Source organism: Thermobia domestica, chromosome 12 (assembly GCF_964235325.1).
Source record: "Thermobia domestica chromosome 12, izTheDome1.hap1.1, whole genome shotgun sequence".
Taxonomy (NCBI): domain Eukaryota; kingdom Metazoa; phylum Arthropoda; class Insecta; order Zygentoma; family Lepismatidae; genus Thermobia; species Thermobia domestica.
In genome coordinates this window covers 207,919,016-208,063,194 of record NC_137465.1, presented here as the reverse complement: position 1 = coordinate 208,063,194, position 144,179 = coordinate 207,919,016, and positions in this window count along the sequence as shown.

The window sequence follows — 144,179 nt, the reverse complement described above, 5'->3', positions numbered from 1 at the left end:
CATAATGTTTAATTACCTCAATTATGGATAATCACCTCTTTCCAAGGGCGCCGATCCTGGGGGGCCATGGGGCCCGGTCCTCCCAAAGCTGATATGGACCTCCCTTACTGTATTTAAGAATATACAATATTTGGCATAATTTGAATGCAATTTGTCTTAAAATCCTCCTATATGCCTTCTGCATCTGAATGCCCCCCCCCCAAATTTATAGAGAAATCGGCGCCCTTGCCTCTTTCCTTCCCTCTCTTACACTAATGATGTACAATGTTGAAGCTCTTGGAGGTCAATCTCACTACTTCAACCCCAGACTATTGCAGTACGTCTAATTTCCGACAAAACACACAAATATAACATTCTCCAAGAATCTTAATGTTTTTTTTTTCTGAAAATGCTGAAGTTTTTGTTCTCTTATTTGAAATCAATATCGAAAAGTCGAAAGTCATGAGAATATCCCGAGGAAACTCACCCTTATGAGTCAGAGTAGAACAAAAAGGACTTGAAGAGGTCGAGAATTTCAAGTATCCAGGAAGTATTTGGACGAGAGATGCTTACTGCACCAAAGAGATCAGGTCAAGAATAGAAATAGCAAAAGAAGCATTTAACAAGAAAAGATCACTCTTAACTAGCAGGCTCAATATTGGACTTAAGAAGAAGTTGGTCAAGTGCTATATATGGAGCATTGGACTGTATGATTCAGAAAAATGGACATTACGGAAGTTAGAGAAGAAATATTTAGAGAGCTTCGAAATGTGGTGTTGGAGGAAGATGCAGAAGATAAAATGGACAAAGAGAGCTACAAACGAATGTTTTAAAACGGATAGGAGAGAAGAGGACACTTCTCGACGGCATCCTTCGTAGGAAGGCCACTTGGATTGGACATATCTTGCGAAGAAATTGTCTTCTTCATACCGCCATAGAAGGAAAGATGGAAGGAAAGCGAGGAATAGGAAGAAGAAGAACACAGCTGATCGATGATTTGAAAGATAGGAGAAAATATTGAGAGTTAAAAGAGGAAGCTGAAGATCGACAAAAGTGGAAGAAACATTTCCAGGCCTAAATCTAAATTAAAAACAAAAAAATTCTTTAGTCCCAGGATCTGCCAAAAGGCAGAATACTTACTACTAATACTACTACTACTACCACCACTAATAATAATAATAATAATAATAATAATAATAATAATAATAATAATAATAATAATAATAATAATAATAATAATAATAATAATAATAATAAGTGAATTTTCAGATTGGGCATTTTCTTAAGAAAGACATGGAAATTTGGATATTATAGAAATTATTCAACTTTTCTCCCCTTAGAAGCGAAATTTACGAAAACGCTAGTGCACGTTTCTTGTAATTTTTAACTAAGAATTCATATGTCTAGTTTCTTTTGTCTAACCCCAGTATTTCGTGAACAAATTTTGAACCTCTTTCCCCACCTTAGAATGATTATTTTAAAAAATCCTTCCTTATCCTTATCTTCGTAACGAAAGGAATAGTCTCCAAATATTTTATGTTGATACTTATAGTATGGTCTCAGAAAAGACTTCATAAAGATCGCTATCAAACCCAACCATTACTTTAATACGAAACAATTTACTTTCAATCCATAGAAAAATCTTCATACAAAACTCAGTACATCAGTGGGACTTTCTTATGGCTATGTGCTTAGCGTGTAATCTTCGCTGCGAGAGCCCGGTGTTTCTCTTACGTTCAGCTGTAGGTTTACGACTCATATAGAATGCATATAAGTAATCTTAACACCATTCTTCTAGGTCTAAGTCATAGAGCACATTGCTGGATTCTACCCACACTTTTGTGTTTCCCTCCTGTACTCTTTTCGTCATCCTCCAGATTGAATGTTTAATCCCCACCAATTAAGACAAAAATCTCTTTCTATCCCTCTCTTACCTACTAATAACACTAGTTAACAAATTTAAACTTTTTGTTTGTTACATGAGAAAAATCACCTGATCTTAAAGGAACGTTTTGCGCTGAATTCGAATATGCACTCGGTTTCTCTCCATCACGTACAGTTTTCCCGTAACAGAGGGATTTTCGGGAAATTCCCTCAAAAATTTCCCTTTTTCAGATATTTTATTCCCCTAGCTCATGTCCCCTTACATATAGTAACATAGAAATTATACCTAAGTATACCTTGATTTATATTTAATAAACCCTAAAAGTTTCGTAAAAATCGCTTTGTTCTTTCTAGAGAAATAAATATATTTGTATGTATACTGTGTGCACTGTTTATTGCACCTGATAGTAATGCTTTCAGATCTCCTGAGTTGGGGTAAAAACGATTTGCTTTATTACTACAAACACAGACATAAAAATGAATATTTACAATAGTCAACAACACACTTGTATTGCTCTCTGTAAATTAGAAACGTGTATAAAAATAGAATGTACTTCCAACGTATATTTTTTTAAACGTACAGTATATGTATATCTTAATACATATATATACAATTCTCCAAGTTTTTTCGTTTCGTTCATGAAATGGTTATCAATATTTGTTATCAAATGTAACAGAATGCAAAAGAAAGAAAGAATGGAATACAGACTCATTGTTGACAACAATGAACTAATGCAGTCTGAATTTTCCACTACGGTATCGTTTCCCCCTTCCCCCCGCGCATTTCTTTCTTTCTTGTGTTCTTGACACCTGGTGAGGGAGTTTTGTACATTTTTATATTGACGTGTGGTTTAACACTACTTCACTTTCAAAGTTGTCTTTGCTGCTAAGAGCAGTAAGTACGCCAGAAATTTTTACTTCGGGGGGTGTTCAAAATAAAAGGGGGGTGTTCTCAAATAGTGATATAATTTTTAAACAAACAAGAAAACAGTATATTTTGTTACGCAACTATTGCAACACTACTACTACTACTACTACTACTACTACTACTACTACTATTACTACTACTACTACTACTACTACTACTACTAATAATAATAATAATAATAATAATAATAATAATAGTAATAGTAATAATAATATCAGCTCTTCGCACTGGTAGGTTCAATAAAGTAAGTTCACACATTTTAGCATTTATTATTATTATGAAACTAAGTAATACAGTGAAACCTCTCAAAATGGACATCGGTGGAACACCATTATTTGCCCGTAAATGAGGGGTCCCTAAAAGGAAGGGTTCTCTTTTCATCCCAGCAAGTTTTAGTGGGTGATTTTTTTCAAAAATATTAATTAGGAAAAATTCCCTCGTCCCATGATGAAATCACATTCGTTTAGTAATTTATACCGTACATAGTTCCAATTTCATTATTTTAATATTCTAACGCTGTTGTTAACGTTAATTGTTGTAATATTATTTGATCTCTTAATGTCCGTTCCTGCCCCTTCCTGGCTGCGTTATTGGCTCTGAATATCTTTCATACGAAAAATATTCATTGATTTAGTTGTTTTCCAGAAATCCAGTTTTTCAATTTACAAATATTTTGTATCTTTCTGTTTTGTCTTCTTTAATATACCCTAATTTTAAAAATCCCAGGGCTCATAGTGATCTGGTCTCTTGTAAATACTTGAAAAATGACCAAAAATGGGCAAAGCACACGAAAAAGTGACCAAAATTTCATCATGCCCCTTTTTTGTTTTGTCAATTTCTCCATCACCTCTCTCTCTTTGTTTGTTTTGTTTCTTCTTTCCTTCTTCTTTTTGAGCTTCCTCCTTTCTTAGGTTTTCAAAGTAAGCTTTGTAGTTATGTGGTAAGAAGACTTAGCACATGTAAAAAGCTCCTGAGTAAGTGGAACCAGTTCTGGCTTATTTCCGAATTTCTTCGTCTCAGACATTATCGTTCCTCTCAAAAAAGTATCCTTTAGTGACAAATTTGAAAAAAAGTAACTTTTAGTGACCAACTTCAAAAAAAAGTAAATTTTAGTTAAAAAAGTGACTCGTTATGAGCTCTGTTCCACTCAATCAATTTACGTGAACAAAAATATACTTTACAAAAATTAAGCTAGCGCCAAATGCGTTCCTGCATAACACTAGACTCTGTCTAAAAAATATATATATAATTCTTAATTCGATCGATCTCCTCATTTCTAAAAACGTTTTGGCTACACCCTTGTAACGTCCGTCCGTTGATACACCACTTACAGAGCAGGCTCAAAACCAGCCACAGAGCTTTGGGGAGCCACGAATATGTTAGGAGGGGCCAAGTCATTAAAAATTTTATTTTCAAATATCTAAATTGTGCATGTTGTATTGAGGTCTGGAGGGGACATGAAAAATTAAGGGAGAGCCGGGCCCTCCATAGCCCCCTCTGGTTGCGAGCCTGTTACAGAGTAGTACTTACCAACTGAATCTGGTATAGGCTTATTACTATATTGTCACATTTTTCCTTGTTGAGGAGGAGGTAGGTGAATGACCTCTCAAGACGTTGCCAATTTCAGTCATCTGCATCTGTACATCAATCTCTTTTCTCGGAAACGACCGCGGAGCCCAGGAGGTTAGGTATAAAGCGGGTCTGTTTTGTCAATTATTTTGATCGAAACACCGCCCGAAACAATGAGGTCATGTGGTTCTTGAAGCCCGTACATGAGAACGAGGTCGTTTCATATTTTGAAGTGAAATAAATAAATAAGAATATTGCCTTCTTTCCTAAACGCTAAGCCTTTTTTAACTTGATGTAATAAATAACCTATATGATACTGATTGATACAATTGGATTTGAGGGAGTATTCCTTTTCCATCCAGGGGTGTGTGTAAAGAAATTTGGAGGGGTGTTAGGGGGGTGTAGATTACTCCCTGGCTAAGAGTGCTTTCATGTTTGATCTTAACGGCATTATACCCAACTAAGACCAGAAGTTTAGTTTGTGATCAGTACAATGGCGTCAAGAGGACGGCGTTCGTGTGTTAACTCACCAAATAGTTTTTGTTATGTGTGTGGCCAGTTTGTAGTTAAAGGACAGTGTAGATCCATTACGCCATCGGTGAAACTAGCATATTATATATATTTCGGATGTCGTGTGGGAGATCAGGACAAAACTTGGGCACCCAACATAATTTGTGCGTCGTGCTACGTCACTTTACTTGCATGGGCCAAAGGGAAACGGAGGTTCATGAAATTTGCTGTACCAATGGTGTGGAGAGAACCCACCAACCATCTGGATGATTGTTATTTTTGTCTCATAGTAGTTAAGGGACATTCTAAAAAAAGCAAATACACATACACAATAAGTTATCCCAACGTTAAATCCGCAATTAGACCTATTCCGCACGGGGATGAACTTCCACTTCCCGAGCCCCCTACCAACTGGGAAGAGATATGGCCAAAAGACTCTGATGATGATCATGACCTTGATGAACCATCGACATCAACATGTACATCCAAGGATCCAACGTTCATCCCTGACTGTGTTCGCGAGCCACATTTCATCCGGCAATGTGAACTTAATGACCTAGTCCGTGATTTGCACCTGACAAAACAAGAGGCGGAACTTCTGGGATCAAGGCTCCAGCAGTGGAACTTATTGGATGCAGAAACGAACATATCAGTGTACAGGAAAAGGCATGTTCAATTTTCAAGCTATTTCTCAATGCAAGATAATGTGTGCGTATGTACAGATATAAATGGGTTGATGGCGGAGCTAGGAATTCCTTACGTTCCAGAAGAATGGAGGTTATTTATCGACGCGTCAAAGGTCAGCCTTATAGCTGTCCTTTTATATAATGGAAATAAAAAACCTTCTATTTCACTTGCGCACTCAGTGAAGATTAAGGAATCCTATGACACCATGTCAACTTTGCTAAATCTTATAAATTACAAGGGCCATTGTTGGCAAATATGTTGTGATCTCAAGGTAGTTGGTATTTTATTAGGACTGCAGTGCGGTTACACGAAGTACCAATGTTTTTTATGTTTATGGGATAGCCGAGCTGATGACAAACATTATGAAGTGAAGGAATGGGAACCTAGAGTGAATTACGTACCTGGAGAATGCAACGTCAAATACGCTCCTTTGGTAGATCCTAATAAGATATTACTACCGCCACTTCATATCAAGTTAGGACTTATGAAAAACTTTGTCAAAGCCATGGACACATCTGGTGAAGGTTTCAAGTATTTGCGAGATAAGTTCCCTAACCTGAGTGATGCTAAGATTTCAGCGGGAGTGTTTTTTGGTCCCCAAATTAGGAAATTAATGCTTGATGATAGCTTTGACAGCAAGTTAAACAGTGCTGAGCTAGCTGCCTGGACAGCATTTAAGTGTGTTGTGCGCAACTTTCTGGGCAATAACAAAGCTGAGAGTTACACAGAAATCGTACAGGACATGATACAGAAATACAAAGAGTTGGGTTGTAGGATGTCTTTAAAAATCCACTTTTTGCACTCCCACCTCAGCTTCTTTCCTGCTAACCTAGGTGCTCTCAGCGACGAACAGGGGGAAAGATTCCACCAAGATATAATGGCAATGGAGAAAAGGTACCAGGGACGATGGGATCCTTCAATGATGGGGGACTATTGTTGGGGTCTTGTTAGAGAATGCAACATTTCTTACAAAAGAAGGAAGTAGTGTACGTTTTTGTAACCCAATGGAAGTTTCATATATTGTGATAGTTTTGATTGTCTTTTCATGACCTTTTGGTACATTTGTATTATTGTTTATTGTAAATTGTCACACTTGTAAATTATATTGTATTATATTTTATATATGTGTTTGTGGTAATAAAGCAAAACGTTTTACCTCAACTTAAGAGATCTGAAAGCATTACTATAAGGTGCAATAAACAGTACACACAGTATACATACAAACATATTTATTTCTCTAGAAAGAATAAAGCGATTATTACGAAACTTGGAGGGTTTGTTAAATATGAATCAATGTATACTTAGGTATAATTTCTATGTTAGTATATGCAAGGGGACAAGATCTTGGGGTGTAAAATAAACGAAAAGGGAAATTTTTGAGGGAATTTCCCGAAAATCCCTCTGTTACGGGAAAATCGTACGTGATGGAGAAAAACCGAGTGCATATTCGAATTCAGCGCAAAAAGTTCCTTTAAGAACAGGTATTTCCTTTTATGTAACAAAACCTTTGTTAACTAGTGTAATTGAATTATTGAAGTGGTCGGAGCTCGATCTCATTATTTCAACCCCAAATTATAGAAGTAAGTTTCTAATCTCCAACAACAACATACAAACACAATGTTCTTCAAGAGTCTTAGTGTTTTTAATGAATATTCAGGAAAATATGTTTTATAAAATTGCTGCAAACGCGATCCCTTATTCTTGGCTCATTTCAACTACAAGCAATTAGAACAACTGGAAATTCTCCATTTTTTTAAAAAAAAAAAAAGCAGATTATATTCAACGAAATTATATTTTTTTTTAAACGAAAGCTATCATACAATTCATATTTAAATCTTTTGGGAGGTGGAAATAAGTGAGGTCTTTGTTTAAACCTCAAGAAATACAAAGATCATATTATATAAAAATCAAAAATATTTACGAAACTTATCATAGAATGTATTTTCTATCATTTTTAAGTTCAAGTAATGAAAATGAGATGAAGCCTCAAAAATATATGCCAAGTTTCATGAAAATCTAATATTTTTTTTTTTTTTACGAAAAATATTTTTGATCATATTTTGTTAATCAGAGAGGGTAAGTAATTTCTAGCACATAAGGAGCTAAGCTCACGCTCATTCGACTTACTTTAATCTCAAGCACTGGGATTACAAAAAAAAGAGTCGAAGAAAATACACTTAAGATTGTATCAAAACCGAAAAGTTATCGTGGAACACTTAAAAAATAGGATAGAGCAGTTATGCCATTACTTCATTCTTTAATGACTTGGGCTGCATGCAGAATTAATAATTAGGAAGCCTCGAAGAAAATGTACGAAATACTACACCAAAATCGAACAATTGTGATGGGACTTATCACCAAACAAATTTCGAAATTGAGGGAGGTCGGGGTTTATTCCTGGCAAATTTAAACCCCAAACTGGGGAATATTGAATATGCCATAAATAAAATAAACATTAAACTTTTCCCATAATCGAATATCTTTTACAGGATTTATATTGGAAAATTGTCTTGCATGTACCGTCAGCGGCAAAATTTCTTTCCGTTTGATGAAATTAATTTTCTAAATAATTTCAGGGCGGAAAGACAATTTGAGTAAAGTTTTCAGCAAACTAAAAAGAATGTAATTTTTTGTACGTTCCAACCATACAACCGTTATTCCCGAAATACATTTTAGCAAACGGAAATAACTTTTGTCGTTGACTGTACGTATGCGAATATGTAACTTAAGATGAATTTGATCTCTTGGTCCCCATTATACTTAACAGATTGCAATGCCAAACAATAGGGTTACTTCTACGTGTTGAAGAAGACACATACCAAGCTTTGTTAAAAATCAAATAAGTTTTCCGAGAGTTATCGTGGAACATATGATCAGACAGACACATAAATGCCAATCGAGTTGAATTGTAGAAGCTTCGCTAAGTCTCGTTTCAATTTATTGGTTCTCGCACCACTCGAAAGAATCTCATCATGCACGTTCCACACTGATGGAGGAACCACGGAGGAATCCTTCTCAATCTTAAGTTTTTTCTCTTGTTATTTCCCAACTTCCGGTACGTTCAAAAGTGAAATAAAAAAAAAAAACTCAACAACTCAGCACCTTCTTGGGGAACAACTTCACGTAGAAATTGCATCACACATTTCACAGCTTCTGTGGGCAGAAATGCAAGAGAACCAATCTCGCAACAAAATTGTTTGAAATCGTTATTTGTGAGATAACATTCTGTGAGTCCAAGAAATTAGCTCTTACGCCATGTAGTTTGACATAAGTGGAAGATATACTTCTGCAGGGTAATATTTTTTTCCCAAATCGATCTTTACTGTCTGCATTGCAGGTAGTTCAAAACCCAACAACATTTTGTCCATATTAGGAAAAAAAAGCCAATGTATTCTTCACACTCCCTTTTCAAACCTTCCAAAAGTTCCTCATAACTTCCTTTGTTCCATTTTCCATCAGTGCATACACTGCTGTCACTGCAATTTCTCCTATCACAACACGAATTACATATAAAAGAAAAATGAAATGAAGTCTTTAAGTTTAACGCCCCACGATTATGATCTTTAGGGTAAGGGAGACGGATGATTAAGGCAAGTGAATGATGATGAAAGATTGATGGAATGGAATTGTGGGAGGAAAGTCAAAACCCCGAAAAGACCTACGGGCACGATGTTGTCCACCACCAACTTGCTTGGCTGGGAATCGAATCAGAGACCCCACACACCAAAGATGAGCGCTCTATCACTGAGCCACCGTGCCTTCCCCTTCACTGAGAATTACACGGTCAAGGAATCTGAATAATGTTCTAAACTAAGTGCTAAATTCAAAAATGAAATCAGTTTTTATCTATCAGACTCAGTTCTCTTGTGACATGCTACCCCCCTCATTGAAATCCTTGAAAATCCTGCATATGGTGTTTATTCTGCCATGGATGAATTTAAGTAACTTGCAGATTTATTGATTGAAATATAGTTGAGAGAAAGTGAGATAAAATCGAGAAAAGTGCAAGGAATTCCGATGAATGTCCCTGAGGTCAAGGAACACACTCCAGGAAATGAGTGACGTTTGGCAACATTGTCTATGAGTCCTATTTAATCACACAGAATTGCGTTGTGATTCTTGCCACCTGTGTCGCAGCATTGTGAGTTCTGATAGCGTGGTAAGTGGTTGCACGTTATTCTATGTAGTAACATTTGAGTGTTGTGGTCAATCCTCGTAAGAAAAACCCTCGTGTCTGTGTCAATAGTGCAAATTCTTTTTGTTACATCTGTAAAGAAATGATTCTTAAGTCGCAAAAACGACAATTGACCCCGCTCGTAAAGAAATGTTACGAACTTTTTTTCGGGTGTAAGATTGGCGACCAAGACAAGAAATGAGAACCCATATATGCTGCTTGATGTGTGTTAGACTCCTGACAGGCTGGGCAAAAGATTCATGACACATGTCGTCTGCTGATCTGGATTCAGGGCCAAATTATCTTCCAGAAACAGTTTGTTTTGTTCTTGTGACAGAAACTTCTTTGTATTTCAGTGTTACATGTAATTGCGAGCGGTACTAGCTGCTCACTGCTAGAAAATGCATACAATCATATATGTTAAGAATAGAAAAGATCGGCGATATATATATAAGAGTTTAAATGTGGCTAGTTTGTAGTGGTCAGCAGGCTGGGAACGAAAGCAGCATGACTCATCGGCTGTTGACGAGCTGCTGTGGTTAGTGTCTTCCATTGATAGGAAAATGAAGGTGAAACCAGCGCCAAACTACAAGAAGTAGGTAAGCCAAACTCCATTGATATCATTGACTGTCGAGGTTGATATAACAGGATGAAGGCAAACTGTGTCACAGTTAACAGCAGATTAACAGTGTAGAAAGTATAAGTGTGTCTGAATGCACAGTTTGCTGTATACTCTTAGATATGAACCTTCGCGGTCGACGTCCCACACATGTAACATGTTAACCGCACGCCATAGTCGATAACGACTGGGATGAACACTTCCCAACCGTCATTGGACAACAGAGCAATAGTACAACGTTTCACACCTTGATGAATAACAATACTACCTTCATCATATCAATGGGCGGGTCGCAATTGATCGTCTTCCAGGGAAACTATTGCACGTTCACAAGAGTATAACTACAGGACGGTGGTGGCCCCGTGATGATTAGGGATACTTCATATGGTCATCCCTGGGCCTGCTAATCTACGGAAAGATTGCTCTATCGAAACCATAAATGTTTTGGTGGCACAGTTTAGAGAGACAAACTATTGAGTTTCGTCAAATCAAACTCGAATGATGAAATTGATAACTGACGCGGCTGACTTCTTTTATTTCCCCGACTCAAACCAAGTTTGAAATGATACTATTTTGGGACTGTTAAAGAGATGCAATCTTGCGTGACGAGTACTTCGAAAGGCGTCCGTGTTCAAGACACCCAGGCAATCTATGACGCGTGATAAAATTGCTGACAACGGTATTGATGATCAAAAGGATGCTACTTATAGGAATTTTAAGTACATATAAGCACAACTTGAAATAAACGAAGTTTAGGAATTAGTTTCATTACTTTCGGGACAAATCGGTTGTATATATAATTTTTTAGCGAGTTTCGTTTATACCTTTTGCCACTATAACATAATTGTAAGAATATTACTTATGTCATGTGTGAAACAAATATTTCAGTGCAACCTCTTCTTTATTTTGTTCTAGATGACCGGTGTTTGGAAAGAGGCGTAAGTGACCAGGATTGATATTAGATATCCTAAGTTTTGATTGAAATACCTGCTATGGACAAGATCACAATTTTTTCAAGATGGTGCCACACAACAACAGAAGTCATTTTATGATGTGGAATACGCAAAGACAACGTTCCTTATCACAGTTTAACAGTTGGTGACAGTTTGGGGTCGATCCACCTGACAAGATCTCCATTAAGCGTTGGCATACACAACTCATAGAGACAGATTGCCTTTGCACTGACAAAAGCACCGACCGTCCCTCGCATTTAGAGGAAACAATGGATAGAGGTCGGAAATCTTTCCAACAAATACGAAAAAAGTTCGGAAAGCAGGCCGTGAGTTATCATTGGCCCGCTCAAATTGTAAGATGTTCTTCGTAAGTGTTTATGAGCTTCAACTTGTGCAGGCACTCATTGAAGATTAAAAAAGAAAAAGAACTTCGCATTGTCTTCAGTGAAGACAGTTGGGATTTCTAGAAAATGATAATTTTAGGAGTAGAATAGTTTTCAGTAATGAGGCGACCTTTCATATCAACGGCAAAGTCAACAACAGGCATAATGTTCGAATCTGGAGTTCAGACCATCCTCGGCGATTCATTGAATATATCAGAGATTCTCCAAAGTTGAATGCTTGTACTGTTATGTGCAGAATGAAGCCTTATGGGCAAATTTTCTTTGCAGAAAGAACTGTAACGGAACACACGTATCTTGACATGCTCCAGATGTGGTAGAAACCACATGAAAAGGACTCCGAGATTTCATTTTCTAACAGGATGGATCTCTACGCCACTTGCATAATGACGTAAAAGGGTATAAATGAACATCCCCTACAGCGGTGAATAGGTTGAACTGGTCCTGATGATGAATCATTGTTGAGATAGCCCCCAAGGTCTCCAGATATGACATCATGCGACTTCTTTCTATAGTCTTTGTCAAAGACAGCATCTTTATCCCATCATTGCCTCGAGATCTAACGGAGCTGAGAGAGTGGAAGACAGTAACCTTAGCTGCCATTACAAGAGACATGTTGATTCGAGAATGGCAGGAAATTGACTATTGACTAGATATATCTCGTGTTACGAAGAGCGCCCATCTTGTATCTGTGTAAGGTAGGTAAAAAAACTTTGATATATTACATTGTTCTTCGTACATAAAGGATTCTAACGTCACATTAGGGAGCCCGAGAATTTTTTTTTGAAAAGTATACATTCTTTTTCGGACACCCGGTATTTACAGACATATCATGTTGTCCATGCAGGCAGACATACATTCGTTTGAAGTTGAAGCAACACTAGATAATGAACACATATATATAACCCTTATCAAGTGATTGTAAAAGCTGACTACATTGAACGTGGTTGTCAAACAGGAAATTAATCAAAGTAACTTAGCGTATTGGAGGAAACATCATTGGACCCACAATCCCCTGTGAACACTGACAAAAATAATAATTGATAATCTAGTTTGCAATTAATACAAATTGCGTTTGGTGCAGTGGATATCATATATCGCTTAGTTAATTCCGATAGAGGTATTCCGATGCAGGCTATTTTGAGACAACTGTTGACAACTCACCAATGTGTCTCTTACATTAGTTTATTTCATTTCAGTATTAGAGGGCAAAGTATTTCTGGATTCTAATTTACCTTCTGCATTCATGAACCGTACTTACCATTGCGTCTGGCTTCTTAAACCTTTAAACAGCGTATGACGCCAAAAGAGTGGTATAGTAGTTCACTAGAATTGTGTAATGGAAATGGAAAAGGCTGAAAGTGCCACAAAGTAAAATTTCCAGTATTCAATAAAAACTTCCTGAAACTGTACTTTATCCTTTAAGGTGCTGCTCCTTGCGAGTGCTCTAGAAACTAGTAGGAATTTTTCTGGCACTTTGGACCTTCTCTAGGTTATTAGCGATGTCGTTTACAACACATTCCATGCAAAAAATCGATTTTTTATTTTTTGGCACTTTCAGCCTTTTCCATTTCCACTACACAATTGCACAAATCTCTGTTGACAGATTATAGCTGGGCCCTACGTCATGGCGATTGTTGGTGAATAACATTTTATTCGAAGATGATCTTTCACTTTACTCGCTTCCTCGTACTAGCTTTAACTGAGCTTTTTCCTCGTTTTCTTCCACTATCTTTATCTCAGTTTTATGTCCCCATTCCTCCAACTACCTTTATCTTCGACTATTCATCCTCCCACTTTTTTATCTAGTATTTTTTTCTCGCTTCCTCCGGTTATCCGTCTTGAGAGTGCACAGAGAGAGAAAAACGTATGTGGTATACGTACAGACGTAGGTTACATGCGTAAATCCTGCAGTTGTTGGACTTGACGTACAACTGTATATAACGTCCTGCAGCAAACGCGTAACTGAAAAAGTATCACATCACACTGAAAGTATCACACTGAAAGTTTTATAATACTTTTCGTATAAGTGTTCCATCTATAGTACTTTCCGTATGAAATAAAGAAATGTATATAGAAAGTGTTCCATCTATACGTACTTTCCGTATGGAAGAAAAATCTGTAGAATCTCACATACAGATGGACGTATATAACATATAGCTGGTGTATGTAACATACAGATACTATGTAATATATGGAAGACTGTTACATGTCAGACATTCTGCAGTGGCATGATGTCAGAGCCGTGCCGTGAAGGGGGGCCAGCGGGGCGACGGCCCCGGGCGCCAAAGTAAGGGGGACAAAAAATTCTGGTGGAAAAGGAAAAAGATAGGAAAAATTGCTTGGAATATATGTATGAGGGCGCCGTCGTATACCTTCGCCCCGAGCGCTGATTTTCCACGGCACGGCCCTGCATGATGTAACATCTAAGCGGGAAAATGCAGTGCGTGTGCAGCATACGGATAATGTATGCTCCGTACAGATTTCCGTAGTAAACATATGGATTCCGTATATTTGTTCAATATACTGCTGTCTTGAAAACGGATTTTTCTCAGTGTGAGAGGAAACGAGAGAAAATAACAATGAGGATACCAATAACAATAAAAAATAATAAGAACGAGAATAAGACTAACAATACGAATAAAGAAAAGGCGTATGAAAATAAGGATAAGAAGAAGAATGAGAAAAAGAATAACAAGAATAATAAAGAAAAGAGGTATGAAAATAAGGGTAATAAAAAGAATGAGAAAAAGAATAACAAGAGGAATAAAGAAAAGAGGTATGAAAATAAGGGTAATAAAAAGAATGAGAAAAAGAATAACAAGAAGAATAAGAATAAATATAACAATAAGATTGTGAATAAGGATAACAATAGCAGTAAGAATAAGGATCAAAATAAGAATAACAATGAGAATAAGAATGAAGATAGGAATAAGAGTAAGACTAACAATAAAAATAATAAGAATAAAAAGAATAATACGAGAAAGAATGAGAATAGCAACAAGAACAAGCAAAAGGAGAGGGGTAATTTGGATAAGGGCGTATCGACCTATTTCCGGTAAAATGAGATAAACATATTTTCTGCAAGTTTGAGCATGCCTGTATGTGCCTAGGTGGTGTTAAGGTAATATCTCTGCTCCGTAGCGAACGCCTGTCTACAAAAATAGTGTGAATACATTGGTTAATTGAATAAGGGCGTTTGTTTTTCTGCTCTCCTGAAAAATTGAAGACTTGCTAGTTACGCCCTTATCCAAATTTACCCCTGTTATCGTTGATTATAATTTAACGTCCCTTTCAGCAGCGAGGCTATATGAGACGTGGACTACATCTATAGCCTAATGTGAGATCCGAATCTTACGAGGTTCTACTAGGAATCGAACCCTCGCCTCCCACCCTAAAGACACCTACGCTAACCGTATAGCCACGAGAAATCTCTATTCATACTCTTTAAACAAGATGTAACAGACAGTACCAAGATTTTAAATTAACATATATCAGATGTTTGTAATTAATCCATATCATACTTCGGATATATTTTGAATAGTATAAAACGATTGCTTTAAAAAAACTTCATATAAGAAATTATACTGCATACTTTAGTGAACAGCTCTAATATTGTTACACGTTTTTACTTCGAGAAATTCCTCGCAAGTATTCAGTTCATTGGATGGTTTGGAGCAGGGCTGTCGAACTGGCAGTTATCTCACAGTAAAACACTCAAAACCTTGGTTAATAGCACTGCCTTCTTGGTTTACTTACCAACGTGGCCGTTAGGTAGAAAGTAAGCGTATAGACATGTAATAATTTTGTTTCATCTTCAGTTTAAGAATGCCATTTCTTTGTTTTTAAAGGTATAACAATATGTGAAGTACATAAAATAGGAAAGCATTTCTTGTTATATTCTTGTTTCTTCATTATGGAGATTCCTGAAAGTGGAAGTTGTTCAATCTACCGCTTCAGGTTTTAACAAACTGCTCCGTCGCGATAAAGCCAACTTTAAGAGGCCTCGTCTCGGCGAAATTAAAATACCGCTAATTTTACAGTAATTATGTGATATCTTCAAATAGATAAAAGATAATTCAAATGTGGAACAAAAGCGCCCTAGATAACTTTATTTTGCGTGGTTTACCGTTATCACAAGTCACCTAGCGGATTTCCGTTTTCAGCCGTTTAGAAACGCGAAAATAAATGCCGATTTTCAAAATGGCTCGAAATCGAAAGCGGATAAGTGAGTTGTCATAACGGTATCCCATGTAAAATGATATTGTCTAGGGCGCTCTTGTTCCACATTTCGATTATCTTTTATCTATTTGAAGATATCACATAATTACTGTAAAAATAGCGATATTTTAATTTCGCCGGGATGAAGCCTCTTAAGAGTTTCTTCTTGGGAGAACTCCGCGTTCCGTAGGAGACCACTTTGCGTCTCATTTTGGGCTCATTTTCTACGCATGGGATCCCGAATTCAATCATTGGTGTGGTTTTGTCTCGGATCAATTCCATTAGTGCTTCAGGTCTCATATTGAGCACTAGCTCCGTCTGCTTTAGCCTAGGCATTGAATACAGACTTTAAACTTAAAACAATCAATTAAACATTTACTCTCCTCCAAACTGTTTTCATTACCGTCATACTTATGGATCTCAACTTCTTTAGCCTACACAGAATAACTTTTGGACGTAACTAACTAGCTACCAATTCTATGACCTATGGAACCAGGAGATTCCATGCCGCGTTCACAAAAGCTCTTCATTAACTTCTATCCTTAGTCAACTGGATCAAGTTTCTATTTTGTATTACTATTTCTGCGAGATCCATCTTAATATTATCCTTCCAGTTGCGCCTAGGTCTTCCTAATGGTCGTTTTCTGATTGGATTTCCAGTTAAAACTTTGAAAGTGTTCCTACTTTCTTCCATTCTGTCTACATGATCTGCCCACCTAAGTCTCCTAGATTTGATGACTCTAACAATGTTTGGTAAACAGTATAAATTTTGCAGTTCGTCGTCATGAAGTTTCCACAATTCCCCATTTCTGTTCCTTTTGGGTCCCATCTCAGGATTTTATTCTCAAATAGTTTCAGTATGGTTCATTCCTCAGACTAATTGACCATGTTTCGCAACCATAATGGCACAACTAGCATGATTATCGTTTTATATATTTTAAGCTTCATAGACAAAAATCTCAATAAAGTAAATAATACAAATATTGGGCAATTACATGATTTTGTATTATGGCAAACCTGTTAGAATTACAGAAGTCTGTCTATGTGCTTCTCCTCTTGATCAGTAGGTAGCTGTGAGCGAAAAGCTTCTCTCAGAGTACTAGTTCGCTAGACATGGTTTGGAGTGTAACAGGTTAAGTGCCGCGTGAGACCACGTTGCTCTGACATAAATATTTCCTTACGGCCACGTGGTGCCAAGTTGGTCTCACACAACCTCTTGTTAGCTTATGGCTTGTAGTGACTTCCTGATCTCACTTTTACATTAAAACATATTGCAGTGTATAATAGTCGGTCTGCTAGTACGAGAAACAGCCTTGACCTGTGGAATTGTGAATCCATCGTGGTTTCACATGGCTCTAGCCAAAATGGCAAAAATAGATTATAATTTCTACGTTACTCAAAGGTCTAATGTATTATTCAAGTCACTCAAAACTGAGGCGAGACAACATTTATGTGGAGTAAAAGTACAATACAGCGTGCAAAAGTTGTCGCTATACTGAACTCGTTACTAACATATGCGTTCGCATTTTGCCGGGAAAATCCGGACACAATTGGCTAAAATTTGCATGGTGACATGTTGGTCTCACTCGGCCACCAAGCCTATTCTGCGCATCAGTCTATTTGGGCCGCATGAGACTAACGCATCATCACAAAGAGTATCAATAGTACCGTTACCATAGAATTGCCGAAAATGATTAAATTATTTCTTAGAATGATACACAAAAACCAGAAATGAAGAAAATACATTTTGGCCATATGAGATGTTTTTGTTGCGATATAGGTGCCACTTAACCTGTTAATATCATTTTCAGCACTGGAGTTACATAAGACATTGACCTTACACCTCAAAATATGAGTTCCGAAATGCATGAAGTCCCATGAAAAAAATGAGCCGACTCTCACACGTCAAAGAGAAGAGATTTATTGTAGTAGAGGATAGGGTCGCGAATCTCCCTGTCTGCTATATCATTCCCCACACCCTGCACATATCGACGTATTTAAGCATCTAAAAGATGTAATGATAGTCGCAGCGACAAACTATATCACATATCTTTTGTGTTATGAGGGATTTGTAATACCTATATGTTAAACCTTACGACAACCAAAATTAAAACTGTTATCTCGTTACCTTTTTACGTGCAAAACCGACCACAGACATGGGATGGGAAACTGATATTAATCTTGCAATGTTTATGCATTAAATTGAGCTCGTGTGCGTGATCTAAAAATATTTTAAGCAAACGCATGTTTAGATTAGAGCGATTTCGCATCTAACACAATATAGTTTATTGCTTTCGTACTTTGAGTTTTCAATTTTTTATCTCTGAAGAATCGCTTTTTCTATTTTTGTTCTCTTCCCAGAACAGGGCAGGTCATGTAATTGTTTTTTTCATAGTTACTAAGCGAACGACATTAGAAGTAGCGGCTATTATCATTATTCGGGGCATGTAATCTGTGACGCATATACTGGATTATTAAAAATAACTTATCCTGAAACGTTAACCAAAAATTAGTCATGGAAACGCAAATGGGAACTTAACAATAAACGTAATTAACATGTGCACTGTACAATGTTAATCTTTCAAAGAAATTAAAGCAAAAAAATACTATTTTAGTGGGTGTATATTATTCATTACTAGCTCACCTCCACTATTCAATATTTTTTAAGATATAGAAAATCGTAGGAAAAAAGTACACCTAATCTGCAATTTTAAACGAAAAATAGTTGTTTACGAGTAAGAATCTTTGCTGTCCTCTGCATATTTCATAATTAACGGCTTTGTCTGTGTGGTTATTTGTCGACAGGTTCAGAGCTAAAATGGTCAGAGATACAGGTATTTTTTTCTTTATATGAATTCATTGTACAGGAAATAAATTTCGTCTTCCCCTTAACCCTCTACTCAAAGCGTAAGTGCCAAAAATCAACCATTTCCTATATCAACTTTAATCACAGATTGGGTTAATAGTACACGCCTTCGACGCGAAAAGACACAAGTTCGGTTCCCAGTGGGAACTCGTGTGCTATTGAGCTCATGTTAAGCTGCAGATACGCCTCGCATATAGTTTCGGTGCTAAAAAGAGACGCTAGACTTTCACATGAACCAAACAATCAAACTTAATCAAAATTTGACAAATTGGAAATAAGCAGACTGGACTCATTTGCTGAAATATGTTTCGTTTGCCAAGGATAGGATGTATCATCACTCTCATCTCTTGATTAAATTGTGTGCAGATTTATTCTCTGTTCGTTGACTGCCTTCACAACACAATGCTGTAATGTTAATTAAATAATTGTTCAGTTTCTACATGTTGTTGGAAGCAAGAAATTAGTTATTGGCGAAACTAGTTTAATTTTATGCACATGCCGAGTTTTTAAAAAGAAGATGATGATGATTTACAACGTAGTTAACCAAGGATATTATAAATAGAGGATCTGCCCATATGTATCTTCATCCTATTAAATAGGTGAAGCCAAAAAGCAACCGAGCATTGGCACGTCTGATTGGCTACTCTCGTTTCTACCATCGTCTGATTGGCTACTTTTGTTTCCGCCATGATTGTTGGCTCAAAACATTGCGATTCTATTGGGCGGAGTTGGCAGAGTAGGAGTGGCGAAACTGTGACGTATGGCTTCAAGATTTTGTTGTAAGGGCAGATCCTCTATTTTATAAGATCCTTGGTAGAAAACAAGGATGTTATAAAATAGAGGATCTGCCCATACGTATCTTCATCCTAATCTTTCAGTCACCTTTCTTACGGGAGATTTATAAAAAAGTCCCAGCCATTAGGGCCTTGTGGACTATGCCACTATATTTGTTTTAATTATAAATTGTTTCAAATAAGTAAATGTACTAAAATGGCACGAGCCAAGATGGCCGAATTTGCCTGTTTTAAATAAAATTGTTTATCACACTGTTAATGTAATAATACAGAAGGATAAGCGGCGAATGAACATATTGAAAATGCATATAATATATGAAAATTTTAACAAATAATAAAATTGTCCAAAGTAATGAATTGTAAATAGTTAAAATTGAATAAAAAATGAGAGCAAAGCTCCCCAATACTTAGTGTTTACAGCGCCATCTCTTATCCCCCCCCCCCCATCTTCGTCCTATGAACTCAGTGAAGCCAGAAAACAACCGAGCATAGTCTGAGCCGGCAAGTTTGATTGGCTACTCTCGTTTCCACCATGATTGTTGATCCAAACTTTGCAATCTTAGTGGCGCGGAGCGCATTTTCGCGGATCCCAGGAGTTTCAGATATCCTCTGATCTTATGGGCCGATACAGATGGGACAGCAAGAGTCATGACCTACATATAGCGGAAAGTAAAGGCCAACAGCTGTCGGCTTTCGTAGCCGATCGTGCTAGCTCAAAATGCTAGTAATGAAAATCGTTTTTTGGCGTGGGTTCAGACCCTGCCCAAGTATTTATTTTAAATATTCATAATACTTTTTTCATTAAAATAGGATTGAAAATAATACTCAAAAATTGATTTACCGATTATTTTTTTAAATTTTAATAAGACTTTTTTCATTAAAATAAGCTTGCAGTTTTACTTTACGGATCCATAGTAAAAGTATAATAAAATTATAATAATAATAATAATAATAATAATAATAATAATAATAATAATAATAATAATAATAATAATAATAATAATAATAATAGGAACGAGTTAGAAGCCCCGCAGGGGTTGGTTAGGTTTTGTTCTCTTACCCAATTTTTTCTGTACATTTTACATGACCAACTTCAAACAGCAGGCTAGGGTAGCGCGCGAACATTGAAACTCTTGGGATCGGCGTAAATGCGCACGGAACGGGCAGAATAGATGTGGCGAAACTGTGACGTATGGCTTCACGATTTTGTTGTATGGGCAGATCCTCTATTTTATAACATCCTTGGTTGGATATGAAATATATTTTTATTCGACAAACGTATTTAAAGATGGTATCTGGCATATATGGTTAATGTTAATACATGATCTATGTTTATAGGAATGATAAAAAAAAATGAAATTGAGTTTTCAACTCACGCAGTCGGTAGGATAAGTATTCAACTATAACCATGTATATAAAACCATCATATGTGATTTTAAATTGTAATGAACAATTGGTAGATTTTTTGGTAGATACAGGATTTGAGCTGTATCTGCAATAGGACATACTTCGTCTATATTAAAAGGAAAACCAATAGAGTTTTTTCAAGGACGGTTAAATAATGCGGATGGTTCGCCTATTAAAACTGTAGGTAAAAGGGTGCAATTTTACTGTACTGATCCACAGATTGTAATATGTACGGAAAAATTTGCGGAAGTCTTTAATTTGCCCATTTTATGTCGAGCAGAACTCAATGAATCCCTGCGGGTCTTCTAACCCTTTCCTACGTCTACTGGTATTCCTACTCCTACTCCTACCCCTACTACTACTACAACTACTACTACTCCCACTACTACTACTACTACTTATACTATGGATTCGTATAATAAAACTGCAAGGGTAAAAGTACGGTTCAACCTTTAAAATATGTTGGAGAATTGTCCATAATGATAGTACAAAATACGTAATATGTTCCAACACATATTAGGCAGAAGTTGGTTAGATGCAATGTATCTTCAATGGAGGATTCAATTATCGAATATGTTAAATAGCTCGCAAGAAATGAAGCAGATTGAGTTGAATAAGTAACGTCAGTCGTTACATTATAGAATCAATTATTAGGACAATTTAAGGACTAGTTAATGGTTCAATTAATGCACCTCTTATGGAATTTAAAATATCAATACCCCTCAGGCAAAATGTTACTCCTATTTTTAGAAAGGCATATGATGTACCGTATTCCTTAAGATAACCAGTTAAGTTAGAGTAATAAAGAAAGTGGAACAATCTCATTCGGCTACTCCAATAGTAATCGTTAAAAAGACGAATGGTACGGTCAAACTTTGCTTAGATTTTAAACGTATACCGTAAAAAAAAAAATCCCTTTCAACAAATGTACTTAAAGATTATATCTGGCATATGTGGTTAATATTAATACGTGATCTGTATTACATGTTTATAGAAGTAATAGAAAAATAAAATTGAGTTTTCACAAGTAAACTTTTTTCTTTTGCTATTATATGCAAATCATTATTTATATACCAAACCATTGGAGCACAATGTTAACCTTGTGACAAGAAGCGTTGTCCTGTTAAAATATCCATTCCCGGCTGAAAATGGCAGGTATGATGGATATACGTGATCGTCAATGACTTGCTAGAAGCTACCATGGTGCCCTACACACACACACACACACACACTATTGTGCCCATGGACGACCATGTGAATGTCTTCAAATCATAATAGACTCACAATCGTCCTGTCATAATCATGCTAGCCACGTCTGGGGCTGCTATTCCCCTGCAAGACGACAGATTCTCACTCGACCATCAATCTGATGAAGGCATGATTATCATGATTCATCACACTATGTAACGTTATGACGTTGCTCTTCAGTCCAATGACGATAAACATGTGGCCATTGCAGACGTTACCGATATTGGTTTGTGATTAGCATTCCTACTGTGTAATGCGTAGGCTGTGGAATCCCATATCTAACACTTGACCATGAATTGTGCTCAGACGCACGGGTGCTTTGTCCACATTTAATCGTGCTAAGTTTGCGTCCTATCCTGTTGTACCGAGCACTACTGTCTACGACATCCGATCTAATAATTTGTGATTGCTCTATGTTTTGTGGTTTGGTGCTGATTTTACTGTCCTTTTCCCCACCTTTGAAAGACAAACCGACCATAGCAGCTCGCGAACGTCCGACAAATGTTCATTAGTTCGAGATGCTCGTTCTCCGCCTGGTCATCATAATCTGTCCTCTTTCAAACTCTGATATTATGTCACCGCACTTCCCCATTCATCATACAAGCAACACATTGGTTAATTGAATAAAAGTTCTGTCACTGTCTGGCGAGCGGGTTTGTCGTCTCCTGTGATTCTTACGTCAACCCAATGACTACATTCAAAAAAATAGTCGATGGTCATATGATTTGCCGGGTCAGTATATATATATATATATATATATATATATATATATATATATATATATATATATAGAGAGAGAGAGAGAGAGAGAGAGGGTTCTTAAATAATACTAACAAACTTTGGAAAATGATTGCTCACAAGAAAGAATACCAATGTGGGTATACTAAATGCATTGTTTTGGAGATATAGGACGCTGAAAGTTGGAAGGCAAATAAAATAAAAGGTTTTAAATCGAGAAGTAAATGTCGGGTTAAGACAGGCTCGGATTATTTTGAGGCTAGGTTCAATTAATATACCAATTAATGTGAAACAGGGGCGCCAACAGGGTTAACCACGGAGAATAGTAGAAAACTCATTATGCCTTCTCTAAACAAAATAGTACAAATAGGAACTGGGAACTGGAACTAGTACATTATCTTCTGGTTACATTAATGGAATCTACACTAAAAATAAAGTCATGTTCTCTTAACTGATATTGCATTCCCGACATATGACTTTTAATTTTATCATCCTCCCCAATTTTTGACAGACTATAAGTTCCAAATGACGAGTTTGTGCACCTACATTGGTAATCTTTCATTATTTTCTTGTGAGGAATCATTTCTCAAAGTTTTTCTGGTGCTATTTCGAGTACCCTGTATATATTCTTGCTTATCTAATGAAAACTTCCTCTGAGATTCTGACACCAAATAACCCTCTTCCCTTCCTTCGCTCAATCTATGCGACCATAGGTTCAGTAACTACAGTACCTATGGTATCTGCTTTGGCAGGAAGTAATATATTTGATGATAGGAAGTTTCAACATTAAGGAAGAAATCTTTAGATTAATTTAACAGTTTTCCAACATATCTCTAAGATAGAATTTATTAATTTGTATACTAAATTAAAATGGGTTTTCAGGCAAACTTAAAAAATCTAATTGAGTTGCATTTCTCACAGCTGCAGACGTTCTCTTAATTTTCTGCATCAATGTTCTCTGTATGATAACAACTTAATTAATCTAAAATTGAAATCTTTGGAATAGTTCCTTTAATTATTTTGAGTTCATCTTAAATATTACTATTGTTAATATTAGAACCCAATTTCAATATCCTATTTACGTGTTATTCTAATAAGGAAAAGCTACTGGAATAAATAGAAAATCTTACCTATCTTACTTATATATATATATATATATATATATATATATATATATATATATATATACTATGTGGAATTATATATGTTATAATTTTATCACCTAGGAGTAGCTGTTACGAGGCGCATCCAGAAAGTAAGTTTCCCACGCGTTCCATAGCTAGGAAACGGTATGTTGCGGGAAGCGACTACGTGTACGTGAGAGAGTAAGGTCCTAGCATGGCACATGCACTAGCGGAACTTCCCTAGTGCTCTCAGTAGCGTCGTGGTAGTAGTTGAAGATGGACGTTCCTATTCCAGCTCCCGCCGCGTGTGAAGTGCGAGCAATGATAAAGTTTTTGAATGCACAGGGCATAACATCAATCGAAATCCATCGTTAGCTGTGCCAGCTCCATGGGCCTAACGGCATGAGCAAGCAGTTCCTGCAGATTTTCCGCTCCTTATTGAACACCACTGTCACGGAGTGCCGGTTGATCAAGAAGTTTTGTGTTGAAACAACTAACCTGAGAGCACAAAGCAAGGCGCACAGGGTCAGCGTTGACATTTTTGCAACGATACACCTGACGATGGATTTCATCGCTGCTATGCCCTGTGCATTCAAAAACTTTATCACTGCTCAAACTTTATCACACGCGGCGGGAGCTGGAATAGGAACGCCAATTTTCAATCACTGCCACGACGCTACTGAGAGAATTAGGGAAGTTCTGCTGGCTCATGCGCCATGTTAGGACCTTACTCTCTTACGTACACGCAGTCGCTTCGGGGAACATACGGTTTCCTAGCTATGGGACGCGTGGGAAACTTAATTTCTGGATGCGCTTTCTACATTGAAATAATGTTAGGCTAATATGCATACTTTATTAGACTTCCAAATTGTGCTATGCATCCGTAGGAGCGGTCCCAGAGAACAGCTGTGTCCGCCTGTCTGTGTGTGGAGAGGCATCAAAGTAAAAATAGTAAGTGACATCGTTATTATTTATATGAATTCAGTGTCTACAAAATTGGTTTCATGTCTACATTTAGCCGTCTATTCAAACCACAAGTAATTGAAGCCCTCTCCAGTATAATGACCAGAAGAATTCGTGAAGCCTGAGCTGTACACCAATCACATAGCTGCTTTGCCTCACGTGTGATGCATCGGAAGAATTCGGCACAATTCGTGGAGCTGTCTCCCGAACGTGTAGTTGAGAAAACATAAAAGAACAGAAGTGCACCGACAATGTTGCCAAACTTTGAAGTCATGACGAATGAGAGACAAAAAAGCACTTAAAGAACTGTAACACGAACACTAATAATTATTCGAGTGGGATTTAGGATTTAGATTTTTGGGCTTTTGGCATTTATGGCCATTTTAGCTATCACATTTGAGGGATAACGTCACTTGGCGATCACACTATATGGGGAAAAGAGAAGAAAGAAAGAATTGAGAAAGGAAGGAAGCGACCTGAGGCCTATATATTAGGTACCACTTCGCCATTTGCCTGGTGTGCATGTGGAAATCCCCATTCAGGATGGTTAGCCTGAAAAGTTTTTACACTTATTCGTGCGAGTTCCCCACCGGGAATCGAAACCGGGACCGCTCGCACCGTAATAATTATTCGAATTAAACTGTAACAACAATATATGAAACAACGATAACAACAACAACAACAAATAAAAAATGAAACTCAGCGGTAATTCGATAACTCTGTACTCTCTGGAAAAGATTCTCTATAAAATGTGAAAAGAGATTGGCAAACTTTCATGGAAGGCCGTTGACAAATGGGACACATCCTCCCGTTTTATTGGATGCTGAAATTGGTAGAGGTTAGGGATGGCCAATTCCGGAATTTTTACTTTCCGGAATCCGGAAAGTAAAATCGGAAAAATTCCGGAATTCGGAAAAATTCCGGATTTCGGGAAAAATCCGGAATTCAGAAAAATTCCGGAATTCGGAAAAATTCCGGAATTCAGAAAAATTCCGGAATTCAGAAAAAATCCGGATTTCGGAAAAATTCCGGAATTCGGAAAAATTCCGGATTTCGGAAAAAAAATCCGGAATTCGGAAAAAATCCGGAATTCGGGAAAATTCCGGAATTCGGAAAAATTCCGGATTTCGGAAAAAATCCGGAATTCGGAAAAAATCCGGATTTCGGAAAAATTCCGGAATTCGGAAAAATTATTTTTTCTTTTTGTAATTCTAAGAATTTTGTTCAAATGCAAACGAACAAATTTCCTTTTTGTAATCCTAAGAATGTATGATGCAAGTTAAGCTGAAACTTACATCCTAAAGTATACACTACTCAATCTTCCCATGGTTAATGAGATGTAGTCCAAAAGTACGATGTACTCCTAATATTTAATTTTTGTTTTACTGTGATATTATCCAGAGGTAAGACATATATCACACTGAGATAAACAACTTGACATAATGAAGATGTTATCATACGTAGTTTTCCAGAAAATCGTGAGAAACGATTTTTTATGAAGTTAAAATATGCGTCGCTTGTTGCCAGTGTGATGCAATTGATAACTTTTATGCTGGAATAGTCTTATTATTATTATTATTATTATTATTATTATTATTATTATTATTATTATTATTATTATTATTATTATTATTATTATTATTATTATTATTATTATTATTAATCGTTTATGTACTGTAAAAGAAAAATATGAACCGTTAAGTAGTAGATTTTATCTGTTGTTTTTTGATACCTTCTAACAGTAATAACAAATTGCTTGTAAATACGCATTGATTATCAAGGACAATGGCATATTAATGTAAGGACTACTCTGCAGATTAGCAATAAACAATAAACAATAACAGATAAACAATAGTCCCTCCCCCCCAAAGAAGTAACTAACTTGGGCACTTCAGAATGTTCGCGAGAATATAGGGACGCATTGAGACTAGCAAAAAACGTGGTGTTATTATTACTCAAAGGGCCGTACGATGGAGGCATTAACGTTAATGTTAATGGCACCAATGAGCACTTACTTGCTCTAACGGTTAACCTCATTTTTGAGATGATTCTTAGAAGTGGGCGTGTTGGCATGCAGTTGGAGTACTAACGATTTGCGTCACTATCGAACACTAACGTAGCACTAGCGACGTTTAAAGTCGAAATTGGAGTCTGACATAAGTGGCTTGTCAACTTCACGGACATTATATTTTCCTTGAATGCGAGAATTTTGCGCCCGGGAAATTTGCGCCCTATCACAAAAATAGGAAAAAATGCGCTCGCAATATATTTGCACTGGGATGTTTGCGCCCTACCCCAAAAAGAGGGGAAAATGTGCTGGCTATATATTTGCACTGGGATGTTAGCGCCCTACAATTCAACTTATTATTGTATTGTGTAAAGTAACTTCCACTCGCACTTGAACTAGGCTTGCCTCTCATCGTCTCAGTGAGTTACTCCATCCGTTATAATATTCCGAACAAATGAAAAAAAATACAATTTTAGTTCACTAAAGGGCAATCCATACAAATACAATTTTTCATTATACTACAAAATTTACAATAAACGTATAAATGACTGATATATAATTATTTATTAATATAATCAAAGAGTATAATTTAATCTACAAAAGGCTGTTTGGCTCTACCCAGATATCTCTGTTCACAATCCTTGCGAGTTGTTTGGCTTTTCAGGACACAAAATATAGAAAAGAAAATGTAAAGTGAATGTAAAATCAGTTCAGTAATATTATCAAGAAAACTATGTACAGTGTGTTTACTTGCTGGAATTACACTTCAAACACACAATTGCGTTCAGTCGTTCTTTCAGGAAAAATGTTCCGGGGGGCACATTTAGTATTCCGGAGGGGGGTCACTGCTGGTACTATTCTATTTATTATTATATTATAGACGTATTATTTTGGTCTTCTCCGAGGGGGCACTCTGAGAGCTCTGGGGAGGCCAGTGTTCCCCCAAAATCATCTCTGGAAGAAGCAGTGATTGCGTTGATCCGTTGTATTCTTTTGGCTTATATTGAAGTTTATTCTCCCCTTATATATCCACAATGAAAATAAATCACAAATGGCATGGTTGTGGGGGGAGAATTGTTTATGTTGTAATGTCAGCCCCTCCGAGGAAATGCGTAAGCTCCAATAGGTTCTTTTATTTCGCAGGGCTCAAACTTCCCGGTGGAGGTACATCGCAGGCGCAATTTTCCCTGTTCTTGAGGTAGGGCGCAAATTTCCCAGACGCAAAATTCTCGACACCGTTCGAATGACCTCGGAAGACGATATCTTTTTCAATACTTTTTAATATTATTTTACTCGAGATTTCTTCATAGCTTCTTATTAAAATACTTACTAATATATCCTCATTTTATTGTCCTAACCAATCAATATGGGTATGTTGTCAGTAAAATATTTAGATTGATCGAGCCTCTGGTGTGTAACCACAGTATTTCATATCATGCCCCCATTAGAAATCTTGGCTAAACGAACCAATATATGTTGCCAATAAAATAGTTTAGAATGATTGAGCCCCTGGTAAATAACCACAGTATTTCGTGACAGACCCCCCCCCCCTTCCTATTACCATATTCTAGCTACGTGCCTGACTCAGCTAATTCTCTACATTCTTTACCAAGCACACATTTTCTAAAGCGGAAAATGCTCTCTAAATACCTAAGCTCATTATTTTCAGCAGATGCACAAACTGGGTAACATTCTATCTACATGAATGTTATATATGTCGATTACTGGAAACCGCTTCTCGCTATCTATTACCATATTTACTATATAATGATTAACGTTAAAACCGGAAATGGTTGATTTGTACCGCTTCCGGTTTGAATATTACATTCATCAGGGAACTCGATTCTTAACTATTGACTCTGTACATCATGGCTAAAATTTATGGTAATCCATCAGATAGTTCTTGAGACTGTTTGTTTCACTGACGGACAGAATGAATATATGGCTATAGAGTTTTGATAAACTAAATTCGTTAATGAGTGATGATGGAACAAATATAAGAAAGGGAACCAAGAGTACCACCGGGAAAATTTTCGAACACAAAATTAGCCATCGAAAACCCACATGTCCTGGGTTAGAATACCATAGATGAAAACTCTACCACTGAGTCATCAATCACCCGCTTATTAGTTTTGTTAATTATTATATTAATATAAATTAATGAATGCCTGCTTATGTTAATTATTGAACAATTACATTGTATACTTCGTAAAGTCAAAAATTATAAATTTGTATTTACTGTACATACAGTGAGCGCAGAAAGTGTTCGCACACCTATGCTATTGAAACGAGAATGCCTGCGAAAAAGAATATATCAATAAAGAACCACAAAGACAAGTTTAATGGTCAGAAAGTAAATAAATTCCGTAGAAAATGTATAGAGTAGACGCAAAAAGTGATCGTACACCTGACGTACGAATACGAAACAAAGATACCACAACTGGGGTTCACTAGTATTCACCTGAGTATACACCTCTGTATAGCATGACGAGTAACAGAATGAGTTTAGTTGTGAATAGGAGTGAAAAAACTGCACGGTGGGCTGTCGAAATGGGAAGCAACCGAACAGAAACAAATGAGGAGACAAGAAAAGTAATTATTAAAGTGCATAAGAAGGGTAAGTCTTTGAGAAAGATAGCAAACCCCAGGGGCAGATCCAGAGGGGGGCGATCGGGGCCATCGCCCCCCCCCCACAAGAGGAAACTTTCTTATTTTATATATAAATAAACCCATCCATAACAAGTTTGGAGCTCTTAAAAGTAGCAGTATTGCTGCCGACCGCCCCTTCCCCAGAAGTCCGTCCTGGATCCGCCCCTGTATAGAGTAGCCACAATCGAGTATTTTCAGCTGTATGTTTGGAGTCGTTGTCTTGCTGAACAATAAATTGTTTTCAAGAACCATCTTCTGCGCACTAGTATGGAGATATTCCTTTAATATGTTAATATACACTTTGTGGATCATCACTCCATCGATAAGGTGGAGACGACCCACTCCTGAGGCACTCATACAACCCCAGACGAGCACGGACCCTCCTCCGTGTCCTACTTTAGGGACGAGATTTTGAGGATTCATCTCTGTATTCACCTTGCGCCATACCATACGCCTCCCATTGGACTCGATAAAATTAAATTTACTTTCGTCCGAAAATATGACCCTATTCCAGAAAGAAGCCTGATCCCTTATCTTTATACTCTTTTTCAAACTTTAGTCTCTTTATACGATTTGTCTTGTTCACCCAGAACATTTTCCTGGCTATCCGACCATGATACCCTGCAAATATTCCACACTGTACTGGCTGATACTTTAACACCGCGTGTTTCCAGATCCGTTGCCAATTGCACAGCACTACTTTTTGTAACCTTTTTTCTTTCCCTAATAATGTAACGTTTAACTTGTTCACTCAACACTCTTGGTCTTCCAGTTCTTTTTTTTTATTATTATTATTATTTTTATGGTTTCGCACAGTGATAGAAACATTATACATCGCAAATATTGTTTGTACTGTTGAACGAGGCCTGTCTGCAAGGTTTGCCAGGGGCGGATCCAGGACGGACTTCTGGGGGGGGCGGTCGGCGGTAATACTGCTACTTTTAAGAGCTCCAAACTTGTTATGGATGGGTTTATTTATATATAAAATAAGAGTTTCCTGTTGTGGGGGGGCAATCGCCCCGATCGCCCCCCTCTGGATCCGCCCCTGACTCTATAATACCTTGAAACAGCTTCGCACACCTCCCCAATCCCCAGACATGAACCCCATAGAACATCTATGATCTGTTCTGGAGACAAGAATCAGAAGGCACAGCTTGTCTACTAAAGAAGACCTAAGAAAAGCTATTCAAGAAGAATGGGACATAATCAGTCCCGAAGCTACAGAACTACGAACTACTACAGGTGAAATCAATGCCACGAAGACTACAGACAATCATTAACGCACAGGGTAATCCCACAAAATATTAAATAACTTAATATACTTTATAAGCATTAATTCAAGCATAAGTGTACGGTGACTTTTTGCGTTTACAAAAAAGGAATTCTCTCTTTTCTTCTGAACAAAACAGTGATTGTGTTTGTTTGGCCTTTCTCTTGTATATAGAAATAAAATGTATGAATGTGTAGTCTTAATTCTGGTTATATATATATTTTCCACCTCCCGTTCTCATGCTAGCTGTTTTCAATATAAAGTATGCACGGTGTACGAACACTTTCTGCGCTCACTGTAGGTATGTTGACAATAAGCGAATGTTATTAGAATATTTGTTGAGATTTATTTTCCTTCACTGCCTTTCGCCTGGTTAAAAAGTAGTTTGCTTGCAGTGCTTTGGAGCAGCTGCAGGTGGGAACGCGATAATGTTTGAGACATACCGGCGACTTTTTTGTGTGTGAAAATAAGACCTTTCTCATAAAGTAGTAAATAACTGCAGTAGCAATTGTCTACGTAAATGATAAAGACATATCCAACTACAAGAAATTAATACAGTATATATAGCCTATTCATTATTGTGTTTCTCTTTTAACAGCTACTAGCTAAGGATGGCCAATTCCAGAATTTTTACTTTCCGGAATCCGGAAAGTAAAATCGGAAAAATTCCGGTTCTCGGAAAAATTCCGATTTTTTCTAAATTCCGGATTTTTTCCGAATGTCGGATTTTTTCCGAAATCCGGAATTTTTCCGAATTCCGGAATTTTTCTGAATTCCGGAATTTTTCCGAAATCCGGAATTTTTCCGAAATCCGGAATTTTTCCGAAATCCGGAATTTTTCCGAATTCCGGAATTTTTCCGAAATCCGGAATTTTTCTGAATTCCGGAATTTTTCCGAAATCCGGAATTTTTCTGAATTCCGGAATTTTTCCGAATTCCGGAATTTTTCCGAAATCCGGAATTTTTCCGAAATCCGGAAAGTAAATTTTCCGATTCCGGAAAACAAAATTTCCGGAATCCGGATTCCGGAAAATTTTGGCCACCCCTAGTAGAGGTAGATATAGCTCAAGCTTCATGACTCCATGTGATCAGTAGTAGTCTTTGGTAACATGGTCCCGAGTTCTATTCCCGCTTGGGAAGCATTGACATTTAAACATATTGAGCAGTATTCAGAGAGAATTCGTTAATCAAGGGTTAGTCATAGACTAGTTAGTGGCATACTAGCTCTTTACTAAGGAAGATGCACGATTTGGTATTCAGAGTCTACTTTGAGTATAACTAAAAAGTTGATTTGTGTATGAATAACTAATATAACTCCAATGCATCGGGTGAGAATCGAGAAAAATAAATGTGGCAACTACGGAAAAGTAGATGTGCTCATGCGTATTCTGTAAAAATAAAAATGCATGAAATCCGAAATCCGAAATGTTGTGTCGTACAAGCTAAACCATCGCTAAAAGATACCCTCTGGTCTAAATTAATTAGTCACAGGTGATTAACTTCGTCAACTACTACGTCATAATCAGAGACTCTGAATAAACTTCTGATAACCATCCGTTAGTCAAACCCATAGTAAGGCATGTCAAAACGATTCTGCATAAGGGCAATTATGTTTGTTGAGATTCCATCATGAACTGTAGTTCCATGTCTCATACAGCCTTAGTGCTGGAAATGAATGCTACATTTTAACAAACAAACGGAAGTGTTAGTAATGTATTTTTTCTTTAAAAATAATGTAAAGTTTTTTGTTTTATTTTGAGCTTATTCCTGATGCACTTTTCTGCCATTTTAAACATTTGTAAGTAGTAATTAGCTATACTCAGGCAGGAGGAAAATTTTAATATCATTCTAGCAATGATGATTGTTGGTCAGAGAATAGAATTAAACGAGAACTGGTGAAAGCTCTCATACAACAAATATCAGCTTTAGAACTGGTATGAATGATGATTATGATTTTACTCTTCAGATCAAATTTCTGGTCTCAGTAACGTCGTGGCGTTCAACTTGAACCTAAAAAATTTTGTAGGAGGAACATGGTAGCTACTCCTATAAGTATTGTTACAAATTGAAGTTTTAATCATGTTGGGTTTATGCTATAGTGACGTTGAATAAAAAGAACTCGAGTATAATATCTCCTATAATCGCAAATACAGCTCCTGTCGATAATATATGGTGCCTTGAAGTGTCTAACCATTTCTTGAACGCGGCGGGAGTTCATGTGGTTTGGATTCCACGTTAATCAATAGGTCCCGTCTCATATAGCCTCGCTGCTGAAAGGGACGTTAAACTCCAAATCAAGTCAACTCAATCATTTCCGGGAAGGTGCACTTGAATCCAAACGAAGTGTTTATAATATCAAGGAAGACACCTTCAAGTCAGCGAAATCACACCTGCTGTACACCTGAAGAGTAGAGATTTGGCGCACCTGCGTGAAAGCATTTTGGCAGCGATGCATACAATTACCTTAACAATGTTTTAGCGTGTGTTCAGGTGCACCTAGTGATGGACATTGGGAATATTCCCGGTGGGAAGCAAAATAAAAAATGGGAATATTCCCGGTCTTTTCCTTGGCATATAAATTCCCGGGAAGGAATTTATTTCCATTTCTTTACTTTATCCTCCAAATTATAAGAACCGTATGACTAATTACTTTATTTTCATTTATTATAATTTACTTCTAGGTTTTAAATAATTTGGAGGTTAAAAAAATTCAAATTCGTTGACTGTACTTTATACAACTAATAATATGATTTTTTAAAAGTTTCATTTCCATTTGCACTAAAAAGTAGCAAAGTACTAATTTACAAATGATGAAAAGGAGCCAGTTTGTAAAGTAAAGTAGAAATTATGTAGAAATAGAGATGAAGTACTATTAATACAACCCGAACCACCGTTAGTAATAGACATCGGTCTGTCTCCTGTCTCTGACTCGAATTTCTGAAGAGGTACTCGGGCTTCTCTTACATGTGAATTAACGCACGAAATTTCAAGAAATAGGTAGGAAGAAAGGTCATGTGGTAATGTTAGGTGCAAAATTATAAAGGTAAGTCAGTATCTTGCAAATATTGTGGACATAAATATGTATGTGGAAATGTTGATAAAATGGTGAGACATGTGTCTTCTGGCAGTTACAAAACCTAATTTGTTTATAACATTTAAAAATTTATTATGTTTATAATATCAGTAGTAGAGTCAAGTTCAGAAAATCTACTTACACATAAATTTAAACTGTTTAGCGGTGTAAAAGTATGTTGACTTACTATGCCATCTTTTCCACATATTTACTTGCATAGAACATATTCTAAGTAAATACACATTTATGTGTACTATCTAAATATAATAAAATATTTTAATAAAATAACATAATACCGTTCAGAATATACATTTTAAAGAATCTTATAATAATATACTGTAATAAAAAAGATTTTAACTTTGAAATCATAATATGATAATAGAATGCAATTTTCTTTGTGATTGTACATAAATTCCGGAAAATTCCCATTTTTGGGAAGCTTCCCGGGAATATTCCCAGGGAATATTCCAGAAAAATATCTTCCCGGGAATTTACCCATCACTAGTTGCACCTCAGAGAGTTGGCAACTCTGCTTGGATATGGAGGGCGGACGTGTCAAACAGCTATGATTTCTTTGATATTATAAACACTTCATTTTGATTCAAATGCTCCTTCCCAGAAATGGTTAGTGAATTTTTGGGCACCTGTACATAATAAAAGTGTTCTACTATATAATAAGCATCATGAAATGCAATGTGTAGCGACGGGTTTGCTAATATGATGACCGTAAAATCTAACAGTAAATAAGAAAATAAACCCTAATTCTGTACACCAAAATTCTGAACGTTGTATGACTACTTATGTCTAGTCATTTTGAAGATGGGTACCAACTGTGAAGGGACAAAACTTTCTCTATAGCAAGTAAATAGCACTGTATACAGAATGTTCCTCAATTTGTGCATGGAAAACCTTTAAAAAATGAGGAGTAATTTTCTGCATGTTGATGAAATTTTCCAATGTTTACAGAAGCATTGCAATGATGACCAAATTTTTATTTGGTCTACTGGTTCTGAACTCTTGTTAATTTGTATGTTTCTTCTCTTAATTAGAAGTGACAAATCTTGAAACAAAGCGCAAATATTCAGATGATAATTCGATTATTGAATCAGCAAGTCAATATCCTGTTAACACTAAATAAATTTTGAGCCCTTGTTTGATGGAAATATTTAAGAAAGAGAAAATGACAACATAAATATTGAAGAAGAAAAACTATTTGTAAATAGGCTATTGCATAAATAAGTGATCGACAAACCCTCGATCGCGAGCTACTAGTAGCTCGAGGGGATATTTTTGGTAGATTGCGTTAACGCTCCGGTTGGCTAATCTTGATTTCTCCACTGAGCTAATGCTAACGACAGGGGGCGCTGACGACAACAACTGCTTGTTTCTTCCATGCAATTGCCATTGTCAGCCTCATCTCACAGCAGATTACATACGCGCCAGGTTGTGCACGTTATGTTTTTCGTGTGTATATTAGACATTTACTAACTTGGAAGTTTGATTTCATATTCACTAGAAATGTAAGATTATAAGCAATAAACAAATGTAAGCTTTTTGTTTTAAAGTTTTTTTTTTTTTTTTTTTTTTTTTTTTTTTTGGTTGGTAGTTCACAGTAAGATTTAAAAACGGTAGGGGAAGGCGTTGTAACTGTAAACACTTTTAGAGTCTTCGAAATTTTGGTGCTAATATTCCCCAATTTTTGTCATATATTTGAAGTGCTATTTTTTTTTGCTATCAGATAGTCTGATTTTTAAACAAGTTACATAATTACAGTAGCTTTTATAGGATATAATAAGAACATATCCGTTTTGTTCACAGGTACATTATGGTCGTGTACCATTCCACAGACCCTCTTGTACCTCTAAACAAAGTGATAATTACAACGTTTCTGCGGCAATAATATAAAAAGAAGCCACAAATATTAATAGTTATAAATTGCATTAAAAGGTTTAGCTATAAAAAGTTCCCCAGAATTCAAATTTTATTAATTTAATTAAAAATTGAAGAGACGTTCTAACAAAAACTTGAGAACAATAAAGTTGAGCATATTAATACAACTCTTAACATAATCTTATATGTTATACAATAAGCGAATATTTAGAAACTACTTAAAATTATAATTAATTACTTTATATCCTAACCTAACCTATATAAAATATATAAATTGTTTCAACTACATACATCGTGTACTTTAAAACAGTATTATTTATCGTTCAAAGGTACACGATGCATTAATGTTCATAGGTACAGTAAGAGACACTTCTGGATGGTACAGTACAAGCCTTCCCCTACACTGACTCAGAAGCTTAAGAAGTTTGGCAACTACAGACCTAATGAAAGGCGTAAATAAGCTTATATTCTCTTGAAACAATTTTCAAGAGCATTAATAGGTGTAACTTGATTTACATCCCTTTGCTTCCTGAAATATATCCATTTGACGAGATACGTCTTTCTTATTGTTATTATTAACTTCCGAATTAATAGAAATTGATCCATTACGACTTGAAAGCAAAAAGATATCCCCGTTTTTCATACTGTAATGAGTTTACCTCAAAAGTTCGTTTTTTTCTTTTAGTTATGCCCTTTCGTGACGATGAGTTGATCAAAGACCCATGAAAGGCTGCAGTTCACCCAAAAACCTTAATTCTTATTGGAACAGCAAAATTACCCAAGGACTAAATAAAAAATACTAGCCACATTGTTATAACTCGTACGTGGCTTTATGCACAGAAGAACACCTGTTACGTTCCTTCAAGGTAATCGCCTCCCATCTCTATCACCTTCTGCAACATATGTGGAAGGCATCGTACACCGACAGCGCATCAATCTTTATCGATTTTACTTTGACTAAAGCAAGTCATGAGAGCAATTAGCTCAATTGAATAATATTAAGTGGTGTCGAAAGCAATCTCAAGTTTTGAATGCATTTACAATATACAGATACACTACGAGGCAAAGTTAGCGTGTAAGTTTGGAAAGAAAATTGTAAGTTAACAAAGACATATTATGAAGGTAATGACTATTAAATATTAAAGATAATTTGTGAAAAGCTATCCAAAACGATGCCACATGGCCCTCTTCCTCTGAATCCAAGATGGCTCACTTCAAGAGAACCGCCATGATGATACTATACAGTCATAAATGTTGCTCTACCTCAATTACCCCTATCCAAGATATGGTGTCACGTCCTCAAGCCGCTCGAAACTTATAAGGTACCTCCATCTCATATTGTACATTGCAAATGCATGCGAAACTTGAGGTTGCTTGGGGGCACCATTTAATATAGTGTGATACATCAGCGCGATTCTCCAAAAGTGAACGTTTTCTGTGCGGTGTCCTACGTGAAAGTACACAGTCCACTTTTCTTCGAACAAGAAATTGTTATCGGTGACTCATTTCTAGACATGTTGGAAAACTGGTTTCTTACCTCAGCTGAACATCAATTATGATGATTACATTTTTCAACTGGACGGTGCTCCGCCCCATTTTCACAGAAATGTACGTAAATTCTCAATCATGTTCTTCACTGCGTCGGGATTGCACGTACTGCAACGGAAGACAACAACCTTCTTCCCTGGTCACCATGGGATTTCCTTCTTTGGGGATTTGTTAAAGAAAGAGTTTATAATATAACCGCCAATGCTCGTGTCCCTTGAGGAGATTTGTGATTGGATAACACATGCAATGGCACACCATCAAGGCAGAGATCTACACCGAGTATGGAAGAACTTTATTACCATGTAGATGTGTGTTATGTGACCAAGGGTGAACATATTAATGCAACACAAACTTACGCTGCTTATGTTGTAAAATTTGCCCATATAATGTGATAAATATATTTATTATTAATTTTTAAAACCGCACCATTTATTTATAAACATGATGTACTATGCAGTTGAGCTAATTATTCCCTTAGGTCAATTTGGTCTGATATGGAATCGTTTCAGGGAATAAGACTCAACATAACTTGGAAGTCGGAAAATAAGGACCACATATATGGATCTACATATTCTGCGGTAATTATAAAACTTGGTAGGTTGTGTTATATTTTGAGAAGAACAGCTATGCTGTACTGCTGTACTAATTTGAGAGTTGTTACTAATTATTACAATAACTTAAATTTTGCGACACCATATATATATATATATATATATATATATATATATATATATATATATATATATATATATATATATATATATATATATATATATAACACATGAATCCAACGTACGCTAGCCTGCCAAGAATTATTGCAGAAGAACTGTTGCATTTGGTAATTACCATGGAAGAAACCAGCAGCAGCAGACTCGAAAAGCTAATAGTTGTTAAATGATTATGTCTGGAAACTATTATTAATGACGAAGCTACTCTGCATGACCATAGAGTGAAGTAATTAGCCACGTGCCAAGCTATAATAGAAAAATCAAAGTAGTCGCCGAATTAAAGGGGGGAGGGACTTGGAGATGATAGCCTGTCCCTTTCCATGGGAATCTCTGTTTCTCATTTTTATCTACAGGATTAACGTAAAAGAAATGGAGAGAATAAATATTTTTATAAAATTATCTGATTATAACAGCGTCATATCAGGTTTTGTCTTCATGGGGAGGAGACAAGACTCTGTACCGACATAAGAGTTTTAAGTGTTTTATTAGTACAGGCAGTTTTAAAATGAACATTGAGGTTTTAAGGCTTTATTTATTACGTTTAACGTACAATTATAAATAATATATCAAAGACCAACTCTAACATTTTTTCTTACAAGTGTTAAATGTGAGCACCATTCGTCACACACCGAGTCAACAGGCGAGAAAGGCCCATAAACTTTCCACCGGGATATGGCACAAAATATATTCAATATAAGGGAATCTCGTTGCAACTGTACCATCTCATGGGGATTTGCTGACCCCAGATGCGAACATTATGAGTGTTCACATCGCCACTTAGATGAACTGTCAATTCATCACTGAAGACGACACGATCCAGAAAATCTTCATCGTCATGACGTAGCATTGGATTTGGAAAGTTCGCACGTAAACCGTAGTCTGTAAGAGCTTATAGCAACTGCAAACGATAAGGACGTTGTTGTATGCGTCTCCTTAAACTTCTCCACATAGACGGTTGCACCGTAACTACACATTCAGTCTTTGCAAAATGTAAAACACAAAAAGTTTTCTGCTCATTAATCGATGTTCAGTTTGAAACACTCTGTATACCAGTATAGAAGTAATTAGAAAATATCTAATTCTTAAACTCAGGGCGAGTTTGAGCTTCTCCAAATGATGTCCCTATGCAATTAAAAAGTACCTAATATTATTTGGCACGGTATAATTTGAAGTGTAATCCATATTCTTCGTGTTAAAATGAAATGAAAAATTCTAGTTTTCCGTTCCCTGTAGCCTAAAAGAGACGATTGCGTAATGGAAGTGAATGATTGTGAAATAATTTGTGGAAGGAGAATGCGGGAGGAAACGAGTAAATCCCAAGAAAACCCACGGACACGATGTTGTCTATCATAAACTAGCATGGCTGGATTCGAACCAGCGAACCCTCGCACCCGAGGTAAGTGCTGTTCCACTGACCCACCTACCCCCTTATTCTTCGTGTTGTGGTAGGTTGTAATTTAGTATGATATCATGCTAGTGATTCGTTTTAATTAGACCCCCTCCCCAAAAAAAATAGTGCTGCTAATGACAAATATGTGGAAATTTTATGCTGAATAGAATTGTCGTTCGGGAATCTTTAGGATAGAGATATTTGTGTAGAACAATAAATAAAGAGAAGATAAAACTGAGGTGAAACGAAAGAGTTCTGATGAATAGGATCACTGGCGTGTTTTTGGATTTTCGGTGATGAATGTACTATTTACGTGAACCATAAAAACGACTATTAGTGTAGAACTTCCTCATGGCTATGTGGTTGGCTTATGCGCCTTTGGAGTGGGAGACCCGGCTTCGGTTCTCGGCGGGGTTCATGTGGTTGGGATCCCACGTTAGGCTATAGATCCACATCTCATATAGTCTTGCTGCTGAAAGGGGTGCTGAACTCACAGTGCAAATCTTGGTGTAACATTCCAGGATTACGTCCAACGGAGCAAAGAAGAGAGTATTAGATCTATTCTTTAATATCCTGAAAGTTAATTTAGACATAGTCTGCTATTCCCATACCGTGGTTCACAATGTTTCTTTTCGCACTTTGCTATTGAAAGTTCATTGGGTTATCTTTTTTTTAAATGACATGTTTTTTTTTAAATGACATGTTTTTTTAAATGACATGTTTTTTTAAATGACATGTTTTTTTTTAAAATGACACGCATGACATGTCGTGACTGTGCCGTTTCCCTTGCCGTGCCCCGACAGACCGCCTTGAAGAGAAACCACCCCGGTCGTGGTGCATCGGTCATGATCTTTCGGTTTTGTTCGGAGTACACGAAGCAACACGAAGTTTCCTTTCATACTTTAACATTGAAAATCCATTGGGTTGCCTATTTTTTTAAAATTCACACATGACATGCCGTGCCTGTGCCGTTTTCTTGCGTGCCCTGATAGACCACCTTGAAGAGAAACCAGCCAGATCGTGGCTCGACGACTGCGATCTTTCGGCTTTCGCGGCTGTGGCACGGAGCAGAGCAGAGGAATAGCATGCGCACGGCACCCTGAAGACGACACAGTCCGTAGTCTGTAGGCTGTAGAGTTTGTAGCAACTGCAAACGATGAGGACGTACTTGAATGCGACTCCTTAAAATTCTCCACACGGACGGTTATACAGACTCAGTCTTTGCAAAATGTGCAACACAAAAAGCTTTCTGCACAGTAGTCGCCATCTTTGCTGCTAGCGCGTTCTAACGGCAGATAGAGAAAACAGCGATATGCATACGTGCGTACAAAACTGTTTGAGTTGCTCTTTCATTTTATATATTATTTATAATTGTGCGTTATTTGTAATAAATACTACAAAGAATTTAAACCCCGATATTCATTTGAAATACCCTGTATGAAAACCGAAAAAGGGCAGATCTGTTCCACTTCGGGTTTTAGTAAAGAAATATGGAAGAAGATAGAAATAGAAAGCTGAATCCATGTAGAAAAATCTTTTTCGCTAAATCTGATGGTTTCTGTGCTGATACCTGTCGACAGACGAACAGATAGTGTCGCCCTTTAGGACTTCTCATGTTTAATCATGCCATTGTCTGGAACAATAAAACCTTTCCCTATATAGTTTGATCTAAAAATCAAATTGTCATCTGTAACTAAAATATTTTATATTGGAAAGAGATTTCTGACTAGCTTACATTTAATGAATGCTGTATTGAACGATCACACGAAACTTGAAACTTGAGGATCACACGAAAGAATCGTTGTCTGTTTAGTTTCCATTAAAAAAAATGATAAGAACTTTTCTCAGAAGGAATTAAAAGTCCCTTGGTAGAGGGTATTGAAAAGAACTTTCGTCGAGACCCATTAAACCGAGTAAATGGACCGAACGAGAAAAGCTGTGAAAACTCAGCACTCTGCTAACTTAAAAAAAAAAAAAAAAAAAAAAAAAACTCTTTTATCAATGACCACTCAGAAAAGTTTTAGAACCAATATGTTACCTGAATCACCTCAACACTATCACTTACTGATCACTTCTCTTTTCAGGTAGTCAATCTTGAGTGTCTGGAAATCGACGTTGAATTTTTAAGTCTTAGTAGTTTTCTTTCCCCTTTTATTTGCCTTTTCTAAATTCTCTTCACTATGAATAAATTTTATGGAAGTTTTTCAACTTTCACACTCAATTTGATCACACTTAGTCGTAGCACAGGAATATCCATAATAAAATTCTCAAATATAACTAAATTAGGAACAGTTTAAGTTTCGTATGAATAGAAAATGAAATTAAGATATTTAAGTTTTACGTCCCACTGTTATGCCGGCTAAACTAAAAGAAGACGGTGATAATGAGAAATGAATGCAATGGTGGAATGAAAACAGTGGGAGGAATGGGAGAATCCTGAAAAACCACAAACACGGTGTTTGTCAACCATAAAGCCCACTTGGTGCGAGCTGGGATCGAAGCAAGTACCCTACGCACAGAGGTGAACGCTCTACCACTTTTTTTGTAGAAAAAAGATCAACCAATCACACCTCAGTTTCCTGAGCACCCGAGTTTCCTCGTATACAAGGTTTCTTTAACCTTTACTAAATTCGACAGGGACACGAACACACATATATCCAGGATAAAATTCAAAAGACTCTCCCACCGGGAATCGAACCTGGGACCCCGTACAGCAAAGGGGGACGTGTTAGCCACTAGACCAACGGGGAAGGCTTAACACTAAGCCATCGTGTCATATGAATGGAATCCTATTTGGTATTACTAACGACTTAGCCACATTGTAAAATTGTTTCCCATGGGCTCAGCAAGGTCAAGCACTACTGGATTAGGTCAGAGGAAAGATCCGAGACCGTTTGTATTCACCAGATGGTGTTGGTGCTGCGACTTTCACACAGTGTCCTGAAGACAGTTATGGAGGTAGTTGGAAGCAAGAAGTAGCGAACTCTGAGCTAAAAAGCCAGCATTAACAGGAATAGGAGCAATGTGCTGATCATACACCACCCGAAAGGTATTTATTATTATTATTATTATTATTATTATTATTGCATAATAAATTGGTATATATCCAGCCTTCTTTTTAAAGTTACTAGCCGCCCGATGGTTGGTTTGTTTTGAGTTTAACGTCTCTTTCAGCAGCGAGGCTATATGAGACAGGACCTACTTATTAACGTGGAATCCGAACTTCATGAGCTCCCGCCGGGAATCGAACCCGGGTCTCCCACGCCAAAGGCGCGTATGCTAACCCCTTAGCCACGAAGGAGCCTACTAACGGTCCGACTAACGTTACTAACTTGAGCTCCTTCATGGCTAAGCGGTTAGCGTACGCGCCTGTGGTGTGGAAGACCGGGGTTCGATTCCACGTTAATCATTATGTCCACGTCTCATATAGCCTCGCTGCTGAACGGAACGTTAAACTCAAGATCAACTCAACTAACGTTACTAACTTATTCTTTAGCTATGAGAATATCAGGTTTTCCATTTTCCTGTTGATTTAAAGTCAGTTTTTTGAGTGACAAAATTAATTGGAGCTATTTTATATATGGTTTATAGTAAACTCAGATACACTTATCATAGTCTGTGTTCTGGTTGCCCCTCCAGCTTTCATCTTATGGATCCGCCACTGCTGTGGGTATTATGTAGTTGATTAGTTAAATAATTCTAAAACTGGTATCATATACTGTTTGGTTTAATTTAAAAATAAGCGATTACTTGTCAGCATTCCATCGTTTTATTACAAGTTAAAAGAGCTTTCACTTGAAGTAACCTGCATGTTGATTTCACGTAGTGGACAGAAGTAATGAAGTGAAGTTCATATGTACGATAGATACTGTGACGTTATCACGCAAATCACTCTTCAAAAATCGTATGCCTTTCTCAAATTGTGTTATCTTCTTAAAACGAACTGGACGTGACCTTGTGCATGCGTCGATGATAGTGATAACGAACCGGAACTAAACCATTTCTTTTGTGAAGAGAGAAAAACAAAACCAGAGGTAACTGTCCCTATATCTACAAAGCAAATAACATACTACTGCAAACTTAGTATGCAAAGTCACGTTGTTTACATTCACCAAGAGATCTCGAAGTACTACCATGAGCAAAATAAATGACGCGTCTCTTTATTTTGAATTTTTTTGAAAATATCTCTGTTTTCTTTATATGTTCGAAATTTCGGAAGGTTTCCCCAGCAGGACAGGTTAATAACAAACCCGTTTTTAATATTTGTGTTAGATATTAGCTTAAAATAAATAAATTAGAAGCAAAAAACATTAAATCGAGAGAAATCTCGAGAATTACCAACTCTGCAAAAGTGGGAAATTTTCAACAACGCGAGGGAATTATGCAGTTCAACACGAAGCAGCGACATCTATGTCACTGAGAGAAATGTGGATAAAATCTACAAACGAAACTTTTAACGAAATATTTCTAATATGTCTTATTTCGTGCATTATCTGCAAACTCCAAATATATGAATATATGCCAAGTATTAACGTAAAGATAGAGCAAAAAGTGGAAATTGTCTACGGAAAAGGACGAATTGGTAGCGCGACCGTAATGAAAAATCGTCTTTACCGTAGAACAGGGCCAGTTTACGTAAGAAAACAAATAGCTCAGTTAGTTAAAGCAACTAGTCTGTATGCCGAAGGTAGCGGGTTGGAATCCAGATGGAAGTGACGTTGTCATTTTTATTATTATGGTTATTTTATTTATTTTTTTATGTGGGAAAGAATCAAATTGTAACATATGTGTAAAATTCATGACGATACCAAAAAAAGAAAAAATGTCGTTGTCGCACTTGCATTAGCATCCCTAATTTTGTTTGCAAAAAGTTTAGTAATTATTTCCCCTGTGCTCACTGCTCACTATACGTAATGCTCGCTGGCGCGTTGTTTCCCAGTAAATGTTAATCCTAATTTGGAGAATTTTCTAAAGTTTCACAATATTTCTCACTAGATAGTCTTCTATCTACTTGTTTGGATATTTTGATAACAGATTTCCCTATTAAATGTTTAATTTTCCCTAGATGTTTAATTACGGAAAAGTTTTACAATGTATTTGTATTAAATTGAAATTGTTTTGAATTTACCACATGAGATAAGTAGCTCGAAGGAGGAAAACTCAAGTAATTGATATTCTACGTAAAAGCTACCTATTGTAGAATGATGATACTTCTTGCCATCAGCACATAATCTTCACGTTAGAGAGTCAGACAGAAAAAAATTCTGGTTTTTCCTCCCTATGACCACCCATCTTAAACCTCTACATTCCATTGTTCGTCTCACAAAATTTCGGTGCTCCAAAAACATTTATATAATAATAATAATAATAATAATAATAATAATAATAATCCTGAATATGCCATCCTTACATAATGTAAGGATATCTTAGTTTCTTAGTTTAAATCTTAGATATCTTAGTCTAAAGTGCTTTCTTTAGTAATTATTTGAACAACCATGTAGGAGGGGGTACGGCGTTTTATTTTGTCCCTCTCATTTCAGTACCCTTCCAACAGAAAGTAATTTCTCATAAGCAGGGTAGACAAAATGAATAAGAAATATATTTACAGCATCCTCTCCCCTTTCATGATTGGAATATCACGTAGCATTTTTTTATTCTACCAAAGATGGCCCTGTGCGGTTAGGGGTAGGTAACTAAAGAAATACCTAATATATAGCGCCTCTTGATTGTAATATTACCGCTTCTTTATTTGTACGAGGGAGCCCCAACAAGGTGATAAAAAGAATAGGAAGAATGTCTATTGAATCTAGTGGCGGATCCAGCACAAACTTCTGGGATGGGGGGGGGGTAGTGAAAGATTCTTTTGATGATGTGAAGCTGTCACAAATTACCACTTAACTAAACTAAACATAATAGTGGGGTGAGCTGGAACCCAGTCAGTTTAAATTGATGTAAAAGTTTAATTTTTGGCTTCATATTAAAGTTTTGGTTTCAAATGAAAATTTCAGTCCCAGTGGTCAAGGATCAAATCTCGTGGGGCTCTTCAGTGTAGGCTAATACGGGCCCCTTATGAGAAAAGGCAAAAATATTAAAATGTTTCTAACGTTCGAATTTTTCGTCTATTTTAAAGAATTGTTGGGCTTCGTATTAAAGTGTTGGTTCCAAATGGCAATTTCAGTCCGATGGGGAATGATCAAATCCTGGAGTCGGGGGGGCTCATCAGTATAGTGTGCTACGGCTCCATTATGGGAAAAGGCAAAAATATGAAAATGCTTATAACTTTCGAATTTTTCGTCTATTTTAAAGAAATTATTGGCTTCATATTAAAGTCTTGGCTTCAAATGACAATTTCAGTCCTTGTGGACAATTATCAAATCTCGGAGGGCTCTTTGGTGTAGGGGTTTCGGCTTCTTTATGGGACAAGATTCACGTAATTGATATTGCAAAATTGTTTTGTATACATTAGTGTAAACTTGGTTAATTTACCATTTGGTTAATTTTACCTCTTATATTTTGCAGATTTCAAATTCCAAGCATAGTTACTTCTCAAAGCTAAAAGGCACTTACTAGTTTCATTAAAAGGAAATGTCTTTTATGAAAAGTTGTCATGGAGTAGATGAACGAACAGGCACCCAAACATTGGTTGAGTCGGACGGTTGAAACTCGTTAAGCTCACTTCAATTATTATTATTATTATTATTATTATTATTATTATTATTATTATTATTATTATTATTATTATTATTATTATTATTATTATTATTATTATATTAATAATAATAATAATAATAATAATAATAATAATAATAATAATAATAATAATAATAATAATAATAGAGCATTCATGGGGTCCGTGGCTCGACTCCACTTCGCGCCAAGTGAAATTTGAGGTAGACAAATACCGTGTGCATGGGTATGGGTTTTCTTGGAATTTTCCATTTTCCTCCCACTTTCTTCATTTCATCATTTCATTCATCATCATTCTCCCTTAGCGTAGGTGCATATTCGTGCAACGTTAAACTAGATATTCCATTTAATTTTAATTTCAATAATAATAATAAACAATTAATTCAACTGAAAGAACTGTAATTTATGTTGACGGCAATTATCATAAATATGCAACCATTATAAAAACAATGCTTTGAGTAGAAAGATAATCCTTCCCAAGTGTTAACGAATGCGCACGAGATAAGACATGTCTCGAGAAAGAGACGAGACGCGCTTTGTGACATCCAAAAGAAGACGTAACAAATGTTTTGGACACGAGATAGCTTTTAAAATGTCTCGTCTTGTCTGGAATGACTCGAAAACAAAAGTCTAAGTTTTAAAATTATTTTTAAAGATCTATTCTCTCAAAAGTAGCTCTCTGCCTTAAAATTAATAACGGCATTTGTGATTTAAAAAAATAAACAATGTCTAAAGTTAATAGTTAACTTTTCGAAAAGAAGCTTCATTAAGGGTGAACCTGAAAGATGTCCACAAACTTCGGGAGATGATTAGTGACATCAAAAGGAGACAAATAGCCCTCTTGCAGTTTTCGAGTTCAGCTTCGTTGTCGAGATACAGGGTTGCCAACTGGTCGTGTTTGAGAAACTCACTGGAAATAAATTCAACTCCAAGAATAAGCTACTACAGGTCAATTGACTTATACCATGCTGCAAGGTTAAATATTTGTTTATGAAGTGTGTACAAAATTTGCCAGTGTCCTTTCTGAGAACATCGTCGAGAAAAAGTCACCTCCAAGAATAAACTACCCCTCGTAAATTTTTCTAAGAGAAATATCTGATACTGCAATATAGGGTTGTTAATTAAATATTGATTAATGAAAAATAAACAAAATTGTTAAAACCATTTTGGAGAAAATAGCTTTTTTCGATTTTCGGCTGTTAGTAAACCACACTTATTTTAGGCGGTAGGAAAAAATGGGAAAATCTCCTGTAGGAATACTATGTAAACCCTAAGTTTAAAATTCGGTGTAGATACGTTGAACGGTATGGCCTCTAGGCGAGTGCACAGAAAATTGTACCGAACAGACGGACCGGAAGGACGGGTATCGAAAAATCACATTTCCGGTATGTAGACGCCATGAAGTATGTAAATCCGTTGAAATCGGAATTTGATATACTATTTTCACAATCACCATATTTTCTTCTCTCTTTTGTCGCTCGAAAAAGAAAAGCCTGAGTTTACCACAAAAAGCTAGGGTGTTTACCAAAAAATATTCAATTACAGGGCCACCGCACTAAACTTTTTAAATTCAATTTCTTAACTGTGTTAGGCCGCAGTTGTTACTGAAGTGTGTATTTGGATAATACGAAAAAAAAATATCGTATTATTCAAATATATCGAATGTCAGATTATCGAATAAAAAACTTCGATTGAAGAAAATCCACACTACAAAACTAACTCACACTTTGAGCACATTTTCATTAGACATATAATAGAGTAATTAATGCAATAATTGTTTACGAAATATGAAAAAAACAAATGAGTCATTTTCGAGAAAGTCGTTCAAAAAGAACACGTCAGAAGTAACCTACCTCTTGTGAATTGTTTCGAACAATGAGTTAAGATATACTTTTGCTTATTAATGAATTATTTATTTGCGAAATTTGAACAAAATCGCCTGTCGTTCGAGAAAATTGTTGGGAAAAACCTTGACCCCCAAAATAATCTATCCGTCGTAATTGTTTTTCATAGAAATGACTTATACTAAAATATAGGGTTATTAATGAAATATTTATTTATGAATTATCAATAAAATTGTCCACGTAAGTTTTTAGAAAATCGTGAGGGAAAAATAACTCCCCGAATAAACTATCTCTTGAGGATTCTTTCAGGGCAAGCGAGTTATTCCATATTATTAGGTTTTTAATGAAATATTTATTTCTGAGTACGAACAAAATTGCTCGATTCATTTTAGAGAAAACCGTGGAGGAAAAACACCGCCAAGAGTAAACTACCCCTCGTATATTTTTTTCAGGACAAACGAGTTTTGCCATATTGTTCGGTTATTAACGAAATATGTATTTTTGAAATACGAATAAACTCTTTTGAGTCATTTGTGAGAAAATCACCCAGACAACACACTCCACCAAGAATAAACTACCCCTCGCATTTTTTGAGGACAAACGAGTTATTTATGCCATATTGTTAAGTTATTAATGAAATATTTATTTATGAAATATGAACGAAAACACTTGAGTCCATTTTGAGAAAATCACTGAGAAAAAACTCACCCCTAAGTATAAACTACCCCTTGTAAATTTTTCTCAGATAAATGCCTTATACCACAAAATAGGGTTGCTAATTAAATATTGATTTATAAAAAAAGAAAGAAAACAAGATCGTTAGAGCCAGTTATTAGAAAATTTATTTTTTCTATTTTCATCGTACAGGAAACTACCCTTGTTTTGGGAGTAGAAGGGAAATAAAAGAAACTATAGGAAATACTATGAAAATCTTAAACTAAAATTTGGTGCAGATAAGTTGAACGGTTGGCCTCTAGGCGAGTGCACAGAAAAGTGTAGCGAACGGACGGACGAACAGATGGACATGTATCAAAAAATAACTTTTTCGGTATTAGGGGCTATAATACGTGTAAATTCGTTGAAATCTCAAATTTGACTTTATTTTCGATCACCATACTTTCTTCTCTCATTTGTCACTTCAAAGTAAAAGGAACTCAGAACTACAGATAAGAGACACCTACTTTTACACATAGACATTTATTGATTTAAAACTGTTTTAGTTTGTCATTTCACTTCCAATTGAAAGGTTTTACCATGACTAACGGCATACCAATGACGAGACGGAAGTTTTCAGGAAGTAAATGCATTCAGAAGTCTAGACTACATTACGCCTATCAGCCTGTTTTTACTTGTTGACAGTTGTAATTTCGTCCAAACGCTACATGAAATAATTCTTGGTTGACGTCATTGTGTTACTATTTTAGTATTGTTCTCTTCAGACTTGGTTGAAGTTTTGTCTTAACGGTTATACATTTTTTTTTCTTATTTCATCGTTACACATAAGAATAAAATGTTCTGGTGAGTGGATAAATTCGAACCTACGAACATTGAGTTTTCATTCTTCCAACACATTACCAATGAACCAAGCTTTGTCTTCACGTTAACGCACGGTTACAGGGTTTATTACGATTTAAATAAAATGGCTAGCTGTTAGAGTTTCCTGCCCAAATATTTCGATAAAAAATTTTCATTGCTTCGTAGATACGTAGAGCAATGTTTAGATACACATTTTAGGATAGTGCATTTTAGTGTATATAATAATTTCATGCCAGATAAAAACTAGATAAGTTTTGATAAAATGTTTAATATGTAGTTCTCAATAATAGGCTTGCTGTTCGGGGTGAAGTTTCAAGGTTCAGCATTGACTAGCAGTTTTTGCTATTAATATCCCTTCTAACAATATTGGCAGTGGACAAAAGTTAGCCCGTGTTGAAGCTTTTTGCTCCTAATTTAATTATTTTACTTTATTATTTAACGAATATATTGAAAATTGTCAGCAGGCACGTATACAGTAATTTATTTCGGAAGGGGCCCGACTTCAATATTAGGATGAATTATAATAAAACTTTAAAAGATAATCCCAAATTAGGCTAAATTTACAGAAAAGTTGGGATTTCAGAGGGGGTCCGGACCCCCTGTACCCACCCCTAAATGCGTCCTTGTTTGTCAGTAACGTTTCCTCATTTTGAAACCCTCAAAAACTTCGGATATATAAAGGGAAAAGAGTTACTTTCGATAAAATATCACTTCAAGGAGACGCGACATTTTTATTGCACATGGTGGTATCCCACGTTCACAAGGGCAAGAATTCCTTCCCTTTCGTTCCCTGTCAATGTGCTCTATCGAAAGGTTAGATTTGTAAAGTATTACTCCTACGAACAAACGTGATTGGCAGATAGGAATACAGAACAGAACTCCCCAGAAATGCTTGCTGGACTTACGTTAATAGCTACTCTTTGGTGATTTGGCCTCAAGGTCAATCGAGTGGTAATTCAGTTCCGTCTCTGTTCTTGAGCCATGTTCGTATTACTTCGAACAGTTTTGCTAATGAAAAGCATGCCTCGTAATATAACAGACTTCTTTCGCGTAAGAAATCGAAACTCAGTTGGTCACAGCAAGTTTTGTTACCTAACCATAACGGCCTAGGGTCGTCTTCAGTAGAATAAAAAATGTTACGTGATATTCCATTCACGAAGGAGGAAAGGTTACTTTAAATATATTTCTTATTCATTTTGTCTACTCTGCTTGTCAGAAATTATATACTTTCTGTTGGGACGGTGCTGAAAAGAGAGGGGGGGGAATAAAACTTCGTGCCCCCTCATACATTTTAAATTTTGTTACATGGTTGCTCAAATCATTACTAAAGAAAGCACTTTAAACCAAGATATCTGAAGTTACATTATGTAAGGGTGGCATATTCAGGAATAATAATAATAATAATAATAATAATAATAATAATAATAATAATAATAATAATAATAATAATAATAATAATAATAATAATAATAATAATAAATGTCTTTGGAGAGCCGAAATTATGTGACACGAATCATTACATGTAGAGCTTTAAGATGAGTGGTCATAGGAGAGGAAAAAACAGGGTTTTTCTCTGTCTGACCAACGTAAAGATTATGTGCTGAAGTTAAGAAGCATAATAATTCTACAATAGGTTGCGTTTACGTAGAATATCAGTTACTTCAGTTCTCCTCCTTCGGGCTACTTACCTCATGTGGTAAATTCAAAACAATTTCAATTTAAGACAAATACATGTAAAACTTTTCTGTAATTAAATATATATATAAGGGAAATTAAACATTTAATGGGGAAATCTGTTATCAAAGTGTCCAAAAAAGTAGATAGAAGACTATCAAGCGAGAAACATTGTGAAACTTTATAAAATTCTCCTAATTAGAATTAACATTTACTGGAAAACATTCGTTATGCACCAGTGAGCATGTAGTGAGTAGTGAGCACAGGGGAAATAATTACTAAACTGTTTGTAAACAAAAATTAGACACACTAACGCAAGTGCGAGAACGGCTTTTTTTTGGTATCGTCATGAGTTTTACACATATGTTACAATTTGATTTTTTCCCACATAAAAAATAAATAAAATAATCACAGTAATAAAAATTACAACAGCACTTCCATGGGGTTCGAACCCAATACCTTCGGCATACAGACTAGTTGCCTTAACTAACTGAGCTACTTGTTTTCTTACGTAAACTGAACCCGTTCTACAGTAAAGACGATTTTTCATTACGATTGTGCTAAGAATTCGTCTTTTTCCATAGGTAATTTCCACTATTTGCTCTATCTATACGTTAATGCTTAGCATAGATTCATATATTTGGAGTTCGCTGATAATGCATGTAATAAGACACATTAGAAATGTTTCGTTAAAAGTTTCGTTTGTAGATCTAATCCACGTCTCTCTCAATGACATAGATGTCGCTGCTTCGTGTTGAACTTCAGAATTGCCTCGCGTTCTTGAAAATTTCCCACTTTAGCAGAGTTGGTAATTCTCGAGATTTCTGTCGATTTAATGTTTTTTGCTTCTAATTTATTTATTTTAAGCTAATATCTAACACAAATATTAAAAACGGGTTTGTTATTAACCTGTCCTGCTAGGGAAACCTTCCGAAATTTCGAACATATAAAGAAAATGGAGATATTTTCGAAAAACTTCAGAATAAAGAGACGCGTCATTTATTTTGCTCATGGTAGTACCTTGTAAAGTTTAGTGAACACGATGTGAAACCAATTATATTTTGTTTTCAACGAAGACAATAAGATGCATTGTTTATACGAAATAACACTTTAACCAAGCGACTCCTTCTACAAATTTATAAGTACGAGTATTCACTCTTGTACCCGTACCAGTGAGTGGATCAGTAGATTTGTTACCCCACTGACTAAATCACTAATTCACTCGTATTAGCCTCGGGAACTTCAAATTTTGTACAAAATTTATCCTTAAATTCTACGCTTTCGGTAAGACAGGGTTTGCAAAACACAACATCTACGGAGAAAGGGTGGTAGAATTCTAAACTTTTTTCAAAATATTTCGTAGTTATAACTACGATATTGTAGTGGCTTCATTATTGGATTTAAAAAATTCTAATAAAGCTTTTTAGATCTTTTTTGTGCGTTTTTGCAAGCATTGAGGCATTGTAGAACACGATATGTATTGATTGACGCCTTTCTGGGTCGAGACATAGGAGATGATGACGTCATAACTTTAAAAAAATATTTTTGTTAGGCCTATTTTTACTATTTTTTTTTTTTTGGCGGACTTAGTTTTGCATCTAGAAGATTGAAATTTTGCACAAACATTCAGTGCACCGATTAGTATTTTTCGGATTTGTTTTAGATCTGTGTTAACACAGGGAAAGTCTAGACGGACGAAAAGGTAAAAAAAGGGATATTTTAACAATAATTTTTTCGCAATTTCCCCGCCTGAGATATTTGATGAAGACATGAAGACATGTACCGTTTGAAAGGCTGCTCTATTCTGAAGAGAATGAGGTACGAACTGTGATCCTAGAATAGATAGGGATGTCTCAGGAAATTTTTGCCTGAGATCCTATATACGAGAATCTAAGGTATTGTGGGGATATTCTTAGCACATTGGTGAATATTTTTTTTACCTTACTTTTCAAGATAGAAGCCCGAAATTTTGTAAACATATTTAGTATACCCATTGATATTTTTCAGTTGATCATGAGATCCGTGAGTTAACAAAAAGAGAGGCAGGAGGGCTCAAAATTTTAAAAAAATCTCAGGAAAATCCCAATTTCTCTCAAAATTTCCCATTCTCAGGGACATGAAAGGGAAATGTGAATAGTACCGTTTGCAAGGTTGCTCTATTGTGGAGAAAAACGAGGTATGAACCATGATCCAGCGATAAATAGCAATGAAGCAGTACTGCTTAACTGAAAATATATGATTTACCTTTTTGAAAAAAAGGCAGGATTTTAAAAAGGTTAAAGTTGATTATTTTAATGACACCAGACATCATAACCTTTTTTCGATCTCAGTGTAAATCTCCGCTATTGAAATTTTTCTCAATCTTATTGCAAATCTCGAATATTGTATTTTTTTTTCATAATCTCAATGTAACCCTCAACTTGTAATACTTCTAAATCTCATTGTAAATGTCAACTATTTTAATTTTTCTATCTCAATTATTGTAACCTTTTCTCAATCTCAATGTAATTCTCAACTATTGCAATGTTTCTCAGTCTCAAAGTGAATCCCAATTATTTGTATTTTTTCTCTATCCCAATGTAAATCTCAATTATTTTCTCTCAATCTCAATTTAAATATAAAGTATTGTATTTTTCTCAATACCAATGTAAATCTCGACTGTCTAGATATAAATATCAACAATTGTAATTTTTTCTCAATCCTACTAAAAATCACGACTGTTGTATATATTTCTCAACCTTAATATAAATCTCAATTATTGTAATTTGTTTCTCAATCTCAATGTAAATTTCTACTACTGTATTTCTTTCTCAATTTCAATGTAAATCTCGATATTGTAATATTTTCTTAATTTCAATGTAAATCCCAATTATTGTAATTTTTCTCCTTCATTGTAATATTTTCTAAATCTTATTCAGTGTAAATCTCAACTGAAGGGTAAGGGGGAAAAAACAAGGAATGTTCGTGTGTGTTTTTTAACAAGTGCTTTCTCCTATCTGTTGATGAGTCTTGGTACTATTTCATTGCGCACAATAACAAATGGACAATAACCTTTAACTTTATTAAGTGATCATTCGTGTAATTCAACCCTATTTATTTTGTACACGGTTTCCAATATTAAAAAGAAGTTTTCTCGAAAATGTGGTGTTGTGACAATCCTTCTTTTTTCATCTTACCCAACTATTGTAAAATTTTCGCCACCCTCTCATTACACCTGGTTATGGATACCCTCTGATCTATACTCTAGACATAATATTAGTTGGTGTTAAGCGGTATATTGTTATCAAATGCAGTTTTTAAACATATTTGAAAATAACCAGAAAGAGAATGAACAAAAGATCATATTGCCTTTGGCTCAACTGTTTTGAACATAGCAATAGTAACGTTATTTACCTTTATATCTGTAACATGTATGCAATAAATTAGCAGAGGGGACAACACACGGCGCCTTGTAGTACTCGTTTTTGTACCAATGACTATTACAATCATTATTTGTGCATGCAGTACTGGGATTGACATCTGGTAATCCTAGAGATTATCTGCATTTGTTGTGCGACATAGTGGCTAATGTGCGGAATTGTGGGTAAGAAACATTAGAAAATATGGTGTTGGAAGTTATATGCTAATTATACATTAGCCACATGAATATGTGCCTTCTAATCCTTCATAGATTGCAATGCTATTTATCGTTTTATTACTATTACTATTATCAGTAATAGTATGTTATTATTATTATTATTATTATTATTATTATTATTATTATTATTATTATTATTATTATTATTATTATTATTATTATTATTATTATTATTATTATTATTAAGGTCAAGGTGAAACGTCAATTTACCTCCCGCACACAATATTCCAGTTCTAAACAATTGATGTAATTTTTCCACGCAATTGGTGTGACCCATTCATCTTTAACGTTTCGTCTTGTACTATTATCCATGGTGTTACTCATGAGACCAGACTAGACAAAAGAAAAAAAGGTTTCCTCATCTCGTCTCTCAAATTTTGAAGGAGTCTTGTCTGTTTTTTGCGCGTTACGAGAAACCTACGATGGGTAGTACATAACAACATTGAAACCATATCTTTTGTGGAGTATATTGTGTAATGAGTTGCATATCGTTAAACGTTGATAAATGCTCTTTATTGTGTTCCAACAATTACTTTATCAATTTAAGTTATAGTTTTTATACTCTGAGTATAATATAACACTAAAACAGTTGTTGAAAACCAAGACTTCGGTGTACCATTGTTGTCTACGAGACTCAAGAAATTTCTCGTCCCATCTGGAGTATAAAAAAAAGATATGTTTCGTCTCGTGGGGCTGTGACCTGTAGTTACGAGGGTCATTTCATAAATAATGCACCCTAATATTTTGTGACTTACACCTTTATGTTTTGGAGAGGATCTCTTTACAACCCTCCAATATAATCTCCCTGCTTGGCGATGCCGGAATCCCAACGTCCTGGTAGATTCTGTATTCCGTCACAGATGTTATCTTTGTGAAGCTCTCGAATGGTTCGGGTAACGGCTGCAGAAAGCTCTTCCAGACATGGAAACCAACGTCCACGCATACGTTGTTTTGGCTTTGGGAATAGTTTGTAGTCTGGTGGACACATGTTCAAAGTGTAAGGAGCATGAGGTAACATTTCCCAACCGTATTTGCTAAGCTTTTGTACGCACAGCATTAGCGGTGTAGGGCGAGCATTGTCGTGTAGAATCAGCGGACCCACCCTGAACAACTGTGATCGAGTTCGTGCATTTTTTTTCTGCACAGTTTCAGCAGGAATTCACACTGATACGATACTATGACATTCCTTTCACATGGAACTCTGTCCATTGCATAATCTTTGATTAAAATCGGCGACACTTTTTTGGTCTTGGAGAAGATGAAGCTCGTATTATTATTACTGTCTTATTTTAGGGTCTGTATTTAAAGGCACCATTCCTGCATTCACAAGAGAGAACTAAGCAAATTCCTGATGAAATATCAATCAGGATGACCAGCTACTGAATTTAAATCCAGTGCCTCCGAATTGCGAAGCAAGAACCTTCAGTTTATTATTTTATCATTATTATTACTTGTTTATTTATTATTATTATTATTTTAACAACTATGACAACAGAGTGATATTTTAACTTTGCTGAATCTCATCATCATCATAGGTATTCCGCCATTATTGGCAGATGGCTTGCTTCAACCGAGAAGCTTAGATGGTCCACTGTCTTCCACTAAGCTTTTCGTCTCCACATACGATTTTTCTGGTTTGATATCGTCTAAATGTAGTCTCCTACGTTCCCTTCCTCTCTTTCCTGCCACTATACCCTCTAGCACGTCCTTCATAATACAATTCCTTCTTAGGCAAGGTCCCAACTAGTTTCTCTTCCTTTTCTTAATAATATTTGAAATTGTTGTTTTCCCCCCAACGTTTCTAGCACTTTCTCATTCGTTTCCCAGCTAATTCTCTCCATTCTTCTCCACACCCACATTTCGAAGACTTCCAGTCGTTTTTCGTCATTTTTGCACAATGCCCGTGTTTCTGGCTCATATAGTATAATACTATACATGAAGCATTTTATGAGTCTTTTTTTTTTCAACTCTTTATTCAAGGTCCCACAAAATAGTATTTTCTTCCTCCTAAAGGCTTCTTTCACCATTCCTATTCTTGCTTTAATTTATGTGCACACTTTATATTACAGTGGACTCTTTTTAATTCGAAGTCCAAGGGGACACGAAAAAACTTCGAATTATCCAAAATTCAAATTATCCTAAAACATTCATTTTCACATATATAACAACAAACAAACCAAAGTACTGTGCATCAAAAACATATTCATATGGTGTAGACTTTACCTTTAAAGCAGCTTATTATTTGCGTGATCGAATACCGCAAACTAACAAACGACATTGACTCCACATAATTCAAACTACGTGTACAATGGAAAATATACTTAGTACAGCATTACAACATACATTGAATAGCCCAAACAATTAAACACCAGTAACAATTTGAATATTCTGTTTTCACTTTTAAGAAGTCGCAAACCTCATTTGCTTAAATTTGGTTGTTTTTGTACAGTCAATAAATCTTGAATTTCTTGTATTGCGTGGAATACGATATTAATAACATTTGGTTGACTTTATCAATAATTCATCTTAAATTTCCAACCAATTCTGAAACAAGATGAGATGGCACACATTCTCTATCTTTACTTCTTCCCCAACTCACCTTCATCTTTATCATTACATAGATTTTCTATTTATCTTTTGTATTACTCTTCCCTATGGCTGCATCTGGATAACTGAAAACACGTTAAAACTGTATTTCTCTGTTTATATCTGTCCAACATTAAAAATTTTCGACTGTATTTACTTCGAATTATCCAAAACATAGGTTCAAAAGTTCGATATATCCACGATTTTTTACTATTGTTTTCAATACAGTTTTCAAGGGGAATGGACTTCTGTTCGAATTATACAATATTTCGAATTATCCAAGTTCGAATTAACGAGACTCCACTGTATTACTAATAATACTACACAGGTATCAAAAACTAGACACTTCTATTTTCTTCCCTCGTACTTCTATACTTGACACCGACCTCTTCGTTTCAATCACCATGGCTTTTGTCTTTCTAACATTTATTTTCATCCCATATTCTTCACAGCAGTTTTTTTTTTTTTTAACAATTTATTGATTTTCTCTTCTGGCTGAAGCTGAAGCTGAGAATTTAAGAAGTTTACCTAATTCCTTTTAAATGAAACTTTAGCTACATTGTGTTAAAAATATTTTTTTTTTTACGTAGAACATTGAATGCTTTTACTCATTCTTGATTTTAACATCATTTTGAATTTTAAAAAAAAATGTTTATTTTAACTTTCTGAGAAGGATCTTAAACTTCTCAGTTGACAAATGTGTTATAATATATTACATTACTAGCTGAACCTGTACTCTCTCTACACAGCGCATCACTCACATATGAGCATGAATCGCCTTGTCATTCTTCACAACATATGTACATGTCCCTTTACAGACACAAGTGAAAGATGTCTTGATAAAAATTGGCAAAGGGTATTATAAAGGGGAGATTTCTTCAATATCTCGTACCGTTTGCAAGATTTGAGCCTATTTCCGGTTGGAGTTTCTAATTCATGTATGATCAGTGTTTTCTTTCTTCTTGCATGTAGTATGTAATAAGCACATTACACACATAATTAATTATAATGTCAGTGATATGTGGCGTTCATTGTGCAAATCTCTCCAAACAAAGATTCATCTTAGCCTGGAAAAATGATTATCCTATGTTTTTCATTATAATTTGACCATGAAACACACACCTGAGAGATATACAACCCATCTATACAACTCTGTTGTGTTGGAATGTTTAACTCGTAGGATATTATGCTTTACTTTTTTTTTTAATTTGAACACTTCCAGTTTACCCCTAAAAATGTAATAAAGAAATAACGGACATGTTTTTTTTTAAATATTCAATTAGAACTGAACAATCTACGCAAAGTTTGGAATCAACCAGTGAAAACAGTACGTTTCTAGCAGTTGTGGTTTTCGAGATCTCATTGTCGAAAGGATGGGAGACGAACATATAAACTTGTCTTTGGAGACAAACATATAAACGTAGCATTTTAATATATAGATTATACTTTTCAACCTAAGTACATTTTAATCAATGTATACTGTAATATTTTGCATGATTGTGTTTACAAACACCTAACATGTACTTTTATTCACAAACATTAACTATGTGCATTTTACTACAAATTACTATAGCTGCAAACAACTGAAACATGTTCTTAGATATTTAATTTTTGTAATTATGCTTCAATTTGGAAGACTATATTCTCATTAGTGACCTTGTATTAGTATAAATCTTAGCCGCTAGAGTTGTTAAAGCGTGTAGCGCCATTGGAGGCGAGTTTGGAAATTATTGCGATCGTGATTTTGAAGTTGGAAAATATGCGTTAGTTGCTAACTAAAGCCTGTGACAAACATCTTGGCATTTCAGCTAAACGAATAAAACGCAAGCTCTGACGCGATGTTGCCGAGTGCTAAGGGGTGTGGCTATGACTAAGCAGACATACTATAGCGCGATCAGGTGATAGGGAATAGACGTGGATGTGTACAAAATAAACCTTGCAATACCGCTAGTCTCTCATTTGCTAGCAGCATTTAAAGGGAACTTGGAGCGCCGCCTTCAAATGCCAAGATGTTTGTCACGCCGTTTAGTTTACAAAAGGTCAAGAATAATAGTTTAAAGTTCCTGTAAGTGTTATATACGAGGGCTATCCAGAAAGTAGATTACGCCTAGGGGCGGGGCTAGCGCGGCCATCTTGGGGTCAGAGCGTTGCGCAGCTCAGTCGGCATCTAGCCGTGCTAGTGAGAGGTTCGTGCTGTGCTCCGTTAAGATACTGTGATGGTTTGAAATGTCTGCGTTAATTGAAAATCCCGCGAGCTGCGAGGTGCGTGCAGTAATAAGGTTTCTGACAGCAAAAAACTGTAAACCGATAGAAATCTATCGGCAGCTGTGTGAAGTGTATGGGGACAACATTATCACTGAAGGTGGAGTGCGACAGTGGGTCATAAGATTTAAAAATGGCCGAACCAATGTTCACGACGAAGATCGAAGTGGGAGACCCAGCAAAGTGACTGCCGAACTTGTCGAAAAAGTCGATGTTAAAGTCCGTGAAAATCGAAAGTTCACAATAACGGAACTTTCTTTGAGTTTTCCACAAATTTCGCGAAGTTTGTTGCACGAAATCATCAGCGAAAAGCTTGGTTACCACAAGTTTTGTGCAAGATGGATTCCAAAAATCTTGACAGAGGACCACAAAAATCAGCGAATGGCTGCAGCGTTGCACTTTTTGGACGCCTACAATAAGGATGGTGACTCTTTACTCGATCGCATCGTTACTGGTGACGAAACATGGGTGAAACACGTGAACTGTGAAACGAAATTGCAATCAATGCAGGGTGTCTTCCCGTTGTGCCTACTTCCCGTTATGCCTACAGGCCCTCCAGCACTTTGTAGAAAATATTTTTAATGATCTTATCTGTAGGCAGAACGGTAATTCCCGTTGTGCCTACTTCCCGTTCTGCCTACTCTTTCGAGACGGGGAATTCTGTGCAGGGAGGAATCTTTTCTAGGGATTTTTTCTTTAGTAATTCTAATAGATTCTGTAAGAAGAATAACTATTCCTTTAAATTTCATCATATATTTTAAATGTTATCTTACTTGCTCTTCTCAGAAAAAATGACTAGATACAGTTTTGTTATTAGCAGCGTTATTCACGTCTACTTTAGTAGAGATGTGTTTTTTTAATACTTACAGAGAAATGGAAAATTAATTGATTCAGTTACAAGAAAATAAACTTATTTCGGTCTAATATCAAGTCATTTCATTTCTCTGCGGAAGTACAAAACGCAGAGAAGTTTCATGACTATTTAGTCGAAACATGGCTGGACGATGCAGACGCCATTTTCACAAAGTAAGTACGATATAGTAGTTACCTTATTTTCTACGCTATTTCACTATCTGTTTTTCGTTTGATTTTTTTTTTCAAATATATGTGGTTTTCGTTTGGGAAACGAAATCTACGTTAGCAGTGATTAGTATTTCATATATAGGCCTACTCATTCGGTCATTTTAGTCCTTTATGTTTTTCCATTAGTTTCGTTTGTCATTGTTGTATTGCCTATGTGTTCTACAATTGTGAGCTCAGAAGTGTCTGGATATGAAATGGTGCATAGTGTCTTTAATGGAGTGTGGTAAGCGTAATTATTATTCTCATTCCATAAAAAATCATTTCTGAGATCTGCATGCCAATACGAAATTTTAATCTGCTCATACCAGAGATCTGAAATTAACTCTATACTAGTGTAATGATTACAAAACTGAATACTTATAAATTTACCGTGTTACTAACAACAAACAACAGACGTTATCCTTAACGTTATCTACGACAGACGTTAACATGCAACTTCCAATCGTTGTTGAATGTCTATTGTCAAGCTTTGATTTGTTTTATGTAATTAATGTTTCTCTCTTTTCCAGAGATATATGGAACCAATATGATAATGTTGAGGGAAGAACAAATAATGTTGTAGAGGGCTGGCACTCTAAATTAAACAGAAAACTGACAAGAGAACATCCAAATATTTTTACATTTGTACAGCTGTTGCAGCAAGAACAGAGTGAGAATGAAGCTTGTATGCTGATGTTGGAGGTAGGAAAAAAGCCGAAGGAACCAAAGCTGAAATATAAGCGAATTGAACAAAAAATAAAATCATTGAAGGCACGTCTGGAATCACATGTAATAGACTTGGTGGCTTACACAGATGCAGTTGCATACTGTTTGCATTTAGAACAGTGATGGTGAGATGTTTTAAATATATTGGCTATATTAACGATATATGGTATTAACATTGACGATATGTAGTATTTACATTGACAATATAAGTATATGTAACATTGCATGTAGTATAGAATCGTGTTAGAAGACAAATTACCTGTTAAGGTAATGCCAAAGAAGGAGCAGTGATGTAAAAGACAAAGGCTCTTTTTTTTTTCAAAAGGGCCGCCTTATGCATCCTCTTGCATTGTTTGTTTAATGTATGGCCGAACATGTCTTGAGGATGTGAATTGTGGCACTTTTCAGTACTGCAAGCCTTAGTATGCTGGAGATAAACTACTGGAAAACCGATTAAAATTCGGTTGTGAAATGAATTGATATTAGCCCGAAGTAAGTCTGTTTCGTGTTCGTTTCAGATACAATGTCAAACGGGTTACTGGCAACTGAATCAATCAATTCGAGGAAAGAGATATGATGGAGACAAACACTCTTTTTAAAGGCCGCCTTATGCATCCTCTTGCGTTGTTTGTTTAATAGTTGGCCAGACATGTCTTGGGGATGTGAACTGTGGCATTTTTTAGTACTGCAAGTCTTAGCATGCTGGAGGTAAACTACTGGAAACCCAAATAAAATTTTGTTCTGAAATTGCTTGATATTAGATCTTTTTTTTTTTTTTTTTTTTTAATGTTTGTTTCACATACAATGTCTAACATTCTTGCAACTGAGTCAACCAATTTTCCATGTATGATGAAACTTGTAGAGGTGGTGGTTGTTTTTACAGAAGCTTTTAGAAATACTAAAGAAATATTCCCTAGAAAAATTCCTCCCTGCACATAATTCCCCGTCTCGAAAGAGTAGGCACAACGGGAAGTAGGCACAACGGGAATTACCGTTCTGCCTAGAGATAAGATAATTAAAAATATTTTCTTTAAAGTGCTGGAGGGTCTGTAGGCAGAACGGGAAGTAGGCACAACGGGAATGAACCCAATGCAGTGGGGGCACACAGGTTCTCCCCAAAAACCCAAGAAATGCATGCAAACAATGTCGGCAAGGAAGATGATGGCGACTGTTTTTTGGGACAGAAAAGGTGTGATTTTGGTGGACTTCCTGGAAAGAGGCACTACAATAAACGCTCAAAGGTATTGCCAAACTCTGCAAAACCTCAGAAGAGCAATTCAAAACAAGCGCAGAGGAATGTTGAGCTCTAAGATCTTGTTCATTCACGACAACGCCCGGCCCCACACGGCAAATGTCACGCGTGAAGTTCTTGAATCTTTTCAGTGGGAGTTGTTTCCTCATCCGCCGTACAGTCCCGACCTGGCACCGAGCGACTTCCACCTATTCCCAGCAATGAAGAAGTGGCTGGCTATGCAGCGTTTTGATGACGACGAACAGCTGCAAGAAGAGGTATCGAAGTGGTTGAAGTCGCAGGCGGCCGAATTTTTCGACGAAGGAATTTCCAAGCTCGTACATCGCTACGATAAATGCCTTAATTTGAATGGTGACTATGTCGAAAAGTAGTATTTGTGTGTGGCTTTCATCTGTATATAATAAAATTTGTTTCCTATACTTTGTTGATTTTTTATTCCAAAACGTAATCTACTTTCTGGATAGCCCTCGTAATTATTGGATGCATAGAGGTTGTAGTCAAAATTATTGTATAATATCTGGTGAGTTAAGAATTACTGTATTTATTACATCAAAGAGATTAATGTTCAATATATGAGGTTGAAATTGAAAGGTAATGCGAGCTTAAATTTTCGATCAAATGGTAACAGGATTAATTGAATGTATTCTATCGTTGTTGAGTCATTTATAGGGTTAAGATGCATATATGTATTCGATTCTATTTAGATATTGATTTCAATCAATTCAGAAAATTGTCAAAATTGTTATTATCGTTTGGATATTTTATATAAAGGATATTTTTGAAACTTAGATTTTCCTTTATTCCAGATTGCCTTTATTTTGTCCCTAAACATTTGCATATTTAGCAAATTATCATTATTTCTAGATGGATTCAAGTATCAGTGTTTGCTCAACTGAATTTATATGTGGGGAATGTTATGCACTCCTGGCCGGTAACAGTGGGGCTATTCTTATAAAGGGTAGCTTCATGTTACAAATAACAGCGATACCATGGTTATGTAGCAACACAGGAATGGATCCAGGGGGTGGATCGCCCCCCCAGAAGAGGATACTTTCTTATTTTTCATATATATAAATAAAACCCGTCCCAAAGTTTGGAGCCCCCTTAAAAGTAGCAGTATGACAACCCACCGCTCCCCCCCCCCAGAAGTCGGTCCTGGATCCGCCCCTGTAGCAACAGTGCCACTGCTTTACCTAAAACACCTATACAACCAAAAAAACTTTTAACAACAAGCATCAGTTTTAACTAGTTATTTTTGTAGTTTGCTATAAAGCTTTAAAAGTACCTTACCTAAACCCAAAACCTTTAGCTTGCAATGGAGCATTTAGCTTTTTTTTTTTTTTTTTTTTTTTTTGCGATAAAGCCTTATAAAACCCTTTACCTTTCTTTAAGTTGTAGTGAAGCATTAAACTAGCTCAGCTTACAATAAAGCTTTGTTAAAAATTTTAACCCCTTTTTACTTGTATACTATTAAGTACCTTGCCCCATTTTACATAGCTTCCTTCGTAATTATTTTTCAAAACCGTCAAGTTAAAAGCACGTCTACTTTAACCCAAATATTAAACAAATATATCTACTTTATATTGTAATAAAATTTTGTAATAAAATCTAGTAATAATGTAATTCCAAACTGTACTTTTATCTACCTATGCTCTAACTATACTTGCGCCAGCAAAACTTTACTATATCAATAACATTTCAAAAGTCCTGTACACCAAGGGCACCGATTCTGGGTGGTCCGGCGGCCCCGGGCTCCCTAAAGCTCGTGTGGGCCCCCCGCATTGTATTTATGAACATACAATATTTGGCATAATTTGAATTCAATTTGTCTTAAAATTCTCATATATGCCTTCTGCATCTGAATGGGTCCCCCCAAAGCTACAGAGAAATCGGCACCCTTGCTGTATACTACGTATGTGTCTAAGAGCTTTTCGCAGCATTCAAAATAAAGCTATTACTATTACTATTACGAAGTAGCTTCTGTATACCAAAGAATAAAGTCAAAAAGTAAGGAATGAACTTTTTTTTTTAAAAAAAAAAAAACTTTCGAGGCTAGGAAAGACCATTAAGATTGGTGTTGATTTGCAAATTACTTCCTGAAAAGATTGAAAAAAGAAAATGTCTCGATTTCATCTTCTGCCTTTTTCTTTAAATGTGTAATTTCTAGATCCAACAGAAGTTTTTCTGATAACTAAAAAGGTTAGTCATGAGGGAAGTCACATAAAATCTGAAACTTCCCTCTCTTAACTACTTATCTTCTTTTTTTTTAATTTTTATTTTTTATTTTATCTCTTTTTTTTCTTTCTTGCTTTAACCTGGAATTTTGCCAGATGTGCATGAAGCAAACAACGAAGCGCGGAGTTCATAGCTCACAACATCCATAAAGAAAAAGTCAAATACACATGTTGTTACAAAGAGAAAGAAACATGTACATCTTAATTATGGCTTCATTTCAGATAAATGCGTATAATAAATTGCCACAGGAGATAACACACTTCTTTGTGCTACCCTGTGGACTTAGAAAATTGAAATTTCAAAAGTGAGTGTCGCAGTGAAATGCGTGCAGTCCTCTCAACTCCTGATGTCGGCCACAGGGTTTTTGTTGTTGTTGTTGTTGTTGTTGTTGTTCACGATGAAGTGTGAACACTTCATCGTGTAGCCTTTGACCTGTTAATTATAACCCCAAGTAATAACATAGTTGTAAAGTCTCAAGTAACCATCATCAGAGCCAGCTCTACCATATGTGCAAAACGTACATTTGCAGGGAGTCGCAAAATCTGTCATTAACTAGCCTATATTATTTAAAATAAACATTTCTTGTTGGAAACAGACTTCATGAATGCCGGCGTGGGAGACCCGGGTTCGATTCCCGGCGGGAGCTCATGTGGTTCGGATTCCACGTTAATCAGTAGGTCCTCGTCTCATATAGCCTCACTGCTGAACGGGATGTTAAACTCAAACTCAACTCAACTCAACTCTATTTGAATGCTACATTCATAAATTATGTTTAGGTCGCATTATTTTAAGGTCACATGAGCAATGCTAAAGCAAATGGTCAAATAAATCCCAACATGAATTGCTTGATTATTGTCAAATACAAGAACTCAATTTTTTGACAGTAACAAACACTTGTTCCATTTAGTTAGTTATCACAGATCTGATATGAAAACCAGTCTTGTCTTTGTCACAAACAAGTTCCTTATCATTGGACGTGAAAACATTTTTTTTTTAATTTTAACAGATGTAAAAGGAAAATCAAGGAATGAAGATAAAAGAGCTAGTTGCACTGGAATTACAAACTGATATATTGAGATTGAAGCTCGATATTGAATTCTATAGAAATAATGACGATCTTTCCTCTGCAGGTGTGTTTACATTAACTTTCCCTAAGATAATAATTATTTAAATTAAAAACAGACATAACGAGAATGTATTTATAGTGTTTAGGCCTTTCTGAGTGTGAGTGCTCTTTCCCTCCGCTTCGTTGTTCATGATGGAGTAGCATACTTAAAATCGTGGCTTTTAAGATTTTTCGTTTTGGACAAAGAGGGGCGGCAAATAATGTCATTTGCACGGGGCTAAAAATTGCCTAGGGCCGGACCTATACATCATGCTTCATAAAAATAAAAAAAAAAATGCAAACATGATCCTGATATATAACAAGTAAGTTTCGTTTTACAGTGTGAGATTGCTGCAGATTTCTAAACTATGTAAATTTAATACTCGAACTTGACGTAACAAATCTGTAACTATTAGGTTGCAATAGATTAATAGATCAGAGATAGAATTTGTTCTTCGGACGATGAATTCATATCATGAAGCCATTACTAGGTGTTTTTTACTTTTTTATTCTATAACGATAAAGATTGAAACCGGAAATCATTCACTTGAACCACTTCCGGTTTGAATAGAGAGTTACAAGAGGAGATAGATCCTTCTCTTGAGAACCTGAATCAATTGCAAAAAAGCCGCATATCGGTATCTCTTACAATTTTTGGTGTTTGGAAATCAGTATTGAAACCGGAAGTAGTAGTAAACTTTAACCACTTCCTGTTTTGGTAAAGTGTTGCTGGTTGTGATGATATGGTCTATTGACGCCCTGAATTGACTGTAAAAGAACACTTGTTGCTATCTATTATCATTTTTGTTCATGGCGATAAATGCTAATAACGGAAATAGCTAATAGTTGAACCACTTTTGGTTTGAATGGAGAATTAACAGAAGAGATGGTGCTTGTTCTTGGGAAGCTCAATTAGTTGCAAAATACTATATCTCGATATATCTTATCGTCTTTGCTCTTATACCTATAAACAGACGGATGGCCATAACTGTTCTATCAGACTTCTAACACTAAGGCCTTGCTATACACTATGAAATAAATCCTAGGAAATATCTTAGGACAAATGTTACGACATATGAGGGATGTAAATGCAAAAGTGGCAATCTCCACTCGGCCGAATTTTTCAGGACGACTGATTAATTGATATCTCGTAAACCCCATAGTATTTTAATTTACAGTTTTTTTTTTTTTTTTTTGGCATAGTAGATCGTAGCAATATTAGAAGGATGAACATAAATTTTCCCCAGAGAAAGCCCCTCATTTTTTATAATTACTGTTTCAAAATTGGAGATTGCAAGTTTTGAAAATGAACGTGGACTAGTGAAATAGTACAGACTTGTTGACTCATTACAAACTAGTGAAGAAGTTTGGAACGATTCCAGGCAAGCGACACGGTCGCCATGGCAACGTCTGACGCCAGCGGTCCTCTGATGGGCTGAAATGGAGATTGTCACTTTTGAACCGCATCGGGTAGTGGAGATTGCAAGTTTTGCAAAAATTGTGATATTCGCCTTCAGTTTTTACTGGGAGGATGTAAGTTGTGATCCAAACAGACTTCGCCGCTCGGTCGGGGACACTTAAAACAATACATTCCCACCTCAATTTCTCACAGAATTGGAGATTGCCACTTTTGCATCTACACCCCTCATATCTCATAGGAAATCCTACCCTTTTGTGCCATACGCATGAAGATTTTTCCTCTTTCACATCCTTCGAAGAGGTGCCAGGTCTCACAACGCATATTCAGCCAACAATGTTTTCCAGTGCCTTCTGCCTTGCACGTCTGTTCTGATAGAGCGTTGACTTTGTACGTATTATATAAAAAGTATGCTCCTCGTATGCACAAATAAGTGTGCAAATAGAATGTTTACTCGCGGATAGAAAACAAATTTGTTTTCACTTTCTCTCACCTGATGTCGCTTAAATCGGAATCTTATGGATTTTCTTTCCGAAATAGGGTGTGCTCTAAATAAGAGAAATTTCATGGGATCGTTCTGAACATAGGAATTGACATATGATCTGATGCTATATACATTGAGATTTTGACTCTAGGATTTTGATTTTCTAAGATTTATTTCGTGGTGTATAGCAGGCCTTATGCATAACATAGTTTGGAGTTCTAATAATTCTTAATTTTTGGGCTAAGTTTACTACTAATACAATGACCCATTTCCACCCGAGTAATGAGGATGATTATGAAACATCAAATAAATTTATGCCGTATTTCATTAAAATCTAAATTAAATTTATCAGAAAGGTATCATGAAAATTCAATAGGTTTTCACAGCATGTTTAAAATATGCGAACTTCGAAGTTTGAATTTAATTTAGCCTTCTTTCTCCTCCTTTAAGAGATAGCTAGAAGAATTCGATTGTAAAAAGGGGTGAGGGTGGCTCAGTGGTAGAAAGATGAAGTCCCTGGTTCTATCCCAGCTTATACGAAGTGGGCTTTGTAGTACGCAAACATTGTACTCATGGATTGACTAGAAGATTTTCCGTTTCCTCCCACTTTCTCATTCTACGGTTTCCTTAATTATCATTATCACCGTTTCTCGTAACCTCAGAGCATAATCGTGGACATTGAAGTAATAAAGCATGATTATTAAGACGTATTTTAATACGAAGTGTAACTTAGCTTATCACAAGCATGGCAGCTTAATTTTCGACTACAATCATACCTCTATAGGCATATTTCTAAAATTTAAATACTCCATCAGGCATTGGATTGAGATACTTAGGTTAAGAATTGATTAGATATATTGCTTGATTGAGAATCGAAAATTGATTATACTGTATACCTAGGTATATATATACATATAAATGCGATGTAGCTATCATTTGGCAATAAACATGATTGCGCCGTCTATGTACCAACGAAATGAAGCTAACACATTTACATTGGACAAAGCTGTCCAAAGGAATGGGGAGGGGGGGGGGAAGACTTGCAGATGGTTCGGATATAAACACGTACCAACATTTCAATTCTGATGTCGTAATGGTGGCTAGCTTGAAAAAAGACGAAACGAATATTATAACTGCGAGTTGTTGTTGCTAATGTAATAAACATTAGTCACGTCATTGGCATATGGTTTATGAGTGTTTGGAAACATTCATTTTGTCTCTATGGTTAACACGTGATGTCTGTATGGCAAGGGAGAGATAATATTACAGTAGATTAACAAAAAATAATATATAGCTTCTCTATAATATTGTCTTTTATATTGATAAGAGATCGAGTAATTCATCACGGTCAGAAACATAGGGTGAATGTCATCGAAAATAAATATTTTAAGGATAATATTTACAAAAGAGACGAATACAGAGATAAAAGCTACACAATGCAAAATTTCAGAATCGTTGCATATTTTCTTCAGAACAGTTTTAGCGGTTTTCCTTATGGTTACACAGTGGTGCCCACCTCCCCTTATGTCGATGACGCACCCCCCCAATTGTCTATCCGTAGGTGTTCTTCCATGAAAAAATCTTCTTTTCGATTAATTTTACCCCCCCTCATCAAACATATTTATATAGATTTTTACCCCCCCCCCTCAAATATTTCAATGACGCAGTTTGCGTCATAGCCCCCCCTTGTGGGCACCCCTGGGTTACATGTATCTTACAATAGTTACATGTATCCTTCACAATAATTACGTGTATCCTTCACAATAATTACGTGTATCCTTCACATTCTTCCACATACCTCCCACAAAAGTTACTGCATCTTTCAGAATAGTTACAAGTATCCTTCGCAATAGTTACAAGTATCCTTCGCAATAGTTACATGTATTCTTTACAATAGTTAAAAGTAACCTTCACAAAGTTATATGTATCCTTCACAATATTTATAGTATCCTTTAAAATAATTTATCACAATCTTACATGTATCCCCACAAAACTTACGTGCATCTTTCAGAATAGTTGCAGGTGTCCTTCACAATACTTACATGTATCTTTACAATAGTTAAAAATCTCCTTCACAAGAGTTACATTTATCCTTCACGATATTTATTGTATTCTTTAGAATAATAGTACGTATCCTCATAATGTTACACGTACCCCTCACAAAAGTTGCGTGTGTCTTTATGAATAGTTACAAGTATCCTTTACAATAATTGCATGTATCCTTCCAATAGCTAAAAGTCCTCGTTCCAATAGTTACAAGTCTCTTTCACAATATTTACATGTATCCCTCAAATATATTTACATGTATTCTTCAAAATAATTTCAGGTATCGTTCACAAGTTACATGTTTGGCTCAAAATAGTTACGTGTAGTAGATTTTACCTTCATAATAGTCAAGTATCTTCTACACATTATTTGCGTTTTGTATCCCTTTTATTTAAATGAATAAATTTTAATTTTATATGTTAGAACAGGTGGACAAGTGGAGCAATACGCAATTGCCGATTGCGTCAAATAGTAGAAGCTTCCTTATGCTAGCTTCTAAACAATTTTAATGGAACTTTGTATGTGTCAACCCCCAACAACAAGAAATAAGCTTAATGTTTGAAATCCGTCAAGAATAAGGTGGTAAGATTCATCGCATGTTGCAAGTTTGAATATATACTGTGGATAAATACTGTGTGTGAATGTATACTTTATCCACCCCTATTACAAAAGTCTGATTTTCATGATAAAACTAGGCGCCTGTTTCCTGGAAGCTTAAGAATTACTAGTGGTGGTTGGGATTGAAATTGCTGAATGGTAATGCTACGAAAATGTCTAATTATAGTAAAATTCTCTCTCTTATGCACAGCACAATAATCTCTTGTTATGACCTAGTTGACTGCATTCTTTCGGTGCGGGAGACCCGGGTTTGATTGCCGTGAAAGCTCATGTGATTCGCATCTCAGATTAAGGGTCTTCACTACAGCGAAATTAAACTACCGCTAATTTTAGAGTTTTTCTGTGATATCTTCAAAACAAATAAAAATATTCGAAAATCAGAGACGTAATGAACTAGATAATACGATTTTGCATGTGATATCTTTGCCATAATTCACCTATCTGCTTTTGGTATGTCGCTATTTACAGAACCCGCAAAAAATGCTAAATCTATCTGCAGTTGCAAATCGAAAGTAGATAGATGAGTTGTGATGACGGTATCACATGCAAAATCGTATTGTCTAGTTCACTATGTTTCTGCTTTTCGAATATTTTTTATTTGTTTTGAAGATATTACAGAAAAACTCTAAAATTAGTGGTAGTTTAATTTCGCTGCAGTGAAGACCCTTAAGCTGTAGATTTACGTATCATTCAGCCTCTGTGCTAAAAGCGATGCTAAATTCAAATCCAACCAATAAACTACCGACTTGTAAAGCGTTGACTAAGTTCTCTCATTGCTACTTCAGGAGCAGAAAGGAATTTTTGTTCTTAGATGTACAAAGAACGCTTTTCTCAATTCATATATGGTTATTACCAGGCCCGCAACCAGAGGGGGGCTAAAGGGGGCCTACCCCTCTAAACTCTTTGTGTCTCCTCCAGACCTTAACACAAAATGTTATTATTAATACAGGAAATACAATTTAGTTATTCGTAAGAGAATTTTTAATGCTTCCCCCCCCCTAACATGTTCATGGCCCCCTAAACCTCTGTGGCTGGTTGTGGGTCTGGTTATTACAGTGATTACCTTGTTAGTTACGTTACTTCAAAGCAGAATACGAAATAATAACATTTGAAGCTTGAGAGGGGAAAGAAGAGAGAAGTGTACAAAAACTCGCATTGCAATGTTTCGAGTTCCACATAGGGAGGCCACATATTTAACCATCCATAACTATTACTGGGATTATTGCTAACCACTAGTTCATCCCTTAGTTACACATGAAACACATGTTAATTATACATAAACTATTATAAATAATTTGCCAAATAGTACCACAGTAACTAGTTAGTGGGAGCTGTTGGATTTCGCACTCTGTTTCACGGTGCGTTCTGTGTTTTCCAGAATATGTACTATTTTTTTTTCGTTCGTACTTTTAGAATCTCAGATACCCATGATGTGTTTGCACTGCACACATTTACAATTCCTTTTAAAACTAGAAAAATGTATTAGCCAAGATAGTTAAGTAGTTCCAAGGTCATCTCAAAATATGATTTCTATTAACAAACCTAAGGCTTGGACTAAACAAACTTCTCTTCGCAAATTTGCTAATACCCTACCAAACGGTACTTATCTTGCAAATGAGAAATAAAATTTTGTCAATACATAGCCCAGCATAGACGTCATGTAAGCAAGGTTATTGACGTGCTCCATCACGATAATAAAATGATTATATCACTCACAAAAATTCAACAGGTGATTGTTAACCATTATTCGAACTTGTACCCTGCCTTTGCGGCCCTTAATTCAAGTTATCAGGAATACTTAAATTTGCCTCTGCTTCAGTTATCGGAGGCCTACAAACACTACTTAACTACGCCCATAACTGAAGCCAAAATGCTCACTCCTCTGCGTTCTTGTAATAGTGTGTCTATTCCTGGAAGTGATAGATCAACGTATACATTCTATGAACAGTATTGAGATATAGTGGGAGTGGGAATTCCGTCCTTGCATAATAAGCTATATGCAACTCCTAACTTTCTCTAAAGTAAAGATCATGTCTTAGTTCTTCCTAAGTCTTCTGGTGCTAAGTACCATATGATACCAATTTCAGCCAATAACCTTGCTCAACAAAGATATCAAATTGTTTAATGTAATACTAGTGCGACGCCTATAATCCTTATTTCAAGACAAAATTAGTGCCTCCATGAAGTTCTTCCTGAAGAGAAGAATGTTTATTATCCATTGATTAAAATAAGCGATATTGTAAGATACTCAATCTTCGCTAAGAGAGAAACTGCACGTCTTTATCCATTGAGTTTCAAAACGAGTTTGATCGCCTATCTCCTGAATTTCTATTTGCTGTTCTCTGCGAGTATAACTTTCCGGAAACGCCTTTCCAGTTGTTCACACTACAGCACGGCTACTGTTCGGCCATATTTCAATGGGTTTCTGGGGGAGTTCATTTCCCTTCAGAGAGCGGTGGGACAAGGTGATCCCATGTCAACGTTTCTGTTTGGCATTGCACTGAATCCTCTGTCACATAAATTGTCTCTGTATGTATACACGACTCCAAAAGTGCATTACCACCTGCAATTCTCGTTTTCCTGCAATAGCAGGCAACCCAAAAAGCTCGGCGGTTGGGTTGGTTCCGAATTCGAAAGGCGCTGGACCAAACCTCAATTTTGTAATAAATATATCAGTGTGGCAGACTGCAAATGAGGGAATAAAACAAATTGTTAAAAATGACAATAATATTATCATGACGGAGATGGATGACATCAAAAGTTACAAAATGATCTTACTTAAGCAGTTCAAAAAAGATGAATGGCAAAAGACACATATCAGAGGAAAACATTTCTCTCCTCACCTCCCAAAAAAAGAATCTCATAAAAAAGAAAAAGTTACATAAAGTTACGTAAGTTTTAATATAAAAGCCCCACTCTATATTGTAAAAGTTGACACCCGAAAGGCAAGAACAACTGAACCAAAGTCAATAAAATTGTGCACAGATATTGTAGACGTAAAAGGAGGGAATACGAGTTTCGTATTTTCCTGGAAAAAACGGTTGGGTGGGGCACGGACCCCACCAAACCTTTTATCACGAAATATCAAAAATCCTAGTAACAGTATGTCAGAAGTGTGTAAAAGACATGAATAATTGCAACGGAACATTTTGTATTGAAAATACGCAAAAACTAAAGGAATACGGCCTTTTTAAATTTTCTGAGGAAAAACGGATTTAGGGGCAAAAGCTCCCACCCAAAATTTTGAAACTTGATGTCCGAAAGGCAAGAAGTGAACCGAAGTGAACGAAATTAAGCGCAGATATTGCAAACGTAACATGAGGATACGAGTTTCGTATTTTCCTCGAAAAAACGGTTAGGTGGGGCACGGAACGTGGCACGGAAAATCAAATGTGCTGGTAACAGCATGTCAGATGTGTGTAAAGGACATGAAGAATTTAATCAAACTGCGTCTATGGACAATACGCAAAAAATAAAGGAAAACATTTATTTAAATTTTCTGTGAAAAAAACAGTTTTAAGGGAAAAAAGCTCAAACCCAAAATTTTGAAAGTTGATGCCCGAAAGGCAAAAGGAAGTGAACCGAAGTGAATGAAATTGTGCACAGATATCGTAGATATAAAATGGGGGAATACGGTTTTAGTATTTTTCTGGAAGTAACGGTTCGGTGGGGCACTAACCCCTCCAAACCTTTGATCACGAAATATCAAAAGTGCTAGTAACCGTATCTGAGATGTGTGTAAAGGACATGAGGAATTGCAACGATACTTTATGTGTGGACAAAAAAATAAATGAATATTGTTTTTTTTATTTTCCGCGGAAAAACGGTTTTAGAGGGAAAAATTCCCACACAAAATTTTGGAAGTTGACGCCCGAAAGGTAGAAAAAAATGAAATCTTTCAGTTTTACGTCTCACGGTTATGCCGCTTAGGCTAAAGGAGACAGACGTTGATGATGAGTAATGAATGAAATGGTGGAATGAAGAAAGTGGGAGGAAACGGAGAACCCCTAGAAAACCCACGCACACGGTGTTTGTCTACCACAAAGTTCACTTGGCGGGGGCTGAGATCAAACCCAGGACCCCAAGCACCAGAGGTGAATGCTCTACCACTGAGCCACGGCGGCCCCTGAAAAGCAGAAGTAAACCGAAGTGAATAAAAATTTTCACAGATATTGAATACGTAAAATGAGGATATGAATGTCGTATTTCCCTGGAAAAAACGGCCGCGTGGGGCACGGACCCCTCAAAACATTTGACCACGAAAAATAAAAGTTCTTGTAACAAATGTCAAATGTGTGTATAGGACATGAAGAATTGCAACGAAACTTTGTGTATGAACAATAGGCAAAAAATGAAAGAATACGTTTTCTTAATGTTCTGCAGGAAAACGGTTTTAGGGGGGTAAATGAACCCACCCCAAAAGTTTGAAATTTGACGCCGAAAAAGCAAGAAGAAGTGAACCGAAGTGAATGAAATTTTTCACACATATTGTGAAAATAAAATGTGGGAATTCTAGTTCCGTATTTCCTGAAAAAACTGTTAGGTGGGGCACGGACCACTCCAAACATTTGCTCAGGAAATATCAAAAGTGCTAGTAACAGTATATCAGATTTGTGTAAAGGACATGAAGAATACCAATGAAACTTTATGTACGGGCAATACGCAAAAAAAAAAAAAAAATGGAGAAGGGTTTTTCTGCGGAAAAACGGTTTTAGGGGCAAAAGCTCTCACACAAAATTATGAAAGTTGAAGCCGGGAAGGCAAAAAGAAGTGAACCGAAGTGAATCAAATTGTGCACGGAGATTGTAGACATAAAATGAGGGAATATGGGTTTGCTATTTTCCTGGAAAAAAGGAGTGGGTGCGGCACGGACCCTCCCTAACGTTTGATCACAAAATATCAAAAGTGCTAGTATGTCAGATGTGTGTCAAGGACATGAAAAATTGCAACATAACTTTGTGTATGGACAATACGCAAAAAGTAAACGAATACGGGTTTTTCTAAGTTCTGCGGGAAAACGGTTTTAGAGGGCAAAAGCTCCCACCCTAAATTTTGAAAGTTGAACTCGAAAGGCAAACAGAAGTGAATCGAAAAAAATGTAATGAAATCTTTAAGTTTTACGTCCCACGGTTATGCCGGTTAGGCTAAAGGAGACGGTGATGATGAGTAATGAATGAAATGGTGGAATGAAGAAAGTGGGAGGAGCCTGGAGAACCCCGAGAAAATCCACGCACACGGTGTTTGTCCACCACAAAGTTCACTTGGCGGGGGCTGGGATCGAACCCGGGACCCCAAGCACCACAGGTGAACGCTCTACCACTGAGCCACCGCGGCCCCAAGAAGTGAATCGAAGTGAGTGCAAATGTGAACATATATTGTAGACATAAAGTAAGGATACGGGTTTCATATTTTCGTGGAGAAAATAGTCGTGTGGGGCACGGACCCCTCCAAACCTTTGATCACAAAAAATTAAAATGCTAATAACATTATGTAGAAAGTGTATAAGGGACATGAAGAATTGCAATGAAACTTTTTGTATGGATAATACGCCAGAAATAAAGCAATACGGGTTCTTTTATGTTCTGTTGAAAAATGGTATTAGGGGGCAAAAGCTCCCACACAAAATTTTGAAAATTGACGCCCGAAAGGCAAAAAGAAGTGAACCGAAGTGAATGAATTTCTACACAGATATTGTAGACGTAAAATGAGGGAATACGGTTTTCTATTTTCCTGGAAAACAGGGTTGGGTGCTGCATGGACCCCTCCAAACCTGGGATCACGAAATATTAAAAGTGCTACCAACAGTATGTCAGATGTGTGCAAACAACTTGAAGAATTCCAACATAACTTTGTGTATTACCAAAACGCAGAAAAATGAATACTTTTTTTTGTTCCTCGGAAAAACGGTTTCAGGGGCAAAAGCCACCACCCGAAATTTTGAAAGTTGACGTCCGAAAGGCAAGAAGAAGTGAGCCGAAGTGAATGAAATTGTGCACAGATATTGCAGACGTGAAATGAGGGTACGAGTTCCGTACTTTCCTGGGAAAAACAGTAGGGTGGTGCACAGACCCCTCCAAACCTTTGATCCCGAAAAATCAAAAGTAATAATAACAGTATGTCAGATGTGTGTAAAGGAAATAAAGAATTGCAACATAACTTTGTGTATGGACAATACGCAGAAAGTAAATGAATACGGGTTTTGTTATGTTCTGCGGGAAAACGGTTTTTGGGGGGCAAAACCTCCCAAACAAAATTTTGAATGTTGACTCCCGAAAGGCAAAAAGAAGTGAACCGAAGGGAGTGAATTTGTGCACAGATATTGTAGACATAAAGTGAGTGAATACGGGTTTCGTATTTTCCTTTAGAAATCGGTTGGGTGGGGCACCGACCCCTCCAAAGCTTTGATCACAAAAAATGAAAAATGCTAGTAACAATATGTTAGATGTGTGTAAAAGACATGAAGAATTGCAACAAAACTTTCTGTGTGGACAAAAAATAAAGAATGTTTTTCTTTTTTGCGGAAAGACGGTTTTAGGGGCAAAAGAACCCAAAACCAAAATTTTGAAAGTTGACGCGCGAAAGGTAAGAAGAAGTGAACTGAAGTGAATGAAATTTGGACAGATATTGTAGACACAAAATTAGGGAATAAGTTTCCTTATTTTCCTGGAAAAACGGCCAGGTGGAGCATGGATCCCTCCAAACCCTTCATCACGAAATATCAAAATATCTAGTAACAGTATATCAGATGCGTGTAACGGACATGAAGAATTGCATCAAACTGCGTGTATGGGTTGAGTTGAGTTGATTTTAGTTTAGCGTCCCTTTCAGCAGCGAGGCTATATGAGACGTGCACCTACTGATTAACGTGGAATCCGAACCACATGAGCTCCCGCCATCGAACCCGGGTCTCCCACGCCAAAGGCCCGTACGCTAACCGCTTAGCCACGGAGGCGCTCTGCGAGTATGGGCAATACGCAAAAAATAAACGAATACATTTTTTAATTTTGGTTAAAAACGGTTTTGGTTGGCAAAAGCCCCCGTCTACAATTTTGGAATTTGACCCCAAAAGACAAGAAGAAGTGGACCGAAGTGAATGAAATGTCCACTAATATTGTAGAGGTAAGGTGAGGGAATACGTGTTTCGTATTTTCCTGAAAGAAAAAAAAATTGTGAGTGAACCAAGGCGTTGAGTCGCGGGAGAAGTGGACCGAAGCGAAAGCAATTGTATGTAGATATTGGATATGTAAAATATGGCCTCTCGTGTTTCACAAGTGTCGTGTCTCCATCCGATTTCTTCAAATTTGGCAGATCAAGTAACAGCAAACACAAACAGTATAGCGTATTTTATAGTATTTCAGGAGGCACCTTTAACCCTTGCAATGTTTTTTCAGCATAAAGTAAAACACGTGTCGACTTATTTCCAGTTTGCTATTAGTATGCCAAATTTGAAGCAAAACGGATAGGAACACTTGAGAAACACGAGAGCCCTTATTTTACATATAATGTCTACACACAATGCTTGGGTCCACTCCTTTCTGAGCTATTACGGTAATATTTCCTTTTTTTTCGGGGATGGGACCTAGGCCCCAACACTGTTTTTCCGCAAAAATTAAAACACGTTTCATATACTGTTTTGCAAATAGTCCCTTTACGAAGTTTCGTTCCAATTCTCCATATTCTTTAGGAACTTTTGCGTATGCTTATTTGCACTTTTGATATTCCGTAATCAACGGTTTAGAAGGTCCGTGCCTCACTCAACCGCTTTTCCCAGGAAAATACGAAACCCAATTATCTCGTTTTTCGTCTACAATATCTGCGCACAATTTCATTTAATTCGGTGCACTTCTTCTTGCATTTTGGGCCTTAAATTTCAAAATTTGGGATGAGGGCTTTTGCCCCCTAAAACCGTTTTTCCGCAGAAAATAAAAGAAAAACCGTATTCGTTTATTTTTTGCGTATTGTCCCTACACAATGCGTCGTTCCAATTCGTCATGTCCTTCAAACACTTCTGTTATTAGCAGTTTTGATATTTCATGATCAAAGTTCTGGAGGTGTGTGTGTGTCCCACCTAAACGGTTTTCTTTTTTTTTTCTCAGGAAAATGAGAAAAACGTATTCCCTCATTTTATGTCGACAATATCTGTGCACAATTTCATTCAGTTCGGTTCACTTCCTCTGGCCTTCCGGGCCTTAACTTTCAAAATTTTGGGTGATAGCTTTTGCCCCCTGAAATCGTTTCTCAGCACAAAATAAAAAAAACCGTGTGCCTTTATTTTTTGGTATGTTGTTCATACACAAAGTTTCGTTGCAATTGTTTGTGTCCTTTACACACATTTGTCATATTGCTATTATCACTTTCGATATTTCGTGATGAAAGTTTTGGAGGGATCCGGTCCCAACCTAACCGTTTTTTCCAGGAAAATACGAAACACGTGTTCCCTCATTTTATATCTGCAATATGTGTGTAAAATTTCGTTTACTTCGGTTTCCTTGGTTTTTGCCTTTGGGGCGTCAACTTTCAAAATTGTGGGTGGGGTCTCTTGCCCCTTAAAACCCTTTTCTCCGCAGAAAATAAGAAACACGTATTCGTTTATTTCATGTATAGTATCTACCTTCCAAATTTTATCAAGATCGGAGTGTTACACTTCAGAAGTGTTGCTTGTTAATAATAATATTTCTCTAAAATTTTATGAACAAATAGAGGGAATTAAAGCGAAAAATTGGGATCAATTGGAACTTCGGTTCCTACCAACATTGAAAGAAATGACAGCACAAGTATTTAGATGCAAGGTAGACATAAAATTTAGAACTGAGATTTACTATATTTCTGTCATGATTTTAATGCAGACTTCGAAGTTCTTAAATGCTAATTAAGTCAGGATTTCACATCCAAATTAAGTTGCAACATAATAATTCTTGTAGAAAACCCGAATCGGCAATGCGAATTTAAGATTAGCCGATACTTTAGATAGCATGGGAAAAAGGTGAAGAGTGTAACCTAAGTGTGCTGCCAAGTGAGTTGCGAGGCGGTTTAATAAATTGGATGTCTTCTACTCGGCAGAGTCCACTTCAACCGTTTAATTTTGTTTTAAAACAAAACATTTTTGTCATGAGTTACATTTAGGGATGCGCACGAGACGAATCGAGACAGGATTTTCCTGACAAAATTCGAGTCGAGACATGGCACTTCCAATAGAGAAATATACATTTTTCGAGTCGAGACATCACTTTTACAGCACATTTTCGAGACGAGACAGCCACAAATCTTGTCTCGTGCGCATCCCTAGTTATATTAGCACACACTATATGAGTGACAATTTATATTATGATAGAATATACTATGAGCTTTAATAGAAAAAGTGTAGACACTCGATAATTATTTTATGTAGTAAGATTTCAATAGATTCAGTGCTTGATCGTGCCGTGTATGAAGTTATGAAATATGAATTGGTTTCAACAGGCGCGGATCCAAGAGGAATTTTATAGGGGATAGGGATACAGCCCCCCCCCCCATGACGCTCAGGTGTACACTGGATAGAGTGGGTTTCAAACCTACTTTATTTACACTGGGTAAAGTTGGAAACTATGGTTTAGTCCAGCGTTTCCCAACCTTTTTCAACTTGCGGCACACTTCAGGGTAACTTGAATTCTCGCGGCACGCATATTATTATTATTATTATTATTATTATTATTATTATTATTATTATTATTATTTGAAAATATAAAATACTGTCGTATTTTTTTGATTACTGACATCCTTCTCACAGAGAAGAAAGCTAGACCACTGTTTTTTCCCCGTCGTAAATCATTATGCTTATTTTTCATTTTAATTTAAAAATAGAAAACAATTACAATCAGATATAGGGCTCAAGTTGTTAAAAATACACTTTTTTTTTCGAAAACTGTATCCAACCTTTCATTAAGAAGGAAGATCACTAAATAACGAACGAACAAACGAATCTCTTTTACTTTTGAAACACAAATATAGGTAATTCGTATGCATGTTTACTTTGCCGGAAGGATTGAATAATATTTTAAAATTTCAAGTTACGAAATAGTCCGCAACAATAAAGAAGCAATAATGGTCATAACAATGGTAACAAATACTTTTATTTCAAAATTAGAAATGTACAGAAAAATGTTCCACAGAAAAGTAACACAGTATGAAACTTTAAATTTTAGATTCATAGTAGTAATTTGAAATACAAATATACCTTTTTCTGTATGTCTTGCAATTTGATTGCTATAGAATTAATAATTTTGTTCCGATTTCCTCGCGGCACACCAGCGACCCATTCGCGGCACACCGGTTGGGAAACGCTGGTTTAGTCCATCCCTTGATCATATTCTGGTTCTGCGGTGTTAATATCTGGTCAGAACTTGCTGTTCTAGAAGCCTTAAGTTCATACGCGATAAAATAGTATTTCCGCATTATGCACCTTTTTAAACTATTTTCAATATTTGTATGTATCTTCAGATAAACCCTCCGTGAAAAGTTTTATTTATTGAATACTGTATTTCTGACGATGCTTCCATTATCAAATAGTGTATGTAGTTTTATTTAACATAGAATTGCATACGACAAAACAGTAGAAAACATTCTCATTGTTTTAACTTTTCTTGAGTTGATTTTGAACTTAACGTCCCTTTCAGCAGCGAAGCTATATAAAACGTGGACCTACTAATTAACGTCGAATCCGAATCACATGAACTCCCACCGGGAATCGAACCTGGGTCTTCAGAAAATCTGTCTATGTTGTTTTCAAGTGTGGGGAGTCTGTTCATCTTATAAAATCAGTTTCGAAATGTAGAGCGTAGAACAAACTCCTTATTTTTTGCATCAACTGACAAAAGTTTACATACAGATCAAAGAGAAGTCTTAGTGCGTTTTCACACGGCAACGATAATATCGGTGGAAGCATCGATAGTGTCGGCGGTGAAATCGACTTCAATGTACTCAAATCGTAGCTTACACACGCCACCGATATTATCAGCCGATCCTCCGACACGCAGATGCTGTCGGCCAAGCCCCAGATAATGTCGGCGGTATCGCCGACACCGATTTTGTCGGTGGCAATGTTTTCTTATGATTGGATGCACATGTGGCCGATAATGTCGGCCGGCCAGTGGGTTAGATGAAGAGAGTGAGTGACAAGGCGCTGTATATTTTTGTTTCGTTTCTTGTCTTTGGAATTTTGTTGTTTCCATTTTTTTCTATTATAATTGTATAATAATATTATTATTATCTTGTCCTATAAACAACTTCGGAACAGCTTATTATTTTTTTACAGTCTCTGTTTTGGAGTAGCTAATTCCCTTTATTAAATAAGTATAAAATGTGGGAAGTTTGAAGAGTACTGGTTTCCCTCTAAATAGCTATTACCAAATAGAATATAGAAAATCTAGATAACCAAGTTCTTGATTATTTTCCACTAATTTTTAATTTTTGTTCTTTCTCTCTCTGTCTCTCTCTCTCTCTCACACACACACTCTTTGATGGTATATTTTTTAATCGATTAAGCATATGGAAAAAATCCTGATTATTATTACTTCCTTTTATTTTCATTAGAATTGTGTGCAGATCACTTTTCCCGGTTCCACTCAATAAGCAGTGATTGAATACAATATTTTTTGACAAGTCAAAGTAGAATTATTATTTTGAAACGAAACCAACACAATCAAACACTCTTTCCCAAGCTCCAAGGACAAGTTACTCACTTGGCATTTTCTTGATTGTGATCTCAACAATAGGGATGTGACTTCATGCTTCAGTTGTTACAAATTTTTTCTCTCACTTCCAAAACTATCCCAAATCTCCCATTTTAAAAAATAATGTGTAGAATGGCAATTGAAAACAAAGACCAAAGCTATGTATCCAAGTTTTCCCTCTCCCCTTTGTACCGGGATCGACCCCCTGATAGAGTTCTGCATTTTAGCTACAGTGACTGGATCAAAAGGTTGTGTATTATTGCATTCTTACCTTTCTAGTTTTGCTTAGATTTTTAGAGATGGCAGGAATTTTTCCATTCGATATTTTAACCGTTATTGAACTTCTGGAATGTAGACTTTGCATATGGGATAAGATAACAAACTCTTTCAAGGACAGGATTGAAAAGCAAAAAGCACGGCGAGAAATTTATGCAAGCCTTGTCCAGGTTTTTGAGTTCATGCACAAAAAGAAACGAGAAATGACAGGTATGTATGCAACAGCGCAAATCTGTCTTCAACATTAGGGGAGGGGGGGGACGGGTAAGATCTTTCCCACATTTTATATATATACATATATAGCGATGTTCAAAATATTTCTGTAGCCGAGAAACAATGCTGTAGAGGATCAGGGGAGCAGAATTGTCTTCAACATTGGGAGGCGGGCAGATTTGAGGCTTATTCTGAGTGGACATTAATTTCATCTCACTTTCCTTTCTAGCGATCGGACACAAATAATCAAATTTCTCTCCCAAAAAACACATTTCAAATCGGATTATTGAGGAGGACAATCTCCCCAGTTCCAAGATTGGAGGGGACATGTCCCCTTCATCCCCCCGGGATTTGCTCCAGTGTATGTATGGAGCAATGTAAAACAGAATTACTAATTCGAATTTTATCATTTAATCTACTATGACATTAATGTTAACTACATGGAAAACAAAATAATATATATACACATGTGTTTTCATTGGGAAGGCCGATGGGGGCTGAATTTGAACGTAAACACTATCGGGGTTGTCACTATACATCTGAGCAATCCCGATAAATATGGATTCGACACACATATTGGTCATTTTCTACTACTTTTACATGTCCCAGTAAACGCCCCCTGAGACCCCCTTGGTTCGAATTGTGAAAAAATCGCCTCTGGCCTCCAGCCGATACCGCGAAAACTATGAATGTGACACTAAAATCTGCCATTTTCTACTACTTTTACATATTCCGATAAAAGCCCCTATGATCCTCTGGTTCCAATTTTGAAAAAAAAACATGCCTCTGGCCAGCAGCCGATGGGGGCAGTATTTGCAAGTCAACGCCTGTGCGAGTATCACCATTCATCTCAGCGACAGTGAAAACTATTGATTTGAGACTAATATCGGTCATTTTCCATTATTTTTACATGTCTCGCAATTCTCCACCCCGGTGACTCCCGGCCCACATACAATGGTGGCTGAATTAGAAAATCATCGCTAATGAAAGTATCACCATTGATCTCAGCGACCGCGAAAACTATGAAATCGACACTAATATCGGTCATTTTCTACTACTTTTACATGTCTGGGTTAACTCCCTCCTGAGACCCCCCTGGTTCGAATTTAGTCAAAAACGCTTCACCTTGGTCTGGGACCTGAACCAAGGTATCCGTGTCCAAAATTTGGTAACTCTCGGCCAACTTGTCTGGTTCCCAGGCCGGTCCCGGTTGGAAAAAGAAACTCTTCGTCTTGATCTGTGGCCTAGACCAAGCTACCCGCGACCAAATTTTAAAAACTTTCGTCCACTCGTCTGGTCCACGGGCCGCACACAGATAGAGAGACAGACACTCAAGCAAACACTATTTTATTTATATTAGAAAGGTCAGATCCACCGTTATTGTAATAGAGCGGTGCTTGAGTGATTGATCGTAGAAATTTAAAATCCAATGAGTGATAATTTCATAGCCTTGTTTTATTACAAGTTTAAACTCTTTAGTCAGTAGAGAAGAGGGCATGATTCGTGGGTCAGAGTTGATGACAATGGGTTTCGGTGGGTCTTAGGTCACAGTGTGTGACAGTGGTTCATGGTGGGTGGTGGGACAGAGTGGGTCACGGTGGGTCATGGGTCACGATGGGTGGTGGGTCAGTTGGTCGTGGCTAAAGTTTTCATTGCCCCACACTCTCTCTGAACTACAGTGTTGAAAATTAATCAGTGAAAATCAATTGCAATTGATCAATCAATTGAAAGTAATTGCTGTGGAAATCAAAAATTGCAATTGAATTAATTGCTAATTAATTTCAATTGCAATTACTTTCAATCGATTGATTAATTGCAATTGATTCTCCTTTATTAATGGGCAACTGCAATTAACAATTAACCGTTACTTACTTCCGTTGTCAATTGCAATTAACAATTAAATTTACAGATTAATTGTTAATTGTCAATTCAATTGAAATTTGCCCAACACTGCCACTCTTCTCTTCACTGTCCCGATCCGGCCCTTCAAACTTTTTTTTCCTTCTATCGAAGCCAGTACTGCCTATTTGGGAAAAGTCTCAATGTAGAGTGGTAGTGGTAAAAACGATGCATATTCGCTGTTCTGTTGGAAGGGGGGCTGGTGGAATGTGCCGTAAAATTTTACGTTGCCCCCATAGGAAAAAATCTAGATTCGACACTACTAATATATATATATATATATATATAATTGAGAAACACTATGTTTGTGACTATAAATCTCCCGAACCGCCCCACTGATCTTAATCAAATTTGAAACATGGATGAGTTTTACGGCTGGGCTGGTTTTAGGCTATTCACTTTGATGGTACAACTTAGGGGGGGGGGTGTCAAAATAAATAAAATTTAATAATTCCTGAACCACTCGGCCAATCTTGATCAAATTTTCAACATAGATGAGGCTCAGGCCTGGGATCGTGTTATTTAAATTTGACGAAGTAACGTGGGGGCGGAGAAGGAGGAGATATATATATATAAATCAATTTATATAAGACTGAAAGCCACTATTTTTGTAACTTAATAACTCTTGAACTATATCTTGAATATCCGACCGATCGCAATCAAATTTTCAAGATGTATGAGGTTTGGATCTGGAAACATTTTTGTAATTTTACTTTAACGGTACATCCTAGGGGGGAGGGGGGAACGTATAAATAGAAACTAATAAAACCTAATAACTTTTGAACCACCCAACCAATCTCGATCTAATTTTCAACAAATATGAGGGTCGGGCCTTGGGTGTTTTTGTTATCATTTCACTTTGACGAGCCAACTAAGGGGAGGGAGAGGGGGCAGAGATATGTAAAAAAAAATAAAAAAAAATGCCTGTCTCTGTGACTTCATCACTCTTGAACCACCCGACCGATCTAAATCAAATTTTCAATATACATGAGTATAGGGGCAGGGATTACTTTAGGCTATTTAATTTGATGAAACAACGTAGGGGAGGGCGAGAGGGAGAGAAATTTAAAAATGATCAAAAATGACCGATATTAATGTTGAATCCATAGTTTTCGGGCCCGATGAGACAAACAGTAACACTTCTGATGCTGTTTCAATCCAAGTTCAGCCCTAATAGTTGGGAAGGTGGAGGGTACAATGGAGGAGAGGGGGATAAACGTTTAAAAATGATCGAAACTGAGTAATATTAGTGTCGAATCAATAGTTTTAGGAGTAGCTGAGATTAACAGTGACAATTCTGATTTCGTGTGCCGCAGCACGGGGGAGGGGGAGCTATATATAATAATAATAATCGAAAATAACCAATATTAGTGCCTAATCCATAGTTTTCGGGATCATTCTGATGAACTGTGACATCTTCGATCCGGTTTAAATGCAAAATCAGCTCCGCCACTTGCGGGAAGGGGAGAAAGTGATATATAAAATGATGGATAATGGCCACTATCAGTGTCAAATCTATAGTTTTCTGGGTCGCTTAGATGAGCAGTGGTACTTTCGATCATGTTTAAATTCAAATTCAACCCCACAACTTGGGGGAAAGGGAGGAAGAGATATTTAAAGATAATGGAAAATGACCGTTAATTAGTGCTGAATCCACATTTGTGGGGGGTCGCTGAGATGAACAGTGACACTTTCGTTGCCATGGCCCGCAACATAGGGGAGGAGGAAATATATATATAAATGACCGAAAATGACCATTATTGGTGTCGAATCCATGATTTTTGGGGTCGCCGAGTTGATCAATGATCTTTCCGATGCTGTTTAAATCGATGCCATTAAAAACGAAAACAGCATATTTCACGGGTACTAAACACATGAAATACGGAGTTGTGCTTTAAAATTTTCATTTTAACTTAGCAAAGCGGGTAATATATGCTAGTAATACTAATAAAGCTCAGGTACTGTCCTTTCTCTATTTCCAAACCACCTATTTTTTAAATCTCTTTGCTATAATATCTATTACTGGAGCTATCAGTATATTTTTGTTTTTCGTCTTTATACAACACCAAGGTTATAAAGGAAGGTCTTTTATATGTGGGTTCGGAACTTGAATCTGATAGGTCGTTCCCAACCATACTATCTCGCCTCCAGAAAAACTGGATTACAGGGCAGAGTCTAAAGCAAGAAATTTCTCTCTCTTTAGCTAAAAAAAACTTTAGTTCGCATACTAGTCATAGCACATGTTTAGAGGTTTTTCAACGAATCTGTATGAGACGAGACCTGCAAATGACACAATACTGAAAGTTGAGCTTACACCAGGAGTCGAATCTGGTATCATCCTAAAACAAAAAAATCCTAATGGCTGACTACTTTAACGCTCATAAATCATTCTAATGTAAAAAGTTTTGGTGAGCCCGGTCCCCTAGACTCCCCGTGGATACGAGCCTGTGTGACCCCCCACCCTCGAACACAATTTTCTGGAAGAAAGCCTCTATTCTTCCTTTTGTCTGTCTAGTTTACTGAAAACATGAAAAGCAAACTAGATCACAGAGCATAGAGTTGGAAATGATGGACATGTTGCATTGCAGACATATTTCGTACCGTTGATGATTTTAAGAGGTTTTCCAGGGACAAAATTCACCTCGGAGTTATATCTCCTATGGTGCTCAATATGAGTTGAGTTGATTTTGTCGTCCCTTTCAGCAGCGAGGCTATATAAGACGGGACCTACTGATTAATTGACAAACCCGAACTACATGAGCTCTCACCGGAATCGAACCCGGGTCTCTCACGCCAAAGGCACGTACGCTAACCACTTAGACACGAAGAAGCTCGGAGCTCATATTAGAAAAGAAGAAAGCACATTATGGGAATTTCAGTGCAGACAACTAAGTACGACGACTGTTAAAAGAATATTTTTCATCTTGAATATATTGTAATAATGGTCAATCTTATTCGATAATGTCATTTTTTAAAAAATAGCATTCTCTTTTCTGTAACTTACTACAGTATACAAGTTAAATTTCACACAGTGTGCAAAAGAGGGGAGGGATTACAACGTACGATGGGCTTCGTTCGCTTCCTATCCGATGGACAAAACCTTTCTTGTAAAATTCAGCGTTTCAAAGAACCTGTGTGGTTGCTGTTAGCTACACATAAATTGACAGAATTTTAGTACTGTCTGCCTGAAGCAAAGCCTTAATTTTAGTACTGAAGCTGCCTGAGGCAAAAAAGCAAGCACACCGCAGGCGTGGTGGCTTCTGTGCCTCGTAACATTGTGTTTAAAAAAACAGACACAAGGCCACTTGTCAGTTCTTGCAACTGATAAGGCTTTTTTTCTTTTATACAAATCATATTGTTGTTTGAAGCTTCTTTATTCCTTTCAAAAACAATATAACCAGATTCATTGGAACCCACAGCAATTGTAATAAAAGTTGAAAAAAATATCTGTATCATTCAGATACTTTATTATTATTATTATTATTATTATTATTATTATTATTATTATTATTATTATTATTATTATCACATAATATTTTTCGTTAGTCCTCACAGCAATTAATACTTAGCAGCAGGGGTTAAAGTGCGTGGGAACGCGGGGGACCCTATCCCCACCTCCAAAAAACTGTGTACGGCGTCCTCCCACTTCCTAAGCAATTACAATGGGCAAAGATAGGCATGGGGGACGGCGTGACGTCATGCCGCTACCTACCGTACCCCTACCTTTTCAGATGATTCCATCCCATCTAGCTTAATCCCACCTCGCCTAACGATTTATCAGCCACTTATATCTTCAAAATAAGAATGTCTACCATTTTAGGCGAGATGTGAATTTCCATCTTACTTAATCCCATCTCGCCTAAAATGGCGGTAGGATGCAAGGAGGGAATTTCTGTACTGAAGAGGGAATTCCTCTAATAGAATTTTAACCAGATATTTCAATCAATATTGGCAATCTCTGTCAATTACAATATAAATATATAATAAGTACTATACAAGAAGAAAGCATAGGGGGAAGGCGATTTAGTGAATTTAGTTCACTTTTGGTTTATTTTGGGAATACTGGAAATTGATTGGCAAAGAGAAGCTAATCAGAAACAGGATAGAAATATAGAGGGTGTTTCAAAACAACACTTACAACGTTTGAGAGCTCATTCCTGACACCGTGATAAGACAACCTGGGTGCACAATGCTTCCTTTTGGCGCTATGACCAGCCAAAAACCAGTCGGAAAAATGCCCAAAACAGCCGTAACTCGAGAACAAAATGTCGGATCGAAGTCGGGGGAAAGGAAATGTATATTATTTTTAGCCATGGCTTCCATTAATGCACAACCCGATATGGTACAGAGGCAGCACAAAGGTCACCTCAAATAAATTGAAGAATTATGGGGATATTTTATGAAAGAGGGTTATAGCCCCACACAAGTTACTGGCACATGCAAGGAGCATTAGAATATTAATTCTGTGACATTTGTGAAAAATCTGACGCTCACTGGCATTTCTGGAACAAAATTTTGAATTTTTTAAAGGTACATCATCTAATGCTTCGTCCCCTGTGCCCCCCTAAGGCGGTGCGTTACCAAAATAGCATTCCATATTTCGAAAATGCATACTCTTTTGCTACAATGACGCCAAATTTCACACTAATTAACAAAAACACCTGCTTCTCGTATGTCCCTACTAAGGATATTTCTGGTGATTTTCTTACTTTTGAAAGGGGGCTGTAGCCCCATTATCAGTCACTCTTACATGTAAGGAGCATTGGAGCATTAATTATGTGACATTCGTGATTAATCTGACGTTTACTGGCACTTCGAAAATAAATTTTGGGATTTGGTAATACATCACCCACCAGCTTTTTACGGCACTTGCCCCCCGAAGGGGGGCCTTCCCAAAATAAATTTTGAGACGGCTTTACTAGCTTTGTGAATGAGTGTTTTTGCATTTCGTAACAAATACAACTCATTTGCCCCAAAATCTTTACGAATAATTATTGGAGAAAACTGCTTCCAAAATTTAACATTGAACCTCCCATAAGGAAAATGAACTTCTGTGTTTACACTTCCAAAAGGGGGGCTAAACATTAATTTTCTTCTATTTCCTTTAGAAATTCGAAAAATTCAGATATTTCTCAATAAGAGTGCCAAATTTTATATTAATGGTGTGAAAACTTCATCTTCTCCCAGTGCTGTAGAAAATTACACGAATTGTATAACAGTCTGTATATATATATATATATATATATATATATATATATATATATATATATATATATATATATATATATAATTCAAAATCACGTTTTCAGTCAATAGAAAAAAAACATTTCATTTGTTTACCTTTGGAATACCAATATGTAATCTAAATGATCTAGACCCTCAAAAGTATTGTAATATTTATTTTGTATATTACTGTTACGCACACGCCTAAAATGCCATGATTGTTCTTTCATTTTAGTAGATATTTCTTTTAAAGTTATGTTTTTTAAGTAACATTCCGTATTTTGGAATGCAAAATATTGATGATAATGCTTCTACAATAACTTTGTTTTCCTTCTGTCGTATCTTCCTTTCTCACCTCGCAAAAGTCGATTTATGGTCAAAAATGGTTGGAAAATGAAAATAGGGATATTTCACCCTGTTTGACAAGTCTTGTTATAAAATACTGTACTTAGAAGGTAAATTCTATACCACCAGACATGTCAACTCTGACGCGAAATCGTAGCAGTTATAGTAGTATTAACTGTGGTCGTAGTAGTAATAATAGAAGTAGTAGTAATATTAGTAGTATTACAGTACTTTGCAGTCTTGAATAAAGAGTCAGTTTCCCAAACACACTACGATTAACATAGACTGACAGTAAGACCGTACGAACACGGCAAAGGCAGGGGTAGTGGAGGACATTTAAGGGAAAAAATGACAACATTAGTTCCCAATCCGTCCTTGAGTGCCCGGTTCCAACCCGGAAATACGTGCGCCCGGTTCGGCCCTATAGCATTTATGTCCGGGCCGAACAGGACACGCCCAGCCCGTGCAGGGCAGAGCCCTGCAAACCCAGGCCCGAAGACGGCCCGGCCCGGCCCGAATCTCGAGCCGGGCTCTAACCGGGCCGGGCACAAATCGGGCCGAGCCGGGCCGGCCCGACTCGGCCCGAACACTGTGAAAGACGGTTCGGAAACTAATGTTGGCAGCCTGTGTTAATCGTAATGTGTTTGGCATGGGCGGCGATTAGGGGGGCAAAGGGGGGCAGTTGCCCCCGCACTTTTTTTAAGTAACCAATTAATGTATATAGTTTCGTTTGGAAATGTAACGATTTTGTATGTGTTACTGATTAATAGGAAAAAATGCTGTCATATAATATTTGCTGTTGCGTGAATACGTATTGGTTGTCTTCCCGTGGAGTAAAGAAAGCTATAGTAATTGCGTTTTAATCGCCACAGAAAATAACCCCAAAAAATAACCTATTGGAAAACAATTTCAGCATACTTTCATTTCTTCTTACAAGGGCTCGATTCTTTAATTGCACAAAAATTGACAGTTCCTAAAATGTCTTTTCTTCTTTCTAAAGTAAGGAATATCGATTAAAAAGAGCGTGATAAGAAACAACTTCTACCTTTTCCATTGTTTTGTAGTGTAATATACGAGTGAAGTGTTGTGTTTAAGGATGTACGAGTGTATATACAATAAAATTTAGTAAATTGAACATAATTGTAGGTTTTAAGTTTATTTTGTATAACTGAAGTGTGGATTGTAAGTATTGTTGTGTTTTGATGTGTTCCAAGAAAGTAAAATCTGCACCTAATGGCAACGAACATATTTCAAGAAGTTGCAAAAGCAAATATTTCTTTAAATGTCGTAATATATGCTTGTAGTATTTACTGTCTTTCATTTTCTAAGAGTAATAACATACATTTAATATCATGTTTGGAATTAAATATTAAGTTTTTCATTAATCCTCAATTTCAATATAACTTTTGCAAAACAAGCATCATTATTCATTACTATGATTAATATTATCCTTTCTATTTATTTGTTTTGCAAATTTATTAAATAATCTGATCACACAATTTTCCAGACAGAATTTTAAGATGTTCATGAGCAAGGAATCAAATCTCTTCTTACACTTTCGTTGTTTAAGAGTACAAAGAGCTAGTATCTACTTGCATTGTTCTTCTCAATTTACTTAATCAACTATTATATACGATATACGGTATTTTAACTGAAAATATAGTATCCTATTAGTTATACAACCTTTCGTCAAACAAAATGTTAGAAACAACCAGGAAAACTAACATTTATATACAAATATTCAGATCATGTCTTGCCCCCTCACTTTTAACGTCCAACCGCCGCCACTGGTGTTTGGGAAATTAACTCTTTATTCAAGACTGTAAAGTACTGTACTTCTACTACTCTTATTACTACTACTACTGCTACTGCTATTATTATTATTATTATTATTATTATTATTATTATTATTATTATTATTATTATTATTATTATTACTTCTACTACTACAACTGCTACGAGCGTCAGAGTTGACATGTCTGGTGGTACATACTTTACAATCTAAGTACAGAAAAAATCGAAGAAATACTAGTTATTATGGCCAGTCTGCGTAGTCTGGCCAGTAGAATGCATTCACATCTGGTGCTAGAGGTCGTCGGATCGATCCCTCCTCGTGTTATGTGAGCTTTGTTGTGGACAAAAATCGTGAACGTGGGAGTTTTTGGATTAGACCGTTTTCGTCCACTGTCTTCATTCCACCAATTCATCCATCATCATTCATACGTCTTGAGCCGTAATTGCCTAAAGAACATATGAGAAAGTCAAGTCCTTGACCTACTAATTAGAATTTGTTCCGCTACATTAGACCACGGAGGCCGAAACCATGAACTGGCGTGTTCATAAGATTAGCGCAATTTGTAGTAATGTTCAATTAGCACGGCAGATTCCAAATCATATTACATGTTCCTGTATTCTTTATAATTCGATGCTACAATAATAATGACAAAAAACAATGATCAAATAAATCACCCAGACCTCAGGATCGATGAAGTGTTCCTGGAACGGTGCGTAACAAGTAAATAACAGAGCTATATGACGGAATGCGAGGCAGTAATTCAAACAAAATCCACACATATCATTGTTGATCAAAAAATACCTCAAAAGTCCCCTGAATGAAAAATGTATAGATATCAGCTATCAAAAATGCCTCTTAACATCACATATAATAGAAGGGATAGTTGATATTAAGAAAGTGAAAATATAAGGTTTCCTAAGAAACCAATAGTGCAAAATGAACATCGCTTTACTGTATGTCCTTGTACGCATCGAATAGCACAGAAACAGATTCAACAGTTTCAGGCTTTAGAGCATTTCTCCGTTCCTGAGTACTAAAAGCTCTTTCAGTAGACGCACTAGAAGCAGGGATGATGAGATACTGACGCGTTAATTTACACAATTTTGGTAAAGTTTGTTCTTGTTGCTTCCCCCACTGCAGTATATCTAGTTCTCTTACACATGATGACATGTTGAGGTAGATGTCTACTTCATCATCAAATTCACCAGAGACTGAATGTATATGTTCCCAATCCATTAGTTTATTCTTCTTGGTAGGTGGTTCCAAGTTATGCCAACTAGCCTAAAGGAGACGATGGTGAAAAATAAATGAAATAGTGGAGTAAATAAAGTGGAAGGAAACAGGAAAACGCCGCGAACCCCCCACACGGTGTTTGTCCACCACAAAGTTCACTTGGCGAGAGCTCGGATCAAACCAGGGACCCCATACACCAGAGGTGAACGCTCAACCGCTGAGCCACCGTTCCAGGAACACCTAATCGACCCTGGCGATTTGGTGATTTATTTGATCATTATATTTTGTTATATTTGTAGCATCATACTATAAAGAATACATGAACATGTAACCATTCGATATTTGCCTTGCTAATTGAACATTACTACAAATTGCACTGATCTTATGAGCACGCCAGTTTATGGTTTTGCCCTCCGTGGTCCAATGGTAGCGTACCAAATTCTACTTACTAGGTCAAGTACTTGACTTTACCATACGTTCTTTAGGTAACTACGGCTCAGGCTGAATGGATGATGATGGGATGAATTGGTGGAAAGAAAACAGTGGGAGGAAGCGGGACCACCCCAGAAACTCCCATGCACACGATGTTTGTCCACAACAAAGCTCACATAGCATGAGCAGGGATTGATCCGACGACCTCTAGCACCAGATGTGAGGGTTTTTTCGATTGAGCCACTATTCTCCCTCGTAGATCAAGCATCGGTTCACATTCTACGCAGACCGGCCATAATAACTAGCATTTCTCAATTTTATTCTGTACTTAGAAGGTAATTTCGGTACCATCAGACATGTCAACTCTGACGCGAAGTCGTAGCACTTGTAGTAGTATTAGCAGTGGTCGTACTAGTAATAGTAGAAGTAGTAATAGTAGTAGTAGAAGTAGTAATAGTAATAGTATTACCAGTACATCACAGTCTTGAATAAAGAGTCAGTTTCCCAAACACATTACGATTAACATAGGCTGACAGTAAGACCGTACAAACACGCCAAAAATAGAGGTAGTGGAGGACATTAAAAAAAACAAGTAGGCTGAAAACATTAGTTTCCGAACCGTCTTTCAGACTATCGGGCCGAGCCGGCCGAAATGTGCCCGGCCCGGTTAGGACCCGGTCCAATTTGATATACTTGAAACGGGTCGGGCCGGGCCGGGCACCGGGCCGAATCGGACGCGCCCGGCCCGTGCAGGGCTCTGGTGCAGGGCTCTGATTCATATTTACTGCAAACGCTGTTTTTGTTCCATTTTGACTTTTATTTTAGTACTCAGACGAGAAATGTGTTTTATGTCTTAATTTTCTGCATTCTTTCACATATGGAAAGATTCGTTTACGTATCTAAGTGTTTCATTACGTATGGAGAGCTAAATGACAAACAGGCATGTGCTGATATTAATACAAAGTTTCGAAATATTGAATTATTAAGTATTTCAATCAATGTTGCTTTTTTATACAATTAATAACAAGTCTTATTATATTTAAAAGAAGAAAAACACATCTGCAAAATTTCTCCCGATTGCAAAGGTTGACTTCGAGTTTCGAACCTGGTTTACTTTTTCCCGAAGATACCCGAAGCTGGACTTAGAAAATTTTTTCCTTAAAATAGCAATAAAGAATGCCCTCGACCTTTGAGACAACATGTACCTTTCGGGAGTCAACTTTCAAAAGTTTGGTGTGGGTTCTTTTGCCCCATAAAACTGTTTTTCTGCAGAAAATAAAAAAGCATTCCTTTTTTTTGCGTATTTGTCCATACAAAAAGTTTCGTTGGAATTCTTCGTGGCCTTTACACACATATGACATACTGTTACCAGGATTTTTTATATTTCGTTATCAAAGGTTTGGAGGGGTCCGAGCCCCCTAACCGTTTTTCTCAGAAAAATACGAAACCCGTTTACCCTCAACTTAAACCTACAATATCTGTGCAATATTTGATTCAATTTGGTTCACTTCTTCGCGTCTTTCGGGCGTCAACTTTTAAAATTTTGGGTGGGTCTCTTGCCGCCTAAAACCGTTTTCCCGCAGATCATAAAAAACCCGTACTCCTTTATTTTTTGCGTATTGTCCATACAAAAGGTTGTGTTGCAATTCTTCATGTCCTTTACACACATCTGACGTACTAGCACTTTTCATATTTCGTGATCAAAGGTTTGGAGGGGTCGGCGCCCCACGCTTCCGTTTTCCCCAGGAAAATACGAAACTCCTATTCCCTCATTTTATGTCTACAATATCTGTGCACAATTTAATTCACTTCGCCTCACTTCTTCTTGCCTTTCGGGCATCAACTTTCAAAACTTTGGGTGGGTTATTTTTCCCCCTACAACTGTTTATCCGCAGAAAATAAAAAAAAAACGTATTCCTTTATTTTTTGCGTATTGTCCATACAGAAAGTTTCTTTGGAATTCTTGGTGGGCTTCACACACACCTGACAATCTGTTACTAGCACTCTTGATATTTCGTGATCAAAGGTTCAGAAGAGTCCGGGCCCCAACTAACCGTTTTTTTTTAGGTAAATACGAAACTCGCATTCCCTCGTTTTATGTCTACAATATTTGTGCAAAATTTCATTCACTTCCGTTTACTTTTTCTTACTTTTTGGCGTCAAATTTTAAAATTTTGGGATGGGGTCTTTTGCCCCATAAAACCGTTTTTCTGCAAAAATAAAAAACCCATATTCCTTTGTTTTCAGTGCATTGTCCATAGAAAAGTTTCGGTGCAATTCTTCATGTCCTATACACACATTTGACATACTGTTAGTAGCACTTTTGATTTTTCGTTATCAAACGCTTGGAGGGGTCGGCGCTCCACCCGACTGTTTTCTCTAGAAAAATACGAAACCCATAACCTCATTTTCTGTCTGCAATATCTGTGCAAATTTCATTTACTTCGGCTCATTTCTTCTTTTCTTTCGGGTGTCAACTTCAAAATTTTGGGTGAGAGATTTTGACCCCTAAAACAGTTTTCCGCAGAAAATAAGAAACCAGTATTCATTTATTTTTTTGGTTATTTTGCATACACAATGTTTCGTTGCAATTCTTCATGTTCTTTACACACATCTGACATACTGTTACTAGCGCTTTTGATATTTCGTGATCAAAGGTTTGGAGGGGTCGGTGCCTCACCCAACCTTTTTCTTCAGCAAAATACGAAACTCATATCCTCATTTTACGTCTGTAATATCTGTGCAGAATTTCATTTACCTCGGCTAATGTCTTTTTACCTTTCGGGCGTCAACTTTTAAAATTTTGGATGGGGTCTTTTGCCCCCTAAAACCGTTTCTCGCAGAACATTAGAAACTCATATTCCTTTATTTTTTGCGTATTGTCCATACAAAAAGTTAAGTTGCAATTCTTCGTGTCCTTTACACATATCTATAATACTGCTACTAGTACTTTTGATATTTCGTGATCAAATTGTTTGAAGGAGTCCGTGCCTCACCCAACCCCTTTTTCCAGGAAAATACGAAACCCGTATTCCCTCGTTTTAAGCCTTCAATATCTGTGCAATATTTCACTCACTTCGGTTCACTTGTTCTGACCTTTCCAGCTTCAAATTTAAAATTTTGGGGTGGGTTGTTTTGCTCCATAAAACAGTCTTTCCACAGAAAATAATAAGCCCGTATTCCTTTATTTTTTGCGTATTGTCCACACAAAAAGATATGTTGCAATTCTTCATGTCCTTTACACACATCTCAGATACTGTTACTAGTACTTTTGATATTTGGTGATCAAAGGTTTGGAGGGGTTGCCGCACTACGGAACCGTTTTCCCGGAACCGTTTTCCGTTTACAATACGAAACCCGTATCCTCATTTTACGTCTGCAGTATCTGTGCACAATTTAATTCACTTCGGCTTACTTCTTCTTGCCTTTCGGGCTTCAACTTTCAAAAGTTTGGGTGGGGCTATAGCCTTTAAAACCGTTTTCCCGCAGAACATAAAAAACCCGTATTCCTTTATTTTTTTGCGTATTGTCGATACGAAATGTTTCTTTGGAATTCTTCATGTCCTTTACACACATCTGACATACTATTAATAGTACTTTCGATATTTCGTGATCAAAGGTTTGGAGGGGTCGGCACCCCACGCTTCCGTTTTCTCAATGAAAATACGAAACCCATACTCCCCCATTTTATGCCTACAATATCTGTGCACAATTTCGTTCACTTCGGCTCAATTCTTCTTACCTTTCGGGCATCAACTTTCAAAATTTTGGGGTGGGTTCTTTTGCCCACAAAATAATTTTTCCGCATAAAATAAGAAACAAGTATTCATTTTCTTTTGGCGTATTCTCCATACACAATGTTTCGTTGCAATTCTTCATGTCCTTTACAGACATCTGACATACTGTTACTAGCGCTTATGAATTTTGTGATCAAAAATTCGGAGGAGTCCGTGCCACACTTAACCGGTTTTTTTTTTTAGGTAAATGCGAAACCCGTATACCCTCATTTTATGTCCACAATATCTGCGCAAAATTTTATTCACTTCGGTTCACTTTTTCTTCCCTTTCGGTGCCAAATTTCAAAATTTTCGGGTGGGGCCTTTTGCCCCATAAAACCATTTTTCCGCAAAAATGAAAAACTCGTATTTTTTTGTTTTCAGCACATTTCCCACACAAAAAGTTTCGTTGAAAGTCTTCATTTCCTTTACACACATCTCACATACTATTAATATTATTTTTGATTTTTTGTTATCAAACGTTTGGGAGGGTCGGCGCCCCACCTAACTGTTTTCTCTAAGAAAATATAAAACCCTTATCCTCATTTTACGTCTGCAGTACTTGTGCAAATTTCATTCACTTCGGCTCATTTCTTCTTGTCTTTCGGGTGTCAACTTTCAAAATTTTGGGTAGGAGCCTTTGACCCCTAAAACAGTTTTTCCGCAGGAAATAAGAAACTCGTATTGATTTACTTTATGGTTATTTTCCATACAAAATGTTTCGTTGCAATTCTTCATTTCCTTTACACACACCTCACTGTTACTAGTACTTTTGATATTTCGTGATCAAAACTTTGGAAGGGTTCGTGCCCATTCCAACAGTTTTTTCCAGGAAAATACGAAACCCGTGTTCACTCATTTTACGTTTACAATATGTGTGCACAAGTTCATTCATTTCGATTCACTTGTCCTTGCTTTTCGTTCATCAACTTTCAAAATTTTGGGTGGGTGCTTTTCCCCGTAAAACCATTTTTACGCAGAAAATAAAAAAAACAGTATTCGTATGTTTTTCGCATATTATCCATACATTAAGTTTCGTTGCAATTCTTCATGTTCTTTAGACACATCTCACATACTGTTACTAGCACTTTTGATATTTCGTGATCAAATGTTTGGAGGGGTCCGTGCCTCACCGAACCTTTTTTTGCAGGAAAATACGAAACCCGTATTTCCTCATTTTAAACCTACGACATCTTTGCAATATTTCACTCACTTCGGTTCACTTCTTCTTATCTTTCTCACGTCAACTTTAAAATTTTGGGGTGGGTTCTTTTACCCTATAAAACTGTCTTTCCGCAGAAAATAAAAAAAACGTATTCCTTTATTTTCTGCGTATTGTCCATACAAAAAGTTTCGTTGTAATTCTTCATGTCCTTTACACCCATCTGACATTTGTTACTAGTACTTTTGATATTTCATGATCAAATGTTTGGAGGAGTCCGCGCCCTACCCAGCCGTTTTTTAAAGGAAAATAAGGAACCCGTATTCCCTCATTTTATGTTTATAATATCTGTGCAGAATTTCATTCAGTTCGGTTCACTTCTTCTTACCTTTCGGACGTCAAATTTCAAAATTTTTCGTGGGGGCTTTTGCCCCCTAAAACTGTTTTCCGCAGAACATTAAAACCTCGTATTTCTTATTTTTTACGTGTTGTCCATAGAAAAAGTTTCGTTACAATTCTTAATGTCCTTTACACACATCTGACATACTGTTACAAGCATTTTTGATATCTGGTGATCAAGGGTTTGGAGGGGTCCGTGCCCCACCCAACCGTTTTTTTTTCAGGAAAATATGAAGCCTGTATTCCCACATTTTACGTCTGCAATATCTGTGCACAATTTTATTCACTTCCGTTCAGTTATTCTTGCCTTTCGCGTGTCAATTTTCAAAATTTTGGGTGAGTCTTTTATATTAAACCTTTACTTTATGTAACTTTTTCTTTTTTAAAATTCTTTTTTTGGGGGGGAGAAGGAGAGAAATGTTTTTTCTGATATGTGTCTTTTGCCATTCATCTTTTTTGAACTGCTTAAGTAAGATCATTTTGTAACTTTTGATGTCATCCAACTCCGTCACGATAATAAAATTGTCATTCTTAACAATTTGTTTTATTTCCTTATTTTTCAGTTTGCCACACTGATATATTTTTAACAAAATTGAGATTTGGTCCAACGCCTTTCGAATTCGGAACCAACCCAACCGCCGAGCTTTTTGGGTTGCCTGCTATTGCAGGAAAACGAGAATTGCAGGTGGTAATGCACTTTTGGAGTCGTGTATACAACCGAAATTGCAGGTCCTACGAAATATCACGGTCACAACATTTGCTGATAAAGTTAAAATTACCTGTTCCACCATACAACAATTTTATCGTATTCTTGTCAACTTTGTGTCATAAACTCACGACTCCTTAATTTCTATAAAACAAAAATGTTACATTTTCGTGATTGTCTACTTCTCCCTTTCTTTCAACTTGAAATAGTATTTCAAATGAAAATCTTAGGTATACACTTTTCTCATCAAGACAATATAAACTATGCACTTGCTTGGGATACCTTAATTAACAATTTGCGCATGCTCAACTTCACTCAGGAATTGCTTTAATTCAACCCTATAGAACATATCTGGTATGTAAACACTTATTTATGTGGAAGATCATGGTATTATGCGCATATCTGTAGTAGTAATGGCCTGACCTGACCCCCTGGAGCGTGGCGCCCGTCGCCGTCGCCAAAATGTTGCGCCCAGGTAGCCCGGAGCCCATTTTGGAGTCACGTGATGTTAGGCTACGCCTTTTAGAGTCACGTGATGTTAGGCCACGTCTCTTTGGATTACGTGGTGTTAGGCCCCGGAAAGTTTGGCGGTAAACCGTTAAACAGTTTTCTATTTGCACTCACTGAAAATTTTTGGCACATACTAAAATATTTTTGAAATGATGATTTAAACTAAACCATTAAGGAAATTTAACGGGGGTGGTCCCATGTATCCCTGCCAAAATTTAGGGGGTGGGTCAAGGTACCCCTGCCAAAATCTAGAGGGGTGGTCCTAAGTAACCCTAGGTCATTGACCCCGGGCCAAGGGCATTGACCTTTGATCTATGATGTCATAACAAATTTTGCTGACTCAGTTGCACATAATACGGCCACTACCACTTCTATTCTATCATTGATTTGTACGTTCGTAAAATTAATTCCATAATAGGTTGGTTTCTCTGGGTTGGCCACTATTTTCGTGTCACCCGTGACATCCTTACCTAACTGATAACTTGCAGGAGAATAAATTTAATCTTAGTCAGAGCTAAATGTACTGCTTTCGTTTTGCCACAAATTAGGAACTATTTCAAAATAATGATATATTTACACACCAATGGCTGGACTCCTTTATTCCCTACTCCCAACACATCAAATATGCCATGCCTCAAACAAGCGTGACGTATATCCAACACTGCATACAAAGTTCTCATCTCCGAGCTTACCCAATGTCAAAATTCCAAACTGCTTACCAGATTTTTACATCTACCTCTTAACAGTACAGTCATTCCCAATTTCCAATAAGAATTCCCAACAACAAAACAGAAAAACTGCTCATTGAGTTGGAGCAATATTCACATCTCTCATTCTAGTAATACTAGTACTTTATTTTGTATAGTTGTAAATGATCTAATTCCTACACAGCTGAAGTTACAGCATATTGATATGCTTCCGGCAAATGTGTCTCTTGTTATAATCAACCTGATACGATGGAACACATACTTATGCTCTGTGTTCACGTTGCTTTTATTTGGCTTATTTAAACAAAATATTACGTGTTATTTGTCGCCTACAGTCTAATACGTTTGGATGAAATTATGTACTTTACCTGCAATATCGATTTTACCCTATTACGAGATACAACATTGTAATATGGTTAATTTGTCAAACAATATATTCTACAGTATAATGGAGAATTATCCGTGTGGTAACAAAGATGCTTATATTATTTTCACCAAAATGCCTGTAAACAACTGTCTGTTAGTCTAGAACGAAAATATTTTGCTGATTAACTATAAATGTTGTGTACCGAATATACATGAAACAAACCATAATAACAGCTTGTATTTCTTCTTCAGCTGAAATAACAATGGTAGCAAGCTCACCTCTGCTGTGAAGCGTCCCTGATTCGATTCCGGGTCATATAAATTTGTAGGAGACAATATTTTGTCTGCGAGCTTTCTCGAAGTTCTTCTTTTTCCTAACATATTCTCATTCTAGCAAATTAATTTTACTAATCTTTCGTTGTTTCTTAGCCTACAGGACATAATTTCTTTTCATTTTATTTATTTTGTAAATGCATACGTTAACTGAAGGTGGGGCAAAGTTGTAGCGTGTTAATTTTAATTTTGACCAGGCAACATCGCTATGACGTAGACAAAGAAAAAACTATTTCCAACCTTGTCTCTGAAATTCATCAAGAGCTCCTTTCGAAGGAAATTTCAGTTTTTTTTTCAGTCATGGTCTAGTGCATACTCATAATCAACATTATTTTCATAAATTCTCCATTTAGTGAAAACGTGAACTTCCAACACGAAATGCAAAATGTTTAATGTTTCCATACTACATGAATTACTCAGGTGCAGGTCGCGGCGCTTTTGTTGTTAACAAACGACCGAATCTCAGTTGATGCATAGAGAGATGGCAGAGTTTGTCAATAGCTCTTTCACGGACAGCCATTAGACAAAATGAGCTTATTCTTCTCGCTTCGTGTTTTATTCTCTCGATTTTCCTTTTTATTTGCTCATCCGCACCTACTCAGGGGACTTTAAAACAAAGATAGGGTTAGCAAAGAGTTAAATTACTTTAATGGCAGCGACTAACATGGTTCTTTCTCTCTTGCAACAAGCAAAGACAGAAATTACTTCTTCTCAGTGAGCTCGAATACTGACAGTAGGAAAGGTAATACTTTTTTCTCTATTCATCTTAAACACCCGTCGAGATCGGGTCTTAATTCAGAACCTGAATAGCGAGGGAGTAAAAGTACCCTTGATTTCCTCATATCACAACCACTTAGGCACGTAGCCAGCCCAAAAATGTAGGGGGGGATGAAGTTAGGGGCGGCCCGATCCAACCATATATAGTTCATCACCATATTATAGTTCATTTGCAAGCCTACCGTGAAAATTTTAGGGGACCAGCAAAAATTTAGGGGGGCCCGGCCCCACTAGACTCCCTCTGGATACGAGCCTGCAACCATTACAGTTTTCGGTTATTTATCCTCTCTGTTATGTAACCCCTCACAACCAGGATATACGGTTGGTTCCATACTGGCAAGGCGTTCTTAGAAATTACTGGAAACGTGCCTAAATTTCACATCCTCCAAATTTGATCCCCCGAGCCGAAAATTGAAAAAGAATCGCTGGATTTAATGCAAACAGGATCGGATTCAGAATTTTCAGACGGGGCTGCACCAATAACTACCGGTACACTTGAATTAAATTTGATTTTGTTTGAGACCCGAGCATTTATAGGAAAGGGGGGCAAGAGTACGCAAATTTTAATTAAACTTATATATTTTGGTAAAAATAGTTACAACGGAAAACTTTTACATGGAACACAAAGCTTGAACTCTCCTTTACGAAATGTGAACTCAACTTTTATATACCTCTATTCTTAGAGGAAGTAGAACTGATAGAATGAAAGCATTCAAATTCGTACTCTTGCCCCTATATGTGGGGCAAGAGTACGAAATCAAAGGGGCAAGAGTACGCACCCAAAAGAGCATTAACAACCGTTCATGGCATCGTGCGCACTTGATCCAGTCTTCTATTGGTGGATCACTGTAGATGATATTGCATAATGGACACTCGTACACTACTTCCTCATTGACCTGAGGAGTTGTAGCTACAACTTCGGTTGTAGCTTTCCTGGTGCAAGATGAGGTTTGCCTTTGCTCTTTGGAGGACGCCGTTTCGAAAGTAAGTTCTGCTTGAAAGGAGAGGATGTCAGAATCTCTGATTGACTTCGAGAAGATCAAGATCTACTGGTTGAGTGCTTGGTAGCAGTTGGAGGAGGACTGACAACCACCAAAGGAATGCATGGTGTAAATGGTCCACATGGGCCCCTGCTTACCTCCAGTTAAGATCTAGTTTACTGGTTGAAAGTTTGGTAACCGATGAACTAGCAGTCAGCAGAGAAGTGTTTGATGTGGATAATCCGCATGAGCTCCTGCTTGCTTCTAGTGAGAATCCAGTGTTACTGGTTGAAGGTTAGGTAACAGATGAATGAGAACGAGCAACCGGCAGAAGAGTATTTGAAGTGGACAGTCCGCATGAGCTCTTGCTTGTTTCTAGTGAGGATCTAGCGTTACTGGTTGAAGGTTTGGTAACAGATGAATGACAACGAGCAACCGGCAGAAGAGTATTTGAAGTGGACAGTCAGCATGAGCTCTTGCTCGCTTCTAGTGAGGATCTAGCGTTACTGTTTAAAGGTTTGGTAACAGATGAAGGAGGACGAGCAACTGGCAAAGGAGTGTTTGATCTGGATGCACCGCATGGGTCCCTTTTTACTTCCAGTGAATCGTCCGATGAACGATTTTGAACTCTATTCAGGTCTGATGCTTGATTTTTTGCTTCAGGAATGCTTTCGTCTTCAGACCTGGCTTCTACATTTAAGTCTATCACATCCACAATAGAAGGAAGAAAATCATCTTCAGTGAACACATCTGGATTCAGTAGGACAATTCCAGATTCTTGAAGGCTGGATACCAATGGTTGCTGCGTTGTAGTCATCATCATCAAGGTATTCTGTCTTTATTAGCAGGTCACTTGCCGCAGCTGAGAAACTTCCATGCTCCACGGTCCTCCGCTAACTTCTTCGTCTTCGCGTATGATCTTTCTGTTTTTATATCATCCATTAATTGTAGTCTCCTTCGCCCCCTCCCTCTCTTTCCCACCACCATACCCTCTAGGACGTCCCTCATGATACAATATCTTCTTAGGCAATGTCCCAACCAGTTTCTCTTCCTCTTCCTAATAATATCTAAAAGTGTTCTTTTCTCACCCACCATTTCTAACATCCTCTCATTCGTTTTCCGCTCGACCCAACTCTTTCCATTCTTCTCCACACCCGCATTTCGAAGGCTTCCAGTCGATTTTCATCACCTTTACGTAATGTCCACGTTTCCGCCCCATACAGTAAAACACTCCACACGAAGCATTTTATGAGTCTTTTTTTGTAGTAAGCCTCAGTAAACAAACTCGCAACTTGGAATTATGTGGGATGGATGATTCCTCATCCATTTATCACACACAGTTGAATACCAGGATTTCGTCGGGTCAAAAAAAAAGGAGCGATCGAATAGTTTCAAATTATGACTGGGATTTGGTGGTAAACTCAACATCACTATCCTATTTTGCCTGCAGAAATCAATCGCTTGGATTGAAATGTGACAGGTCTGATTGTCAACAAGTAAAAATACCTTTTTTGAAACCGAATTTGATCGCACATGTTGGTGTAAATAATATAACCATTCTACGAAAAGTTGTGAGTTGATGAACCAGAATTAGATATTCCCACAGAACCTGGCGGCGAGCCATCGAATAATTCTTGTTTCATTTGTTTTGTGGGAAATATCTGGGGAATAAAGGAACCAGATGCACTCACCATGAAACAGCTGTTATGTTAACTCCAAAATCACTAGATACAGTTTTATTCACAACTGATTTTTAGTCGACTTTTGGAACTTTATGAGGAACGTATTTATTCCAGTTTCGTACATGTTGTAGATATCCCGTGGAGAAAAGCCGTTTTGTCTTACAAGATCTTTTAGACAATTAAAAAACATTCAACTTGTGGCTTGCAAAAACTACGAGCTCTCCCCAGACCAGTCTTTGAAGGCTGTTGCAAACCAATTGTTAAATGTCTACGACGGAAAAACTCTGTCCAATCTCTTTCTGCCATTCGATTCACACGACTAAAGGACATGGGGCACCTAGTTACGTTCAGCAAAATTGTTTGCCATTCTTCTTAGATCTTTTAAAGTTAATTCATAGAAGAATTGATCCAGTAATGTGATATATTACACTAATTCGTTCTCCATTTCTTCGGTAAATAGGCCTACTGGCTTTATTGTACCTAAAGACGTTGCAGATTCTCATTCAAGAAAAGAAAAGAAAAATCCTTTATTCTCCTTATATCAGTAATGGAAATGCATAAGATACAAAAACAAATCAGATAATATTTAGACCCTTTATAAAAATATATTTCCAGCTTATTCCATCAGTTACAGAATGCTTGTCACCTACAAGGGTAACTTGAAAACTTCTCGACCTATCCTTGATGAAGCTACATATTGTCAAATGTTAGGGTAGGTTAGCTTCATATATCTTTATAGAATCCCATACCAATCATTGGACTGATACCACCTTATGCAGAGTCGTTTTAACGTATGATTACTAAAGGACTGACCACTACAGGAAACATACGGTAGTCGAACTTTTTAGTATGGCACTAATCACGCGTCAGAACGACTCTGCATAAGGCCCATTGAAATTTATTACTGAAGACTACTGACATTTAAGATAAAAGAGGACAAAGCGTAGTATTTCTGAAACCTGAATAAAATAAGCAAGCGTAACGTTATTCAATAACTGCAAATGTCACTATCTCACACGTTTATCTGTTTCGAAAACTCAAACACCACCTTAGATACTGTTATGTAAGGAATAGTATTTAAAATAAAAATTTATCCCTCGTACATAAGAAAATATCAGGATTCTTCAGAATGCTTAACGTTAGAGACTACATATGGGAACCAGTATTCGTAAAGTTTGCCGTCACTCTCTATTACAACGGAATCTACATTATTTTTTGATTGTTAGTTCTAAATCAAATTGGATTCTTTTTCATAGAACAGAAGGGGCAAGAGTACGCACGCGTACCCTTGCCCCGAAGGTATCTGCGTACCGTTGCCCCCTCACTACACAATTGACTTTCCCATGATGTTGTACAGCCAACTGTTGGAAGAAAGTCAATTTACTCCATCCTGTCAAACAATGGATATGTTAGAAACTAACGCTTTATAGTACTTTGAAATCGTTATAAAATTGTGTAAGTTATTCATTAACTACTTATGTCCCAATATTATATCAAACTATTAGAAAAACATAAATAATTACCTAGATAACTTGTAGTTTGCCACAGCACACTCAAACTTGTTTAGGTTCTAGACGCTATTAACATCAAACTCCACGTGACGCATTATTGCCATACGCGAATATATTCACCTGATTTTAGGGAATCGTATCCTTACCCCCCACGTACTCTTGCCCCCCTCTACTCTATTTGTCAAAAACTTTTGATGAAATTTTGTATATTAGGTAACAATAGACCCGATAGTACATATTTAAAAACCATTTTGTCATACTGCTTTCCTATTGATCGGTAATGGGTCGAATTGTGTGCAGTACTTTGGATCTCAAATTGCTATGTATCGCATACAACGCACAAGGAAAAGTGTATATTTCCCTTCGTAATATAGGTATAAAATATTTAAATCATTAAACTTGCCATTTACTTCCCCATTTTTTATTTTCTGAGAAATTATTCAATCAATGTACCTGGATCAGAGGTGCGTGAAGTTGGCCCGCCACTTGTCGCCAAAATGCAGCAAATTTTGACCAGCGTTAGTGCTACGTTAGTGCTGTTTTCTGCCGTAAAAAGTTTCGTTAGTGCTGTTAAACTTCACGAATTAGAGCAATTTCAAAATGGGCCCGGCCAACTTCACGCAGCCCGCCACTAGTCGCCAAACTTCACCAAATTTTCACCATCGTTAGTGCTACGTTAGTGCTGTTTTCTGCCGTAAAAAGTTTCGTTAGTGCTGTTAAACTTCAAGAATTAGAGCATCTTCAAAATTGCTTCAGCGTGAAGTTGGCCCGCCACTTGTCGCCAAAATTCACCAAATTTTGACCAGCGTTAGTGCTACGTTAGTGCTGTTTTCTGCCGTAAAAAGTTTCGTTAGTGCTGTTAAACTTCATGAAATAGAGCAATTTCAAAATGGGCCCGGCCAACTTCACGCAGCCCGCCACTAGTCGCCAAACTTCACCAAATTTTCACCATCGTTAGTGCTACGTTAGTGCTGTTTTCTGCCGTAAAAAGTTTCGTTAGTGCTGTTAAACTTCATGAATTAGAGCAACTTCAAAATGGGCCCGTCCAACTTCACGGAGCCCGCCACTAGTCGCCAAACTTCACCAAATTTTCACCATCGTTAGTGCTACGTTAGTGCTGTTTTCTGCCGTAAAAAGTTTCGTTAGTACTGTTAAACTTCAAGAATTAGAGCATCTTCAAAATTGCTTCAGTGTGAAGTTGGCCCGCCATTTCTCGAAAAAATTCACCAAATTTTGACCAGCGTTAGTGCTACGTTAGTGCTGTTTTCTGCCGTAAAATGTTTCGTTAGTGCTGTTAAACTTCACGGATTAGAGCAACTTCAAAATCTGCCCGGCCAACTTCACGGAGCCCGCCACTAGTCGCCAAATTTCACCAAATTTTCACCATCGTTAGTGCTACGTTAGTGCTGTTTTCTGCCGTAAAAAGTTTCGTTAGTGCTGTTAAACTTCATGAAATAGAGCAATTTCAAAATGGGCCCGGCCAACTTCACGCAGCCCGCCACTAGTCGCCAAACTTCACCAAATTTTCACCATCGTTAGTGCTACGTTAGTGCTGTTTTCTGCCGTAAAAAGTTTCGTTAGTGCTGTTAAACTTCATGAATTAGAGCAACTTCAAAATGGGCCCGTCCAACTTCACGGAGCCCGCCACTAGTCGCCAAACTTCACCAAATTTTCACCATCGTTAGTGCTACGTTAGTGCTGTTTTCTGCCGTAAAAAGTTTCGTTAGTACTGTTAAACTTCAAGAATTAAAGCATCTTCAAAATTGCTTCAGTGTGAAGTTGGCCCGCCATTTCTCGAAAAAATTCACCAAATTTTGACCAGCGTTAGTGCTACGTTAGTGCTGTTTTCTGCCGTAAAATGTTTCGTTAGTGCTGTTAAACTTCACGGATTAGAGCAACTTCAAAATCTGCCCGGCCAACTTCACGGAGCCCGCCACTAGTCGCCAAATTTCACCAAATTTTCACCATCGTTAGTGCTACGTTAGTGCTGTTTTCTGCCGTAAAAAGTTTCGTTAGTGCTGTTAAACTTCATGAAATAGAGCAATTTCAAAATGAGCCCGGCCAACTTCACGCAGCCCGCCACTAGTCGTCAAACGTCACCAAATTTTGACCAGAGTTAGTGCTACGTTAGTGACGTTTTCTGCCGTAAAAAGTTTCGTTAGTGCTGTTAAACTTCATGAAATAGAGCAATTTCAAAATGGGCCCGGCCAACTTCACGCAGCCCGCCACTAGTCGCCAAACTTCACCAAATTTTCACCATCGTTAGTGCTACGTTAGTGCTGTTTTCTGCCGTAAAAAGTTTCGTTAGTGCTGTTAAACTTCACGAATTAGAGCAACTTCAAAATGGGTCCGGCCAACTTAACGCAGCCCGCCACTAGCCGCCAAACTTCACCAAATTTTCACCATCGTTAGTGCTACGTTAGTGCTGTTTTCTGCCGTACAAAGTTTTGTTAGTGCGGTTAAACTTCAAGAATTAGAGCATCTTCAAAATTGCTTCAGCGTGAAGTTGGCCCGCCACTTGTCGCCAAAATTTACCAAATTTTGACCAGAGTTAGTGCTACGTTAGTGCTGTTTTCTGCCGTAAAATGTTTCGTTAGTGCTGTTAAAATTCACGAATTAGAGCAACTTCAAAATGGTCCCGGCCCACTTCACGCAGCCCGCCACTAGTCGTCAAACGTCACCAAATTTTGACCAGAGTTAGTGCTACGTTAGTGCTGTTTTCTGCCGTAAAAAGTTTCGTTAGTACTGTTAAACTTCAAGAATTAGAGCATCTTCAAAATTGCTTCAGTGTGAAGTTGGCCCGCCATTTCTCGAAAAAATTCACCAAATTTTGACCAGCGTTAGTGCTACGTTAGTGCTGTTTTCTGCCGTAAAATGTTTCGTTAGTGCTGCTAAACTTCAAAAATTAGAGCATCTTCAAAATGGCTTCAGCGTGAAGTTGGAATGCCAATTGTCGCCAAAATTCACCAAATTTTGACCAGCGTTAGTGCTACGTTAGTGCTGTTTTCTGCCGTAAAAAGTTTCGTTAGTGCTGCTAAACTTCACGAATTAGAATAACTTGGAAATGGGTTCAGCCAACTTCACGCAGCACACCACTTGTTACCAATCTTCAGCAAATTTCGTCCATCGTTAGTGCTACGTTAGTGCTGTTTTCTGCCATAAAAATTTTGTTAGTGCTGTTAAATTTCACGAATTAGAGCAATTTTAAAATGTGCCCGGACAACTTTAAGCAGCCCGCCAGTCGTCGCCAAACTTCAACAAATTTTGACCATCGTTAGTGCTGTTTTTTGCCATATAAATGCCATTAGTGCTGCTAAACTTCAAGTATAATAATCAAAATGGCTTCAGCATGAAGTTGGCCCGCTACTTATTGAAAAAGTTCACCAAATTTTAACCAGCGTTAGTGCTACGTTGTTGCTATTTTCTGCCGTAAAAATTTTCGTTAGTGCTGCTAAACTTCACGAATTAGAGCAAAATCAAAATGGGTCCGATCAACTTCACTCAGTAAGCCTCTTGTTACCAAACTTCACCAAATTTCGTCCATCGTTAATGCTACATTAGTTCTGTTTTCTGGCATAAAAATTTTCGTTAGTGCTGTTAAACTTCACGAATTACAGCAACTTCAAATTGGGTCCGGCAAACTTAAAATCTGGTTTAACATCCCACGATTATGCACCAAGGCTAAGGGAGAACGGTCGTGCGGCCAAAGATTTGGGCCGTATAACAATACAGGAAGAGCAAATTACTGTGTGAGTTCAAGTCTGTACTTCTGTCAACACTAATTGAATATGTATATTCTGCATTTATAAGTAGCAAAATCTAGAATGATGGAAAAAATAAAACTTTCTGTGCATGCCTTGAAACGGCAATTTTACCCTGTAGGTTTCCCTTCTGTCACAGTTGATAAAAGTGATTTATTTGACGATTTTAAATGAAAACAGGCATAGTATTACATCCAGAGGAAGAATCGAATCCTTCTTGAGAAAAATCAGATGAGATTGTTTAACTTACCAGAACCAGAGTATTAGATCTGAAGAAAGAATCGTTGTTTCAATCTATTGAAAGTAACCGAAATAGAACCAAACTGCTTATCTATCAATAACACCAAAAGAATTTTAATTGTTGGAGTCGCAGATTTTGCTCTGGCGAGAGAATAGATTATTTTGTTTTTGTTTTCATTATTGGATTACATGTGAGATAAACGAGTTCAGTTACAACCAAATGGTGGCTATATCAGGGGCGGATCCAGAGGGGCGCGATCGGGGCGATTTCCCCCCCCCCCCATAATAGGAAGCTTTCTTATTTTATATATACTGTAATATCCTATGTGATGTTGTAGACAAACAATTCCACGCATCGGTGTTTACAAACACCACCACGTGGTTTGCAAGAGGATCTTCCACCAGATGGATCTACAGTCACATGCAGACGGCGGCTTCTGGCCCCTCCCACGGAGCAGAAGACGACATCGAAGCAGCAGCGCCACCACCACCCTAAGGACCCTATAAATTGGATGGACAAAGGCAATTCAGTACCAGTTTTCTGGTGACCCTCCTCTAGTCTGCTTCGGGACTTTAGGAGTAACCTAACTCCAGGGCCTCTAGTCTGCTTCGGGAGTACGCCTATCCTTTCTCCTGGCTTAGCCTGCTTCGGGGCTCTGACTGGGAATCCTAACTTCAGCCACCTAGCCTGCTTCGGGGCTCTGTTGGCCATCTAACCTACCCACTGCTTGCTTCGGAGCTTTGGGCACCTAATTCCATTCCTCTTAGCCTGCTTCGGGGCTCTGTTGGTCATCTAACCTACCCACTGCTTGCTTCGGAGCTTTGGGCACCTAATTCCATTCCTCTTAGCCCGCTTCGGGGCTCTGTTGGAGATCCTGTCTGCGACCTTACGGTCAAAGACCACCTATAACTAACCTTTGATATTAGAGAGATTAATTTGTACACTATTTTGTGGAAATACTTTTATAGTGAAAGCTTTTATAATAAAATTGGTAGTGAAAGATCGATTCCGGACGCTCTTTTTATTAAATGCTCTACCCACAAAACCTATATGAGACAAAGTTTTACAATATAAATAAAATTCATCCCAAAGTTTGGAGCTCTTAAAAGTAGCAGTATGACAACCTACCCCCCCCCCCCGGTGGTCGGTCCTGGATCCACCCCTGGGCTACATTGAGTTCTTGGAAGACACACGTACTTAAATTAGATGCAGCTTGAATTAGAGGTCTGCACGGAACTGAATTTTTAGCCTGGGTCCGGCCCAGCCGGTGAATTTATAATGTGATTCCCGACCCGAGTCCGAAATATGTTTTAGCATTTCGGCCCGAGCCCGGCCCGAGTTCGTGTGATAACCAAATGAGCCCGAAATAAGCCCGAATTACAGAAACAAAAATTAACGTAAAATTGTATTTTTATTCACAGCAATTAGAGGCTTTATTTTGCAGTTGTGCTTTAAAAGTTCTTCAGAAAGAACGGTGCAATATAGGCCTATATCGTTGTACAGTATATTTACAAAGTTAGGCGCGAGAAATATGGTTGTATATTTAAAAATTTATTGTCCGAGCCCGGCCCGAAGTGATATATGCTTTATAGGCCCGAACCTTTTCTGCAGACCGGGTCAGGCTTAGGAACGCGGGCTCGGCCCGAGCCCGTGCTGACCTCTAGCTTGAATACAGTGCTGAAAATTGTAAAGTAATATGTAAAGTAACTCTTTCAATAGCAATATGTTTGTTGTGTATTGATTCTTAAGATTATAATAAAGCACTTTGATTTCCATTGAGGCAAAAAAGTACCTTCATCTCAGATATTGTTCAAACTTTGTGTATAAAAACTACAGGTATAGACCAATGTGGTTTTAGTGGACACGTACAGTACTTTGTATTTTCTAAGGAAGTGTTATTTTTGTTTTGTAAAAAAAAGTTCTTGCGAAATAATTGGACACCAAAGATAGCAAGTAAAAATTATGAAGTGGAGCCAACATGGAAATTAGTTTGGAGCCCTAGCATTCAGCTGTGGAGACTGGTAGTTATACTTCTTGTTGTGCTATGTGTGGTACGTACGGATAGGCCCCTCTAACGTTTATTTTTAAATTGTTTTTATGGTGCCTTCCATTTCAATTCAGGCAGAGCATGTACCATCACCATCTCAGATATTGTTGAAACTTTTTTTATAGCAACTAGACATGTTTTTAAGAGACCCATATTTTTTTGTTTTGTCGAAAAAAATTTTCCCGCCAAGTAATGGGCCATCAAAGACGGGGAGTACAATTTATGAATTGTAGAAGACATGGAAAATGGTCAACTTCGGAGCCTCACCATTCGGCTATGGAGACAGGTAGAGTTATAATTCTTGTTGTGGTATGTACATAGGGATATAAATAAACTATATTTTATTATAGTTTGGTTTGCGCATGCGTATCTTTTTGTACATAAATTAACAAATGAACGTCAATTTATCTGAAAAGTCGAAGTTTGCGAATTTTTTTCAAACACTTCCGGTTCGAATTTTAAAATTCTGTTTTCGCGGTTGGTAAGACCTAGTTATCCGCTTTCCGAAAAAAATTTTGTATCGCTTCTGTGGTCAACCGTTTTGTCGCAAAAAATTCGAGAAATTGTAAAATTTTCAAAAATCGCCATTTTTGGGCGCCATTTTCTCGAAAACACCATTTTTTAAAATTCTGAAATTTTGTCAGATGGTTCAACTTTACCTGAATAATAAACACCCCAAATACCATTCTCGACCAATGCTTCATGGATTAACTGCAGCCTTTTAAAGTTAGCAAAGTTTCGCTAATTTTGATGTCACAGTTAGCAACACTGGAAACAATAAAAGTGCAATGATTTGATGATGTTTGTGGTTCATATTCATTAAATGAAGAGTAAAAGGTTTTCTTGGCTGGTTTTTTTATTATTTTGAACAAAGAGGCTCTCTGAAATAGTAAAATGAGCCCCCCCCCCTCTACTCCTCCGTTTTCTTAACACACACATTTTAAGTTTACTTGAAATGGCCATCCAATTAATTCTGATGATCTATAAAAGGCCTAAACTATTACCTCATTATGATTTGGAATGCTCCAGACAAAGTCTCAATTAAGTGCGATGTCATTACAGTGATCGAAAAATGACAAAAAGTTAAAAAAAAAAAAATCGAAACGTTTTCTTACGCGTTCCAAAGAAATTTACTCAATTTTTAAACAGAACAATCCCAGCATAAAAATGGGTCACTCGGAATTTTATAGTATTCGACTAAAGTGTGTCAGTCCGCAACCTGAGAGGGAAGTGTGTGTGTGTGTGTATTGTGCAAATTTTAAGTTAGCTGCTACTGCGTTGCTACAAATCAAAGGTGCAACCTGTATTGAAGCTGTCATGAGTGACCTATTTCCTTTAGTAGTATGATCCGTAGAAAATGACAGCTGTCTTCTTCAAGAATGTGGTGAATGTCCTGGAGTGGAAGAAATAAGTGTGGTGTCTTTAATTATTGATCCTGATGAAAATGAAAGTGGTTACGTATGCCATATGGGAGAATAATGATCTCGTTAAAAAGAAAAAAAAGTGCCACTTTCTGTTTTCGTATCGTACATTGCCGGCTTAACTGTAAGAATTGTAATTCATGACTACATCAAGAAAATCCAAAGAGTATCAATTGCTACCGAAAACCACCGTATAAAATTTCAAGATACAAATTCTATTTTACTTTATGTGGACTTCGTTGAAAACTGGACTGTTATTCTGCAAAGTGAAATTCAGAGTTATCACCGAAATATGAAACAATAGACAGTTTTGTTGTAATAAACGACGATAAAACACACGATTCGGCTCATGTACTCATAGTCATAGACAAGATTCTAAACATACTCGAAGAAAAGCGAAAATATATTTTATAGAAAAAGGTTTGAATACGTGAAAATAGGTGTCTACAATTTCCCAAACCGTGTCAGTGATTTCTGATGGTGCTGCATCCCACTTTAAAAATCGCTTTCAGATGTTCGAGATGCAGACAGGTCCGATAAAGCAGTGTTTTTGCAGTGAAACCGGTCTCTGCGACGGTAGAGGGGAAGAAGGGGGGGGGGGCAAAGAATGTGGCAACGCGCCATAGCCTTAGGCTAAAACAGATACACAGTATTAAAACCGCAGAAGAAAAAAATGAAATGAAATCTTTAAGTTTTACGCTCCACGGTTATGCCAAAGGAGACGGTAATTATGAGAAATGAATGAAATGCAGAACGGCACGAGCTGGGATTGAACCAGGGACCCCAAGCACCGGAAGTGAACGCTCTACCACTGAGCCACCGCGTTCCCACTAAAACCGCAGGAGAATTCGTGAGTATAGTGCAAGTACAAACTCCGGGTATTACTCTCGTTTTGTTACCTGGAACTGAATTCGACGACTTCCGGAAGAAAAAAGGGAAAGTATGCGACCGGTAACTGGTATTCAACGAAGTTATCTTTGGCTTTCGGAAAATTGCGAAGGTTTTATGGCAGTAACGGGTCACCATGAACTGACTTCATACTTCCCCCAAAATCGAACTTTTGCAATTCAAAGTGTAGATTTAAGAAATCTGCAAAAAGGAACTTTTGTTATATACATATATATATGATAACCAGTGGTGCGTAGCAGAAATATTATGAATAAATCATGAATTACGTGAAGTTTAAGTGCTGTTTATGCTTCCACATGAACCTTCAGCAGGGTACAGGTTTCCAGAAGAGCATAAGAGAAGTGAAAATAAGTGTTTTGTGACTATCGACAATGTGCTACGCAGGGGCGGATCTAGGACGGACTTCTGGGGGGGGATTGTAATATTGCTACTTAGAGCTACTTTTAAGAGCTCCAAACTCTGGGATGGGTTTTATTTATATATAAATAAGAAAGTTTCTTCTTCTGGGGGGGGGCGGCAATCGTCCCCCTAAATCCACTCCTGGATGAGTTATGAGTGAACCAACATCTATTGGAGCATCTGCACGGTTACATGCTATTAGCAAAGAAGACAACAACCAAGCAAATGATTGGTCCATGTAAAAAAAAATCAGTGAAATTTTGTTTCCGAAGACCATTTTAATTAAGTGAACTTGAAATTTGTGTCCCCCGCCAAGTGAACTTTGTGGTGGACAAACACCGTGCTCGTGGGTTTTCTCGGGGTTCTCCCGTTTCCTCCCACTTTCTTCATTCCACCATTTCACTCATCTCTCATAATCACCGTCTCCTTTAGCCTAACCGGCATAACCGTGGGACGTAAAACTGACAGACAGCTTTTGAAATTTGTGTGTTTCGTAATCGTAATTTCCACCTCAGATTACTTCAGTTTAAGAAAACGGAGGAGTAGAGGGGGGGGCTCATTTTACTATTTCAGAGAGCCATTTTAATCAAAATAATAATAAAAAAACAGCCAAGAAAACCATTTATTCTTCATTTAATGAATGTGAACCACAAACATCATCAAATCATTGCACTTTTATTGATTCCAGTGTTGCTAACTGTGACATCAAAATTAGCGAAACTTCGCTAACTTTAAAAGGCTGCAGTTAATCCATGAAGCATTGGTCGAGAATGGTATTTGGGGTGTTTATTATTCAGGTAAAGTTGAACCATCTGACAAAATTTCAGAATTTTAAAAAATGGTGTTTTCGAGAAAATGGCGCCCAAAAATGGCGATTTTTGAAAATTTTACAATTTCTCGAATTTTTTGCGACAAAACGGTTGACCACAGAAGCGATACAATTTTTTTTTCGGAAAGCGGGTAACTAGGTCTTACCAACCGTGAAAACAGAATTTTTAAATTCGAACCGAAAGTGCTTGAAAAAAATTCGTAAACTTCGACTTTTCAGATAAATTGACGCTCATTTGTTAATTTATGTACAAAAAGATACGCATGCGCAAACCAAACTATAATAAAATATAGTTTATTTATATCCCTATGTACATACCACAACAAGAATTATAACTCTACCTGTCTCCATAGCCGAATGATGAGGCTCCGAAATTGACCATTTTCCATGACTTCTACAATTCATAAATTGTACTCCCCGTCTTTGATGGCCCATTACTTGGCGGGAAAATTTTTTTCGACAAAACAAAAAAATATGGGTATCTTAAAAACATGTCTAGTTGCTATAAAAAAAAGTTTCAACAATATCTGAGATGGTGATGGTACAATTTTATATTTTTTTGCCTGAGTTGAAATGGAAGGCACCTTATATCAATCGTTTGATCAGGTATGATTAACAATCTTTAACGTTTGATCAACTTTACTAACATAAATATAAGCTATATTTTGTAGCGGTGGTTAACTACACGCTAGCCCCCTTCACGCCAGATCAAAAAATTTCGATGCCAAGCGTTTGATCAAGTTTCGAAGATATATAAGGGTTAGAAAAGGGAGGCAGTCCCCTACACCTCTGATTCAACTTTCTCTTATGTCAGTCGTTTGATCATAGTTTGATCAGGTATGACGAATAATTTTTAACGTTTGGTCAGTTTTTCAGAGATAAGCTATATTTACTAGGGGGGGCTAACTACGCGCTAGCCCCCCATCACGCCGATTCGATTTTTTTTAAATAATCGTTTGATCAGGGTTGCTCAACATTTCATCTACTTTTCACTAACATCATCTACATTTCATCTACATTTCCAACATTTCACTAACAGAGCAATAAAGGTCTCAAACGGGGGACTAGCCCACTACACCACCAATTCGACTCTATTATGTCAATCGTTTCATCAGGTACTATCAACAATTTTTAACGCTTGATCAGCTTTACTAAGACAAATATAAGCTATATTTAGTAGGGTTGGCTAACTACTCAAAATCAAGCCAGAATCGAAATCTTTCGATGTTAATCGTTTGATTTTAGTTTGATCAGGTTTGGTTAACAATTTCCAACATTTGATCAACTTTACTAACAGAGGTATACAGGATATAAAAAAGAAGAGAAAATGAAACAATGCTACATTGCTACTTACTAAGAGAAACATTCTTTTTGCACACACACACACACACACACACACACATATATATATATATATATATATATATATATATATATATATATATATATATATATATATATATATATATATAATATATATATATATATATATATATATATATATATATATATATATATATATATATATATATATTAAAATAAATCGGAATTTAGTATGCTACGAGGATTGACAATAATGCCTTCCCTGAAGGAAAAATGGATGCAGAAAGTGAGTGTATTTATTTATTTATTTATTTATTTACTTTCAATAACAAATTTTTAATTGTGAATTACATTACAAATGCATCCACACGGTCAAAAATGCGTTCACATCACCATTTAGAGTGTGTGCCTTATGTCTAAAGTAATCTGTGATGTAGTTTTTATGTTGATTAAACAATTTTGCTGGTAAGGGGAACATAATGATATGTCACATTGTCTAACACTGCAAAATAAGATTCAACATTCCCATGCAAAACAACGCAATGACACATACCAAACAAGCCTCTCCTCTTATATGCAGTTAGATTACCAAAACTAAACTACCTACATTTTGTTCGGGGTTTAATTCCAAACGATTTAACTTAATAATTCAACTTCATGGAGGGGGGGGGGCCTTACAATTACGTTCGGCCGAACCGCTCAGTCAAGCAGCAAATCTATGTAATTAGGACACAGATACGCAGCATCAATGCAATATCTGAAAAGATACAATTTCTCAGTTCCTCGATTCTGAAATAAAAAAAAAATCTACTCTCTAAAAAACCTCATACAAAGGAGTAAATGTCATTCAACTTGCTAAGAAATATAATCATGTAATTTATCACTACTCAATTTTACTATACTTATCTAACGTTAGTTTAAATATTCATATTTACTTTAAGTATCTTAATGTCACTACCTAGAGTTACAACATAAAGGAAACACTTGACTTTCAAGATTTAAATCATCATTAACGGTGGGCAAATTTGCTGAAGTTTGGCAACATGTAGCAGGCATGCGTAAAGTTCATCGGACCTATTTTCGGGTTCCTCTAACTCAAGAATTAAGTAGCACTAACTAAAGATTTAGGGTCTTATGTAGACTCATACTGATTCGTGATTAGTGTCATACTAAAGAGTTTCACTAACATATGTTTCCTGCAGTAGTCAGGCCTTTAGTATGACGCTAATAATACGCCAAAAAGACTGCATAAGGCCCTTAAGGTACAAAATAATAACATAGAATAGAGCTAATGATGAAAGAAATATCGGTTAATTTTTCATACAAGTCACAGGCTAACTTCACGTTGGTGCCATTTTTAACCTGCTCTAATTTATGAAGTTAGCAGAACAAATGAACATTTTTTGGCAATAAACAGCATTAATATAGCAATAAAGACGGACGATATCTACTGACGTTTCTTGAAAAGAAGCTTGCATACAGTTACGCGGAACCGTTTTGAAGTTGCTCTAATACATTCAGCTTAGCAGCATTATCAAAAATTGAAAACAGCACTAACGTAGTACTAACGATGGACAGATTCTGGTGAAGTTTGGCGACAGGTGGTGTGGTCTGTTAAGTTGGCCGGTCACATTTTGAAATTGCTCTAATTCTTGAATTTTAACAGCACTAACGAAACTTTTTACGGCAGAAATCAGCACTAACGTAGCACTAACTCTGGTCAAAATTTGGTGAATTTTGGCGACAAGTGGCGGGCCAACTTCACGCTGAAGCCATTTTGATGATGCTCTAATTCTTAAAGTTTGAAAACATTAACAGTTTTTTTTTCTCAGAAAATAGTACTAACATAGCACTAATGATGGTAAACATTTGATGAAGTTTGATTATGATTCTTGATTTCTTGAGTTTTTGATTATGATTCTTGAAGTTTAGCAGCACTAATGACATTTATATGGCAGAAAACAGCAGTAACGATGGTCAAAATTTGTTGAAGTTTGGCGACGACTGGCGGGCTGCTTGAAGTTGTCCGGGCACATTTTAAAGTTGCTCTAATTCGTGAAGTTTAACAGCACTAACAAAATTTTTATGGCAGAAAACAGCACTAACGATGAACGAAATTTGCTGAAGATTGGTAACAAGTGGTGTGCTGCGTGAAGTTGGCTAAACCCATTTCGAAGTTGTTCTAATTCGTGAAGTTTAGCAGCACTAACGAAAATTTTTACGGCTGAAAACACCACTGACGTAGCACTAACAATTGACGAAATTTTGTGAAGTTTGGTAACAAGTGGTGGGCTGCGTGAAGTTGGCTGAACCCATTTCGAAGTTGTTCTAATTCGTGAAGTTTAGCAGCATTAACGAAAATTTTTACGGCAGAAAACACCGCTGACGTAGCACTAACAATGGACGAAATTTTGTGAAGTTTGGTAACAAGTGGTGGGCTGCGTGAAGTTGGCCGGACCCATTTTGAAATTGCTCTAATTCTTGAATTTTAAAAGCACTAACCAAACTTTTTACGGCAGAAATCAGCACTAACGTAGCACTAACTCTGGTCAAAATTTGGTGAATTTTGGCGACAAGTGGCGGGCCAACTTCACGCTGAAGCAATTTTGAAGATGCTCTAATTCTTGAAGTTTAACAGCACTAACGAAACTTTTTCCGGCAGAAAACAGCACTGACGTAGCACTAACTCTGGTCAAAATTTGGTGAAGTTTGGCGACTAGAGACGGGCTGCGTGAAGTTGGCTGGGCCCATTTTGAAGTTGCTCTAATTCGTGAAGTTTAACAGCACTAACGAAACTTTTTACGGCAGAAAACAGCACTAACGTAGCTCTAACTCTGGTTAAAATTTGGTGAATTTTGGCGACAAGCGGCGGGCCAACTTCACGCTGAAACAATTTTGAAGATGCTCTAATTCTTGAAGTTTAACAGCACTAACGAAACTTTTTACGGCAGAAAACAGCACTAACGTAGCACTAACGCTGGTCAAAATTTCTTGAATTTTGGCGACAAGTGGCAGGCCAACTTCACGCTGAAGCCATTTTGAAGATGCTCTAATTTTTGAAGTTTAGCAGCACTAACCAAAGTTTTTATGGCAGAAAACAGCACTAACGTAGCACTAACGATGTTTAAAATTTGGTGAAACTTGGCGACTAGTGGCGAGCTGCGTGAAGTTGGCCGGGCCCATTTTGAAGTTGCTCTAATTCGTGAAGTTTAACAGCACTAATGAAACTTTTTATGGCAGAAAACAGCACTAACGTAGCACTAACGATGGTGAAAATTTGGTGAAGTTTGGCAACTAGTGGCGAGCTGCGTGAAGTTGGCCGGGCCCATTTTGAAGTTGCTCTAATTCGTGAAGTTTAACAGCACTAACGAAACTTTTTAGGGCAGAAAACAGCACTAACGTAGCACTAACTCTGGTCAAAATTTGGTGAATTTTGGCGACAAGTGGCGGGCCAACTTCCCGCTGAAGCCATTTTGAAGATGCTCTAATTCTTGAAGTTTAACAGCACTAACATAACTTTTTACGGCAGAAACCAGCACTAACGTAGCACTAACGATGGTGAAAATTTGGTGAAGTTTGGCAGCTAGTGGCGGGCTGCGTGAAGTTGGCCGGACCCATTTTGAAGTTGCTCTAATTCGTGAAGTTTAACAGCACTAACGAAACTTTTTACGGCAGAAAACAGTACTAACGTAGCACTAACGATGGTGAAAATTTGGTGAAGTTTGGCGACTAGTGGCGGGCTGCGTGAAGTTGGCCGGGCCCATTTTGAAATTGCTCTAATTCTTGAAGTTTAACAGCACTAACGAAACTTTTTACGGCAGAAAACAGCACTAACGTAGCACTAACGCTGGTCAAAATTTGGTGAATATTGGCGACAAGTGGCGGGCCAACTTCACGCACCTCTGGATCAGATGCGTCCATAACCCCAATTGTCTTCTTCCCGCCTTGAGTAGACAATAGAGCCACCTGTAGGTAACAACAAAAACCAGCTGCCTTTTCTGCAGTAATTTCGATACTTCCCGAATACAATAACCGAGATTCGGGCATGTTCTTAAATATTTGTAGCCATGACGGGTGCTCGAAAAACGAATTGTATGCAATACGCTGGGTCTCAGGAGGTTAAATGCCTTTAGGGATCTGTGGTGTGAATGGGAAATACTGTTTTCCTTGTGAATCCTTTTCCTTCAACCTTCAGAAAATCGATTTAAACCCTTGCTTTTGCAAAACTCTGCTTTCTTTTAAGCCCCAAACGGAAACATGACTGCAAAAGTTCAGGAAAGTGTGGCTATTTTCACTGCTAGTTTCGCATTTTAGATAGCGTATATTTACAACGATAGAGTACGTTTGCACCACGCCCCTAAATCCGGCCCTGAATGCAAATATTTCCAGGATAGCTTACTTCCGGATACCAATGTAACATTTTACACAATGGTTGTGTATGTATGAGTAAATAAGAAAAGAAAAACACCTTCACATCATGACAGTTGGTCAGAGGTCATGAAGCTCTGTGGTAATGTCATGAAAGTGGCCGCCGTGTCCAAAGATATAGACGCGTTTAAATGATTATACTTTCGTTACCAATTATGATATTGTGATGTTTTAAGACACCATCTGAAATATTTTCAATTAAGCTACAAAAAGGATTATTATTATTATTATTATTATTATTATTATTATTATTATTATTATTATTATTATTATTATTATTATTATTATTTGTAACTCGAACGGTCAACAAGTTGTAGTAGAAAAATTTGAAAGTGGGTGGAACTGATACCGATAAACAATTCAGAAAAACACTCTGTAAAAATATTTTAATTGCAGTTTTTAATAGCATTTGGTCAACTCTTATGTTCAGGGCTATTTCTCTGCTGAACATGAATCTAAATGTTTCCAAGTTATTTCCCTTCCTTATGGTTGAAATTCAACATTGAGGTCAAAATGGCTACTGTATAAATTTGTTATAGAAAATAGCTCCAAATATTACTGTCATATATTATTTCCGAGGTTTTCGGATTCAATAAATCCCTCTGTGATCACCAAATTACATTCCGACTACCGAAAGTGGTCCAAACCATCGTGAACGCCAAGATAGTTTCCAAATTCAAAGAGAAATAAAAGTGCTGCGTATTACAGTGTGAAGCATTGTTTTAATGTTTTCAAGATCGAGGATCTCATTTTCATTGCTTGAATTCTTCCGACTGACGTTTTCTGCGGACGGGAAAAATATTCACATGAGTGTCCCCTCTACATCTACCTTAAAGAAAGTCTCTTGCGCTTCATTGGTTTACGCCCAATTCTTTTTGAACACACCATGTACCATTTGAAAGATCTTGAACTGAGCTACAAAAAGATCATCTAACATTTCTTTCGTCATACATTTTTTGTTTAGGAGTTACTGCCACAAGCAATTTGAAAGGTAGGATAAATCAAGAAACATACTTTCTATGTTTATGTTTAAAGCAGTGGCGGAGACAAGGGAGGGCTTTGGGGGCCATGCCCTCTTGCTCAAAATCTTGACCCCCCTAGTGGCCCCCACACACAGAGTGATACTGCTATAGGTCGACAAATGGTGAGTAGATAGTGGCCACAAGCGAAAGTACTACCGAAACATCTCTCAACAACAGAGTTACCAACTACAGAATGTCATATGTTGCAATAGTCTGCGTTCCGAGCAAAAATCTCCAGGCTCGTGTTTGTTTGTAGTACAGCAAGATCTAATTCACCGAAATCATGCATCTTCTTTGTTTTCGACAAAGAACCAGAAAAGAAAGCAAAATCAGTTGGTATTCTCATTCGCTTCGATGTTGAAAGTCATACTAAAATAAGAGATGCGGTACTAAAATAAGAAATGCCTGTAAGTTACTATTTAACCTTTATTACAGATTCATTGTTTTATCACAATAATAATGGTGGCGTTTGCCTAACTCTCAAGAAGTCTTAATATAGACAGGTTTTATATGTATAAAATCATATAATTTATATTATTGAGCTCCCTCCTGGTTAATCGGTTAGCATACGTGCCTTTCGCGTTGGAGCCCCGGATTCAACTCTCGCCGGGAGTTTGAATTCCACGTTAAGCTGTAAGTGCACATCTCATATAGCCTCGCTACTGAAAAAGACGCTAAATTAAAAACGAAAAAGTTATGTTATTCAAACTTATCAGTTAATTGAATAAATTGTGTTAACATTTATTGAATTTCAATTTAATATGAATTGTTAATATGCTGTGAATTTCAATTAAAATATTTTATTGAATGGAAATTTACGTACTTTCATTTATCCCATGTCTTTAATTTATTGGCTTCTTTATTCTACATATTGTTTATGTATTTAATGATTTATTTATTTATTTATGGTTTTCTTTGCTTATTACTTTCTTTCCGGACAATAGAATCTTCCACTTTGTATTGACTAATTTAAGTAATTATCACTATACAAGAAGTCCCTTTTATTAAAAACATATTTTCCCTTTCATTTTTAATATCATTAAAAAGGTAATTACCCTTTAGTAATGCTTATTTCTTCAGAGCAACTTCCTTTGAGTCCAACGTCAACGTTTTATTATAAAAAGTATTGTCGAACGATCGTTTTGTAGGGACGTAACAATAAGTACTGTGCAACATATCATACTGGTGTCAAGGGTTGAAATATTTTACGCCAACTCGCCTACTACACTAAAAAGGGCTTCGTACTCATTCAGATATGGTGATGGACCATTTATGTGATCTAGCCCGGAGTCAGAGGGCCTAGGCTCCTAGTTTTTTGAGTGACAATAATAATTGAAGCTATTACTTTTTTTTAAAGTTTATAGAAAACTCTTGATATACTTATCATAGTCTGGTTCTGGCTGCCTCCCATTGTTTTTTAATTTCTAGATCCGCTAATGCCTCTAGGCAACCCCTCTCTATGCAAAAAAGCTCATATATATGTAATTTTATTATTAAAAATTATTATAATTAAATAGTAGACATGGAGTTGTATCAGTATATTTTAAAATACTATATGAGAAATGACAGCATCTTTGAGATATTATTAATTCACAATACTTAATAAAACTTCTAGGTCAGTGCTTTTCAACTTCCCTTAGCTGACACCCTATTAGGATCCTTCATCTTAATAATTAACGTATTATTCTATTCCAGCTCGCATTTACCAGTTTGCCATATCCCTTTTTAAACTAGTGGTGGGCACAAAAACTGGTTTTTCAGTTTTTGGTTTTTAGAAAAAAAAAACTGGTTGTTGAAAATTTTCAAAAAAAAACACGTTTCGGTTTTCTCCAAAATTGGTTTCGGTTTTCTTCAAAACCGGTTCCGGTTTTTTCCAAAATTTATTCTATTTCTGACCAGAATAGCGTTTCGTTGTTCTTCGGAAACCGATTCCGTTTCCACAAAAATAGTTTTCTGTGTTTTCCAAAAGTTTTCACCGTAACCAGTTTCGGTGAAAACCGAACCGGTTTTTAAGAAAATCGAAAATTTCTCGAGAAAATCATTTTTCGAGAAAACTAAAACCGGTTTTGGAGAAAACCGAAATGTCGGTTTTTCGGGTTTGTTTTTGCCGATTCCTACTTCAAACCACAGGGGAAAGAAACTAGCCACATTACATACACCTACTCTAATGGTTTGTTGTTGTTGATTTTAGTTTAGCGTTCCTTTCAGCAGCGAGGCTATATGAGACGTGGACCTACTGATTAACGTGGAATCCGCACCACATGAGCTCCCGCCGGGAATCGAACCCGGGTCTTCCACGCCAAAGGCGCGTACGCTAACCACTTAGCCACGAACGAGCTCCTACTCTAATGGTTTATAGCCTTGTCTCGTTTCATTTATGTAAATGGGTTAAAACCTGTTCAAACAGAAATAGTCCACAGTTGGTATAGTACCGTCTTAACCGCGTTGGATGTACACCAAACGTCGTCTAGACAGCTAGCAATGCTCTCCCTTTAACTTATCTCCCGTAGCTTCCTATAAATGAGAGTTCATGTTTTCGTAGGGTCTGATTCAATTGATGACAGTGGAGGGAGGGGGGGAGCATTTAAAGAAGGTGATGACTAATAGCAGGGTGCAACATGTCTCCTTCGCTTTCCACACATCCACATCCTTCCGGCTGTCTGTCCGTCACTACCCACCGGAAGCAGGAAAAAAAGAGAGTCAACACAGAGACCTTGACTCTTCGTTTAAATAAATGTTTCACCTTCTTCTTCTACGATAAATTGGTGCCAATTAGTGCGTTTGTACCCCCTTCCTCTCCGTCGCTCCGTTGTTCCTTTCTTTGTAGGAAATGGGTGATTAATCAAACAACGCTAGCTGTAGCTAAAAACGACTTCAGAGACGAACAACATCCAACACATAATGTGGATTAATAAACGCAAAACCTTTGCTTCCTGATGAATGGACTTAACCGCCAGAAAGACAGCACAGTACTTGGTTTGTTTGGAGGAAGGTTCGTATTCGGTTACCGGTGACTGTACCTACTTACGGCTATCGTCTTGATATTATTTGTTTGTTCAAGTTTTGTGCCCCTTGCCAGTACCTGGGCTATACGAGACGTTATCCTATAGTTTAATGTGGAATTTCAACGACTTTAAAGCGTTCAATGTTTTATAACCGGGAATTGAACCTCAGACTACGTGTATCATAGGAACCACTAATCAATCAAAAAGTAAAGCTCACTAGTGTCTTTCTGACTTTGGTGCAGGAGACCCACATTGACAATTTTATAATTCATGCTCTTCGTATCCCAAATCTAATATAGCCTCACTGCTGAAAGGGGCGTTAATCTAAAATACAATTAAATCTATGTACACCAGTACTAACTCTATAAACTAAAACAACAGAAGCCACAAAATAGAGAAACATGTTACATTTTCTGGGACAGCAAATAATTATGTGATGGACATTTTTTAACTCTCCATTAGTGTGCTGTGTTACACTGTTAAAAATACTTTCTTAAATCTGAGAAACCGTTTCTTATCTGTGCACCGAGAATATCTTTTCTTAGAAACAAGAGTTTGAAACTCTCATTAATGAGAAATTAAGAAAAGTAGATGAGGTTGTATAAAGCGAAACGAGATATTATACTGTTACTTTCTTTGTGAATGAGAATTCCAAAATCTCATTTCTAAGAAAATATTGTTTCGGTGCACAGATAAGAAACGGTTTCTCAAATTTAAGAAATTAGGTTTAACAGTGTACGCGTACCCTTTGGTGTACGTAGGGTTTCCAGTTTTAATCAGGGCTTGCTAACTTAACATAATGTGCGTTATTATTAATTCGTTATTTGTTACCATACCTATATGATAACGAAAACTGAGACTAAAGGAATAACGTTACTGCGTTAAATACCGTTTTAGCTGTTACTGATAGAATTACGGTACTTATTAAAAATAACGTTATTGCCAGGCGAAGAGAGCATTTCGTTATTAAGGCTGGGTTACTGCTGCAATAAAGTTAATGCATGATAACGTAATAGATTTCATTAAAATGATAACGTTAAAGACGTGACTGTTTAACTCTATATAAATTGCATTTAATTGCTTCAACTATATTCGTTATTTGTTACGGTTCCAATATCGTAACAAAAAACGAAACCAATTTAGTAACGTTATTGTCATAGGTATCACTTCAAATGTTACTCTCACAATTACGGTACTTATTAAATATACCGTTATTGGCAGGTGAAGAGAGCATTTCGTTATTAAGGTAGGGTTACTACTGCAACGAAGTTAATGCATGATAACGTAATAGGTTTCATTAAAATGATAACGTTAAAGACATGACTGTTTAACTCAATATAAATTGCATTTAATTGCATCAACTATATTCGTTATTTGTTACGGTTCCAATATCGTAACAAAAAACGAAACCAATTTAGTAACGTTATTGTCATAGGTATCATTTCTAATGTTACTCTCACAATTACGGTACTTATTAAAAATAACATTATTGGCAGGTGAAAAGAGCATTTCGTTATTGAGGTTATCGTACAGTTGCAATAACTTATTGAATGCTAACTTAATAGGTTGTATGTCAATGATAGGGGGTCTAATGTTAAAGACAGAACTTTTTAATGTAATATAATTGCATTAAAATATTCGTTACTTGTAACCGTTCCTATACCGTAACGAAAAGGAAAACTAACTGAATAACATTATTATTTTAGGTATTATATCAACTATTACTCTTATAATTAGGGAATAGAGCTCCTCCATGGCTGAGCGGTTAGCGTACGCTCCTTTGGCGTGGGTGATCCGGGTTCGATTCCCGGCGGGAGATCATCTGATTCGGATTCCACGTTAATCAGTAGGTCCACGTCTCATATAGCCTCGCTGCTGAAAAGGATGTTAAACTCAAAATCAACTCAACAATTAGGGTATAAAAAGTAATGTTATTGACAGAAAAAGCAGCATTTCGTTACTAATTGTAAGATTAAGAATCAGTTCTGTACAGTTGCATTAAATGTTATTGAACGGTAGTGCGGTAAATCGTAAAGGAGAAGATTTGCTAATAAATAAATAAATAAATAAAAATGAAGTATTTGATTTTACGTCCCATGCTTATGCCGGATAGGTAACATGCATGTCGATGGTAAGAATAAATGTGAGAGAATTAAGAAAGTGGGGAGAGACGGGATAACCCCAAGAAAACCCACACACGTTGTGTTTGTCCTCCATAAAACCCACTTGGCTCAAACTGGCATCGAACCAGGAACCCCACGCAGCAGAGTGAACGCTCTACCACTGAACCACCTCGGCCCCTTTTCTTTTTCATGTACGACTAATATCTTTTTTTTTTTTTTTTTTTTTTTTTTTTTTTTTTTGTAGTTAAAGAAAATTATATCAAAACTTAGCCAATATCCAATATTTGTTAAATATATGAGTACACTCTCCTAAAGGGGCAGTTTTGGAATTCCAACCATTGACGCTTCAGAAAACGTTAAGCATGGAAATTGAAGAAGTACTGATGAATTACTATAGTAACTCGTAAATGTTACAGGAAAGTACTATTTGAGTTTTGAATCCAAACTATTAAATTATAAACAGCATTTCATTTCTTCTGAGCACTTGTCTTTTCTGAGGGACGCTCGGGATTGATTTTCGCCGTGAGCTCATGTGATTTGGATCCTACGTAAAATCACATCACAGAAAGTCTTGACAGTAAACATTATGTTAAACTCCAGACAAATAAGCTTGTTTTAATCACCCTTCAGTGTCATATTTTTCATTGTGTATGATTGGATAATTGATTGGTCTGGAGTTTACCCTCATCCATCACTGAGGCTATGTGAGACGTGGATCTATAGCTAACGTAGGTTCCTAAGGATTTGATTTTCTACCAGGAATCAAATCCTGCTCACTCGCGCCAATGGTTTCTACAGTAATCACATAGCCACGAGGGAGTATCATTGTTCTATGTAGTGATGACCAAATGCAAGACCAAGACCAAGACCCGGGTGGTCTTGGTCTTGGTCTTGCACTGGAACCCTTGGTCTTGGTCTTAGTCTTGCTTGCAAGAGTCTTGTAAGTCTTGCTTTTTAGAAATCTTATGCTTTTCATAGGTAAATTTTACTCTGGATATAAGTTATAATAAAGTCTACAATGAGCCAATAGTAATGGAAATATATACAATGGATGTTCCTAATGTAATATAGTTTACCTTCGTGTAATATGACGATAGTGTACAACGTAGGCGATGACCGTTATTTTCTTTTTCAATGGGTATCCACGCTCAAGACTGCTCTATAGAGTAGTAGTCTTGACCCACGCTTCACTACTTACAAGATAAATCACAACGTTTCATAATCTTTTTATGCTTTTTAACAGATCCCACACACCCCTTTGTTCTCAAATTAGGGAGGTTACCCGTGAGACACATGAAAGAAAATCAAGACAGCACAGTTTATTGAAATACCATGAATTGCAATATTATTTTTCACCATAAAGGCGTCAGATTTTTGTCTTTTCAACTACGATTAGCTAACCTTTGTATTAAACAAACTTCCAGTTAAATATTAAGATTTTGTTTTATTGATTCCAATATGTACTGTATGGGGCAGAAACATGGGCATGGAGAAAAAAAGGAGAAAATTAATTGGGTAGAACGGAAAATGAATGAGAGATGTTAGAAATAGTAGCAATAAGGGAGAAAAAATTGATATTGTTAAGAGGGGTATGAGGAACTGGTTGGGATATTGGCTGAGGAGGAAATGTATTATGAGGAACGTGCTAGAGGGTATGGTGGAAGGAAAGAGAGGGAGGGGACGAAGAAGAGTGTAGTTGAAGGAAAGTATTAAAACAGAAAATTGATGCGTCAAGACGAAGAGACCAGCTGAGGATCACCGTACATCGAAGCTTCTTAGTTCCAGCAAGTGACCTACCAATAATGGCAGAATAGCTATGATGATGATAATTATGGTGATATGTTTATTAATATTGGCCAAAAAAGAGAGAGGAAAAATTAAAATAATAATTATTATAATAAAACCTCTTTATATTTTAAAATAATTTGAGTGAAAACCAAATACCACTATTGCGCAAAGAATACCATTACCCTATGTGGGCGGTAGTTCGAATTTGAGCTTTTCTTTTTTCCAGCATCGGATAGGAACAGGATACAACTGTGGAAATGTTCTGAGGGTTCACCTATTGGAAACGCTCGCAATACTTTCTAACACGCGCACTTCATTTATTTTCGCACAACCACATGAAAACGCAAGGGGAAATATAGCACAAAAGACACTAAGAAGATGAACGTCGAAACTGAGGGGTGGACAAGCTGTTGATTTTGGATCCCTTCAGCAGAAGTATAGAGCAAGGTCAAGGGACAAAACAACTGAAAGTGCGGAATCAACATCAACAACCTTTACAGACAAAACGAATTTTGGCAACAAGCAAGCTTCAAAGCTTTTCGTTCGGAAATTGTCGGTTGCAATTGTGTGATTGTGGCCTACAATTCTTGGCCCATGGCACCTACGTTCAAGCTGCGTTTTCACGTTATTCACCAGCCACATGAGTCAATGCGAGATTATACTAAGTCCACACTGAAACAGGTCAGGCCTTTTCTGCTTTTATTTTGTACTGACCGCGTGAATAGTGTGCCCACAAGCATAAGTAGTACATGAGAAAACTGATTTGAAGGAATCAGAACTACTGTTTTTGGTTCACAGGGAAATTATAGTAACAATACTAGCAGAATAACTTAAGATACATACATTTTTCTATGATAATATAAAAACGATTTAAGAGCCGGGCCCGTTGGGCTCCTTATGACAGGCCGCCTCTGCTTTTGACCTATATTAGAAGTAGAAAATAACAGTATCAAACTCGAAGTTATTTGAAATAACTGTACAAAATCGATCTCACTTGTGATTATGGATCATTTATTGTTCTATAGGCATAATGTTATATCGCTCAATCGTCGTTGAGTCGAATACCTAAGGAGGCTAAAAGTTATATTGATAAACAATTATTCAATGTATATATAAGCATCCGCCATGAAATCAAGCTTGCGGTCACATGCACTAAGTTTTTGTCAACGTCATGAAAACGTTATTTCGTTATTAATTTTATGAGCACACATTAAAAATTTCCAATGGATGCTTGAGCCTCGGAGCCAATGCCATACCCATGGAGTTGGCACCTATGGTGTACCGAATTACTGATCTTGCCTCCGGTGTGAGCGGTCCCGGGTTCGATTCCCGGTGGGGGCACTCAGTCGAAGAAGTGTAAAACGCTTTTTCAGGCCAGCCTCCTTGAATGAGGTTTTCCTGGGTTTTTCTCATTCCCACCAGGCAAATGCCGGGGTGGTACCTAACTTATAGGTCCCAGGCCTCTTCTTTCCTTCCCCAATCCTTTCTTCCTTCCCTTTCCCCGGATTGTGTGCTCGCCGAGGGACGTCATCCCTCAAAACCTGAATGGCTAAATGGCCTTAGATGCCGAAAGCCCAGAAATCTAAATCCCATCCCCCTCCCATTACTGATGTTCAATACTACATTTCTCTTTAGTTTTGGAAGAACACAATTAATATGCTTTGAAATGAATGAAATATCTACTTTAACGTCCCATCATTATGCACCGAGGCTAAGGGAGGCGGTGATAATGAAAAAGGACTGAAATGGTGGAATGAAGAAAGCAGGAGGAAACAGAAAACCCCAGAAAACCAACGCACACGGTGTTTGTCCACTAAAAAGCTCATATGGCGCAAGATGACACCTGTGTGGCTTGAAAACGAGTAACAAATACAGAAAACGCGAACAACCGATTCAGAAAATGACAGAGGCCTACTGTAGCTATATGCTACAGGGGTAGATCAACTCACACAGATTGCATGAACTACTGGGAACAAATTCACCCCAGCGGCATTTTTACTGAACCCACGAAATTCAAGTAAAAGACGTAATTATTTTCCCCCTTTCCTTTTACACTCTATAGAAGTATCAAGTAGTACCGGTACTTGTGCAAGACTCTTGCGCAAGAGTCTTCGTCTTGGTCTTGATCTTGCAGGTTTGGTTTTGGTCTTGGTCTTGGTCTTGCACCCCTTGGTCTTGGTCTTGGTCTTGCATCGGAATTCCTGGTATTGGTCTTGCGTGCAAGACTTTTGCAAAAACTGCAAGAGTTCTATGAGTTATTAAAATAAGTACTTTTGGATTGGTGTCTACCTACGATGGAGAGCGTTTATTTTTAAATAATAAGCTAATAATAATAATAATAATAATAATAATAATAATAATAATAATAATAATAATAATAATAATAATAATAATAAAGCACTCTGACTTCAGATCCATCAATTGCAACAGTACTGTGAATCCTTGAAGCAAAGTTATCTTTCAGTGTAGTCTACCAACAACAAATCATCAAATGAATTTACGCTCATGCGAAAAAAAAATGAAACATTTTGTTTCTTTGCTTTCTCAATTCTATAAACATAGATGTGAAGTTCTTTAAGAAGGTAACAGTTTCCGTAAGGATGAGTCGAGTAACGCCTCTTTTTTTTTTTTTTTCTTTATAACTAACTAACTAATGAATTCTGTGGCCTATGGAACGCGGAGATTCAAAGCCACATTTACAAAAGCTCTCCATTGAGTTCTGTCCTTAGCTAATTGCATCCAGTTTCTACTTTGTACTCCTATTTCTGTAAGATTCATCTTAATATTGTACTTCCACATGAGCTTAGGTCTTCCTAATGGTCTCTTCCCGATTGGCTTTAAAGAGAACACTTTCGATCCTGGCCTAATCTGACCTGGTTTATTCCAGTATCCTGGGGCATTTGGGCATTTTTAAAAAATTATAGCACATTGCTAAATAATGATAGATGCACTAAAACCATTGCAAACATTTTTCTTTATTTTAGGTTTTATTACGTATATATAATTTGGTGATGTAAGAAGGGGTAGTGTGATACACTGCTACTTGAAATATGTGCTTTCTGAACAATCGAAAAGAAATACAAGAGAAAACTAACCCTCCCGCTGCGTGTGAAGTGCAAGTAGTGACAATGGTGTACAATAAGGAGCGGAAAATATGCGGGAACTGACTCCTGAGTTCCGTTATTGTGAAGCGACGACTCTGCATGATGCTTCGCCGAACAAAATGCACAAGTTCGTCTGTGATGACGGTTGGCCTCCCGCTGCCCTCCTCATCATGCACATTTTGACGTCCTACTGCAAATTGTCTACACCAGCAACGCACCGCATGCTTGCTCATGACGTTACGTCCATAGACCTGGCACAACTGACGATATATTTCAATCGGCTCTATACTCTGTGCATTTATTTATTTATTTAACAATCACCAGATACAGCTCAGAGGCCATTTTACACTGGATATCCAACAATAACAATGGAAAGGATTTGGGAAGGTATCGGTCAGGCCTGTTTAGTAGGTACCATCCCGGCATTTGCCTGGAAGGACTGAGGGAAGCCCTGGAAAACCTCAGTCAGGGTGGTCGGCAGCGGGATTCGAACCCACGACCTCCCGAATGCGAAGCCAACGCTCTACCACTTGAGCTATTTATAAACTTTATCACTGCTCGCACTTCACACGCAGCGGGAGATGGAATAGGAGCGTCCATCTTCAACCACTACCACGGCGCTACTGAGAGCACTAGGGAAATTCCGCTGGAGCATGAGCCATACTAGGACATTACTGTCTCACATACACGCGGTCGCTCTCGGCTTCCTAGCTGTGGGACGCGTGAAAATGTTACTTTCTGAATGCGCCTCGTACACATATTTTGAGTTGATTAATTTTGAGTTTAACGTCCCTTTCAGCAGCGAGGCTATATGAGACGGGGCCTACTGGTTAACGTGGAATCCGAGCCACATCAGCTCCCGCCGGGCAAATATTTTTATAAGGGTGTTAACATGTGCTTACCTATTTTCTAAATTTCGAAATGAGGATCCAAATCTAAATAATCAATTTCACCTTACGAGCCGGAATCTAAACTGTACTCTTGTAAAATCTTTGATATTTCTTCTACATTTATTTCACTTGCTCCAAACAAGGAACTTTTGTCAAAATGAAATAGTTTTCGGTACAAAATATTCCACTATTTTATCGAACGTTCTGCAATCACACCCAGAAAGTTGATCACAACAATCAACCTGTAAAAGTTCGTTTATACTTCGATGGATGTCACGTGAATAGTATTTCTATCTTCGTTTAACAAAGTAACAAATGAAGGAAGCATATCGCGTGCCTGTCTTTTCGACTTCCGAGATCGTGAGTTGTGAGTAGTCTAATTTTAGTGTTCGTAATTGTGATGGAAAAAATAATGAAACCACGAGCAATTTTTTTTTTCGAATACGAGTGGAAAAATACAGACATTATTGAGTGTAAATAGACTGACTTGGATGAACGAAATTTAAACTCCCAAATTCGGCCATTCAAGCTCAAACCAAGTTTATCCACCATTTGACCGAGACTTAAGCTTGAACGCTTTTGGTGAAACAGACATTTTCACCGAACATGGTTATCACACTCGTTCAACAGTTGAGCTTCGTTGGTGCCCGCGGCCATAAGTCTCAGTAAGTATTCAATACGGTCAACAACTGACTGCAACCCATAATAAGGTGCATAGAGACTGTTACGTAAAAAACGAGTTACAATCGGGCTCCGGCGTTTTGGAATAAACATACAACCCGAGTGTGACTCGGGCTTAGGATCGAAAATGTTAATATCTTGACAGCAGTTCTACTTTATTCCATTCTCGCTACATGACTTGCCCATCTGAACTTCCTAGCCTTAATGACTCTAACAGTGTTAGGTAAATGGTATAAATTATGTTACCTCGTTATGAAATTTCCGCCATTCACCGTTGTCATCCCTCTTGTGTCCGAATATTCGCCACAGGATTTTGTTCTCCAATACTTGGAGTCTGCGTTCTTCCCTCAAAGTAAGTGACCAAGGGGGCCGCGGTGGCTCAGTGGTAGAGCGTTCACCTCTGGTGCTTGGGGTCCCGGGTTCAATCCCAGCCCCCGCCAAGTGAACTTTGTGGTGGACAAACACCGTGTGCGTGGGTTTTCTCGGGGTTTTCCCGTTTCCTCCCACTTTCTTCATTCCACCATTTCATTCATCACTCATTATCACCGTCTCCTTTAGCCTAACCGGCATAACCGTGGGACGTAAAACTCAAAGATTTCATTTCATTTTTAAGTGACCAAGTTTCGCAGCCATACAACACAAGAGGCGTAACGAACGTTTTATATATTTTAAGCTTAAACTTTTTTTACAGAATTCACGAAGACAAAAGAGTTTGGACTGAATAATAACACGAATTCAATGCTTTCAGCCGACAATTAATTTCTTCACGGATATGATTGTGGTCTGATAATGTGGATCCTAGATATTTGAAAATGTCCACTATGTCGAAAGTATTGTTTGATATTTTAATGTATTCATTACTTGGAGTTTTGCGATCACGGTGCATTTTCATGTATACAGTTTTTTTTTTCTGTATTTATTACTAAGTCCATGTCTCTGCAGGAGTTTAATAAAACCTCTGCATTTCTTTCACTTGTCCTCACAATATCTCGTATCAAATTGACATTATCAGCATAAGCCATAACCTGGTGAGTGCCATTTAGCTCTAAGGACTGGTTGTAGTGTTGCCACGAGACGAAACTTCAGGCTGTCTCGTGCAAAGCGTATCTCCTCTCGAAAAAATGTACTCGTCTTCTCTCGTCTCGAAGGGTTCTGTCCCCTCTCGTCTCGTTTGTCGCCTCTTGTCTCGTATAATGTTGCAGTATCATGGGAACGAAAGTAAAATGTAGCACACTGCACCATGCTGATCAAGATACAACAAAGTTATTACCCAGAACACACAAGTTAAGAAATGTCACGTTAGCTTTGCCTCGAAGCAATCACCTCTGGTGCGTGCGGCAGTCGGTTCGTTTTTGGTTAGTGCCATAAGTGGTGGACAAACATCATATGTGTAGGGATGGACAAAATTTTCCGGAATCCATATCCCAGAAAATTTGTTTACGGAATCGGAAATTTCACTTTCCGGATTTCGGAAAAAAATCCGATGTCGGGATAGTTCCGAAATTCAGAAAAATCCGAAATTTAGAAAATCCTGGAATTCGAAAAAATCCTGATTTTTTCCGAAATATGGATTTTTATTGATTTTACTTTCTGGATTCCGGAAAGTAAAAATTCCGGAGTTGGCTATCTCTAATCAAGTGTGTGTGATTTCTCGGAGTTGACTCGTATCCTACCACTTTCTTGAAACGATGTTTTGTCTGAAAGTTGTTCAAAATTTCGTGCTTGTTTCAAAGAAAGGGAAATCAAACCTTTTCTACTTCAAATTTTGCTATCCCCTGTAGCGGAGTTTCGGGATGCCCATTTTTTTTAAAAAAATATATAGCTTTATTCCGCATATCTCATTTAATAATTCACTTTAGTTTCGAACCTTTAGTTATCGTTTCCTTTGAGTTACAACACACGAAAAGTCCCGAAAACCCTCTAAACCACGATAATTTCGACTTCCAAGTAGATCTTGGAAGTGCCAAACGGTATAAGCTATCAAAAAGTACTTCCTCTTAAAGTTGTTTAAAATTTAGAACTTGCTTTAATAGGAACAAAATCAACCCCTGTTGCCATTTAAAACTTTGAACTTGGCCTCCTGTAGAGGTATTCTCGGGATACAAAAGCATTACCGTGAGATTCCGCAAATAATCTTTTATATGATTGTTTTTGCATGCAGTAGAAGTTAGGGGTTGAGGAAGGTTAAGCGCTTTGGATGGCAGGTTTAGGTTGCCAAGAAAACTAAAAAAATAAAAGCTACCACGAAGTAAAATCGCAAATTGAAAATGAAATGAAATCTTTAAGTTTTACGTCCCACGGTTCCGCCGGTTAGGCTAAAGGAGACGCTGAAGATGAGAAATGAATGAAAATGGTGGAATGAAGAAAGTGGGAGAACCCTGATAAAACCCACGAGCACGATGTTTGTCCACCACAAAGTCCACACGCCGCGAGCTGAGATCGAACCAGGGACCCCAAGCACCAGAGGTGAACGCTCTACCACTGAGCCACCGCACCCTCTTAAATAGCAAATTGAATTGAAATAGGCCAGGCCTTGCCTAAACGTGTTCAAGATTTCAATCTCGACTCACTGAGACATTTTTTAATGTTATTCCGTACAACCTACCTTACTGTCCAAAACCGCGGGTCAAATCAAATAGGCAGTTCTACTACGGTACTAGAGTTAGTAATAGCACACGCAAATTAAAGACGGTCGTAAAACAAGTTTAAAAGGCGACGTGACCTTCCTAATCTTCACTAATCGTTCCTAAGTCCTAACACATTTATTATATTAGATATGATAGTATAAAAATGTTTTTGACAGAGGAAGTAAGAAAATAGAACTTGGCTTATTACAATTACGACTGTATTTACTGTTATGATTCGACGCTAGAGCGATGCCTTAACAAGCTCCAAAGACAACAAAAGCGTGATGGAAGACAATGTTTTGGCCGTCGCGTCGGTGGGTCATGTAGTTTGACTTTTTAAGAAAACGACGAAACGTGTGATAAAAGGTAGGGGAAATTATGCTTCTTAGTTGATCAATGAAAAAGTAATTAAATCATGGTATAAGTCGTGAGAGTAACATTGTGTTTATTATTCAGCAACATTTTTTCTTTTCCTTTTATATCTATATTGTTTGAATCAAGTGTTCTTTCCGTCTGACGAATTAACCAAGTAGGTAAGACGCTCGACTTCTAACTGAGTAATCCATATTCAAATCTTACTGCATCTAACTGTTTTTCTCCCACTACCGAAATCACCACCATCCGTTCTGTTGATTTAACTGAAAAGATGGTATCACGTTGGGTCACCGCATTGTGTTGGATCAGTATTTCTTTTACTGTTCTTTTATTTATTTCTATTACTATTTTTCAGGAAATGCGTTTTTAAAAACTAAGATTAGGGACACATACAAAAGCCATTCAGGGCAGAGGTTCAAGTTCAAAAATATGTGAAGAAATTTTATTTCCTCACTCCCAATTAAATGAGGTTTAAGACATCTGGACTATTGACAATGAAATGCAATGGAACCAAAAGTTATATTTCGACCAAAGTTATATAAATATCCCACTTAATTTATCGTAGAAAATCATGTAGTGTGTACTAGAAACAGCTGAAAAATTAAACATTAGGAAATAATTTAATAAAAACAAGCTGACAAAGCTATCAAACTTAACTTTATTAAAAAAAAAAAAAAAAAAAAAAAACAGCAACCGTAACGGTTTCAATGTTCTAACATCTTAATGTGTCGTCCGAGGAAGATAATCTTAGAACATCGAAACGGTTACGTTTGCTGTGTGTTTGTTTTCTAAATTCAAAAACTGTGTTTGTATTTGCGAGACACGAGATGGGACAAATAAACTGTCTCATTCCAAGGGATTCTGTCTCGTCTCATGGCAACACTACCTGGTTGCTATCTTTAATTTTTCTTATAGCATATTCCAGAACAAAATTTAATAGTAATGGCGACAGCGCATTTCCTTGTTTTAGTCCATTCTGTATGTGAAAGCTCGTGGACAAGTATTTTCCTACCCAGATTTTACGTTGAGATTGGTTGGTTGAATTTGAGTCTTGTGTCCCTTTCATAACAGAAGCTATATCAGACGTAGACTTATAGCAGGGGTGGATCCAGCTATCGCCCCCCTTCCTAGAAGAGGAAACTTTCTTATTTTACATATAGCTAAATAAAACACATCCCAGAGTTTGGAGCTTTTAAAACTAGATCTAAGTAGCAGTATTACAACACGCTGCCCCCGCCCCCCAGAATTCCGTCCTGGATCCGCCCCTGACCTATAGCTTAACGTTGGACCCGAACCACTTGAGCTTTGACTGGGAATCGAATCAGGTCTTCCGTCCATGTGACAAGAAAAGAAAAACTATTGTACATGATTTAGAAAATGGTTTAATCTTAAAATTAGTTCAGAATCTCAGCAATTTCATGATATAATTTTATTACATTCTGGTAACATTTCGTCACATTTTAGTTTTATTTAAACACATCTTTACTAATCTAATTAGCTACAGTATTATGGTATGCCGAGTTGGTAAGAATATTGTACAATATTTCCCTCCTGACCGAGTCGTAGGCCATTCTGAAATCAAGAAACAAAGCTTTTCGAGCATAATGAAATGGGAATTCATTCCTTTTCTTCTTTATAATGTTATAAACTAACTGTACGAAAGCAACTCGTTTCTTGTCAAATTCCATTTTGAATGCATATTCATAGATTTGTTTCTGCTGTCAATCATGTCAACAGTGCTGCGCACGACTATTGTAAAATTTAGGGAAATTTTGAACCTGTTGGCAAAAAGCCGTTTTTTCCGGAAAATTGAAAAAAATGGGAAAATAACAAAAATCTTTGTATTTAATTTTACTAGTAATGAAACTTTTTTTTTTTTTGGACGCTTGAAAAATTTAAGTTTAGAAGTTTCAATATTGCGAATATTTAAATAAGAAGCATTAGAAAATAAAACTGTTCTAATTATTCTTGAAAATTAATAGTCTGCACTCATTTCCTTTATGGGCCTTTTATTCGTTTACTCCTGGTTGCGCATTAATTACAGAACTTTTACAATTGCATACACATCTACCATCATGAAGCGTTTCTGTCGCAACAAATAGGGCTCTTGAATGAAGCTGAGTTTTTAATGTGCTCCTTCATCTCGTGGAATCTTGTTAATTTTAACCAAATTACTTCTTAAAAAAAGGGAGCAGTAGGCAAATTTCACTAATACTCATGCACTAAAACATTTAATTGCTATTAATATTTTAATATTGACTTTTGTATAAACTTTATGTGCAAAATTTTGTATGTAAACAAATACTTCCTTTTCTATTGCGAAAAAGTATCTATATATATAAAATGAAAGTGAATATTTTCGTAACTTAACAACTCGAATCATTAGACCAATCTCGATAAAATTTTCAACATAGATGAGGTTCGGATCTGGGATGGTTCCTATCATTTCACTTTGTAGGTGTACTTGGAGGAAGAAAGTGGGATATATTTTGAAAATGACCGATGTTAGTGTCAAATCCATAGTTTTTGGGGTTCCTAGTTCATTGGTGACAGTTTTGGTAGCCTTTATGTCCAAAATGAAACGTATTTTCCCCGTGCCAAGAACGGATACTTTCCCCGTGCCAACTAGGATTATATTTTAGTTTCTTTTGGCCATAATTCCATTCTATCACGGTGCTAACTTTAAAGGAATGCTTCACGTATATTTGTTGCCACAAATTTTTCCTATTCGAATACAATAAACATAACTATTCAATTATCTTAAATCTAAACTAGTAAATATAGAATAGTTTCCATTTTAAAAGCATAATGTAGTAAAATGTTCGAAAATTTCAATTTTTCCCAAATTTTCCGTTTTTTCCAGGCTCTGGAAAAAACAGTAAAAAACTGTTTTTTAACCCAAAATTTCCAGGCCTTCAACAACGAGGGAAATAGTCGTGGATTGACCACGCGACACATATTGCCTGTGTGCATCGGAGTTGCAGGTATATGATCAGTGCAGCATTTAGAAGCTCGTCCCCTCGCCCCCAAATAAAACAAATTTTGGCACCCTATGTGAGCAATGGATAACCCATTTTTATATAAAAATTTTCTGACTCATCCCTAATTATCGTAGAGACATGGTTGATACACCGTTTTGTTTGGCCAAAACCAGTCTTTCAAACGGTACCACTCGCATGTCTCTAGTATGTACCATAGTGAAGAAAATTCGCGAAAAAGGGAAATTTTTGTCAAAAATCCCCTTTCCCCGATTTTGGGCCCCTCTGACCGGCCCCTGTGTCAACCCAAATAATCTCAAACATACTACATGCTATGTGTAATAACTGTACGAAATTTCAATGTTATATCTTGAAAAATAAGAGAGGAGAAAATATTGCCCCATGTGCAAAATTGGTTATCTATTGCTCACATAGGGGAAAGCTGGTACTGTTTGCAGATGGGGCAATATTTTTTCCTCTCTGCATTTGACAAAAATTTCTCTCTTTTGCAAATTTTCTCCACTATGGTACATGCTAGAGACATACGAGTGGTTCCGTTTGAAAGACTGGTTCATGGCAAATAAAACGAGGTACGTATCATGACTTTAGAATAAATAGTGATAATACTGTAGATACTTTACTAAAGTAATTGACTAAAAATGTGTAAAAAATGAAAAAAATAAAGAAATCAAGATTTTTTGACACACGTCTGTTGACTCTAGCAACATGAGTCATACCTCAACAGTCTCAGTGAAGGCAGCCTTTCAAATGGTACCACTCAAGTTCGCTATCGTGTACCTGTGAAGATAAAAATGGGGAAAAGGGAAGTTTTTCTTTAAAAAATCCTTTTTTTTCCAATTTGGAAGAGATTTTCCCGCTTCTGATACACGATAGGGAAATTTAAATGGTACATTTCGAAAGCCTGTCTCATGACGAAACCACCGAGGTACAAACCATGATTCTAGGTTAAATAGTAATGTGTCAGGGATTTTTTGAAAAACTTCTCAAATATACCCTTTTTTAAACCCATCGTCCATGTTTGTGACGTCACAGCCCCCAGACAGAGCACGCAAGGCTGCAAAATGCCCATAAAATATGTTCTATGATGCTTCCATATTTGAATGAATGCAAAAAACCCGATCTGAAAAGCTTTTACTAGAGACTTATAAAGCAAATTCCAAAGGTGCATTTCGCCAGCCCCCCCACCATGGAATTTCGAAACGAAACCTATGGCAATCGTTTGTGCTACGTTTGTGCCGGAATGTACCGCAAAAATTTTCGTTTGTACCACTTCCGGTACGAAGTTATAAGGGTTTTAAAGTGGGGGGCTGGGGAAACGGCAGCCCCCCACCTAGGAACTTCAAAACAAAACCTATGCCAATCGTTTGTGCTACGTTTGTGCCGGAATGTACCGCAAAAATTTTCGTTTGTACCACTTCCGGTACGAAGTTATCAGGGTTTTAAAGTGGGGGGGCTGGAAAAACGGCAGCCCCCCCACCTTGGAATTTCGAAACGAAACCTATGGCAATCGTTTGTGCTACGTTTGTGCCGGAATGTACCGCAAAAATTTTCGTTTGTACCACTTCCGGTACGAAGTTATAAGGGTTTTAAAGTGGGGGGGCTGGGGAAATGGCAGCCCCCACCTAGGAATTTCAAAACAAAACCTATGCCAATCGTTTGTGCTACGTTTGTGCCGGAATGTACCGCAAACATTTTCGTTTGTACCACTTCCGGTACGAAGTTATACGGGTTTTAAAGTGGGGGGGCTGGAGAAACGGCAGCCTCCAAACTTGGAATTTCGAAACAAAAGGTATGCCAATCGTTTGTGCTACGTTTGTGCCGGAATGTACCGCAAAAATTTTCGTTTGTACCACTTCCGGTACGAAGTTATAAGGGTTTCAAAGTGGGGGGGGGCTGGAGAGACGGAAGTCTCCAACCTTGGAATTTCGAAACAAAAGGTATGCCAATCGTTTGTGCTACGTTTGTGCCGGAGTGTACCGCAAACATTTTCGTTTGTACCACTTCCGGTACGAAGTTATAAGGGTTTATAAGTGGGGTCTGAAGAAACGGCAGCCCCCCACCTAAAAATTTCAAAACAAAACCTATGCCAATCGTTTGTGCTACGTTTGTGCCGGAATGTACCGCAAAAATTTTCGTTTGTACCACTTCCGGTACGAAGTTATAAGGGTTTTGAAGTGGAGGGGCTGCAGAAACAGTAGCCCTCCACCTAAAAGTTTCAAAACAAAACCTATGACAATCGTTTGTGCTACGTTTGTGCCGGAATGTACCGCAAAAATTTTCGTTTGTACCACTTCCGGTATGAAGTTATAAGGGTTTCAAAGTGGGGGGGCTGGAGAAACGGCAGCCTCCAACTTTGGAATTTCGAAACAAAACCTATGCCAATCGTTTGTGCTACGTTTGTGCCGGAATGTACCGCAAACCTTTTCGTTTGTACCACTTCCGGTACGTAGTTATAAGGGTTTTAAAGTGGGGGGGGGGGGCTGGAGAAACGGCAGCCTCCAACCTTGGAATTTCGAAACAATACCTATGCCAATCGTGTGTGCTACGTTTGTGCCGGAATGTACCGCAAAAATTTTCGTTTGTTCCACTTCCGGTACGAAGTTATATGAGTTTTCAAGAGGGGCTGTGGTAACGGCAGCCCCGCACCCAGTAATTTCGAAATGAAACCTATGCCCACTCTTTGCAGTACTTTTGAACAGGAACGTTTCGCTAAACTCTTTTCTGTACCACTTCCGGTACAAAGATACGAGAGTTTCAAGCTACGGGGCTGCCGTTTTGATGCCCCCTCGGAATTTCGAAACGAGACCTATGCAAATCGTTTAACAACATTTGTGTCGGAATGTATCGCAAACATTTTTGTATGTATCACTTGCAGTACAAAAGTATGACTGTTTTAACTAGGGGGCTGCCGTTTCCAGAACCCCCCATCTTGGAATTTCGAGATAAGACTATGTCAATCGTTTGTGGTACGTTTTTACCGGAATGTACCGCAAAAAAAATTACGTGCCTGATTCCCCCCCCACCTCTCCCAAATCACACCAAACGTTGCACATCGTTAATGCATCGATAGTGCACGTTAGTGCATTTAGAACTAACGTTAGTGCTATCAGCGTTTACGAGATATTGAAGATTTTGGTTTGGGACCTACTTCATATGAAGTTAGCCCCCCACCCATCTTTATGCAGACAGATTTTCACTAAACTTAGCGCATCGTTAGTGCATCGTTAGTGCACTTAAACACACTAAGCACTACCGTAAGTGCTACCATATTTTGGGATTATTCAAGATTTTCGGTGGGGGGGCCAACTTCAGAAATATCAAATTTTATATAAATAGAGGTAGAAACATGGAGTTAACGGCAATCGTTAGAGCGTGATTAGTG